Source organism: Oncorhynchus kisutch, unplaced genomic scaffold, assembly GCF_002021735.2.
Source record: "Oncorhynchus kisutch isolate 150728-3 unplaced genomic scaffold, Okis_V2 Okis05a-Okis16b_hom, whole genome shotgun sequence".
In the NCBI taxonomy this organism is placed as follows: Eukaryota; Metazoa; Chordata; class Actinopteri; order Salmoniformes; family Salmonidae; genus Oncorhynchus; species Oncorhynchus kisutch.
Genome location: NW_022261982.1, coordinates 770,454 through 914,632, shown reverse-complemented (window position 1 = coordinate 914,632; position 144,179 = coordinate 770,454). Strand labels below are relative to the sequence as shown.

Sequence of the window (144,179 nt, the reverse complement as noted above, 5' to 3'; positions counted from 1 at the left end):
CAAGGTACAAATCTGTCATTCTGCCCCTGAACAAGCAGTTAACCCACTGTTCCTAGGCCGTCATTGAAAATAAGAATTTGTTCTTAACTGACTTGCCTAGTAAAATAAATTTAAAATGTTTTAATGTAGTTGGACTGGCCATATTCTACACCACCTGAGTGGTGTTAATGATAGTCAAATGAAAGTCCAGACAGTCTCAAATACCAGTTAGATTATATAGACTATCTGAAAAATAGCTGGGGATAGACTGGTTCAGCCAATCAGTCTGAACCAGTCTCTTGTAAAAGCCAAAGAAAGTTCCTTGTGGCAAGTGTTAGGAGGTGTCATCTCAAATGTTGAAGAGGTATCGGTTTGAGTTTCCTCAGTGTGTTAGGAGGCGTCATCTCAGACGTTGAAGAGGTGTCGGATTGAGTTTCCTCAGTGTGTTAGGAGGTGTCATCTCAGACGTTGAAGAGATGTCAGGTTGAGTTTCCTCAGTGTGCTAGTGCTGGTTCACATTAGTGGTTTGGTCAGGCCACCGCCACTACAGGCGTTAGATATTGTTCTTTCTAATCAGCACCCCTATCGGGTTTCTCTGTGGTGAAGCAAGGCGCCACAACCACGTACACACACACACACACACACACACTTCATCCATCTCCTTCTCCAACGACCGCCGACTGGCTGGCTGTGTGTGGGTGTGTGTGATGATGAATGAGAATGTGCACGGCCCGAGGTCCTTTTCTCCATTCCTTTCTCCTCCAACAGGGTTTCTTGTAGGTGTCCTATTGAGCCGTGGTTTGAGGGTGGCTGGGTGGTTGAGTCTGGAGACAGTGATGGATGGGACCATGCGAGGCCCTGTTAGTGTACTGTTATTAATTACAGGCTAAGAGAACAGATGAGTGGGAGAAAGACCACCGAGCCAGGGAGAGACAAGTAGAGTTAATGATGACGGCCTCCCTTGACCACGCTGAGATGGGCCACTTCATTCTCTGACTGGTGGCTGGATTTAATGGATTTAATGTTGAGGTTTACAGTTTGGGGGTAAATGTTGCTCCTAGAGAGGAATCTGGTAAATGGAAAATGTGATGCTTTGTGCTGCTGAGGCGTTTTGATGGATTTCAAATATGTATAATTATGAACGGGTCTTCTCCATAGACTGTCCCCAACCAGGAAGACATAAGGGTACAGAATCCTGAGACAAATGAAACAGCAAAGGGCTAATAACTTCCACGTGCGCTTTCCACCCGAGGTCTGTCATACGGCTTGAGAAATAAAACTTGGGATCAACTAATCCTAACCTAACCGTAGCCTCAATCCTAACCCTAACCCGAGCTTCATATCCATATCCTGGTTCAACCCTAACCTTAGCCTCAACCCTAACCCTAACCCGAGCTTCATATCCATATCCTGGTTCAACCCTAACCTTAGCCTCAAGCATAACCCTAACCCGAGCTTCATATCCATATCCTGGTTCAACCCTAACCTTAGCCTCAATCCTAACCCTAACCCGAGCTTCATATCCATATCCTGGTTCAACCCTAACCTTAGCCTCAACCCTAATCCTAACCTTACCTTCATATCCATATCCTGGTTCATCCCTAACCTTAGCCTCAACCCTAATCCTAACCTTACCTTCATATCCATATCCTGGTTCATCCCTAACCTTAGCCTCAACCCTAACCCTAACCCTAGCTTCATATCCATATCCTGGTTCAACCCTAACCTTAGCCTCAACCCTAATCCTAACCTTACCTTCATATCCATATCCTGGTTCATCCCTAACCTTAGCCTCAACCCTAACCCTAACCCTAGCTTCATATCCATATCCTGGTTCAACCCTAACCCTAGCTCTAACTGGTAATTTTATTAATTGTGATAAACAACATTTATATTCCTGTGCTTAATTGCTTCTGGCTTTCTTTGCACATAACTGAAAGTTGAGCTCCTCTTAGCGATATGAATTGAATCTAGCCCTTACTGTAGGTCGTGTCTGTGATGAGATGGTTGAATGAATAGTACGTCACCAGACAATGACCTAAAATAGCTCACCAGTCTTTTTGTTACCGCGATCTTTCAGTGAACCTAAACTATCACCACAAGGGAACAAATACAAGGACTGAGAAAAAGATCATCGAAAATCACCTTAGGTTGCCATGGTTATACTGTACTTTTTTAAATGGTGGATTAACTACCCCAGAGAATACACTCCGTATTACCACTCCCATATATCAAAATAATTTGTCTGAATCCACCCATTAAGACATGTGGTTGAGTGGATACCATATACAGTGTCTTGCGAAAGTATTCGGCCCCCTTGAACTTTGCGACCTTTTGCCACATTTCAGGCTTCAAACATAAAGATATAAAACTGTATTTTTTTGTGAAGAATCAACAACAAGTGGGACACAATCATGAAGTGGAACGACGTTTATTGGATATTTCAAACGTTTTTAACAAATCAAAAACGGAAAAATTGGGCGTGCTAAATTATTCAGCCCCCTTAAGTTAATACTTTGTAGCGTCACCTTTTGCTGCGATTACAGCTGTAAGTCGCTTGAGGTATGTCTCTATCAGTTTTGCACATCGAGAGACTGAAATTGTTTCCCATTCCTCCTTGCAAAACAGCTCGAGCTCAGTGAGGTTGGATGGAGGGCATTTGTGAACAGCAGTTTTCAGTTCTTTCCTCAGATTCTCGATTGGATTCAGGTCTGCACTTTGACTTGGCCATTCTAACACCTGGATATGTTTATTTTTTAACCATTCCATTGTAGATTTTGCTTTATGTTTTGGATCATTGTCTTGTTGGAAGACAAATCTCCGTCCCAGTCTCAGGTCTTTTGCAGACTCCATCAGGTTTTCTTCCAGAATGGTCCTGTATTTGGCTCCATCCATCTTCCCATCAATTTTAACCATCTTCCCTGTCCCTGCTGAAGAAAAGCAGGCCCAAACCATGATGCTGCCACCACCATGTTTGACAGTGGGGATGGTGTGTTCAGGGTGATGGGCTGTGTTGCGTTTATGCCAAACATAACGTTTTGCATTGTTGCCAAAACGTTCAATTTTGGTTTCATCTGACCAGAGCACCTTCTTCCACATGTTTGGTGTGTCTCCCAGGTGGCTTGTGGCAAACTTTAAACGACACTTTTTATGGATATCTTTAAGAAATGGCTTTCTACTTGCCACTCTTCCATAAAGGCCAGATTTGTGCAATATACGACTGATTGTTGTCCTATGGACAGAGTCTCCCACCTCAGCTGTAGATCTCTGCAGTTCATCCAGAGTGATCATGGGCCTCTTGGCTGCATCTCTGATCAGTCTTCTCCTTGTATGAGCTGAATGTTTAGAGGGACAGCCAGTTCTTGGTAGATTTGCAGTGGTCTGATACTCCTTCCATTTCAATATTATCGCTTGCACAGTGCTCCTTGGGATGTTTAAAGCTTGGGAAATCTTTTTGTATCCAAATCCGGCTTTAAACTTCTTCACAACAGTATCTCGGACCTGCCTGGTGTGTTCCTTGTTCTTCATGATGCTCTCTGCGCTTTTAACGGACCTCTGAGACTGTCACAGTGCAGGTGCATTTATATGGAGACTTGATTACACACAGGTGGATTGTATTTATCATCATTAGTCATTTAGGTCAACATTGGATCATTCAGAGATCCTCACTGAACTTCTGGAGAGAGTTTGCTGCACTGAAAGTAAAGGGGCTGAATAATTTTGCACACCCAATTTTTCAGTTTTTGAAATGTTAAAAAAGTTTGAAATATCCAATAAATGTCGTTCCACTTCATGATTGTGTCCCACTTGTTGTTGATTCTTCACAAAAAAATACAGTTTTATATCTTTATGTTTGAAGCCTGAAATGTGGCAAAAGGTCGCAAAGTTCAAGGGGGCCGAATACTTTCGCAAGGCACTGTATATTTCAGTGTTGGGGTAATGATAATGATGGTGTTATTAATGTAAGGTATGCAATTGAATAGAAAATACCTGCATGCATACAAGCACAATGGGAAAGGAAATTATGCAAAATGCCAACAAAACAAGTATCCAATTCCACAGTATAATCAGATAAATAGTTTAGATTCTGTTTAATTCACCTCCTACATTTTGTTTTGCTAAGTATACTGTTTGGCAACAGAATATCGTACCCAGAGAAGCATCAGAATTAAAGCAACATATTTTGTCAGAATCATAGACTGTTTCAGGATCAGTCTGTGGAGTGTTTGCACCACTGTCTGCTGTCTGTTGTTTCCACTATTCCAGCTTGTCCAGTGTAATATAAGACTTTGGTCCCTCAACACCATGGTAGCCTATAGTTTTCATGTCATGGGTTCAGGAAGAGTTTTACAGTGTTTAGTCAAATAAAATAAAATGTTATTTGTCACATGCGCCGAATACAACAGGTGTAGACCTAACAGTGAAATGCTTACTTACAAGCCCTTAACCAACAATGCAGTTTTAAGAAAATAGAGTTAAGAAAAGATTTACTAAGTAAACTAAAGTAAAAAATACAAAAATACAAAAAGTAGCACAATAAAATAACAATAATGAGGCTATAGACAGGGGGTACAGGTACTGAGTCAATGTGCAGGGGTCCAGGTTAGTTAAGGTCATTTGTAGGTAGGGGTAAAATGACTATGCATAGATAATAAACAGTGTCGTGTCTTTGGCTATGCCGGATTAAGTGATATGACATGCTATTCTATAAAATAATTTCTCCCTAATTAATATTACCTGATTGAGCTAATCATGTAAATGTATTTAACTAGAGAGTCGGGGCACCACAAAATAATATTTATAGAGCTGTTATCTTCCGAATAAACTCTTAAAGACCTAGTAATATTTTACATCAATAGCAGTCAATGTCAATCGTCATCTTAATTCAGTCTCATCTGAAAGTTGTAAATTCTTGATTATCTGCACGAACCCTGGCTAACAATTTGAATCAGCTATAAAGAACAAAATTGGGTTTAATTATTTATTTACTAAATACCTAACTAATCACACAGAATTACACATACACATAATTAAATCATAACTTGATTACAAATTACATCATAAAGGAAAACGTCCCTAGCAGGCGGAACAGATATGACAGCTTGTTACACAAAAGGGCTGGGTTTGAGTGAAAGAGTGGGAAGACTGAGGAACAAAGGGAAGAAGCTGTGCTATCGTAAATACAGTATCATATGCATTCTAAATTACAGGCCATTTGGAAAAGGAAAATGCAATAAATAATTACTCTGAGCTGCGCTTCGGTAGGTTGGTGGTAGATGGAAGGCCGTGTTGCCCAACCGAGTCCTTTAAAGAATGTCTCTGGTTGTCAATTGGATACGTTGTAGTAACGTCGTTGGGTGATAGACGGGATACTGTTCTTTCCTTATCCTCGTTTGCATCTGCTGTTGCTAACTCAGCGGCTAGGAGGTATCACTTCTGTTGTGAATAAGAGTTCAAAGTTCATACCATTCGCAACCAAAGCTCATGCTGATGTTGGCTTCGTTTTGTAGTTATTATCTGAACCATTCTGACATATGACCGTCGTCCTCACGTCCTCGGAACAGGAGGTTACATTGTCGTCAAGGGCTTATATAGGAAGGGAGAGGAGGACGTGTTTGAAAAGTTTTATAGCCCATGTCCCTTCACAGGGGCGGGCAACTGATTGGGTAGAGGCCAATCTTATGAAAACCCAAATATCACATTTTAGAAGCTAAAATCACATTTCATCCCATCACGAATAATTTCATATTCAAACATTTAAATTGAACAACAATTCCATGTGAATCCGATAACTCTGATGTGTAGACTTTCCACTGTAGAGTTTATATAATCTTATCATTGATGAGAATGTCTCAGATGACAACCGAACTGACATCATATTCATTAAGTACCGCCGCATAAACTCAATTGATCGGATTACCAGAATATAGTTCATTTCCTCCCACCTTCTGATGTTCCCAGAATCTCTATGTTAACCAAGGGTTCTGCAAATGTATCCTCAGTAGGGTAGAGAGAGGAAAAAGGGGGGAAGAGGTATTTATGACTGTCATAAACCTACCCCCCAGGCGAACGTCATGACAACAGCGAGTAGCATCAGTGTGAAAACAAAGGTGGGGGGGGGGGGGTCAATGCAAATAGTCTGGGTGGCCATTTGCTTAATTGTTCAGCAATCTTATGGCTTGGGGGTAGAAGATGTTAAGGAGCCTTTTGGACCTAGAGTTGGCACTCCGCTACCATTTCTCTTGCGGTAGTCTGGGCGGCCAGGTCACAGTTGTAAATGAGACCTTGTTCTCAACTGGCCTACCTGGTTAAATAAAGGTGAAAAATAAAAAATAAAAGTACAGTCTCTGACTTGGGTGATTGGAGTCTTTGACAATTTGTTGGGCCTTCCTCTGACACCGCCCAGTATATAGGTCCTGGATGTCAGGAAGCTTGGCCCCAGTAATGTATTGGGCCATACGCACACCCTCTGTAGCGCCTTACGGTTGGCTGCTGAGCAGTTGCCATACCAGGCAATGATGCTCTCGATGGTGCAGCTATAGAACGTTTTGAGGATCTGGGAATCCATGACAAATCTTTTCAGTCTCCTGAGGGGGAAAAGGCGTTGTCGTGCCCTCTTCCCAACTTTCTTGGTGTGTTTGGACCATGATAGTTTGTTGGTGATGTGCACACCAAGGAACTTTAAACACTCGACCCACTCCACTACAGCCCCATCGATGTGAATGGGGGCATGTTTGGCCCCCCTTTTCCTGTAGTACACAATCATCTCCTTTGTCTTGCTCACGTAGAGGGAGAGGTTGTTGTCCTGGCAGCACACTGCCAAGTCTCAAAACTCCTCCCTATAGGCTGCCTCATCGTTGTCAGTGACCAGGCCTACTACCATTGTGTCGTAAGCAAACTTAATGATGGTGTTTGGAGTGGTGCTTGGCCACACAGTCGTGGGTGAACAGGGAGTACAGGACGGGACTAAGCATGCACCCCTGAGGGGCCCAGTGTTGAGGATCAGCGTGGCAGATGTGTTGTTACCTTAGTCTTATTCCTGTATTGACGCTTTGCCTGTTTGATGGTTTGTCTGAGGGCATAGTGGGATTACTTATAAGTGTCCGGATTCGTGTCCTGCTCCTTGAAAGTGGCAGCTCTAGCCTTTAGCTCAGTGTGGATGTTGCCTGTAATCCATGGCTTCTGGTTGGGATATGTACGCACAGTCACTGTTGGGAAGACATCGTCAATGCACTTACTGTGACTGAGGTGGTATACTCCTCAATGCCATTGGATGAATCCCAGAGCATATTCCAGTCTGTGCTAGCGAAACAGCATAGCATCTGTCCTGTAGCGTAGCATCTGCACCATCTGACCACTTCCGTATTGAGTAAGGCACTGGTACTTCCTGCTTTAGTTTTTGCTTGTAAACAGGAATCAGGAGGATATAACTATGGTCAGATTTGCCAAATGGAGGGTGAGGGAGAGCTTTGTGCATGCATCTGTGTGTGGAGTTAAGGTGTAGTGTTTTTTTTCTCTGGTTGCACATGTGACATGCTGGTCGAAATTAGGTAAAACTGATTTAAGTTTGCCTGCATTAAAGTCCCTGGCCACTAGGAGCGTCACTTCTAGATGAGCATTTTCTTGTTTGCTTACGGCCTTGTACAGCTCGTTGAGTGCAGTCTTAGCGCCAGCGTTGGTTTGTGGTGGTAAATAGACGGCCACGGAAAATATAGATGCAAACTCTCTTGGTAATAGTGTGATCTACAGCTTATCATGAGGTACTCTATCTCAGGCGAGAAATACCTCGAGACCTTAATATTAGACATCGCGCACCAGCTGTTATTGACAAATAGACACACACCCCCACCCCTCGTCTTACCGGACGTAGCTGTTCTGTCCTGCCAATGCACGGAAAACCCAGCCAACTGTATATTATCCATGTTGTAGTTCAGCCACAACTCGGGGAAACATAAAATATTACAGTTTTTAATGTCCCGTTGGTAGGATATTGTCGAACGGAGCTCATCCAGTTTATTCTCCAGTGATTGCACGTTGGCCAATAGAACGGATGGTAGAGGCGGGTTACCCACTCACAGACGAATTCTCACAAGGCACCCTGATCTGCGCCCCCTGTATCTCCTTCTTTTCTTCATGGGGATTTGGGCCTTGTCCGGGAGCAGCATTATATCCTTCGTGTCAGACTCACTAAAGAACAAATATTTGTCCAGTTCGAGGTGAGTAATCGCTGTTCTGATATCCAGAAGCTCTTTTCAGCCATAAGAGACGGTAGCATCAACATTATGGGCAAAATAAGTTACAAACAACGTGAAAAAACACACAAAATAGCACAGTTGGGTAGTTCCCAGTCATATCTCACTAGATACCAAAGCAAGGACACGCATTCAGACACATACCAGTATTCAGGAAAATAATTTAAGGCCAGTTATCTGATCAACCTTACCCCACAGTCAACTGAAAAATGCCTGTGATGAGAAGAGAATGAATAGGAACGATGCCCATCCATGTTTTAGCACCAGGATGCTGTTTGCTTTGGCAGTCTGACAGACCGACTGTGGAATGCAGAATGCTGTGTTTCCTCTGGGCCATTTCCATCATATAAAGAAAGACTACAAGATACAGCCCATCTCCAGGGTGTAGTGTCATGACAACGCTGCCTCGGAGCATTCAGTAAATAGAGGTGTCATTTGTCAATCTGAGTTACACCATCACAAAACAGATATCATGTTTGAGATATCATTTGTCTCTATGTGACAGGAAGCCACAATGGAAGTCGGACCCCAGTTCAATTCCACATCATAATGTCGCTTTCCCCGGGTCTATGAGTGACCCTGGTGAGTGACAGGGTTCAGGACCCCCAAACAAACACGCACAAACACACACACACACTGCCGTCAGCTGGCCTTGTGTGCTCAACAGCCCCTCGCTCTAAATAAATGAGACACTGAGTTCATCACACTACAGAGGCGCTCAGACAGGATGAGGAAGCTTAGACCATTTGATGCATTTGCCTATAATATCTCATGATTCACTGCAGCTGTCTCCTCCCTTGTAGATCTTTAATTCCTCTTTTTGTCCATTTAATAAGGGATACACTCATTCACACATCTTCAGTAGTAAGACTCGTGCAGGTGTGCTGGAGACATTCCCAAAAACAGATTGCTAGCCTAAGTTGAACCTTTTTATTGAAAATGAAGTCACTGTTTCGGTCTAATCAGCATGAAAGGCTTTAACAGAGGTTGGTGGACCAAAACATAACTCAAATGATTTTATACACGTACATTAGCAAATGCTTTCCAGCAGATGTTCAATAGGGCCTGTTTAGATGTTCTTTGTGTTATGGTTATCGTACTTTCCCAGCGGTGAGGTTTCTCTATCTTATACATGTCATACGATAGATGGGAGTCCTAAGGTAATTACTACTAACCATTCATAAAAACAAAAACAAAAGAGAGCAGCGAGGCAGAACTAAGACAAACCGCTGGCCAGCCAAGGTTTCGTGAACATGGCATGTTACTTAACGATGGTGTGCTTCGTTTGCCAACACTGACATGCCCACATTTCACAGGCTCATCCATCAAACTAAACTCTACCCTTTAAAGTGAACAAGTGAAGGGAGAAATATTAAGTGCATCTCTCCCTTCTTCTTCACAGAGGGCACGCCAAAACATACAATAACTGTTTACGATTTACAAGAATAGGAGCATGATTATTTTGAGGGAGCTGAAGTAGTAGGCCTACTGGAACAACCAGTAAAAGGCATCTGGCCTCAGCCAATGAGAGCTCTTAAACACTGTCGTCCTGGAGACGTTTAGTCTAGGGCTCCATGCTGGAAGGGGAGGTCAGTGAAGCATGTCGTGAGGTTTGACCCCAATGGCATTTCCTATTGGCCCAGGTCAGGATTCTGGAATGTGTGGAGCCGGTGCCCTCTTTGTTTCACACCTGCTCTCGGTTAACATGACCTCTGTGGATCTAAAGGTTAACTGCACGCCCCTTTCTTAAATAGTTATGTGGTTTTTAGAGCAAGTGGCTTGTTTTGGGTGTGTGGGTGTGTACATTGTAAGATGCATTCTGGGTAAGAGCGCATACTATGACTAAAATGTAAATGTAAGATCGCCTTAATTCAGTTTCTACAACAGTGTTATATTTCCTTGTTATGCATTACGAATGTACATTTAGGGATTCATGCCTAAATAAAGGCTGATATAAGGAGCTGTTATGAATGCTTATAACAGGTCTTAGAATACATTATGATCTGATGGAAGGCTATGTAATGGTTTATTGGGGGATCATTGGAATGATGTGATTGGTTCAGATCCAGCTCATACACCCTTGACGTATGTTTCTGGAACTAGTTGAAAGAACCCCGTGACAGTCAATCATGCCTGATGATTTTCAGTCCTAGTTGAAAGAACCCCGTGACAGTCAATCATGCCTGATGATTTTCAGTCCTAGTTGAAAGAACCCCGTGACAGCCAATCATGCCTGATGATTTTCAGTCCTAGTTGAAAGAACCCCGTGACAGCCAATCATGCCTGATGATTTTCAGTCCTAGTTGAAAGAACCCCGTGACAGCCAATCATGCCTGATGATTTTCAGTCCTAGTTGAAAGAACCCCGTGACAGCCAATCATGCCTGATGATTTTCAGTCCTAGTTGAAAGAACCCCGTGACAGCCAATCATGCCTGATGATTTTCAGTCCTAGTTGAAAGAACCCCGTGACAGCCAATCATGCCTGATGATTTTCAGTCCTAGTTGAAAGAACCCCGTGACAGCCAATCATGCCTGATGATTTTCAGTCCTAGTTGAAAGAACCCGTGACAGCCAATCATGCCTGATGATTTTCAGTCCTAGTTGAAAGAACCCCGTGACAGCCAATCATGCCTGATGATTTTCAGTCCTAGTTGAAAGAACCCCGTGACAGCCAATCATGCCTGATGATTTTCAGTCCTAGTTGAAAGAACCCCGTGACAGCCAATCATGCCTGATGATTTTCAGTCCTAGTTGAAAGAACCCCGTGACAGCCAATCATGCCTGATGATTTTCAGTCCTAGTTGAAAGAACCCCGTGACAGCCAATCATGCCTGATGATTTTCAGTCCTAGTTGAAAGAACCCCGTGACAGCCAATCATGCCTGATGATTTTCAGTCCTAGTTGAAAGAACCCCGTGACAGCCAATCATGCCTGATGATTTTCAGTCCTAGTTGAAAGAACCCCGTGACAGCCAATCATGCCTGATGATTTTCAGTCCTAGTTGAAAGAACCCCGTGACAGCCAATCATGCCTGATGATTTTCAGTCCTAGTTGAAAGAACCCCGTGACAGCCAATCATGCCTGATGATTTTCAGTCCTAGTTGAAAGAACCCCGTGACAGCCAATCATGCCTGATGATTTTCAGTCCTAGTTGAAAGAACCCCGTGACAGCCAATCATGCCTGATGATTTTCAGTCCTAGTTGAAAGAACCCCGTGACAGCCAATCATGCCTGATGATTTTCAGTCCTAGTTGAAAGAACCCCGTGACAGCCAATCATGCCTGATGATTTTCAGTCCTAGTTGAAAGAACCCCGTGACAGCCAATCATGCCTGATGATTTTCAGTCCTAGTTGAAAGAACCCCGTGACAGCCAATCATGCCTGATGATTTTCAGTCCTAGTTGAAAGAACCCCGTGACAGCCAATCATGCCTGATGATTTTCAGTCCTAGTTGAAAGAACCCCGTGACAGCCAATCATGCCTGATGATTTTCAGTCCTAGTTGAAAGGGTTACAGTGCTGATAAAACTCAAACACAGATTGAATAAGGAATGTCTGTCATATAAAACAGGGTTTGTTTATTTCTATTGAGGCTTTTTCTTGGCAGTCGTTTCCCAGTCTGCATCAGAAGGAACTTACCAGGGAAGGATTGTTTCAATTAAATTGAAATTTAACTTAAGTAAATATCATCACAGCGATTTAATCTTGGAACACTGACGTACCCTTTATTTACTGAGTAATGGTACATATTATCGGAACTCTGGGACATGGTTCTATTTTGATATGTCACGTCTCACTCTCACAGCATATTTAGCTCTTTCACCAATATACATTTAGGTTTCCGCTCTCAGAGAGAAGACTGTAAATGTGAACTCCTTTTCTGGCCAAAGCTGTGTGAGCGATCTTAGTCGGACTATCAAATTCACCTTGTACATAACACAAACTGCTCACGCTAAAAGCAACAATGAAAATGGAGACCTAACTCATCAACATGCCAATACTGCATACTTTTGAGGTCAGGGGTCAAGGGATGTTCACTTCTGTGAGTATAGATTACTTGTCGTCATGGTGACAGATTATGGCATTCCTGCACGCCATAGCTCGGGGTGATTGGAAATGCAAGGAGGTATGAAGAGGTCCATTTCTCAGTCTCAGATGGGTAGTCTTTGTCCCAAGTCCATTCTCTTCTTTTGATTCCATTCAGACTTCGACATGTTTTGGAAACTCTATCCAGCATTGGATGACACGGGATGACAAGGGATGACAAGGGGTGACAAGGGATGACACGGGATGACAAGGGATGACAAGGGGTGACAAGGGGTGACAAGGGATGACACGGGATGACAAGGGATGACAAGGGATGACAAGGAATGACAAGGGATGACAAGGGATGACAAGGCAATATAAAAGATATCCAGCTTTCATGTCAAAAGAGATATATTTTATTAACTTCCATTTTCCATTTCCCACAATAATGACTCAATGTTGTTAGTTATGTAGGCTATATCCAGTTAGATATGTGGCTACATCCAGTTAGTTATGTAGGCTATATCCAGTTAGATATGTAGGCTATATTCAGTTAGTTATGTAGGCTATATCCAGTTAGTTATGTAGGCTATATTCAGTTAGTTATGTAGGCTATATCCAGTTAGATATGTGGCTATATTCAGTTAGTTATGTGGCTATATCCAGTTAGTTATGTAGGCTATATTCAGTTAGTTATGTAGGCTATATCCAGTTAGTTATGTAGGCTATATTCAGTTAGTTATGTAGGCTATATTCAGTTAGTTATGTAGGCTATATTCAGTTAGTTATGTGGCTATATCCAGTTAGTTATGTGGCTATATCCAGTTAGTTATGTAGGCTATATTCAGTTAGTTATGTAGGCTATATCCAGTTAGTTATGTAGGCTATATTCAGTTAGTTATGTAGGCTATATCCAGTTAGTTATGTAGGCTATATCCAGTTAGTTATGTGGCTATATTCAGTTAGTTATGTAGGCTATATTCAGTTAGTTATGTAGGCTATATTCAGTTAGTTATGTAGGCTATATTCAGTTAGTTATGTAGGCTATATCCAGTTAGATATGTGGCTACATCCAGTTAGATATGTGGCTACATCCAGTTAGTTATGTAGGCTATATTCAGTTAGTTATGTGGCTATATCCAGTTAGTTATGTGGCTATATTCAGTTCGTTATGTAGGCTATATCCAGTTAGTTATGTAGGCTATATCCAGTTAGTTATGTAGGCTATATTCAGTTAGTTATGTAGGCTATATTCAGTTAGTTATGTAGGCTATATTCAGTTAGTTATGTAGGCTATATCCAGTTAGTTATGTAGGCTATATCCAGTTAGTTATGTAGGCTATATTCAGTTAGTTATGTAGGCTATATCCAGTTAGTTATGTGGCTACATCCAGTTAGTTATGTAGGCTATATTCAGTTAGTTATGTGACTATATCCAGTTAGTTATGTAGGCTATATTCAGTTCGTTATGTAGGCTATATCCAGTTAGTTATGTAGGCTATATTCAGTTAGTTATGTAGGCTATATCCAGTTAGTTATGTAGGCTATATCCAGTTAGTTATGTAGGCTATATCCAGTTAGTTATGTGGCTATATCCAGTTAGTTATGTAGGCTATATTCAGTTAGTTATGTAGGCTATATTCAGTTAGTTATGTAGGCTATATTCAGTTAGTTATGTAGGCTATATTCAGTTAGTTATGTAGGCTATATTCAGTTAGTTATGTAGGCTATATCCAGTTAGTTATGTGGCTATATTCAGTTAGTTATGTAGGCTATATTCAGTTAGTTATGTGGCTATATTCAGTTAGTTATGTAGGCTATATTCAGTTAGTTATGTGGCTATATTCAGTTAGTTATGTAGGCTATATCCAGTTAGTTATGTAGGCTATATTCAGTTAGTTATGTAGGCTATATCCAGTTAGTTATGTAGGCTATATTCAGTTAGTTATGTAGGCTATATTCAGTTAGTTCTGTAGGCTATATTCAGTTAGTTATGTAGGCTATATTCAGTTAGTTATGTAGGCTATATTCAGTTCGTTATGTAGGCTATATCCAGTTAGTTATGTAGGCTATATCCAGTTAGTTATGTGGCTATATTCAGTTAGTTATGTAGGCTATATTCAGTTAGTTATGTGGCTATATTCAGTTAGTTATGTAGGCTATATTCAGTTAGTTATGTAGGCTATATTCAGTTAGTTATGTGGCTATATTCAGTTAGTTATGTAGGCTATATTCAGTTAGTTATGTAGGCTATATTCAGTTAGTTATGTGGCTATATTCAGTTAGTTATGTAGGCTATATTCAGTTAGTTATGTGGCTATATTCAGTTAGTTATGTAGGCTATATTCAGTTAGTTATGTAGGCTATATTCAGTTAGTTATGTAGGCTATATTCAGTTAGTTATGTAGGCTATATTCAGTGAGTTATGTAGGCTATATTCAGTTAGTTATGTAGGCTATATCCAGTTAGTTATGTAGGCTATATCCAGTTAGTTATGTAGGCTATATCCAGTTAGTTATGTAGGCTATATCCAGTTAGTTATGTGGCTATATTCAGTTAGTTATGTAGGCTATATTCAGTTAGTTATGTAGGCTATATTCAGTGAGTTATGTAGGCTATATCCAGTTAGTTATGTAGGCTATATCCAGTTAGTTATGTAGGCTATATCCAGTTAGTTATGTGGCTATATTCAGTTAGTTATGTAGGCTATATTCAGTTAGTTATGTAGGCTATATCCAGTTAGTTATGTAGGCTATATTCAGTTAGTTATGTGGCTATATTCAGTGAGTTATGTAGGCTATATCCAGTTAGTTATGTGGCTATATTCAGTGAGTTATGTAGGCTATATTCAGTTAGTTATGTAGGCTATATTCAGTGAGTTATGTAGGCTATATTCAGTGAGTTATGTAGGCTATATTCAGTTAGTTATGTAGGCTATATCCAGTTAGTTATGTGGCTATATTCAGTTAGTTATGTGGCTATATTCAGTTAGTTATGTGGCTATATTCAGTTAGTTATGTAGGCTATATTCAGTTAGTTATGTAGGCTTTATTCAGTTAGTTATGTGGCTATATTCAGTTAGTTATGTAGGCTATATTCAGTTAGTTATGTAGGCTATATTCAGTTAGTTATGTAGGCTATATTCAGTGAGTTATGTAGGCTATATCCAGTTAGTTATGTGGCTATATTCAGTTAGTTATGTGGCTATATTCAGTTAGTTATGTGGCTATATTCAGTTAGTTATGTAGGCTATATTCAGTTAGTTATGTAGGCTATATTCAGTTAGTTATGTGGCTATATTCAGTGAGTTATGTAGGCTATATTCAGTTAGTTATGTGGCTATATTCAGTTAGTTATGTAGGCTATATTCAGTTAGTTATGTAGGCTATATTCAGTTAGTTATGTAGGCTTTATTCAGTTAGTTATGTGGCTATATTCAGTTAGTTATGTAGGCTATATTCAGTTAGTTATGTAGGCTATATTCAGTTAGTTATGTAGGCTATATCCAGTTAGTTATGTAGGCTATATCCAGTTAGTTATGTGGCTATATTCAGTTAGTTATGTAGGCTATATTCAGTTAGTTATGTAGGCTATATTCAGTTAGTTATGTAGGCTATATTCAGTTAGTTATGTAGGCTATATTCAGTTAGTTATGTAGGCTATATTCAGTGAGTTATGTAGGCTATATTCAGTTAGTTATGTGGCTATATTCAGTTAGTTATGTAGGCTATATTCAGTTAGTTATGTAGGCTATATTCAGTTAGTTATGTAGGCTTTATTCAGTTAGTTATGTGGCTATATTCAGTTAGTTATGTAGGCTATATTCAGTTAGTTATGTAGGCTATATTCAGTTAGTTATGTGGCTATATTCAGTGAGTTATGTAGGCTATATTCAGTTAGTTATGTGGCTATATTCAGTTAGTTATGTAGGCTATATTCAGTTAGTTATGTAGGCTATATTCAGTTAGTTATGTAGGCTATATTCAGTTAGTTATGTAGGCTTTATTCAGTTAGTTATGTGGCTATATTCAGTTAGTTATGTAGGCTATATTCAGTTAGTTATGTAGGCTATATTCAGTTAGTTATGTAGGCTATATCCAGTTAGTTATGTAGGCTATATCCAGTTAGTTATGTGGCTATATTCAGTTAGTTATGTAGGCTATATTCAGTTAGTTATGTAGGCTATATTCAGTTAGTTATGTAGGCTATATTCAGTTAGTTATGTAGGCTATATTCAGTTAGTTATGTAGGCTATATTCAGTGAGTTATGTAGGCTATATTCAGTTAGTTATGTGGCTATATTCAGTTAGTTATGTAGGCTATATTCAGTTAGTTATGTAGGCTATATTCAGTTAGTTATGTAGGCTTTATTCAGTTAGTTATGTGGCTATATTCAGTTAGTTATGTAGGCTATATTCAGTTAGTTATGTAGGCTATATTCAGTTAGTTATGTGGCTATATTCAGTGAGTTATGTAGGCTATATTCAGTTAGTTATGTGGCTATATTCAGTTAGTTATGTAGGCTATATTCAGTTAGTTATGTAGGCTATATTCAGTTAGTTATGTAGGCTTTATTCAGTTAGTTATGTGGCTATATTCAGTTAGTTATGTAGGCTATATTCAGTTAGTTATGTAGGCTATATTCAGTTAGTTATGTAGGCTATATCCAGTTAGTTATGTAGGCTATATCCAGTTAGTTATGTGGCTATATTCAGTTAGTTATGTAGGCTATATTCAGTTAGTTATGTAGGCTATATTCAGTTAGTTATGTAGGCTATATTCAGTTAGTTATGTAGGCTATATTCAGTTAGTTATGTAGGCTATATTCAGTTAGTTATTTAAAACGTGGCTTTTATTTTCACGACTTCCGCCGAATATGGTCCCTCTTCTTATTCGGACGGTGTTCGACGGTCGCTGATCCACTTTTCATTTTCCATTGGTTTTGTCTTGTCCTCCATCACACGTGGTTCCAATTCCATCAATTCCATGTTGTGTATTTAACCCTCTGTTTCCCCTCATGTCCTTGTCGGTAGTTGTTTTCTTGTTGTGCTTTTGCACGGTATGCTGGTATTTACTGGGTTTTGTTTGACCCATTTATTGTATTGTTCTGTTGATGGTGGTTTATGGATATTAAACGACACCGTTGTAAATCAGTTTTTGCTCTCCTGCGCCTGTCTTCTCCGCCAGTACGCACCTCACTACATTTATACTTTTCTTACTTTCTTTTGCAAGGCTAGTGCTAGATCAGTGTGTGATTCCTACACCAGATCTCCAGGTTGTCTCCTCATTTCTCCTCTTCTGAAAGGAAAGTGTGCTGGTCTGGAGGAGGTATGGCTTCCCTTGAAACAACATGCCAAGGACAGAAGCATAGCCTGTGTGGGCTCCAGTCCATTATCCCAACAGCACCGTCAGTGTGAATGCAGACGCCTGCGGTGGGACTGTGCTAAGTAAAATATGATTTTCATGTTTCACCATGGTAGAGAGAGAGAGTCCACCTTTCCTTGAACCCAGAAGGGGCCCTACTCCTGACAAGAACTGCAATGGGAATAATTTTGGTGCTTCTTTTGGGGTTTTGGAGGGACAGATTCGGATAGGTTTTACAGTGTTTGCAGATTGCTGACACACTGAAAGTGAATGCTGAGACTAAAGCGTCAAACCCTTAACTTTTGGAACCATGCCTTTAAACAGAGGCACCAATTGTACAAATACATTTTCTGCTTTGTTTGCAATTGTGCAACACACTGTTTCTGACATTAGACACTTTGTTCAAGAATGACATTTCTTGCAATCATTGGGAAAACACTTCTATTCAAAATGCAAAACATACCTGAAATTTGCAACACACACACACACACACACACACACACACACACACACACACACACACACACACACACACACACACACACACACACACACACACACACACACACACACACACACACACACATGAAAACACCTACAGTAGTTGAACACCAATTAGTCTGAGCCTCAGCACTACAAATAGACCTCCGGTAAGCTCACCTCTTTTGTGAGAACTTTGCAAACATAGAGGCAGCGATAGTGAGAGGAAGAGGACGAGGACAAATAAGGGGACCAGGCAATAGACAGAGGCATGTTTCCAACAACATTAGGGCCACTTTAGTGGACCATGTCATAAATCAAGGCCTGACGATGAGGGAGGCTGGGCAGAGAGTCCATGGTAGCATCCATAATACGGACATTTAGACTGGAGAACAGGTATGTCTACACTAGGCTGTTCCTATGCAATTGTTGTACATCATTCTGCATCACAGTACAATGCAATGTAGTCCTACAATATTAGGTCTATGCTCCTCAGAGAACAAAAACAATAGGTACAGTATAGTGCTGTGAAGTACATGTAATACAGTTTTGATGTTACTGTGTACAGTATGACAGTACAGTATGTATGTTGTCTGTGGGGGAACCTGCCTTGCCTGTAGCTTGTAGTTTTGACTGAATGTGTATGTCCCAACCCACCCTTCACCCCCACCCTCATCCTTGTGTGAAAATGTAGACATTGTAGTCCTGTGTTTTGAGTTACGCCATATTCACGGTACAGTGTATGCATTTTCTGTTACAGAGAGTCCTGGACTTTGATGCAGCTGCACAGCCTCATGAGTTCTTTTTCATTGATGAAGCTGGATTCAATCTAAAACCAGGAGTCAGGGCCGACATGTTATAGGACAAAGAGCCGTTGTGAATGTCCCTGGGCAGCACAGGGAAATATCACCTTGTGTGCCGTCATTAGTCTGCAAGGAGTTCTCCATCACCATGCCACCCTCGGTCCCTACAACACTACACACATAATCATATTTCTGGATGCATCACCATGCCACCCTCGGTCCCTACAATACTGCAACACATAATCATGTTTCTGGATGTATCACCATACCACCCTCGGTCCCTACAACACTGCAACACATAATCATATTTCTGGATGCATCACCATGCCACCCTCGGTCCCTACAATACTGCAACACATAATCATGTTTCTGGATGCATCACCATGCCACCCTCGGTCCCTACAACACTACAACACATAATCATGTTTCTGGATGCATCACCATGCCACCCTCGGTCCCTACAACACTACAACAAATAATCATGTTTCTGGATGCACTACATAATGCAGTTGTACAGGACGGACCAGAGCAGCCCAGGTTTGTTGTCATCTGGGATAATGTTAGTTTCCATCGGGCTGCTCTGGTCAGGGATTGGTTCACCAACCACAATAACTTCACAGTTGTACAGGACGGACCAGAGCAGCCCAGGTCTGTTGTCATCTGGGATAATGTTAGTTTCCACCGGGCTGCTCTGGTCAGGGACTGGTTCACCAACCACAATAACTTCACAGTTGTATACTTGCCCCCTTTACTCCCCATTTCTCAGTCCGATTGAGGAATTATTTAGTTGGAAAGTGTATGACCGCCAACCACATGCCTGCCTGCCTCTTCTGCAAGCAATGGAAGAGGCATACGGAGTTATTGAGGTGGGGTCAGTCCAAGGCGAGGTGGGGTCAGTCCAAGGCAATATTTTCCCCGTTGCCTAACCAGGGATGACATTGCTTGTGATGAAGTGATGTGGCCAGACCCTAACAGAAGGCGGGATCCATAAACCATCCACTCCATCCCTTACAATCCTTTACAATACTCGTTTTTGTTTACCATTGCACTGTAATTTTACTGTAATTATTTTTGAGTTTACAGTAACATATTGTATTGATTATTGTACTGTAATTCTACTTTTCTTTGTGTGTTTTTGTTGTTGTAAAAACCTGCAATGGCAAAAACAAACTGTATATATTTGTTTCTGGAGCCTTTCTATTTCTGTGTTCATTGAAATGTGAGTAGATGTACTGTGGGTAGATGTACTGTGGGTAGATGTACTGTGGGTAGATGTACTGTGGGTAGATGTAATGTGACTAGATATACTGTGGGTAGATGTACTGTGGGTAGATGTACTGTGGGTAGATGTACTGTGGGTAGATGTACTGTACCGGAAACAATCTTTCACAGAAGCCTGTATGAGAAATGAAAAAGGTATACAAAGTACTAAAACTATAAATAATTACGGACAGCAATTTGGCCGAGTCTGCTGGCTCAGTCAATTTCAATGGGACTATTTATCTCTAAACATAAACCAATACCTTGGAGATTGTTTCAAATTGTAACCTTAGAAAAATCTAAATGCTGAGCCATCTTTTATTTTCCTCATAAACTACTGTCCACACACACCCGAACTTGTAACAGAAGTTTAAATTGCCTTTCCAAAAGCATTCAGGAGTTTGATTTAACCACTGGGGAAATGGTTTAACTGCTACTGCATTAATATGTCAGATTTAGATGGTTTAAGGAATTTATCCCTACTAGGATACCGCAGCTGCATACAATATCCAATATACCAGGGGTTGTGAAGAGGCATGGGTTTTATCCACTCTTCCCTCACCCTTATCTGACAGTCCCTTGCTGTGCTGGAGTGTCGGTGGAGTATTACTGATGCATCGTTCCCTAATGACACTGAATACAATCCTCAGTAGATAACCCAGGCCTAGCCAGGGACAATGGGCCTGACAATGGGCTGCTGCGCTGTAAATGCCACTGTTTGGCCAGGACAGATAAGCCTTACTGAGTCCCTGCTAGATTCAACAGATGAGAAGAGACATGAATCCTCAATACAAACGGACCAGAGGAGGAACCCCTATCAGAAAGGGTGTGTTAGTGTGTGTGTGTGTGTGTGTGTGTGTGTGTGTGTGTGTGTGTGTGTGTGTGTGTGTGTGTGTGTGTGTGTGTGTGTGTGTGTGTGTGTGTGTGTGTGTGTGTGTGTGTGTGTGTGTGTGTGTGTGTGTGTGTGTGTGTGTGTGTGTGTGTGTGTGTGTGTCTAGCTCATGGCAATGAATTGGTCAATGCACTGGAACATTCTTTTGGTCACGTTTTCTTTGGAGCTGAAAGCTATGGATTGTGTGTCTATGAAAGATGTGTGTCTTTGAGTTAGAATGCAGATTTACTGTGCCATTGTGATTGCATTATTAGATCATTTGAATATGAATGAAAGAAACCTGGATCTCCACCATGAAGATAATCCCCTTTGGGGTTCTCACACACATATGTCAATCTCACAGAAGTAGCCCTGGCCATAGAGGCCTCTCCCCCTCTCCTTTTCCTCCCTCTCTCCCTCTCCTCCTGCCTGTACAGCGGTTGTAAGGTGATGTAGGCTTCTTTGAAACCTCTCTTTCTTTTCAACAAAAGACTTGGCCCTGCCCTTACACACTCAGACTACTCCTCCCATGCCTCTGAAGGGCAGAAGAGAGAGATCCCTACTCAGACTACTCCTCTCATGCCTCTGAAGGGCAGAAGAGAGAGATCCCTACTCACACTACTCCTCCCATGTCTCTGAAGGACAGAAGAGAGAGATCCCTACTCACACTACTCCTCCCATGCCTCTGAAGGGCAGAAGAGAGAGATCCCTACTCACACTACTCCTCCCATGCCTCTGAAGGGCAGAAGAGAGAGATCCCTACTCACACACCCCTCCCATGCATCTCAAAGGGCAGAAGAGAGAGATCCCTACTCACACTACTCCTCCCATGCCTCTGAAGGGCAGAAGAGAGAGATCCCTACTCACACACTCCTCCCATGCCTCTGAAGGGCAGAAGAGAGAGGTCCCTACTCACACACTCCTCCCATGCCTCTGAAGGGCAGAAGAGAGAGATCCCTACTCACACACCCCTCCCATGCCTCTGAAGGGCAGAAGAGAGAGATCCCTACTCACACTACTCCCCCCATGCCTCTGAAGGGCAGAAGAGAGAGATCCCTACTCACACACTCCTCCAATGCCTCTGAAGGGCAGAAGAGAGAGATCCCTACTCACACACTCCTCCCATGCCTCTGAAGGGCAGAAGAGAGAGATCCCTACTCACACACCCCTCCCATGCCTCTGAAGGGCAGAAGAGAGAGATCCCTACTCACACACTCCTCCCATGCCTCTGAAGGGCAGAAGAGAGAGATCCCTACTCACACTACTCCTCCCATGCCTCTGAAGGGCAGAAGAGAGAGATCCCTACTCACACTACTCCTCCCATGCCTCTGAAGGGCAGAAGAGAGAGATTCCTACTCACACTAGTCCTCCCATGCCTCTGAAGGGCAGAAGAGAGAGGTCCCTACACACACACTCCTCCCATGCCTCTGAAGGGCAGAAGAGAGAGGTCCCTACTCACACTACTCCTCCCATGCCTCTGAAGGGCAGAAGAGAGAGATCCCTACTCACACTACTCCTCCCATGCCTCTGAAGGGCAGAAGAGAGAGATCCCTACTCACACTACTCCTCCCATGCCTCTGAAGGACAGAAGAGAGAGATCCCTACTCACACTACTCCTCCCATGCCTCTGAAGGGCAGAAGAGAGAGATCCCTACTCACACTACTCCTCCCATGCCTCTGAAGGGCAGAAGAGAGAGATCCCTACTCAGACTACTCCTCTCATGCCTCTGAAGGGCAGAAGAGAGAGATCCCTACTCACACTACTCCTCCCATGCCTCTGAAGGGCAGAAGAGAGAGATCCCTACTCACACTACTCCTCCCATGCCTCTGAAGGGCAGAAGAGAGAGATCCCTACTCACACTACTCCTCCCATGCCTCTGAAAGGCAGAAGAGAGAGATCCCTACTCACACTACTTCTCCCATGCCTCTGAAGGGCAGAAGAGAGAGATCCCTACTCACACTACTCCTCCCATGCCTCTGAAGGGCAGAAGAGAGAGATCCCTACTCACACTACTCCTCCCATGCTTCTGAAGTGCAGAAGAGAGAGATTCCTACTCACACACTCCTCCCATGCCTCTGAAGGACAGAAGAGAGAGATTCCTACTCACACTAGTCCTCCCATGCCTCTGAAGGGCAGAAGAGAGAGATCCCTACTCACACTACTCCTCCCATGCCTCTGAAGGGCAGAAGAGAGAGATTCCTACTCACACTAGTCCTCCCATGCCTCTGAAGGGCAGAAGAGAGAGATTCCTACTCACACTACTCCTCCCATGCCTCTGAAGGACAGAAGAGAGAGATTCCTACTCACACTAGTCCTCCCATGCCTCTGAAGGGCAGAAGAGAGAGGTCCCTACTCACACACTCCTCCCATGCATCTGAAGGGCAGAAGAGAGAGATCCCTACTCACACACTCCTCCCATGCATCTGAAGGACAGAAGAGAGAGGTCTCTACTCACACACTCCTCCCATGCATCTGAAGGGCAGAAGAGAGAGGTCCCTACTCACACACTCCTCCCATGCCTCTGAAGGGCAGAAGAGAGAGATCCCTACTCACACTACTCCTCCCATGCCTCTGAAGGGCAGAAGAGAGAGGTCCCTACTCACACTACTCCTCCCATGCTTCTGAAGGGCAGAAGAGAGAGATTCCTACTCACACACTCCTCCCATGCCTCTGAAGGACAGAAGAGAGAGATTCCTACTCACACTAGTCCTCCCATGCCTCTGAAGGACAGAAGAGAGAGATCCCTACTCACACTACTCCTCCCATGCCTCTGAAGGACAGAAGAGAGATATTCCTACTCACACTAGTCCTCCCATGCCTCTGAAGGGCAGAAGAGAGAGATCCCTACTCAGACTACTCCTCCCATGCCTCTGAAGGGCAGAAGAGAGAGATCCCTACTCACACTACTCCTCCCATGCATCTGAAGGGCAGAAGAGAGAGGTCCCTACTCACACACCCCTCCCATGCATCTGAAGGGCAGAAGAGAGAGATCCCTACTCACACTACTCCTCCCATGCCTCTGAAGGACAGAAGAGAGATATTCCTACTCACACTAGTCCTCCCATGCCTCTGAAGGGCAGAAGAGAGAGATCCCTACTCAGACTACTCCTCCCATGCCTCTGAAGGGCAGAAGAGAGAGATCCCTACTCACACTACTCCTCCCATGCATCTGAAGGGCAGAAGAGAGAGGTCCCTACTCACACACTCCTCCCATGCCTCTGAAGGGCAGAAGAGAGAGGTCCCTACTCACACACTCCTCCCATGCATCTGAAGGGCAGAAGAGAGAGATCCCTACTCACACTAGTCCTCCCATGCCTCTGAAGGGCAGAAGAGAGAGGTCCCTACTCACACTACTCCTCCCATGCCTCTGAAGGGCAGAAGAGAGAGATCCCTACTCACACTACTCCTCCCATGCCTCTGAAGGGCAGAAGAGAGAGGTCCCTACTCACACTACTCCTCCCATGCTTCTGAAGGGCATAAGAGAGAGATCCCTACTCAGACTACTCCTCCCATGCCTCTGAAGGGCAGAAGAGAGAGATCCCTACTCACACTACTCCTCCCATGCATCTGAAGGGCAGAAGAGAGAGGTCCCTACTCACACACTCCTCCCATGCCTCTGAAGGGCAGAAGAGAGAGGTCCCTACTCACACACTCCTCCCATGCATCTGAAGGGCAGAAGAGAGAGATCCCTACTCACACTAGTCCTCCCATGCCTCTGAAGGGCAGAAGAGAGAGGTCCCCACTCACACTACTCCTCCCATGCATCTGAAGGGCAGAAGAGAGAGATCCCCACTCACACTACTCCTCCCATGCCTCTGAAGGACAGAAGAGAGAGATCCCTACTCACACTAGTCCTCCCATGCCTCTGAAGGGCAGAAGAGAGAGATCCCTACTCACACTAGTCCTCCCATGCATCTGAAGGGCAGAAGAGAGAGAGAATTCGAAAACAACCCCAATTTTGATAAACTCCCATATCTACTGGGTGAACTACCTCAGTGTGCCATCACAGCAGCAAGATTTGTGACCTGTCCCCACAACAAAAGGGCAACCAGTGAAGAACAAACACCATTGTAAATACAACCCATATTTATGTTTATTTATTTTCCCTTGTGTACTTGAACCATTTGTACATCGTTACAACTGTGTATATATATATAATATGACATTTGTAATGTCTTTATTCTTTTGGAACTTCTGTGAGTGTAATGTTTACTGTTCATTTTATTGTTTATTTCACTTTTGTATATTTATCTACTTCACTTGCTTTGGCAATGTTAACATATGTTTCCCATGCCAATAAAGCCACTTGAATTGAACTGGCCTAACTGACTAACTAAGGAACTTCTGCCTCCGTAACTGGCCAGGCCTGGGCCCCAATGTACTGACACACAGAAAGAAGGACATTTAATGGAATGCTGCATCTCAAATACAGTGTAGTGTAATGCTGTGTGTCTAACTAATAATTTAGTGTAATGCTGTGTGTCTAACTAATAATGATGTTGACTTAACCACATATCAATATAGGTAAAGAGCTTTGAGTTTGAGGAGTAGACGTTCTGTCTATGCAAATCATCAATATTACTTTCTGACAATAACACCAGATCTCCATGGCTACAGACTAGTTGCTATGGAGAGAGGTTAGATCTATGAAAATAACCTCTCAAGTTGTCTAGGCTACTGAGCCTTGACCCACAATGCTGAGCGCTAGCTGCAGACTACCACCTTGTCGAGGGGATGTCGGCTTGTTTTCATCTCAGCAGGACAAATATGAATTATGGATTTCACTGTTTGAAAGGGGAAAACCATGCCAAGGCTTTCCAATTAGTGAATCTAGCTGAATACCAAGTGCAGTTTGTTGCCCTAGTATCTTGTTCCAATGGGAGCCTTTTATATATAACCCCACTGATCTAAAAAATAACATTGTAATTATTAGATTTTTCTAATAATGCACCCAAATCTCTGTTTAAATGGCTGCAAGCATTCCTTTTGTAGTCCAGACATCAATCAGATTAACAGTTGGTTATTATTGAATCAAAGGTTCAATTCTACGGAGGGAAAGTATGAAAATCATTTATTTTTCCTTTCTTTCTTTTCAGTAACATTGTCCTGTCTGTCTGTCTGTCCTCACACAGGAGGGCAGGGAAGGACAGGCTCTGTCTGTCTGTCCTCACACAGGAGGGCAGGGAAGGACAGGCTCTGTCTGTCTGTCTGTCTGTCTGTCTGTCTGTCTGTCTGTCTGTCTGTCTGTCTGTCTGTCCTCACACAGGAGGGCAGGGAAGGACAGGCTCTGTCTGTCTGTCTGTCTGTCTGTCTGTCTGTCTGTCTGTCTGTCTGTCTGTCTGTCTGTCTGTCTGTCTGTCTGTCTGTCTGTCCTCACACAGGAGGGCAGGGAAGGACAGGCTCTGTCTGTCTGTCTGTCTGTCCTCACACAGGAGGGCAGGGAAGGACAGGCTCTGTCTGTCTGTCTGTCTGTCTGTCTGTCTGTCTGTCTGTCTGTCTGTCTGTCTGTCTGTCTGTCTGTCTGTCTGTCTGTCTGTCTGTCTGTCCTCACACAGGAGGGCAGGGAAGGACAGGCTCTGTCTGTCTGTCTGTCTGTCTGTCCTCACACAGGAGGGCAGGGAAGGACAGGCTCTGTCTGTCTGTCCTCACACAGGAGGGCAGGGAAGGACAGGCTCTGTCTGTCTGTCTGTCTGTCCTCACACAGGAGGGCAGGGAAGGACAGGCTCTGTCTGTCTGTCCTCACACAGGAGGGCAGGGAAGGACAGGCTCTGTCTGTCTGTCTGTCTGTCTGTCCTCACACAGGAGGGCAGGGAAGGACAGGCTCTGTCTGTCTGTCCTCACACAGGAGGGCAGGGAAGGACAGGCTCTGTCTGTCTGTCCTCACACAGGAGGGCAGGGAAGGACAGGCTCTGTCTGTCTGTCCTCACACAGGAGGGCAGGGAAGGACAGGTTCTGTCTGTCTGTCCTCACACAGGAGGGCAGGGAAGGACAGGCTCTGTCTGTCTGTCCTCACACAGGAGGGCAGGGAAGGACAGGCTCTGTCTGTCTGTCTGTCTGTCCTCACACAGGAGGGCAGGGAAGGACAGGCTCTGTCTGTCTGTCTGTCCTCACACAGGAGGGCAGGGAAGGACAGGCTCTGTCTGTCTGTCTGTCTGTCCTCACACAGGAGGGCAGGGAAGGACAGGCTCTGTCTGTCTGTCCTCACACAGGAGGGCAGGGAAGGACAGGCTCTGTCTGTCTGTCCTCACACAGGAGGGCAGGGAAGGACAGGCTCTGTCTGTCTGTCCTCACACAGGAGGGCAGGGAAGGACAGGCTCTGTCTGTCTGTCCTCACACAGGAGGGCAGGGAAGGACAGGCTCTGTCTGTCTGTCCTCACACAGGAGGGCAGGGAAGGACAGGCTCTGTCTGTCTGTCCTCACACAGGAGGGCAGGGAAGGACAGGCTCTGTCTGTCTGTCTGTCTGTCTGTCCTCACACAGGAGGGCAGGGAAGGACAGGCTCTGTCTGTCTGTCTGTCTGTCTGTCCTCACACAGGAGGGCAGGAAAGGACAGGCTCTGTCTGTCTGTCTGTCTGTCCTCACACAGGAGGGCAGGGAAGGACAGGCTCTGTCTGTCCTCACACAGGAGGGCAGGGAAGGACAGGCTCTGTCTGTCTGTCCTCACACAGGAGGGCAGGGAAGGACAGGCTCTGTCTGTCTGTCCTCACACAGGAGGGCAGGGAAGGACAGGCTCTGTCTGTCTGTCTGTCCTCACACAGGAGGGCAGGGAAGGACAGGCTCTGTCTGTCTGTCTGTCTGTCCTCACACAGGAGGGCAGGGAAGGACAGGCTCTGTCTGTCTGTCCTCACACAGGAGGGCAGGGAAGGACAGGCTCTGTCTGTCTGTCTGTCTGTCTGTCTGTCTGTCTGTCTGTCTGTCTGTCTGTCTGTCTGTCTGTCTGTCTGTCTGTCTGTCTGGCTGTCTGTCTGTCTGTCTGTCTGTCCTCACACAGGAGGGCAGGGAAGGACAGGCTCTGTCTGTCTGTCTGTCTGTCTGTCTGTCTGTCTGTCTGTCTGTCTGTCTGTCTGTCTGTCTGTCTGTCTGTCCTCACACAGGAGGGCAGGGAAGGACAGGCTCTGTCTGTCTGTCTGTCCTCACACAGGAGGGCAGGGAAGGACAGGCTCTGTCTGTCTGTCTGTCTGTCTGTCTGTCTGTCTGTCTGTCTGTCTGTCTGTCTGTCTGTCTGTCTGTCTGTCCTCACACAGGAGGGCAGGGAAGGACAGGCTCTGTCTGTCTGTCTGTCTGTCTGTCTGTCTGTCTGTCTGTCTGTCTGTCTGTCTGTCTGTCTGTCTGTCTGTCTGTCTGTCTGTCTGTCCTCACACAGGAGGGCAGGGAAGGACAGGCTCTGTCTGTCTGTCTGTCCTCACACAGGAGGGCAGGGAAGGACAGGCTCTGTCTGTCTGTCTGTCCTCACACAGGAGGGCAGGGAAGGACAGGCTCTGTCTGTCTGTCTGTCTGTCTGTCTGTCTGTCTGTCTGTCTGTCTGTCTGTCTGTCTGTCTGTCTGTCTGTCTGTCTGTCTGTCTGTCTGTCTGTCCTCACACAGGAGGGCAGGGAAGGACAGGCTCTGTCTGTCTTCCCCTCGCTGAGTGTCTGTCTGTCTGTCTGTCTGTCCCTCCCTCTCCAAGACACATTCTGCTCCGGATAACTATTCTATAAACATTACTGTTGATACTTTCACAATTTACAGAACATAGAATAGAGGCAAAACCACCTCCCTGTAAAAATTATCACAATCATCTCTTCCCATCATTACCTGCCTGTTTCCCAACATGGTGTCACATGACAGGAACAAAATAGGGTTTTCTTCCATTTCGGACCGGCCCAGGAAGACCCCATTTGAAGAAATAATCATGTCGTCTCTGTACCCAGATGACCCAATAGAACGAAAGTTGTTCATTCCTCAATGCTCCATCTCCACTGATCCTTGACCCAGTTAGCTTCACCTTTCTATGGGTTAGGAATGTCCTCCCCACACTGGATAAAGACTGACCAATAAGCTAACCTATAACCAGTCCAGAGACCCCCCATGAGAGAACCACTATGTCTATTTGCACTTTACAAGCTAATTACCAAACAACGGAGCAGGGTTAAAGTTAGTTTAAACTAGCAGCTCAGACCGCGTATACACAGGCAGCTGTTGATTGGTCCATTAGCGCTATGCTAACAGCTAACATCAGAAGTAGAGGCCCCACAGGGTGAAGCCAAGTGAAACATGCAAATCCACTGACCTCCGCCCTTTCCCACATGACCTATGCAGGCGTTCACTGATTGGCCTTGAATGCTCTGTTCCAATGTTCATAGCGTACCAATTAGAAGCAATGTGTTGGACATGCATTCTAAATGTTATTCTGTTACACATGTTGGAACATAGACTTTTGTCTTGTGAATGCACTGACTACTCCTCATGAGTCTTATCTACCCACTATTGTTCCAGCTCTGACTATCCTGATGATACCAATGAAGAGTCTTATCTACCCACTAATGTTTCAGCTCTGACTATCCTCATGATACCAATGAAGAGTCTGAACTACCCACTATTGTTTCAGCTCTGACTATCCTCATGATACCAATGAAGAGTCTGAACTACCCACTATTGTTTCAGCTCTGACCTGTCTGGTTTTTATGCTGGACAGGTTTCCTTCTACAAGGGAAATGCCCTCACATACATTATGTTATGATAATGACCCTCAGACTTCCACATTTGGTACAGTGCAGTTGATATCCATTTCAGTGCCATGGTTTGGAAAGTGAATCAGATTATATACAGAGCTTGTTCCCCCGTTGCCCCAACGGAGGGGTCAATTGCCTAGATGCAGCATAGATGCAATCTATGTTTATTAGTCTGTTCGTTCATGTGTATAAATCTGTTTCATGGAATCCATTGACAATCTGACACTAGCAAGAGCAGGTTCCTCCAGTCTACACTGATATGGCAGCTCTCGCCAACAGTGAGTTCAACTCCAGTGTCTCTCCAGAAAGACTTTTAATTGGTGGGAATTAAGATTCAGCACAAGACGGTCTGACGATTCTACTCATGTTTGTCATGACCAGATCAGTCCGTCAGGCGTCAGCCCTGCTTCCCGCTCCCACCTTCTAACAGAACAGCGGATGAGGGATGGATGGGAGGATGAGGGAGGATGGGAGGATGTGGGAGGATGTGGGAGGATAAGGGAGGATGGGAGATTGAGGGAGGATGGGAGGATGAGGGAGGATAGGAGGATGAGGGAGGATGGGAGGATGTGGGAGGATGGGAGGATGGGAGGATGAGGGAGGATGGGAGGATGAGGGAGGGGGTGATGAGGGGTGGAGGAGTGGGGTTGGATAATGAGCCCATACCTCCTGGGAGACTGATCTGACAGTGGATCAGATCGCTGTTTCACTGCCACATTCATGGCCGTGAGAACGAGGAATCCACACACACACACAACCACTCATACACACACACCGCCGGCTTTTCTGTGTCCCAGGAGGAATGAGGATACAGTGAAAGGCTGTTTGTTCTGCTACATGGCTGTGCCGCCGCGGAGGCCTTTGGCATTCAGACGCACACTGCTCCCACGATCAGTCCATTCAGGAGGCCCTCACACAGGAGAGGGTGCGATGCTCTAAGACCTCTCTGGCGTTGTTCTGGAAGTCCCCATTGATGTTTGGACGGGAGAGTGAAACAGTGAAATAGCACAGGGGTTCGTCTTAGCTGTTGTCTCACTGTCTTAATGTCCTGACTGTCATGCCTCTTTCTGTATGTTCTCCTATAGAATCTTATAAATAGTGGAAAGTGCTTGATTGGGACAGGCTGGGTAGATGCCAAACTAGTTAACCCTGAAAACCAGTTGGAAACCAGATACTCATGTCTTTGAGTTTCATTGACTGGACTACCCAGATATCCCTAAACCAACTTCTGAGTCAACTCTCATAACAATCCGTGTAACAGCTAACTTGTAAGCTTTCAAACATCATTATGTCTCCTGCCAGAACGCGGCCTCTCTGCCTACCTGCTACTCCACGTAACAAGCCTAGCCTGAGGCCTCTGGGGTGGGGGACAAGTTTAGACAGGGCTGGAGGAATCCTCCAGGAGCCAATCAGGAGCCACTGTCAGTCAGTCTGTCTGTTGCCCTCATCACACTCCACTGGGCTAATGTGGATGCGACTGCCCCTGACACAGGGGACAACCCTACTGGAAGAGCATAGTTCCCACCAGGGAGGTGGTTTGTTTGTGTGTTTATTAAATATCTTGTCTTGGTTGTTGTTATTGGAGAAACATGAATAATTGTGATTTCAATATTTCTCCTTTCATGTCCTGAATCTGCAGCAGCTAAACATATAAACTACCCCATATATACAGAGTTCTTTGGGATAAACACGGTTTTAACAAGATGTTGTATGTTGTGGAAAAGAAGAGATGTGTTCAATAACTTCCATGTTGTGATATGTGTTTTTCTTTATTTTCTTCCCATCAGCTGGTTAAACAGGGTTCTACCAGGACAGTGTCATTTACACACAGTTGGTGCAGCTTCAGCCCCCGGTGGGTAGAAAGGTCTGTCATTGACACGGTTAACTGACTTGGTGAACACCTGGGGTTTCTCTTCATCCAGACACAAACTACAGGGAATAACTGGGGTGGAGCACAGTTGGTGCTGATTAGGTTCTGACACTCACACACAGACACATGTTGTTCTGGAAGAAAACACAACCCATACATTCTAGAACACACACAGACACATGTTGTTCTGGAAGAGAACACAACTCATACATTCTAGAACACACACAGACACATGTTGTTCTGGAAGAAAACACAACCCATACATTCTAGAACACACACAGACACATGTTGTTCTGGAAGAGAACACAACTCATACATTCTAGAACACACACAGACACATGTTGTTCTGGAAGAAAACACAACCCATACATTCTAGAACACACACAGACACATGTTGTTCTGGAAGAGAACACAACTCATACATTCTAGAACACACACAGACACATGTTGTTCTAGAAGAGAACACAACTCATACATTCTAGAACACACACAGACACATATTGTTCTAGGCAATAATAAACCGTTTTGTGCATTTATTTGTTATTTTACACAAGAGCGTAAAAACATCCACTGACTGGCAAGAAACTGCGTTTGCAAATTCAAAAAGAGTTGCAGGTTGTGACTGAAATGTACACACATTGGCTGTTTTTCTTTTGTGTTGTGAAATAAATGCAAACGAGTTGAACAAAAAGAACAACTGAAATATAACTAATAGTATATTATTTTAAACAGTAGCAGAACTGCCATTTTTAAACATTACACAGAAAGCACCTTCATTGATTCCGTTTCACAAAACTTCACAAAATCACTGCGCCTACAGATCAACAAATATATAAATATGATATTTACAGAATAAACTATGGATTTGAAAGTGTACTCCTTCATTCTACATACTAAGCACCAATACTTTCTAAATGCGTCATCTAGAGGAGTGTTTGGGACTGGATGGATTCTCCTGGCTTTATATTGACACCTCACTAACCATCATACACACATCAACATACATACATCTACTTCTCACATTGACACCTCACTAACCATCATACACACATCAACATACATACATCTACTTCTCACATTCTACCGATTGGCTTTCGTGTTTGTAATGTCTTTTTTATGGCCCCAGTGAAGACCAGAAGTTGCTTAAGAGTCAGCTGATGGGGATCAGAATAAAGAATACAAAATCAAATATAGCTTTAGAGTTTTGACTCTGGTCTCGGCTGTCAGTCCGTTTGACATTCCTGATTTCCATGTAAACACAGTGGCTTGATTCAGTGGCAGGTCCTTCAGGGTAATGGAGTCTGGTTGACTGACTGCCTGCTCACATAAACACTGGCAGGGAGAGCACCTCGTCGCCCTCCGCTGTGGCTCTGACCAGGGCAGGGGGAAGGGTGTGTGTGTGTGTGTGTGTGTGTGTGTGTGTGTGTGTGTGTGTGTGTGTGTGTGTGTGTGTGTGTGTGTGTGTGTGTGTGTGTGTGTGTGTGTGTGTGTGTGTGTGTGTGTGTGTGTGTTTACGGTGTCGTTGAACCATCTGTTTGGGTGACACCAAGTCTCCAGTTCAGAAGAAGTGCTTTCTCAAGAAGACCTCCCCACCCCTGTTACTAGGCAAGGGGGAAGTTAACCAAACTCACTCAGAAAGGGGGAAGTTAACCAAACTCACTCAGAAAGGGGGAAGTTAACCAAACTCACTCAGAAAGGGGGAAGTTAACCAAACTCACTCAGAAAGGGGGAAGTTAACCAAACTCACTCAGAAAGGGGGAAGTTAACCAAACTCACTCAGAAAGGGGGAAGTTAACCAAACTCACTCAGAAAGGGGGAAGTTAACCAAACTCACTCAGAAAGGGGAAGTTAACCAAACTCACTCAGAAAGGGGAAGTTAACCAAACTCACTCAGAAAGGGGGAAGTTAACCAAACTCACTCAGAAAGGGGAAGTTAACCAAACTCACTCAGAAAGGGGGAAGTTAACCAAACTCACTCAGAAAGGGGAAGTTAACCAAACTCACTCAGAAAGGTGGAAGTTAACCAAACTCACTCAGAAAGGGGAAGTTAACCAAACTCACTCAGAAAGGGGGAAGTTAACCAAACTCACTCAGAAAGGGGGAAGTTAACCAAACTCACTCAGAAAGGGGGAAGTTACAACAAAACGGGAGTTACACTGAAACAGAGCATATTTTGTCTTGGTCTTTTACAGTGCGTCTAATGTGCTTGAGATGTCCTTCCCAGGGACTGCATTCAGTCAGTTAACTGTTCAGCCCATTCAGCAGGCCTTAAATAGAGTCCGTTTGGTAGAGAGTCAGTTCTCTGTGAGTTGTGTGACATCACCTCTGTGTGTCCAAGACAATTTTCCCCTCAGGGACAATTTTCCTCTCCCAGCGGGCCAATCACACGTTATTCTCCACAGCCGCCACGGCCAAGTACTCTGTCTCGGACACATGTGATGCGTCAATGAGCTTGGCCAGGCCCGTCTTGGTGGAATACTTGAAGATGAAGGCCTTCATGAGGTCGTAACGGTAGTTTCTGTTGATGAAGTTATAAATGACGGGGTTGATGCAGCAGTGGATGAGGCTGAAGCACTGGGTCAGGTGGAGGGACACATACAGGAAGTTCTCCAGCCTGCAGCTGAAGGGCAGGACGTTGAGGAGAGATAAAGTGTCGACCAATAGGACTCCGTGGTAGGGCAGCCAGCAGACCAGGAACACCACAATGTAGGTCAGGATGATCTTCCGGCTAAAAATAATCATTGATTAATCATTGATCATTGATTGGATTTATAAAGCGTATTTGCGTGTGTGTGTGTGTCTGTGCGTGTGTGTGCATTTGTGCATGCGTGTGCGTGTTTGTGTGTGTGTGTGTGCGTGTTTGTGTGTGCGTTTGTGTGTGCATGTGTGCGTGCGTGCGTGTGTGTGTGTGTGTGTGTGTAAGGGGGACACTCACCTGATGCGGCGCTCCTGGTTTGAGTTGGCACTGGAGCCGGGCGGGTTGGCGTTGCCAATGGAGCTTGCTAATAACAGGTAGAAGACAGCGATGACTGGGAACGGGATGGCGAAGCCCAGGACGATGAAGCTAAGCTGGATGCCCACCATCCACTCTCGGGGGTTGTCAGTGGGGTAGACGGGCCGGCACAGGGTGGCGTCAGAGTGTGTGGACTTGACCGCCTGCAGAAAGTAAGTGTCTGGGACGGAGGCGGCCAGTGCCAGCAGCCAAACCAGGATACAGATCACCCTCCGCACCACCTTCTTCCTGCGGCTGTTCCCTCCGTCGCCGAATAGCGCCACGGACAGGTAGCGGTCCACGCTCATACAGGTGAGGAAGAAGATACTCCCGAAGAGGTTGACGCTGAACACCAGGTGGGTGATCTTACAGACGGCCTCGCCGAAGGGCCAGTGGCCGCGCTGTAGCAGCGAGCTGACCCAGACTGGGAGAGTAGCCACCACACAGAGGTCAGCCACAGCCAGGTTGAGGATGTACAGGTGGGTTTCAAAGCGGTTCCTCTCTGAGCGGAGGTTGACCCACACCACCAGGGTGTTGGCGGCCAGGCCCACCAGGAAGATGAAGATGTAGAGGACAGAGAGGGTGTAGAGCACCGCCGCGTGGCTGAACCCAGCCGGGCACAGCAAAGCCTCTACGTGGTGGGATGACATGTTGTCCCCTGTGAAGTTAAGCTCCGCCCACATCTCCATCAGCTCCGTCAGCTCGTTCACACTCAGACTCATGGTGGCGTTCACCGCAGTAGGGGGAAGGTCGTGTTGTGAAAAAGCCAGAATCCACAATCTGTAAAGCAAGAAGTTAGTTGGTTAGAGTTTGCGCAAAACAAATGGATCAACTGAGGGGCTGTATGAGGGGAAATATGGCCATTTGCAAAACAAGACATTTGCTGGGTGACCACACAAACATATGGACCAAATATGTCAAACAATAATTTGTTTAGAGGGACAACAGGCGTTATCTAAAACATCTCAAGAGGCCAGGGGCGTCAATGACCCCCGAAATCTGAGGGTACAAAGTATGTGAGGATGTCTGGGGGGGGGGGGGGGGGGGGGTTGGGGCTAGGTGGTCCTGAAGTTGGAGAATCTTCAATTTTTCAATCTCCTGAAACAGCATTTTCCATGCTTAATTCTACGTAAAAATATATATTTATTTATTTTTCTGCATATCTAAGCATACCTCTTGAGCTGTCTGTATCCTCCTGAACGGTGGCTATTATTTTAAATAAACTAAATATGCTCTCTGCATCTCTGCTAAAATCTGGGTAAAAGATTGAAAGGTATGTGACTTATTCAGTACATGTACTTATTGGTTGCTTTTCTAAAGTCTTCTAACCTTGCCAGCAGGCATTCCAGCTCAGATCGTTTTAGACAAGCTAGCTACTCCAACTAGGGTAGCTAGTTATTGGGTTGGGGGATTGGGAACATATCTGGAATAGCTAAAGCCAACTTCATACAATCGCAAGGTGGCTAGTAGTGTTAAAGAGACGCTTTAGTATTTTTTATTACAGGATAAATCTGAGGGTCATGTCCCCTGTGCTCCCCATGGGCATGGCGCCTCTATCCGAGGCGGCATGGTGGGATGTCAGGGGGTTCGACCGATCGCATGCTGTGTCCAGGAATGTTCTCAATGTTTTCCCTCTAGTTCATTAGACAGAGACATTCCTCAGGACTCCCGAGTTCCTCTTAGTCCATCAATTACAAGCAGAGTTCCTCCTACCTAGTCCATCAATTACAATCAAAGTTCCTCCTATCTAGTCCATCAATTACCAGCAGAGTTCCTCCAAGTACATCAATAACAAGCCGAGTACCTCCAAGTACATAAATAACAGGCAGGATTGGGGCCATCGCTGCCAAAGGAGGAGTTATCATGGTCTAAAACAGACAGATTCTCACATCTGAGACCAATCTGACTACTGCAAACTGGGAGCTGAGGGACTATTTCAACTATGCCTGTATTACCACTGAATTATGAACTGTAGTAAGCCAGTAAATGATTTATTACTAAATGAAAATAAAGTGCTTTTCAGAATAACCATTTTCAAATGTAACTGTGTCATGGTCCAATTTTAAGCTAAATCAAATAAATATCCCTAAATACTGTAGGTACATGTGGAGCATGGACATTTATGATTCCATTGTATTTGTGTACATCCATTTTTATGACTGTGAAATAGGGACCTCCCAACCTCACAAGGACCTCTCAACGACACTCACTTAGCCTTGAGCACAAAGAGAGTGAAGAGAGTACTGACGCTTTCAGTGCGACCCAGGAATACCTCAAGGTGAGAACTTCACGGACACGGAAACGTAGCCTGCGATTGAGATATGGACAGGATGGAGTGTGTGTGTGTGTGTGCATGTCTGTCTATGGAAGGTGAACGGTCCCTTTCTTCACTAGAAACAGTGAACCGGCATCATGTCATGACCCTTTCCTTTGAACCGACAGTTCGAGGGTGAGGGGTCAGAGGGCCGTGTTGTTGAGAGAGAGATGTGAAGCGAGCCAGAGAGCTTCACATCAGATGGAACCATAGAACACAGGATGCAACTGGTGCTGCTGGGTAGCCCTTCACACACTGATAAAACCTCTCACTACTTGGCTTTTACTGCCTGTCTTCATGGAATACAGCACTTCATAAGACATGTTCAGAGTTTATACTTCATAAGACATGTTCAGACTGTTCAGAGTTTATACTTCATAAGACATGTTCAGACTGTTCAGAGTTTATACTTCATAAGACATGTTCAGACTGTTCAGAGTTTATACTTCATAAGACACGTTCAGAATGTTCAGAGTTTATACCTTATAAGACATGTTCAGACTGTTCAGAGTTTATACTTTATAAGACATGTTCAGAGTTTATACTTTATAAGACACGTTCAGACTGTTCAGAGTTTATACCTTATAAGACATGTTCAGACTGTTCAGAGTTTATACTTTATAAGACATGTTCAGAGTTTATACCTTATAAGACATGTTCAGAGTTTATACCTTATAAGACATGTTCAGACTGTTCAGAGTTTATACCTTATAAGACATGTTCAGAGTTTATACCTTATAAGACATGTTCAGAGTTTATACCTTATAAGACATGTTCAGAGTTTATACCTTATAAGACATGTTCAGAGTTTATACCTCATAAGACATGTTCAGAGTTTATACCTTATAAGACATGTTCAGACTGTTCAGAGTTTATACCTTATAAGACATGTTCAGAGTTTATACTTTATAAGACATGTTCAGAGTTTATACTTTATAAGACATGTTCAGACATGTTCAGAGTTTATACCTTATAAGACATGTTCAGAGTTTATACCTTATAAGACATGTTCAGAGTTTATACCTTATAAGACATGTTCAGAGTTTATACCTTATAAGACATGTTCAGAGTTTATACCTTATAAGACATGTTCAGAGTTTATACCTTATAAGACATGTTCAGAGTTTATACCTTATAAGACATGTTCAGAGTTTATACCTTATAAGACATGTTCAGACTGTTCAGAGTTTATACCTTATAAGACATGTTCAGACTGTTCAGAGTTTATACCCTATAAGGCATGTTCAGACTGTTCAGAGTTTATACCTTATAAGACATGTTCAGACTGTTCAGAGTTTATACCTCATGTCTGTAAAACAAATAGAACTTATATAAATGCAATTGAAACGGATGAACTGGATTTAACCATCAAACAACTTAATCGTTTCTTTATTTGCTTATAACATTAGCCAGATGTTTGTTCATCTAACAGAATTACCATATAGCCTTAAAAGCATTGTGGGTAACATGAGTAGATAGACAGCTGTCTTTAAGATGACCTTAAATCCCTGACAGATGAAAACTAAAAGCCTGACCCATTTGGGAGAGGTGGGTCACATAATAACAAAAGCTGCAGAAAGCTTGGTGTTGTTACTGCCGTCAATCCCACCACCATCCATTTGGGAATGGATAACATTAAATGCTGCATCTCCACGTGCCATAAAACGCAGCGGCCCTTTTGAGGACCCCAGTCCTTGTAAATGTGTTGTGTTTTCACTGGTCAAACAGAGTGGCTCTTCACCTGGTTCCCTTGTCCTCCCTCTAGCCCCCAATGGCCCCAGGGCAGCTAGCAACGTCTGGGGCACAAAGAGCTGCCCGTGTGGACACAGCGTCTCTCACCACCACACCCCAATATTACATCCAACCACAGACACACACAAACGCACTCACATACACTCACGTACTCACACACACACAAACAAACATACAGTATACACATATTATACACAACTCCACTCTCTTTCTCGCTCCCAGTCTCTCAGTCTCCCAGTCTCCCAGTCTCTCAGTCTCCCAGTCTCCCAGTCTCCCAGTCTCTCAGTCTCTCAGTCTCCCAGTCTCCCAGTCTCTCAGTCTCCCAGTCTCTCAGTCTCCCAGTCTCCCAGTCTCCCAGTCTCCCAGTCTCTCAGTCTCTCAGTCTCCCAGTCTCTCAGTCTCTCAGTCTCCCAGTCTCCCAGTCTCCCAGTCTCCCAGTCTCTCAGTCTCTCAGTCCCTCAGTCTCTCAGTCTCCCAGTCTCCCAGTCTTTCTCACTGTTTTTCTGTCTTTCTCCATCTCTGTATTTTCTGCTTTTTCCTCTCTGCATAATACACTCCCTCTCCCTGTCCATCTCCCTGTCCATCTCCCTCCCCCTCTCCCTCTCCCTGTCCATCTCCCTGTCCATCTCCCTCCCCCTCTCCCTGTCCCTGTCCATCTCCCTCCCCCTCTCCCTGTCCGTCTCCCAGTCTCCCAGTCTCTCAGTCTCCCAGTCTCCCAGTCTCTCAGTCTCTCAGTCTCTCAGTCTTCCAGTCTCCCAGTCTCCCAGTCTTCCAGTCTCTCAGTCTCCCAGTCTCTCAGTCTCCCAGTCTCTCAGTCTCCCAGTCTCTCAGTCTCCCAGTCTCCCAGTCTCCCAGTCTCCCAGTCTCCCAGTCCTCCAGTCTCCCAGTCTCTCAGTCTCCCAGTCTCCCAGTCTCCCAGTCTCTCAGTCTCCCAGTCTCCCAGTCTCTCAGTCTTTCTCACTGTTTTTCTGTCTTTCTCCATCTCTGTATTTTCTGCTTTTTCCTCTCTGCATAATACACTCCCTCTCCCTGTCCATCTCCCTGTCCATCTCCCTCCCCCTCTCCCTCTCCCTGTCCATCTCCCTGTCCATCTCCCTCCCCCTCTCCCTGTCCCTCTCCCTGTCCATCTCCCTCCCCCTCTCCCTCCCCCTCTCCCTGTCCATCTCCCTGTCCATCTCCCTGTCCATCTCCCCCCCCTCTCCCTGTCCATCTCCCTGTCCCTCTCCCTGTCCCTCTCCCTGTCCCTCCCCCGCTCCCTGTCCATCTCCCTGTCCTTCTCCCTCCCCTCCCCTCCCCATCTCCCTGTCCATCTCCCTTCCCCTCTCCATCTCCCTTCCCCTCTCCATCTCCCTTCCCCCTCTCCTCTCCCACCCCTCTCCTCTCCCACCCCTCTCCCTTCCCCTTTCCATCTTCCCTACCCCTCTCCATCCTCCCTCTCCCTCTCAATCCCCCTTCTAGTTCTTGTCTCAGAAGAAACACTGCAACTTTAAACTGTTTCCCTCCTCCTCCAAGGACCCCCCCCCCCCCCCCCACACACACACACACACACACATTTCTCTATCCCCACTCTTTTTCACAGTGAAAATTCTGAAACGATCTGTACTAAATTAATGCATTGAAAGGTAGGCTATTAACGGTGTCCATCCAGCATATAGCCTGCTGAATATGTGAATGACCAAAATGGGTCAGTCTTAAATGGGATTTTAGTGATTGTGCATAAGTCTTCTGAAGATACAGTAGATGAATGTTGTCCTACTATAAACGACTTTTGTTAACCGAAATACACACTATAAACTACAGAACTTGTCCATGAATTATTTGATGCGTGATTTATTCACATAAACAGACCCACAGTTCCTGAACACGCTATACCTCTCTACCTGTCAGCTATATTGTGCACAATTTAGGTGCGTCTATCCATTGCCGTATCATTTGCTTACATACAGGGCAATCTAGATCTGATTGAATGTAGACCAGTCTGCGGGGATATAACCCACTGTTAATCCGACAGAACCCACTGTTAATCGACACCCCCAACTGTGAGACCCGGGGCGCTTTTACAAATGTATGACAACTTCAGAGCACAACAAATCTCAGCGCCATGGAATGGTTGGGTAATGTCGAAGCATTCGTTTTCTAAACTCAAGAAAAACTAACAAATAACAAACATATAACATGCCAGTTATAAAAAGTATAATAGCCTATGAAAACGAAATGTATTTTATTTCCTGTCAGTGAAAAAGTAGGATAGAATGCACTATGGGTAGTGTTATTTAAAGGTTACTTACAAAAGGCCTTTCGGTGTCCTTTGTAACTCCGTCAACACAGAAATTGCACAGAAAGTCCCCGTGAATGCTTTGAGAGTCCCTAGACTGGTGTCAATATTGAGGTTATAGTAGGCCCATTGAAGTCTGTAGGTTATACGCAAATTGACTGAAGAGCTCTCGGGTTCCTGCTCTGTCGAGAGACTACCTCGCTTTGTCCCGGTGCACTTGTTAAATACTGCAGAGAGCAACGCCTACTAGGGCAACTAGGCAGCTTGGTAAAACTGATTCATTGACGTTTCAGCAAAAGAAAACAATGGAATCGACGGACTTGCGAAATATCGGATTTCCACTCCCACCAACATAATAGAGATATAAATAGTAGTTAGTTATTTGTGTCCGAGTACTGAAAAGTCTGACGTCCAATTTGAAAGTCAGTGGACTACGGAGTGCGTATGCTGCTTTGCATTCCATCACCTTCCGATACTGGTGGTGCGTTGGTGCTGAATTCTTTAGGGGACATTTCTTATAATAGATTTACGAGCTTTTCTGTAGGGCCATATATTATCATGATTGTATTATAATTTAGTAGCCTATGCTAAATTCATTAGAATATTGGTAGATAATTGACTAAAATTTATGTAAAATAATTACAAGAAACTGTTAGCCAGTGGGCTATGTTTTACACTGAATTATTGTCTATGCCTACTTTTAAACATAATTTGAATGCATTAATAGGCCTATATAATGATGTGCAGGCGGCAGGGTGGTTAGTGGTTAGAGCGTTGGACTAGTAACCGAAAGGTTGCTGACAAGGTACACATCTGTCGTTCTGCCCCTGAACAGGCAGTTATCCCACTGTTCCTAGGCCGTCAGTGAAAATAAGAATTTGTTCTTAACAGACTTGCCTAGTTAAATAAAGGAATTCTTGTATTCACATCTTTAAAGGGATACTTCTGGAATGTGGCAATGAAGCCCTTTATCTACTTCACCAGAGTCAGATGAACTTGTGCATACCATTTTTATATCTGCCTGCAGTTTGAAGGAAGTTACTAACTAGCGTTAGCACGGTTGCGGCCAACCATCCAGTCACATGCTAGTAGTCATTGAGTTTGAGTTTATTTTTATTTTTACAGGGACAGTGCACATTAATCAACATTTCAGTAAAAGTGCCGGTTTTTGCCAGCCGGCTAATTTTCAACCGCAGTCCCTGGGCAGGTTATTAAAAACAATTACAATATAGACAATAGCAACATAGAACAAGCAAGACATAGCAACATAGGACAAGCAAGACATAGCATACAGACAGAGCAACATAGGACACGCAAGACGTAGCATACAGACAGAGCAGCATAAAACAAAAAGCAGCAAGCCAAAATTCATAAAAGCAACAAAGTGTTTCCACACCTCACAAGCTACAGACAACAGACAACATGGAGACATTGCGCTAGCGCTAGTTAGCATTGGCTCACTAAACTACCTCTATCATTCTGGATGCAGAGACATACAACTTGTATCCACGGCGGCAGGTAGCCTAGCGGTTAAGAGCCCTGGAGCACTAACTGAAAGGGTGCTGGTTCGAATTCCTGAGCTGACTAGGTGAAAAATCTGTAGATGTACCCCTGAGCAAGGCACTTCGCCCTAATTGTTCCTTTGAAATGATGACTAAAATGTAGAAAGTAAATACAAGCCACAAGTTCACCTGATGTAGATTAAAAAAAATAAAAGGCTTCATTACTAAATTCCCTAATAAGGCTCTCTACTAACCAAATTCCGTTTGGAGTGACCTGAGTGCGCGCATAAAAGATTGGTGTGAAAAAAATCGATTATTTTGGCTTCTAGGCAAAGTGCGGATGAAGGAATTCATGCAAACAGATTATCTAGAAAGAAGAGACACTCTCCTTTATTTGACCTGCACGTGGTTAAAGTTGGAACACTTAGTAGGTGAATGTTTTTGGTGTTTAACTATATTTTTTAACCTTTCTTGGAACAAACTCAAAGGCTTGGCGTTCTTTAGGAGCTCACCTGTTCACCTGCCTTACTGGGATGAGTTGAAACACATAGGCCCTATGCCAGCTTGGCTCTTGTTATCTTGATTTTGGCAAGACATCTTACCATATGCCATATAAAAAAGCACAATGTGAAATTTCATTCATTGAAATATTTGCCAATGTATTGTCTAATTTTAGAAAGGAAGGATGGATGTTTGTTTGCCAGGGAATTTGATACAGTAGATTGTGTCTGACTGACAAAGCCAGGGTGCTGCACCTGGTTGAACAATGCATGTCCATCCTCACTGCATCTGACAGAACCACCAGGGCCAGTCTCTGATGTCCTGCAAGCCAACGCCAGATTCGGGTACTTTCTGAGGTTGTTCCCACCTGGCTTGGGCCCTTCAGAGGGGAATCCAGTGAGATTCGGTAAAAAGCACTCCTCTCCCCTCCACCTTATGAGTTTACAATTGGCTACATAACTGCCCATGTTGTGTCCTTAAACCTCTATTTTAATGATATAAAACATGTCAGTGGAAAATGAAATTTAACTGTGGATCATTGATAAGATGAGTTTATATATAAGTTATCTGAAAGACCGTTCCACTTCAAACATTAGCCTATCTGCTACTTTTGATGTAGCCATTAGTAAACGTGTGGAAAGTGCATTTCAACAGGCTGTAGCACCTGTATGTTACTGTCTATCTCACCATTCAGTTATTCAATATACCATCGCAGGCACGCATGACGGATCATATAGCACTCATAACCAGCCTTTGATTTGGGGGACCACCGGGATAAAGGATGTCCTTAGGATCTATTGATGCGTTCACTGCAAATGGAATTTTACAGTATGCTGATATTGCACATTAGAAAGCCATACATCTCTATTCAGCCAGCCCATTTGCCTAAGCGTGCATATAGTGACGTGTGTCTGTCTTTACATGTGCTGGTAATGGTGACTAAATATTGTCAACAACTTTAGAAAAACAACTTGGGAAAATGTGGGTCTGAAAAAAGAGAAAGGAATGCTCTGTATAAATTAATTTGCTGCGGGTAAAGTGAGAGCAACATCTCTTCTGCTACAGTTCTAAACGACACGAGTGGTCGTTTGGTCAAACCTCATTGCGCAGGCGTGGCGTTTCGTTGCTAGACGCTCTGACGCACACACAGCAAGAAAGCAAACACGCTTCAGTCGATGGGAAGCGCAGAACTTTTTTGGGCGAAGTCTTTAAATTGAAAAATAGGTATAGTATGGCATCTTCAGTGTGATTTTATTGATAAAAAAATCTAAAATGATTCGTGTTTAAAATTATAATCTTATTCTGTGTTATTTGAGAGTATGACGATATTTTCCCACATCAAATGCGATGTTATTGGCTCCTGTTTTGTGTGATAGAGATTTTAACCTGGTCTCCAAAGCACCTGTCTGACCCATGTTTTGACTGCCGAACGGTTTCTGAGTCTGAACATCCCAAGGATGGAACCGATCTAGAACAGTGGTGTTTCCCCTAGAATAACGTAAATATAGCTATTATCATTAAATACTACATTTTTTAATTAAAGTGAGATGTTTTCAATTTCATCAGATGCGCATTTTTTTATTAGGCAAGTCAGTTAAAGAACAAATTAATATTTTCAATAACGGTCTAGAAACAGTGGGTTTAACAGCCTTGTTCAGGGGAAGAACGACAGATTTGTCAACTCGGGGATTCGATCTTACAACCTTTCTGGTTTCTAGTACAACGTCCTAACCACTAAGCTACCTGCCGCCCAATGCAATGCTTGTGCATTAATAGCCTTATAGTGCATCGAGAAAAACGGAACTCACAATTCTATTGGAAACACAGCTCGTGGAATTACACTCAAGAATGTCACACAGGTATTCTATTTTGTTTTATCTACATGATGTATCTCATATTGTGCAAATGCTGTAACCAATGTTGTGGCTAGACTATATAGGCCTATAGGACACTTGGAAAGATCGAAATGACATCCACAGACATATCCAGGAGAGGCACTGCACAACTCTAAACAGAGTCAACCACTTATTCAGTTGTGGTCATACTTCCTTTATGATTTCCTGACTATTAAAAGGGCTATGGGAGAGCAGCAGTTTGCGAAAGAGAGAGGAAGTCTACATTGTGTTTTGCTGTTCCCATAACAACAGACAGTCATGTTTGTATCAACCTGGCTAAGCATTTCAAAAGCAGTTAGTCTGAGCTATATTTCCCATCCCTAGATGTTGTTACTGAAATGTTACCAGACAGCTTTATTCACAGAAATATGTCTACTCACTGAGGACATGTGAAACAAAATAAAGCCTAATCCTTTATTTCCTGGTCACCTGACCGGTATAAGCCTTTGTGATTTGTTGACCTTGTAGTTTTTGGGGTTTCATTGGGGGTCCTTTGAATTATTTTGACTTCACAGCATTGTTGCCTGGGCACTAGTTGGGTATCTGGTTGAATTCCCCAACACCCTCTCATTTTTATTGTAACGTCCCCCTCAGAAATGTCCTTTCAGCCTAGTCCTCACTACACCTCCCCCATTCCCACCCACTGACCCCTGGCAGCTTTGATTCAACCAGTCCCTTAATTAACAAGAGTGGGCCATGGAAATGCTGCCTTTAGGGTAATGACATAGGCCTCATAGGAATATGAAAGGAGCGTGGTTTCACCATTGTAAGGCTCAGCTCTTTTAGATATACAGAGGCAGCAACTATGATAAAAGTTCAAAGAAAATCATTCCATGTATACAGATGTAGGAGCATCATTTTATCACTCTTTGTTTTGTTGCTGAGAATTTTCCAGCACCGCAGGAAATGCAGAAGAGCTTTGTGATTCACATAAATGAACTGAAAACCCACATTAACACACGGTTATATTAACAGTATTGCACTTTTCATGTAGCCTACTTCTGGCCAGATTATGGACTAAATGTTAAAATCTGTTAAAATCCTGTTGCTACAGGATTATTTTGCTGTGACAATATAGGTCAAATTAAGATCCTACATCTGTAGGCCTATAATGGTTATTTGTTGATGGCTGTTAGGGAGTGACATTAGGGATATCTAGCGGCCATTTTTGTTTTCTTCTATGGCATTGATAGTTCTATGTGTCAACAAACTCTAATTTTTACAACAGCTAGGCTGAGGTAGGAAGGTATTTTTATACCTACAGTAAATATCAACTATGACCAAGAAGACAAGTGCACCCCTCTCATTCCCAGGTGTTTTAGCCAGGTGGTGTTAGGCTTGTTTGAAGGTTTTTGACAATCTAGTGCAAAGTGAAATAAATAGGTGTTAGAATCCTTCAATCCTTTTAATGGTACTTATCAGACATTACCTGGAGAGACAGCTCTGCCAAGGGCAGCTATCCTGAAGCAGGTGACAGTTCTACCTTGGCCTTTGTCCGTCCAGAAAAGTAAGAGAGAAAAGTGATAGAGAAAGAGCCAGACATAGTAAGAAAGAGAACTCTCCCCTCGAAATATGTCCAATATGTCCATCCACATACAATATGCCCTTCCCCTTCGCTCTCCCTTCTCTTCCTCCTTCACTTCCCCTTCTCCTCCTTCCTCTCCTCCTTCTCCTTCCCCTCCTCCTTCTGTTTCCCCTTCACCTTCTCTCTCCTCCTGTTCTTTCTCCTTCCCCTCCCCCTCATCCTCTTTCCCCTTTGCTCTCCCTTCTACTCCTCCTTCACTTCCCCTTCTCCTCCTTCCTCACCTCCTTCCCCTCCTCCTTCTATTTCCCCTTCACCTTCTCTCTCCTCCTGTTCTTTCTCCTTCCCCTCCCCCTCATCCTCTTTCCCCTTTGCTCTCCCTTCTACTCCTCCTTCACTTCCCCTTCTCCTCCTTCCTCACCTCCTTCCCCTCCTCCTTCTATTTCCCCTTCACCTTCTCTCTCCTCCTGTTCTTTCTCCTTCCCCTCCCCCTCATCCTCTTTCCCCTTTGCTCTCCCTTCTCCTCCTCCTTCACTCTCCCTTCTGCTTCTCTTTCCCCTCCTTCTCCTTGTCCTTCTTCTCAGCTCCTACACCAGGATGTGGGTCCAGGCCCATGGAGCCTTGGAGGACCTCCTGGTGGATGAGCACCCTCCCACTGCCCCTCGGCCGCTGAAGGACCGGCTGCAAGTCTTCCAGGGCCTGGCCACCTTCTACCTGAAGTACCTGCAGATCTTCCGCAGCCTGGAGGCTGTCTATGACCAGATAGTTCACCCCCAGAAGAGACGCATGGTCAGGCACGTGTTGGACGGCGTGATGGGTAGAATCCTGGAGCTCAAGAATGAGATGGTGGAGCTGGAGTTCTCAGAGTTCCACTACTTTGATGATGTGCTGCAGGACCTCAAGCTGACACCTGTGAGTCAGTGGTACTGTACCGGGGACTGAGTGATAGGACGTGAAGGGGGAATGAGGAAAAGGACTTTCTGTATCCTGACAGTCATTTTCAAAGTATTTGGAACTCACCCCTTTAACTCAGAGATTCTACCTTTTGAATCACACACAACGACAGAGAAATATTTATGCAATATTATATTTTGCAGGAGGACCTGGAGGTGCCCATCCCTCAGTATTTTGTGAGAGAGAAGATGCGTGTGCTGCGGGACAGAGAGAAGATGCTGGCTCATGTCATGGCTAAAGGGGGACACATTGAACAGGTTGAGCAGGTAAGAGAAACACACTATCAGACTCCCTTATGTAAGGAATTATTACAATTGTTACCATGAAATTCATTAAAAGAAATACGGTTACCTCAGCCTAGATATATAGTGTGGATGTAGAATCAAATATTAACATTACTCTAGTCTCACACAGCAGATGCTTCTTCCCCAAGTTGTATGCCTGGGGAGGAGGTTAACATTACTCTAGTCTCACACAGCAGATGCTTCTTCCCCAAGTTGTATTCCTGGGGAGGAGGTTAACATTACTCTCATAGTTTTGAGGTCCTGTCCCTCTTATGTCTATACTGCTGTCTGTGTCAGGAGGTGTCGGTTCAGACCATGTGTCTGGAGGAAGCTGTTCGGGTCCTTCAGGTTTGTGAGCGGGCACGGCAGGGTCGGCTCAGGCATCGCTTCATGAAGGAGATACGGCAGGCTGAGGAAGAAGGGAGCCAGGCCAAGAGCCAAACACCCATCAGCACCCTGGACCCCGACCAGGCTGCCACATGCATTCAGAAGGTAAGGAGTGTAGTATACTTATTGTTTCGTTTCTCATATATTGTCCGCAAACTTTACTTTCAATACCAGGCCTACATCTCCAATTGCTGTTGAACAGTACTGACTGATGTTTTAATACGAGTGAACCACTAAAGACACAGCCAACAGTCAGGGAAGCTGATTAACTGGGTTAAAGTAACTGTCCAGTGTTTCCAGATTTTTATGAAATATTACTTATAGTTAATTACAACATGAGTGAAATAGTTTTCCTTTTTCATTTATTAAGTATGTTAAAACGCAGCTTTTCTGTGTTGGAATGGTGTGGGCGTTAAAAATATTCATGTAAGTAGACCACTGATTGGCCAGCTCATCCTCAGGATGATGACGTCATCCTCTAGAAGGAAATAATAAGCATTTTTGAAATGGTCTGTTTGAGATACAAGTTTGAGTTGTTTTGAAAAAAAAGTGTTTTTTTCCCCAATTTATACTTTGTCCACAAATACAAGTATTGGATGAGTTAACAACATTATTTGAGTATGAGTTAACTTTTAAAAGTGAGATTTTCACTGGAAATTTACTTTAATATGGTCACAAAGGCTTGTAGTTCATCCCACTCTCTCTAGTCAGAGGGTTGTAGTTCATCCCACTCTCTCTAGTCAGAGGGTTGTAGTTCATCCCACTCTCTCTAGTCAGAGGGTTGTAGTTCATCCCACTCTCTCTAGTCAAAGGGTTGTAGTTCATCCCACTCTCTCTAGTCAGAGGGTTGTAGTTCATCCCACTCTCTCTAGTCAGAGGGTTGTAGTTCATCCCACTCTCTCTAGTCAGAGGGTTGTAGTTCATCCCACTCTCTCTAGTCAGAGGGTTGTAGTTCATCCCACTCTCTCTAGTCAAAGGGTTGTAGTTCATCCCACTCTCTCTAGTCAGAGGGTTGTAGTTCATCCCACTCTCTCTAGTCAGAGGGTTGTAGTTCATCCCACTCTCTGTAGTCAGAGGGTTGTAGTTCATCCCACTCTCTCTAGTCAGAGGGTTGTAGTTCATCCCACTCTCTCTAGTCAGAGGGTTGTAGTTCATCCCACTCTCTCTAGTCAGAGGGTTGTAGTTCATCCCACTCTCTCTAGTCAAAGGGTTGTAGTTCATCCCACTCTCTCTAGTCAGAGGGTTGTAGTTCATCCCACTCTCTCTAGTCAGAGGGTTGTAGTTCATCCCACTCTCTCTAGTCAGAGGGTTGTAGTTCATCCCACTCTCTCTAGTCAGAGGGTTGTAGTTCATCCCACTCTCTCTAGTCAGAGGGTTGTAGTTCATCCCACTCTCTCTAGTCAGAGGGTTGTAGTTCATCCCACTCTCTCTAGTCAGAGGGTTGTAGTTCATCCCACTCTCTCTGTAGTCAGAGGGTTGTAGTTCATCCCACTCTCTGTAGTCAGAGGGTTGTAGTTCATCCCACTCTCTCTAGTCAGAGGGTTGTAGTTCATCCCACTCTCTCTAGTCAGAGGGTTGTAGTTCATCCCACTCTCTCTAGTCAGAGGGTTGTAGTTCATCCCACTCTCTCTAGTCAAAGGGTTGTAGTTCATCCCACTCTCTCTAGTCAGAGGGTTGTAGTTCATCCCACTCTCTCTAGTCAAATGGTTGTAGTTCATCCCACTCTCTCTAGTCAGAGGGTTGTAGTTCATCCCACTCTCTCTAGTCAGAGGTTTGTAGTTCATCCCACTCTCTCTAGTCAGAGGGTTGTAGTTCATCCCACTCTCTCTAGTCAGAGGGTTGTAGTTCATCCCACTCTCTCTAGTCAGAGGGTTGTAGTTCATCCCACTCTCTCTAGTCAAATGGTTGTAGTTCATCCCACTCTCTCTAGTCAGAGGGTTGTAGTTCATCCCACTCTCTCCAGTCAGAGGGTTGTAGTTCATCCCACTTTCTCTAGTCAGAGGGTTGTAGTTCATCCCACTTTCTCTAGTCAAATGGTTGTAGTTCATCCCACTCTCTCTAGTCAAATGGTTGTAGTTCATCCCACTTTCTCTAGTCAGAGGGTTGTAGTTCATCCCACTTTCTCTAGTCAGAGGGTTGTAGTTCATCCCACTTTCTCTAGTCAAAGCCAAACCACCTCTTGATGAATTGCTCAAAGATGGGTAACAGAATACCATCTGTATAAAACTCTGCTAGACACTTGGACTGAGTCCAAGTCCAAATCGATGGCTGCTTTTACTTTGTATGGAGAAATGGGTCCAAGTGATATAGTTTTCTGCCTGCTTTGCAAAAAGGCACAAGAACTCCATCTCAACAATGTTATCTCAATGTCACCTCTCTGTTGTTGGTTGGTTCAGAACCAGAGTACCACCTAGATGTTCTCGTACAGACACCCAGATGTCAAAACGCGGGGTCATCACATTACATGATCAGCAAGGTCATGGAAACAAACACCTAAAATTCAGACTCCCTTTCAGTTCCCCCCACCATTCTCTCTCATCGGCCCAAGTGTAAACCATCTCTGGCCTAACAAAGCCACTGGGCACATTGCTTTCACAGAGGAATCAGGTGTGTAGATATTTTATGGAGAGGTTGGATCATGTATCGTTATAATAATGTGTCATGGCTGAGGTAGTGACAAGTGGTTCTGTTGACCTGACCTGTTAGGGTTCATGTTCAGGTCAGAGCGCTGGGTCAATGTTAATCCCTGTCTTGCACAAAGGACGGTATCGATCAAACACTGTTAGACAAACCTGACTTTGTAAGCAGCACCTTGGTAGAACAGGACACTACTTTTATATCAGATGACACCACCACTGTGACTGATACATAGAGGCTCATTCCTCCCTGCAGTAGTGTTGCATTCCTCGTCTATGTGGGGGGAGATATCATTGTAGCAGACCAGACAAAGAGAGGGGTCTCTTCTACGGGGGGGGGGGGGGGGCAGGTGTTATCATGAGTAGCGTCGGTCTCCTGGATGTTAGCTGCCTGCCAGCCTCCGGGTCCTGAGTGTTTGGCATTTGTCGGGCTCTGCTCAGCTCTCAGCTGTTCATGCAATGCAGTATGGGCATGCTGGTTATACAATCCCCTTTTGTCTGTCCCCTTGTGTTGTGTTCTACTTGTCTCGTTTTATGTTCTATGTGTGTCTTGTTTTGGGTTCTAGGTATGTATTTTTGTGTTCTAGGTGTCCTGTTTGTCTGGTGTGTTCTAGGTGTCCTGTGTTGTGTCCTAGCTGTCCTGTTTTTCTGGTGTGTTCTAGGTGTCCTGTGTTGTGTCCTAGCTGTCCTGTTGTTCTGGTGTGTTCTAGGTGTCCTGTGTTGTGTCCTAGCTGTCCTGTTGTTCTGGTGTGTTCTAGGTGTCCTGTGTTGTGTCCTAGCTGTCCTGTTGTTCTGGTGTGTTCTAGGTGTCCTGTGTTGTGTCCTAGCTGTCCTGTTGTTCTGGTGTGTTCTAGGTGTCCTGTGTTGTGTCCTAGCTGTTCTGGTATGTTCCAGGTGTCCTGTGTTGTGTCCTAGCTGTCCTGTTGTTCTGGTATGTTCCAGGTTTGGCGGGGCTACAGTCAGAGGAAGAGGACCAGGAGAGAACGGCTGGAGGAGATGATATTTCTGGGAATGGTGGGTGTACTTGTTCACTGTTCCCTCTACCAGGACTGTGTTGGGTAACAAAGGGGCAGGGTTATTCTGAGTCAATAAACACAGACATGTCTGTATTGGGAAGGTCAGCCAATCAGTACCAGTGGTGATATGCCTTGGTGCCATGGTAACTATGTTTATCTTCCCTTTGTGCTAAATCTCTCTCTCTCTCTCTCTCTCTCATTAAATGTAAGGGGCTTTATTGGCATGGGAAACATTGCCTAAGCAAGTGAAATAAACATTAAAACAGTAAACATTACATTCACAAAAGAATAAAGACATTTCAAATGTGATATTATGTCTATATACATTGTTGTAACAATGTGCAAATAGTTAAATTACAAAAGGCAAATAAAAGGTGTTTGTTCTTCACTGGTTGCCCTTTTCTTGTGGCAACAGGTCACAAATCTTGCTGCTTTGTGGATCTGTGTAATCTGAGGGAAATATGTGTCTCTAATATGGTCATACATTTGGCAGGAGGTTAGGAAGTGCTGCTCAGTTTCCACCTCATTTTGTGGGCAGTGTGCACATAGCCTGTCTTCTCTTGTTAGCCAGGTCTGCCTATGACGACCTTTCTCAATAGCAAGGCTATGCTCACTGAGTCTGTAAGTCAAAGCTTTCCTTAAGTTTGGGTCAGTCACAGTGGTCAGGTATTCTGCCACTGTGTACTCTCTGTTTAGGGCCAAATAGCATTCTAGTTTGCTCTGTTTTTTTGTTAATTCTTTCCCAATGTGTCAAGTAATTATCTTTTTGTTTTCTCATGATATGGTTGGGTCTAATTGTGTTGCTGTCCTGAGGCTCTGTGGGGTCTGTTTGTGTTTGTGAACAGAGCCCCAGGACCAGCTTGCTTAGGGGACTCTTCTCCAGGTTCATCTCTCTGTAGGTGATGGCTTTGTTATGGGAGGTTTGGGAATTGCTTCCTTTTAGGTGGTTGTAGAAAATCTTTCTGGATTTTGATAATTAGTGGGTATCGGCCTAATTCTGCTCTGCATGCATTATTTGGTGTACTACGTTGTACACTGAGGATATTTTTGCAGAATTCTGCATGCAGAGTCTCAATTTGGTGTTTGTCCCATTTTGTGAATTCTTGGTTGGTGAGCGGACCCCAGACTTCACAACCATAAAGGGCAATGGGTTCTTTTACTGATTCAAGTATTTTTAGCCAGATCCTAATTGGTATGTCGAATTTTATGCTCCTTTTGATGGTCCTCGTCTCTCAGATCGTTCACAGCTTTGTGGAAGTTACCTGTGGTGCTGATGTTTAGGCAGAGGTATGTATCGTTTTTTGTGTGCTCCATGGCAAAGGTGTCTAAATGGAATTTGTATTTGTGGTCCTGGCGACTGGACCTTTTTTTGAACAGCATTATTTTGGTCTTACTGAGATTTACTGTCAGGGCCTAGGTCTGGCAGAATATGTGCAGAAGATCTAGGAGCTGCTGTAGGCCCTCCTTGGTCAGAGACAGAAACACCAGATCATCAGCAAACAGTAGACATTTGACTTCAGATTGTAGTAGGGTGAGGCCGGGTGCTGCAGACTGTTCTAGTGCCCTCGCCAATTCGTTGATAGATATGTTGAAGAGGGTGGGGCTTAAGCTGCCTCCCTGCCTCACCCCACTAATCTCTATAGCTGTGTCTGGTCCTCCCTGGTCCTCAGGTCCCTCCAGAGCAGCAGCAGCAGAGGCCCAGCGTGGCCCAGCTGAAGGCCCAGCAGGTGGAGACGACTCGCAGGCTGGTCCAGGAGGAGAATGAGGCTGAGTACCAGAGGGCCCTGGTCAGCATCAAGGAGTCTGTGCGTGCCGTGGACGGCCCTGATCTACGGGAAACCCTGCAGGAGCAGATCAGACAGTGGTTTATCGAGTGCCGGTGAGACAGGCAGGCAACGGGGAAGTCTGTCTTCTTTCACAGTAGCTGTTTCTTTTCTGTGTTATCTTCTCTCTCTGCTCAAACTAACTCCTGCCTCTTTCACTGCCATGTCTCTGAGGTTATCACACCCATAGACTCTTCCTGGCTCCTGCCAAACCCTTCACCACCAGTATGTATCTATCCCTGTTCGTGTCATGAAGAGGAGGTTGGAATGGAAAAGGGGAGAGGGAGGACAAGAGCAAAAACAGAGTGTTATTGTGAGGCCTAATGGCTGTTAGGTGCAGGATATGTCTTCCCCTCTATGTGTGTGTGTCAGGATATGGCCGGAGGAATGGAGTCACAGTCAGTGGCTATGTGTGTCTTCCCTCTGTGTGTGTCTTCCCTCTATGTGTGTCTTCCCTCTGTGTGTGTCTTCCCTCTATGTGTGTCTTCCCTCTAGGTGTGTCTTCCCTCTATGTGTGTGTGTCTTCCCTCTGTGTGTGTCTTCCCTCTATCTGTGTCTTCTCCTCTATGTGTGTCTTCCCTCTATGTGTGTCTTCCCTCTATGTGTGTGTGTCTTCCCTCTGTGTGTGTCTTCCCTCTATCTGTGTCTTCTCCTCTATGTGTGTCTTCCCTCCATGTGTGTCTTCCCTCTATCTGTGTCTTCTCCTCTATGTGTGTCTTCCCTCTATGTGTGTCTTCCCTCCATGTGTGTCTTCTCTCTGTGTGTGTCTTCCCTCTATGTGTGTCTTCTCCTCTATGTGTGTCTTCCCTCTATGTGTGTCTTCCCTCCATGTGTGTCTTCTCTCTGTGTGTGTCTTCCCTCTATCTGTGTCTTCTCCTCTATGTGTGTCTTCCCTCTGTGTGTCTTCCCTCTGTGTGTCTTCCCTCCATGTGTGTCTTCTCTCTGTGTGTGTCTTCCCTCTATGTCTGTCTTCCCTCTGTGTGTGTCTTCTCCTCTATGTGTGTCTTCCCTCCATGTGTGTCTTCCCTCTATCTGTGTCTTCTCCTCTATGTGTGTCTTCCCTCTATGTGTGTCTTCCCTCCATGTGTGTCTTCTCTCTGTGTGTGTCTTCCCTCTATGTGTGTCTTCTCCTCTATGTGTGTCTTCCCTCTATGTGTGTCTTCCCTCCATGTGTGTCTTCTCTCTGTGTGTGTCTTCCCTCTATCTGTGTCTTCTCCTCTATGTGTGTCTTCCCTCTATGTGTGTCTTCCCTCCATGTGTGTCTTCTCTCTGTGTGTGTCTTCCCTCTATGTCTGTCTTCCCTCTGTGTGTGTCTTCCCTCCATGTGTGTCTTCCCTCTAGGTGTGTCTTCTCCTCTATGTGTGTCTTCCCTCTATGTGTGTCTTCCCTCTATGTGTGTCTTCTCCTCTATGTGTGTCTTCCCTCTATGTGTGTCTTCCCTCTGTGTGTGTCTTCCCTCCATGTGTGTGCGTCTTCCCTCTATGTGTGTCTTCCCTCTATGTGTGTCTTCCCTCTATGTGTGTCTTCCCTCTATGTGTGTCTTCCCTCTGTGTGTGTCTTCCCTCCATGTGTGTGCGTCTTCCCTCCATGTGTGTCTTCCCTCCATGTGTGTCTTCCCTCTGTGTGTGTCTTCCCTCTGTGTGTGTCTTCCCTCTATGTGTGTCTTCCCTCTATGTGTGTCTTCCCTCTGTGTGTGTCTTCCCTCTAGGTGTGTCTCCCCTCTATGTGTGTGTGTCTTCTCCTCTGTGTGTCTTCCCTCCATGTGTGTCTTCCCTCTGTGTGTCTTCCCTCTGTGTGTCTTCCCTCTATGTGTGTCTTCCCTCTGTGTGTGTCTTCCCTCTATGTGTGTCTTCCCTCTGTGTGTGTCTTCCCTCTAGGTGTGTCTCCCCTCTATGTGTGTGTGTGTGTCTTCTCCTCTGTGTGTCTTCCCTCCATATGTGTCTTCCCTCTATGTGTGTCTTCTCTCTATGTGTGTATTCTCTCTATGTGTGTATTCTCTCTATGTGTGTCTTCCCTCCATGTGTGTCTGTCCCTCCTACGTCTGTCTTCCCTCCATGTGTGTCTTCCCTCCATGTGTGTCTGTCCCTCCTATGTCTGTCTTCCCTCCTATGTCTGTCTTCCCTCCTATGTCTGTCTTCCCTCCTATGTCTGTCTTCCCTCCTATGTGTGTGTCTTCCCTCCATGTGTGTCTTCCCTCCATGTGTGTCTTCCCTCCATGTGTGTCTTCCCTCTATGTGTGTCTTCCCTCTATGTGTGTCTTCCCTCTATGTGTGTCCCTCCTCTGTGTGTCTTCCCTCTGTGTGTCTTCCCTCCTATGTGTGTCTTCCCTCTGTGTGTCTTCCCTCTATGTCTGTCTTCCCTCTATGTGTGTCTTCCCTCTATGTGTGTCTGTCCCTCCTATGTGTGTCTTCCCTCTATGTGTGTCTGTCCCTCCTATGTGTGTCTTCCCTCTATGTGTGTCTTCCCTCCATGTGTGTCTGTCCCTCCTATGTGTGTCTGTCCCTCCTATGTGTGTCTTCCCTCTATGTGTGTCTTCCCTCTATGTCTGTCCCTCCTCTGTGTGTCTTCCCTCTGTGTGTCTTCCCTCCTATGTGTGTCTTCCCTCTGTGTGTCTTCCCTCTATGTGTGTCTTCCCTCTATGTGTGTCTGTCCCTCCTATGTGTGTCTTCCCTCTATGTGTGTCTTCTCTCTATGTGTGTCTGTCCCTCCTATGTGTGTCTTCCCTCTATGTGTGTCTTCCCTCCATGTGTGTCTTCCCTCCATGTGTGTCTGTCCCTCCTATGTGTGTCTTCCCTCTATGTGTGTCCCTCCTCTGTGTGTCTTCCCTCTGTGTGTCTTCCCTCTGTGTGTCTTCCCTCCTATGTGTGTCTTCCCTCTGTGTGTCTTCCCTCTATGTGTGTCTTCCCTCTATGTGTGTCTTCCCTCTATGTGTGTCTGTCCCTCCTATGTGTGTCTGTCCCTCCTATGTGTGTCTTCCCTCTATGTGTGTCTGTCCCTCCTATGTGTGTCTTCCCTCTATGTGTGTCTTCCCTCCATGTGTGTCTTCCCTCTATGTGTGTCTTCCCTCTGTGTGTCTTCCCTCTGTGTGTCTTCCCTCTATGTGTGTCTTCCCTCTATGTGTGTCTTCCCTCTATGTGTGTTTGTCCCTCCTATGTGTGTCTTCCCTCTATGTGTGTCTGTCCCTCCTATGTGTGTCTTCCCTCTATGTGTGTCTTCCCTCCATGTGTGTCTTCCCTCTATGTGTGTCTTCCCTCTATGTGTGTCTTCCCTCTATGTGTGTCTTCCCTCTATGTGTGTCTTCCCTCTATGTGTGTCTGTCCCTCCTATGTGTGTCTTCCCTCTATGTGTGTCTGTCCCTCCTATGTGTGTCTTCCCTCTATGTGTGTCTTCCCTCCATGTGTGTCTGTCCCTCCTATGTGTGTCTTCCCTCTATGTGTGTCTTCCCTCCATGTGTGTCTTCCCTCTATGTGTGTCTTCCCTCTGTGTGTCTTCCCTCTATGTGTGTCTTCCCTCTATGTGTGTCTTCCCTCTATGTGTGTTTGTCCCTCCTATGTGTGTCTTCCCTCTATGTGTGTCTGTCCCTCCTATGTGTGTCTTCCCTCCATGTGTGTCTTCCCTCTATGTGTGTCTTCCCTCTATGTGTGTCTTCCCTCTATGTGTGTCTTCCCTCTATGTGTGTCTGTCCCTCCTATGTGTGTCTTCCCTCTATGTGTGTCTGTCCCTCCTATGTGTGTCTTCCCTCTATGTGTGTCTTCCCTCTATGTGTGTCTTCCCTCTATGTGTGTCTTCCCTCTATGTGTGTCTTCCCTCTATGTGTGTCTTCCCTCTATGTGTGTTTGTCCCTCCTATGTGTGTCTTCCCTCTATGTGTGTCTGTCCCTCCTATGTGTGTCTTCCCTCCATGTGTGTCTTCCCTCTATGTGTGTCTTCCCTCTATGTGTGTCTTCCCTCTATGTGTGTCTTCCCTCTATGTGTGTCTTCCCTCTATGTGTGTCTTCCCTCTATGTGTGTCTTCCCTCTATGTGTGTCTTCTCTCTATGTGTGTCTTCCCTCTATGTGTGTCTTCCCTCTATGTGTGTCTTCCCTCTATGTGTGTCTTCCCTCCATGTGTGTGTCTTCCCCTCCATGCTAGCTGCCTATTAGTGAATTCCAGGGTGATTTATGGTTGGCCAGCGGTGGGTGCTGCCTGCCTACCCAGTAGAGCAGGAACAATGGACATAAGTCATCCAGGCTGGAGAGCCCTGGGGAGTGAACAGAGAGAGAACAGCTCCCATGGGGACGAAGCAATGACCCACAATGGCCCTGGCCTCCACATTCAGCCCCAGTCTGCATCCCAAAAGGCACCCTATTCCCTAAATAGTGTACTACTTTTGACCAGAGCCCTATGGGCCCATTTGGGACGCATCCCCAGTGTCTCAGGCTCCAGCCTGGCCTCCACGGCCCTGCCCTCTGCTGTGACCTCGGCTGAGCTGCTGACAACATTATACGCACCGTGACGGATGGATGAGGTGGTCACACCCTCCAGGGTAGTCTAAACTCTAAACCCTGTCGGTACAGCTTCCTCAACCTGTCTGATGTGAATCTAAACCCTGTTGGTACAGCTACCTCAACCTGTCTGATGAGAATCTAAACCCTGTCGGTACAGCTTCCTCAACCTGTCTGATGAGAATCTAAACCCTGTCGGTACAGCTTCCTCAACCTGTCTGATGAGAATCTAAACTCTGTTGGTACAGCTTCCTCAACCTGTCTGATGAGAATCTAAACCCTGTCGGTACAGCTTCCTCAACCTGTCTGATGAGAATCTAAACCCTGTCGGTACAGCTTCCTCAACCTGTCTGATGAGAATCTAAACCCTGTCGGTACAGCTTCCTCAACCTGTCTGATGAGAATCTAAACCCCGTTGGTACAGCTTCCTCAACCTGTCTGATGAGAATCTAAACCCTGCCGGTACAGCTTCCTCAACCTGTCTGATGAGAATCTAAACCCTGTCGGTACAGTACAGCTTCCTCAACCTGTCTGATGAGAATCTAAACCCTGCCGGTACAGCTTCCTCAACCTGCCTGATGAGAATCTAAACCCTGTCGGTACAGTACAGCTTCCTCAACCTGTCTGATGAGAATCTAAACCCTGTCGGTACAGCTTCCTCAACCTGTCTGATGGGAATCTAAACCCTGTCGGTACAGCTTCCTCAACCTGTCTGATGAGAATCTAAACCCTGTCGGTACAGCTTCCTCAACCTGTCTGATGAGAATCTAAACCCTGTTGGTAAAGCTTCCTCAACCTGTCTGATGAGAATCTAAACCCCGTTGGTACAGCTTCCTCAACCTGTCTGATGAGAATCTAAACCCTGTCGGTACAGTACAGCTTCCTCAACCTGTCTGATGAGAATCTAAACCCTGTCGGTACAGCTTCCTCAACCTGTCTGATGAGAATCTAAACCCTGTCGGTACAGCTTCCTCAACCTGTCTGATGAGAATCTAAACCCTGTTGGTAAAGCTTCCTCAACCTGTCTGATGAGAATCTAAACCCCGTTGGTACAGCTTCCTCAACCTGTCTGATGAGAATCTAAACCCTGTCGGTACAGTACAGCTTCCTCAACCTGTCTGATGAGAATCTAAACCCTGCCGGTACAGCTTCCTCAACCTGCCTGATGAGAATCTAAACCCTGTCGGTACAGTACAGCTTCCTCAACCTGTCTGATGAGAATCTAAACCCTGTCGGTACAGCTTCCTCAACCTGTCTGATGTGAATCTAAACCCTGTTGGTACAGCTTCCTCAACCTGTCTGATGAGAATCTAAACCCTGTCGGTACAGCTTCCTCAACCTGTCTGATGAGAATCTAAACCCTGTTGGTAAAGCTTCCTCAACCTGTCTGATGAGAATCTAAACCCCGTTGGTACAGCTTCCTCAACCTGTCTGATGATAATCTAAACCCTGTCGGTACAGTACAGCTTCCTCAACCTGTCTGATGAGAATCTAAACCCTGTCGGTACAGCTTCCTCAACCTGTCTGATGAGAATCTAAACCCTGTCGGTACAGCTTCCTCAACCTGTCTGATGAGAATCTAAACCCTGTCGGTATAGCTTCCTCAACCTGTCTGATGAGAATCTAAACCCCGTTGGTACAGCTTCCTCAACCTGTCTGATGAGAACACAAACATTTTGAGGCCAAGAGGAGAGGACCAGATTTGTAGGAAGTTGGAAGCTAAACGTTGGTTCACAGGGTTGCTCTAAGGTTTAGGATAATGAGAGCTGGAAGGGAAGTGAGGGATACATAGTTTGGCGTTCCAAAGAGCAATTCCTGGTCGGGTGATTATTTTCTCTCCACATTGAGATAACTGCTCCATGACATGAACCACCCCTAATTAGTGGAAGTATCTGAGGCATTTAGTAAACCATTAGGAGGGTCTGCCCTCTGGTGACCTTGTTGGAGGTCTGCCATCTAACTCTCAGTGTGACATAGTACAATTCATCAAGAATGATACATCTGTAATGATCATTTAAGAACAGGAAATATCTCAGATTGCGCCTTTAAAACATGCTATTTATTGTAGAGATGCCACTGGAAAGTTTCCTGACTTCCCCAATGCTGAGGATGGGGGATCAACAGCCATATTTGCACAGAAGACACCTGACCAGGTAGACTAATGACCCATGGTCCTCATCTAATGTACAGACAGTTAACAAAAACTCTGTTTCCTTTTCTATGCTCATCTCATGTCTGTTCCTGATAGGTCGCTGCAGAATTAGCAGCGAAAGAGGAAGAGAAGGAGAAGAAGAGGAAAGACAACATAAATAAAGATAAGAAGGGTGGGAAGGACCGCAAGGATCAGAAGAAAGACAAGAAGCGGAGAAGCAAACAGAAGAAAGGAGGAAAAGAAGAAGGAGAGGTGGGCTCAGACAAGGCTTGGCCAATAGTGGCTCATGTTATTAAACAGACAAGGCTTGGCCAATAGTGGCTCATGTTATTAAACAGACAAGGCTTGGCCAATAGTGGCTCATGTTATTAAACAGACAAGGCTTGGCCAATAGTGGCTCATGTTATTAAACAGACAAGGCTTGGCCAATAGTGGCTCATGTTATTAAACAGACAAGGCTTGGCCAATAGTGGCTCATGTTATTTTTTATTTTTATTTTTTTTATTTCACCTTTATTTAACCAGGTAGGCTAGTTGAGAACAAGTTCTCATTTGCAACTGCGACCTGGCCAAGATAAAGCATAGCAGTGTGAGCATACAACAAAGAGTTACACATGGAGTAAACAATTAGCAAGTCAATAACACAGTAGAAAACGAAGGGGGGGTCTATATACAATGTGTGCAAAAGGCATGAGGAGGTAGGCAAATAATTACAATTTTGCAGATTAACACTGGAGTGATAAAAGATCAGATGGTCATGTACAGGTAGAGATATTGGTGTGCAGAAGAGCAGAAAAGTAAATAAATAGAAACAGTACGGGGATGAGGTAGGTGAAAAGGGTGGGCTATTTACCAATAGACTATGTACAGCTGCAGCGATCGGTTAGCTGCTCAGATAGCTGATGTTTGAAGTTGGTGAGGGAGATAAAAGTCTCCAACTTCAGCGATTTTTGCAATTCGTTCCAGTCACAGGCAGCAGAGTACTGGAACGAAAGGCGGCCAAATGAGGTGTTGGCTTTAGGGATGATCAGTGAGATACACCTGCTGGAGCGCGTGCTACGGATGGGTGTTGCCATCGTGACCAGTGAGCTGAGATAAGGCGGAGCTTTACCTAGCATAGACTTGTAGATGACCTGGAGCCAGTGGGTCTGGCGACGAATATGTAGCGAGGGCCAGCCGACTAGAGCATACAAGTCGCAGTGGTGGGTAGTATAAGGTGCTTTAGTGACAAAACGGATGGCACTGTGATAGACTGCATCCAGTTTGCTGAGTAGAGTGTTGGAAGCCATTTTGTAGATGACATCGCCGAAGTCGAGGATCGGTAGGATAGTCAGTTTTACTAGGGTAAGCTTGGCGGCTTGAGTGAAGGAGGCTTTGTTGCGGAATAGAAAGCCGACTCTTGATTTGATTTTCGATTGGAGATGTTTGATATGAGTCTGGAAGGAGAGTTTGCAGTCTAGCCAGACACCTAGGTACTTATAGACGTCCACATATTCTAGGTCGGAACCATCCAGGGTAGTGATGCTAGTCGGGCATGCAGGTGCAGGCAGCGACCGGTTGAAAAGCATGCATTTGGTTTTACTAGCGTTTAAGAGCAGTTGGAGGCCACGGAAGGAGTGTTGTATGGCATTGAAGCTTGTTTGGAGGTTAGATAGCACAGTGTCCAAAGACGGGCCGAAAGTATATAGAATGGTGTCGTCTGCGTAGAGGTGGATCAGGGAATCGCCCGCAGCAAGAGCAACATCATTGATATACACAGAGAAAAGAGTCGGCCCGAGAATTGAACCCTGTGGCACCCCCATAGAGACTGCCAGAGGACCGGACAGCATGCCCTCCGATTTGACACACTGAACTCTGTCTGCAAAGTAATTGGTGAACCAGGCAAGGCAGTCATCCGAAAAACCGAGGCTACTGAGTCTGCCGATAAGAATATGGTGATTGACAGAGTCGAAAGCCTTGGCGAGGTCGATGAAGACGGCTGCACAGTACTGTCTTTTATCGATGGCGGTTATGATGTCGTTTAGTACCTTGAGTGTGGCTGAGGTGCACCCATGACCAGCTCGGAAACCAGATTGCACAGCGGAGAAGGTACGGTGGGATTCGAGATGGTCAGTGACCTGTTTGTTGACTTGGCTTTCGAAGACCTTAGATAGGCAGGGCAGGATGGATATAGGTCTGTAACAGTTTGGGTCCAGGGTGTCTCCCCCTTTGAAGAGGGGGATGACTGCGGCAGCTTTCCAATCCTTGGGGATCTCAGACGAGATGAAAGAGAGGTTGAACAGGCTGGTAATAGGGGTTGCGACAATGGTGGCAGATAGTTTCAGAAATAGAGGGTCCAGATTGTCAAGCCCAGCTGATTTGTACGGGTCCAGGTTTTGCAGCTCTTTCAGAACATCTGCTATCTGGATTTGGGTAAAGGAGAACCTGGAGAGGCTTGGGCGGGGAGCTGCGGGGGGGGCGGAGCTGTTGGCCGAGGTTGAAGTAGCCAGGCGGAAGGCATGGCCAGCCGTTGAGAAATGCTTATTGAAGTTTTCGATAATCATGGATTTATCAGTGGTGACCGTGTTACCTAGCCTCAGTGCAGTGGGCAGCTGGGAGGAGGTGCTCTTGTTCTCCATGGACTTCACAGTGTCCCAGAACTTTTTGGAGTTGGAGCTACAGGATGCAAACTTCTGCCTGAAGAAGCTGGCCTTAGCTTTCCTGACTGACTGCGTGTATTGGTTCCGGACTTCCCTGAACAGTTGCATATCACGGGGACTATTCGATGCTATTGCAGTCCGCCACAGGATGTTTTTGTGCTGGTCGAGGGCAGTCAGGTCTGGGGTGAACCAAGGGCTGTATCTGTTCTTAGTTCTGCATTTTTTGAACGGAGCATGCTTATCTAAAATGGTGAGGAAGTTACTTTTAAAGAATGACCAGGCATCCTCAACTGACGGGATGAGGTCAATGTCCTTCCAGGATACCCGGGCCAGGTCGATTAGAAAGGCCTGCTCACAGAAGTGTTTTAGGGAGCGTTTGACAGTGATGAGGGGTGGTCGTTTGACTGCGGCTCCGTAGCGGATACAGGCAATGAGGCAGTGATCGCTGAGATCCTGGTTGAAGACAGCGGAGGTGTATTTGGAGGGCCAGTTGGTCAGGATGACGTCTATGAGGGTGCCCTTGTTTACAGAGTTAGGGTTGTACCTGGTGGGTTCCTTGATGATTTGTGTGAGATTGAGGGCATCTAGCTTAGATTGTAGGACTGGCGGGGTGTTAAGCATATCCCAGTTTAGGTCACCTAACAGAACAAACTCTGAAGCTAGATGGGGGGCGATCAATTCACAAATGGTGTCCAGGGCACAGCTGGGAGCTGAGGGGGGTCGGTAGCAGGCGGCAACCGTGAGAGACTTATTTCTGGAGAGAGTAATTTTCAAAATTAGTAGTTCGAACTGTTTGGGTATGGACCTGGAAAGTATGACATTACTTTGCAGGCCATCTCTGCAGTAAACTGCAACTCCTCCCCCTTTGGCAGTTCTATCTTGACGGAAGATGTTATAGTTGGGTATGGAAATCTCTGAATTTTTGGTGGCCTTCCTGAGCCATGATTCAGACACAGCAAGGACATCAGGGTTAGCAGAGTGTGCTAAAGCAGTGAGTAAGACAAACTTAGGGAGGAGGCTTCTGATGTTGACATGCATGAAACCAAGGCTTTTTCGAACACAGAAGTCAACAAATGAGGGTGCCTGGGGACATGCAGGGCCTGGGTTTACCTCCACATCACCCGCGGAACAGAGAAGGAGTAGTATGAGGGTGCGGCTAAAGGCTATCAAAACTGGTCGCCTAGAGCGTTGGGGACAGAGAATAAGAGGAGCAGGTTTCTGGGCATGGTAGAATATATTCAGGGCATAATGCGCAGACAGGGGTATGGTGGGGTGCGGGTACAGCGGAGGTAAGCCCAGGCACTGGGTGATGATGAGAGAGGTTGTATCTCTGGACATGCTGGTAGTAATGGGTGAGGTCACCGCATGTGTGGGAGGTGGGACAAAGGAGTTATCAGGGGTATGAAGAGTGGAACTAGGGGCTCCATTGTGAACTAAAACAATGATAACTAACCTGAACAACAGTATACAAGGCATATTGACATTTGAGAGAGACATACAGCGAGGCATACAGTAATCACAGGTGTTGAATTGGGAAAGCTAGCTAAAACAGTAGGTGAGACAACAGCTAATCAGCTAGCACAACAACAGCAGGTAAAATGGCGTAGACTAGGCAACGGGGCCAACAGATAAAACAAACAAGCAGAATGGAGTACCGTGATTTATGGACAGTCCAGCGTGCATCAGCTATGTAGCCAAGAGATCAGTGTCCAGGGGGCAGCGGTGGATGGGGAAGGGAAGCTGGACTGGCGAGTGTTATCCAGGTTGAAAAAACGAACAATGACTAAATAGCTTGTAGCTAGTTAGCTGGTTAGCTTCTGGAGGTTCTTGAGTGTGTTCTAAAAATAAATAAAAAATAATAGCGATTCCGTATCACATTGGGTGAGGCAGGTTTCCGGAAGGTATAAACAAATTAAAAGTCAAAAGAGATAGAAAGTAAATATGGGTCCGGTGGGCGTTTGGGACGCGGCGATTCAGGCGGTTAGCAGGCCTGTGCTAACAAGCTAACAGTTTGTAGGCCCGGGCTAGACAAGGTAGCAGTTAGCGGACCGGAGCTGGACAAGCTAGCAGTTAGCAGGCCGAATTAGCAAGCAGGGAGATAGCGAGGGCTAGAGAGTTAGCCTTTGGGGGACGTCGCGATGGGGTGAGTCTGTTTATTCCTCTTCATGCGGTGACATCGATAGACCGGTCGTGGGCCCGGGTATTGTAGCTCAGGAGTATGCTACGGTGGTAGCGCAGGCCGGGCTAGCTTCAAGCTAAGTGGGTGGAAACGCTAGCCAGGGGTAGTCGTCCAGGGTTGCGGTTTAGCTAGATAGCTAGTTGTGAAGATCCAGCGTATTTGGAAGCTTAGGTTTAGCAAAATGTTTTTAAAAAGGGATAGCTATGTAAAAGACGAAAAATATGTAAAAAACGAAAAATAAACAAAATATAAACAAAATATACAGGGACACGACACGACAGGACGACTTACTGCTACGCCATCTTGGATGCTTTACAACCTGTGTTTTCCTGCGATTGTTATTAAACAGACAAGGCTTGGCCAATAGTGGCTCATGTTATTAAACAGACAAGGCTTGGCCAATAGTGGCTCATGTTATTAAACAGACAAGGCTTGGCCAATAGTGGCTCATGTTATTAAACAGACAAGGCTTGGCCAATAGTGGCTCATGTTATTAAACAGACAAGGCTTGGCCAATAGTGGCTCATGTTATTAAACAGACAAGGCTTGGCCAATAGTGGCTCATGTTATTAAACAGACAAGGCTTGGCCAATAGTGGCTCATGTTATTAAACAGACAAGGCTTGGCCAATAGTGGCTCATGTTATTAAACAGACAAGGCTTGGCCAATAGTGGCTCATGTTATTAAACAGACAAGGCTTGGCCAATAGTGGCTCATGTTATTAAACAGACAAGGCTTGGCCAATAGTGGCTCATGTTATTAAACAGACAAGGCTTGGCCAATAGTGGCTCATGTTATTAAACAGACAAGGCTTGGCCAATAGTGGCTCATGTTATTAAACAGACAAGGCTTGGCCAATAGTGGCTCATGTTATTAAACAGACAAGGCTTGGCCAATAGTGGCTCATGTTATTAAACAGACAAGGCTTGGCCAATAGTGGCTCATGTTATTAAACAGACAAGGCTTGGCCAATAGTGGCTCATGTTATTAAACAGACAAGGCTTGGCCAATAGTTGCTCATGTTATTAAACAGACAAGGCTTGGCCAATAGTGGCTCATGTTATTAAACAGACAAGGCTTGGCCAATAGTGGCTCATGTTATTAAACAGACAAGGCTTGGCCAATAGTGGCTCATGCTATTAAACAGACAAGGCTTGATGGCCAATGGTAGCTTCAGAATTGCTTTATCCAGGCTTTTGATAAGAAGAGCTCAGTTTATTCTCTTCCCCTGAAACATAACTGATCTGAGTCTGGTCTTAATGCCATTCTTAAAACAAAGTGAAACATAACTGATCTGAGTCTGGTCTTAATGCCATTCTTAAAACAAAGTGAAAAACAACTGATCTGAGTCTGGTCTTAATGCCATTCTTAAAACAAAGTGAAACACCCAAAACCTTCAGAAGACCACAGAGTCTCCAAGTCAAACCAGTAGACAGAAAGTGTCGGGCAATCGTCGTGTGCTTTTCCTCTTAAACGAATGGAAGTATGTGCTGTGTTGCAGCCTCTCTCCACCTGTTTTCCTCATGAAGGCCCAATCCCACTGGACGTGCACAATTAAGACCATAAAATACACCTCCGCTACTAAATCAGAAGCTAGGCGGTAGAGCTTTGTCTTCTCAGATGATTGAGGGTGTGGTGGAACGAAAAAGATGTTTACTGCTGAAGACTGAAGACTCTGTGAGGAAATGTTTCTGATTTCAGTCAAGTGTTCCTCAAAATGGTTTGTTCAAGCCAAGGATTTAGTCCCAGTCCACATCCCCATTGCATGAACATACCCTGTGGAACAACAATATGTCTCTCGTTGTCCTAGATCAAGCCAATCAAACTAAGGGCTATATTCATTCTGTAGTGCTGAAGCGTTACAGATTACGTAATATAAATGTAGAGGGAAATTCCGATTGAGCTGACATGTGCAGCATTTAATGCAGGCTCTGCTAATGCTGGAACATTGCCTTTCGATTTAAATCTCTCTGTAACACTGTGTTTCCTGGATACGGATTGAATAGAGCATTAAGATTATTCATGACTGTTTTGTTGAATGACTTCTCTATGACTTTAATCTCTTATTGAAGTAGCTCATATGTGTTCCTGAACAGAATTTTTTATTTATTTATTTATTTTACCTTTATTTAACCAGGTAGGCAAGTTGAGAACAAGTTCTCATTTACAATTGCGACCTGGACAAGATAAAGCAAAGCAGTTCGACAGATAAAACGACACAGAGTTACACATGGAGTAAAAACAAACATACAGTCAATAATGCAGTATAAACAAGTCTATATACAATGTGAGCAAATGAGGTGAGAAGGGAGGTAAGGGCAAAAAAGGCCATGATGGCAAAGTAAATACAATATAGCAAGTAAAATACTGGAATGGTAGTTTTGCAATGGAAGAATGTGCAAAGTAGAAATAAAAAATAATGGGGTGCAAAGGAGCAAAATAAATAAATAAATTAAAATTAAATACAGTTGGGAAAGAGGTAGTTGTTTGGGCTAAATTATAGGTGGGCTATGTACAGGTGCAGTAATCTGTGAGCTGCTCTGACAGTTGGTGCTTAAAGCTAGTGAGGGAGATAAGTGTTTCCAGTTTCAGAGATTTTTGTAGTTCGTTCCAGTCATTGGCAGCAGAGAACTGGAAGGAGAGGCGGCCAAAGAAAGAATTGGTTTTGGGGGTGACTAGAATAGCAACAGCTATTGGACACGGAGGTCACTTGTTTTCAATCAGTCTATTTAACTGGGTTTACCGTACAGTCCTGGACATCCGGTTACAGAGTTTGCTTGAATAGGGCTCTTAGAATAGCTGTGATAATGGTTGAGGGTGATAATGTAGGGTTAAAGCCAAAAGAACTGATAAGAGATGTTCAGGAGAACAGAGCTGAGCCTTGGCAGGGCTTCTCTCCTTTGTAGTTGGGAGTCACTTTAGCCTCTCAGACAGAATGGCACAGCGTGCTTCTGAGTGAGGTGTGTGATTAAACTAGCACTCTGCAGTCTGTCAGACTCTAAAACCAGACTGACCGTCTCAGAGATAAAACCAATGTGTCTTAGTCTGTCACTCAGGCCTTTACCGGAGACGGATAGAGTTGAAAAGGGCATGAGACTTCTCGTTTTACAGTAAGGCTAATCCTGTACACTGGGGACCTTACAATGTTCTAGAATCAGGATGATGTCATGACTAGTGGTTACCGTGCAACAGAAAGAGGATTTACAGGTCCTCACTCACATTGTCTGGCTCTGATCCCACAGACTAGAATGGAAGCATTGTTCACGTAAAAACCAAGAAATGTCCCTTTAATTTGCTGTGGAGGAACATGTCACATCCAACTGACTACGTTGGAGACAGCTCATGAACCAGAGAAATAGCAAGGCTAGAAGGGGACATCACTTTAGAGGTTCCTAGAAGATTATTCCAGATGGTTGAACTCATCAAATAGACACTCCATCTCTATACTGCTTTCTATGACCGATACATCTGTAACGGAGGTTAAGTTACACATTGACCCATGGTGGTGTGAACGGTTATATTTTAAACCCTATGGTTGTGCCCTGATTTGTTATTAGACTTCTATGGGACTTCCTTAATCTTGTCCTGAACAATCCTGAACAGTCCTACAAAGAGAAACAATGAAGTGTTGTCTATAGATTAACACTGGTTTACCAGGTCACTAAAACCCCCCAGTCTAAAGCACAATGATCGACATCAGTTCCTCACTACCTGATCCGTCTCTATTAAAACCCTGGTTCTCACAGCCCTGAAACGCAACATCTGACATTCGGATCATTCCTGTCCTGGTGCTGGTTCTGGTTCTGGTTGATCCATAAAGACGCTTCCTGCCTCGCACCATGAGTGTCGTCATCCAACGTTGAAGCGTATTATGAGGCACTTAAGATTCCTACAATATTTTCCAATGGATTTCTCCTCTTTTGTGAGCCATTAAATGCTACTGGAGGAATGTATTAAAGAATGAGAGGGAACATAAAACATGCCATGTCTGAATAACTGATAGACGACCCCCCCCCCCCCACCACACCCCAGTCCACTCCCTACCTGTCTACAACTCTCCTCATTGAATGGAAGAGAAACTGTGCGTGTGCGTGCATGAGCGCGTGTGTTTTCATATGCGTGCATGTATAAAGGGACTGGATGTTGATGTTGTACCCCTGACTATGCATTAAGACAACATCTAGTTCTAGAAGTCATCCACCCAGCATCTCTCTGTCTGCTACTGTTTATCCACATCATCAAAGTTAGTTCTGGATCTGACCTGGTGTCACAGCACAGTTAGTTCTGGATCTGACCTGGTTTCACAGCATGGATAGTTCTGGATCTGACCTGGTGTCACAGCATGGATATTTCTGGATCTGACCTGGTGTCACAGCATAGTTAGTACTGGATCTGACCTGGTGTCACAGCATAGTTAGTTCTGGATCTGACCTGGTGTCCCAGCATGGATAGTTCTGGATCTGATCTGGTGTCACAGCATAGTTAGTTCTGGATCTGACCTGGTGTCCCAGCATGGATAGTTCTGGATCTGATCTGGTGTCACAGCATAGTTAGTTCTGGATCTGATCTGGTGTCACAGTATAGATAGTTCTGGATCTGATCTGGTGTCCCAGCATAGATAGTTCTGGATCTGATCTGGTGTCACAGCATAGATAGTTCTGGATCTGATCTGGTGTCACAACATAGTTAGTTCTGGATCTGACCTGGTGTCACAGCACAGTTAGTTCTGGATCTGACCTGGTGTCACAGCATGGATAGTTCTGGATCTGACCTGGTGTCACAGCATGGATATTTCTGGATCTGACCTGGTGTCACAGCATAGTTAGTACTGGATCTGACCTGGTGTCACAGCATAGTTAGTTCTGGATCTGACCTGGTGTCACAGCATAGTTAGTTCTGGATCTGACCTGGTGTCCCAGCATGGATAGTTCTGGATCTGATCTGGTGTCACAGCATAGTTAGTTCTGGATCTGATCTGGTGTCACAGTATAGATAGTTCTGGATCTGATCTGGTGTCCCAGCATAGATAGTTCTGGATCTGATCTGGTGTCACAGCATAGATAGTTCTGGATCTGATCTGGTGTCACAACATAGTTAGTTCTGGATCTGACCTGGTGTCACAGCATAGTTAGTTCTGGATCTGGTGTCACAGCATGGATAGTTCTGGATCTGACCTGGTATCACAGCATGGATAGTTCTGGATCTGATCTGGTGTCACAGCACAGAGGAGGGCAGGTCATCTGTAGAGCAGCTTTGAACTCTATCCAAGTCATGTGGAGTCTCTGAAAACCTCAACTCTCTCCACTAAATTAGCCATAAGACCTAAGACCACTGTAATTATCTTAAACTGGGGTGACAGGGTAGCCTAGTGGTTAGCGTGTTAGACTAGTAATCGAAAGGTTGCAAGTTCAAATCCCTGAGCTGACAAGGTGCATGTGTTCCTAGGCTGTCATTGAAAACAAGAATTTGTTCTTAACTGACGTGCCTAGTTAAATAAAGGTTAAAAAAAACTACAAGGTCCTATTTCCTTTCTACCGTTCATCTATCCTAAAATACATAGGACTTTGAGAAAATAATATGGAATGAACCTACTTATAAAGCTTTAAAACTGTGTCCAGCTGTAATACATGTAATGTAATGTAATGTAATGTAATGTAATGTAATGTAATGTAATGTAATTGATTGATTAATTTCTTGTCTCTTGAAGGAGGAGGAGAAGGGCTGGAAAATGCCCCCGAGCAACTTCCTCCCTACTGTTGTGGAGGGAAACAAAATGTACAAAGGTGAGTTAGAGAGTAGGTATGAGGACCATAGTAATGTATAAAGGTGAGTTAGAGAGTAGGTATGAGGACCATAGTAATGTATAAAGGTGAGTTAGAGAGTAGGTATGAGGACCATAGTAATGTATACAGGTGAGTTAGAGAGTAGGTATGAGGACCATAGTAATGTATAAAGGTGAGTTAGAGAGTAGGTATGAGGACCATAGTAATGTATAAAGGTGAGTTAGAGAGTAGGTATGAGGACCATAGTAATGTATACAGGTGAGTTAGAGAGTAGGTATGAGGACCATAGTAATGTATAAAGGTGAGTTAGAGAGTAGGTATGAGGACCATAGTAATGTATAAAGGTGAGTTAGAGAGTAGGTATGAGGACCATAGTAATGTATAAAGGTGAGTTAGAGAGTAGGTATGAGGACCATAGTAATGTGTAAAGGTGAGTTAGAGAGTAGGTATGAGGACCATAGTAATGTATAAAGGTGAATTAGAGAGTAGGTATGAGGACCATAGTAATGTATAAAGGTGAGTTAGAGAGTAGGTATGAGGACCATAGTAATGTATAAAGGTGAATTAGAGAGTAGGTATGAGGACCATAGTAATGTATAAAGGTGAGTTAGAGAGTAGGTATGAGGACCATAGTAATGTATAAAGGTGAATTAGAGAGTAGGTATGAGGACCATAGTAATGTATAAAGGTGAATTAGAGAGTAGGTATGAGGACCATAGTAATGTACAAAGGTGAGTTAGAGAGTAGGTATGAGGACCATAGTAATGTATAAAGGTGAATTAGAGAGTAGGTATGAGGACCATAGTAATGTATAAAGGTGAGTTAGAGAGTAGGTATGAGGACCATAGTAATGTATAAAGGTGAGTTAGAGAGTAGGTATGAGGACCATAGTAATGTATAAAGGTGAGTTAGAGAGTAGGTATGAGGACCATAGTAATGTATAAATGTGAGTTAGAGAGTAGGTATGAGGACCATAGTAATGTGTAAAGGTGAGTTAGATAGTAGGTATGAGGACCATAGTAATGTATAAAGGTGAATTAGAGAGTAGGTATGAGAACCATAGTAATGTATAAAGGTGAGAGAGAGTAGGTATGAGGACCATAGTAATGTATAAATGTGAGTTAGAGAGTAGGTATGAGGACCATAGTAATGTGTAAAGGTGAGTTAGATAGTAGGTATGAGGACCATAGTAATGTATAAAGGTGAGTTAGAGAGTAGGTATGAGGACCATAGTAATGTATAAAGGTGAGTTAGAGAGTAGGTATGAGGACCATAGTAATGTATAAAGGTGAGTTGGAGAGTAGGTATGAGGACAATAGTAATGTATAAAGGTGAGTTAGAGAGTAGGTATGAGGACCATAGTAATGTATAAAGGTGAGTTAGAGAGTAGGTATGAGGACCATAGTAATGTATAAAGGTGAGTTAGAGAGTAGGTATGAGGACCATAGTAATGTATAAAGGTGAGTTAGAGAGTAGGTATGAGGACAATAGTAATGTATAAAGGTGAGTTAGAGAGTAGGTATGAGGACCATAGTAATGTATAAAGGTGAGTTAGAGAGTAGGTATGAGGACCATAGTAATGTATAAAGGTGAGTTAGAGAGTAGGTATGAGGACCATAGTAATGTATAAAGGTGAGTTAGAGAGTAGGTATGAGGACCATAGTAATGTGTAAAGGTGAGTTAGAGAGTAGGTATGAGGACCATAGTAATGTATAAAGGTGAATTAGAGAGTAGGTATGAGGACCATAGTAATGTATAAAGGTGAGTTAGAGAGTAGGTATGATGACCATAGTAATGTGGTGATAAGAGGCACAGCATTGCTAAAGGGTCGAGCTGATAGGCCCAGATCTGAAGTCTACCTTCCACAGTGTTTCTCTCTGTGATGGTTCATGATGTCTCACTGAAGACAGTGGTGTATAGTGACAGGAGTCACAGCTTGAGAGGCTAGTGGTTTCTGAATCTTTACCATGGGCCTGTTGTTGGTGTTTTTTTTAATAAGTGTGGGACCACAAATCAATCTGATCACCTGACAGACTTCCTGTCTCCCATGGTACCCTGGGCCCTTAACAAGGAAGTGATGCGTGCCGCCCAGGCTCCTGTCTCTCAGTGACCCGTGGAGGGGCGTGTGTCCAACCCCCATATCTGTCTATACATAATGACTCAGTGAGGAGCAGTTGGACCTGGAGCCTCCAGATTGTTGTTTCAAGTCAACCACCCTGCTTCCTCCAAACCCAATGGAGATGGATGACTGACTTTCTTTTGGTGTTTTAGCTTTTCGCAGGTTTAGTCATTAGCCCTTTGACAGCTATCCCCTCTTCTGGTTAAGTCAGTTTGACTCTTTCCACATTTTGGCGACCAAGGGAGATATCAACAGAATGTTGAGTACTGAAGTAATGGAGAAACAATGAAGAGAAATGCCAGAAGCTGCTGCTTCCCTCCTGTTGCTGCCAGATACAGGTCAAACATCCAGGAGTAACTCTCCATTTGAGCTCATCTGGCTTCAATATTTTACTCCTTAAAGACTCAAACCCTTTCAACAATGTTTCAGCAACCAGATGAAGCTTCTCGGTCCCGAGTAGGGAGGGATCTCTCTCTCTCTCTGGAGGAGTCTGCATCCTCCGACCACATACATCCTGGGTCTCATCACTCCTTTCTCTCCCCTCTCCCTCCCTTCATTTAACTTATCTGACCCAGTCACCTGAGGTGGAAGGGTTCTAGGTGGAATGGTGGAATGCTTCTCTGGGGGCAGCATGTGTTATTTGGCTTCTCGCAGGCGGTTCCACTGCTGCACAAACACCCACAAGTCACTGAGGGAAATATGCGGGATCAGTCATCACTGCTCTCCAGGCGTGGCTCAAAGGTCTACAAGGTTGGTGCCAAAACAACAAACATTATTCAGAGGAGAAATGGCCTGATTATTATATTACACAGGCTTATTGCCCAAAGCTGTGGGGAGTATTATGGATAGCACAGTAGTTTCATTTAAACGTCTAGGAACTCAATAGTTCCATTCTGAATTCCAGGCAGTTTAGTAGTTGAAATGGAATTGACTCCCTCTCTGATACAAAGTGACCAGTCAATATCTCGGCTCATTGAACGTTCATGGGCCTGTGATATCCTTGGATGAAAGGTAGGTGAATGAGGCTGAAGGGAAGTGAGTGAATAGTCGCTGTGTGTATATCTGTGCCACAGTGTCAAATTCAGCCCTTTCAAGCTGCTGCGCTACTTCCTAATCTACACAATGAGAGCATTAGAGTCAAATCACTGGGATATCCTGTTGACATCCCTATGGAGGACAAAGATACAGCCTTCTCAGTGTTCCCAGCTTAATGAGATGTGTCATAACAACACAACAACACCTTTATTCAAAGATACCTAAAGTCCAATATTAAACACACATATTCAGAGCAGGTGACCCATGTGGGAATTCAATTGAAGCCACAACGTTGGTCTTGCCAGCACTGGTTTTACAAACTCCACTTTTTTTGGGACAGCTCAATGGTCTTTTGATCAGAATCATGCTCCAACCAACAGAACCAGGTGGAGAAATTAACATCTTACTTGTGTCCAACCCTAGTCTGTCAGTGACCGTACAAGGTCTCTGCTCCACCTCTGCTCTGCGTCACCTTTAGTTCAGCATTGAGAGGGTGAAGGAGAGGGTAACAGAACCTACAACCAATAGTCAGTCAGCAGCTGTAGAGTTAGCAGGACGTAATTATATTCCCAGTCAAAAGTGTTCAATTCTCTCCTCGTTATGATTCACCTCAGAATGTCAACTGGTACAACACAGGGCTTTAGGTTACATTCCTGTTAGAAGCAACACACACACACAGACCTTTGAGATGTAATGAAGACCAGATGCTGGCCCAGCGCTTTACACCTCACCACCTGACCTCCACAACGTTTATAACGTTATGTGTGTGTGTATATGTATGTGTAGTGTGTGTGTGTGTGTGTGTGTGTGTGTGTGCACTGTGTAGTGAGGTCAGCGGTTTCTACAAGGCCATAGAGCGGCGTTGCCTATATCAGGGGCCAGTCTCTCTTATTAGCCCAAACTCGCCCCGGTCTAAGGTAGCTGTAGGTTGAAGGAGTCTAGACTCCAACATGAGAGGGGAGTGATTGATTTTGAGGTTTTTATTAGGAGTGACCTCTCCTCTTAGTGCAGTAATGGGGAAGGACAGGAACTAAAACACTGCAGCTGGTCCTCCTCCCTCTTCTCCCACTCTCTCTCCTCCCTGCCTTCCTCCTCCCTCTCCTCCCTCTCCCTCTCCTCCCACTCTCTCTCCTCCCTGTCTTCCCTCTCCCTCTCCTCCCTCTCCCTCTCATCCCACTCTCTCTTCTCGCTCTCCTCCCTCTCCCTCTCCTCCCTCTCCTACCTCTCCTACCTCTCCTCCCACTCCCTCTCCTCCCTCTCCTACCTCTCCCTCTCCTCCCTCTCCTACCTCTCCTCCCACTCCCTCTCCTCCCTGTCCTCCCTGTCCTCCCTCTCCTCCCTCCTACCTCTCCTCCCTCTCCTCCCCTCCCTCTCCTCCCACTCCCTCTCCTCCCTCTCCTCCCACTCCCTCTCCTCCCTGTCCTCCCTCTCCCTCTCCTACCTCTCCTCCCACTCCCTCTCCCTTTCTTATTCTCCTGTCTCTCGTCTCCTCCTCCCTCCCTCTCTTCTTCTCCCTCTCCCTCTCCTCCCTCTCCTCCCTCTCCTCCCACTCCCTCTCCTCCCTCTCCTACCTCTCCTCCCACTCCCTCTCCTCCCTCTCCCTTTCTTATTCTCCTGTCTCTCGTCTCCTCCTCCCTCCCTCTCTTCTAATCCTTCTCCCTCCTCACTCCTCCTCCTTCTCCCTCTCTTCATCTCCCTTAAACCTCAGCATTAAAGATCCTTAAACACAGTTTGTCATTAACATTAATAAAGAGCAGAATATAGCTCTTAAACCCATGTAAAACATCCAGCCTGTCAAAGGCCTGATTAAAAATAATAATAATAAACGTCAGGGCGCTTTGTAAACGGTGGTCCTGTCACATCAGCTCTGTTTTATCAGGTGTGTGTAATTGGAAAATGGTTTAATGACTGGCTCGTTAGGTTGATTTAGATGTAATGAAGCGGAAAAGGTGAAGCAAATATTTACCCAGAATTCAATGAGGGTTCAGGTCTATAGGTCCGTTCCTCTGAGAGTTTGTGTTTGTTGGGAAAACAAAAGACGCTTGACTTTCTCGGTAGTGTGAGACTTTTACTTTGGCATCTTGTCCATACACTAGTCACGGATAAGTGTTTCATTGAGGTGATCGTTCATTGTGTGCTACTTTATCCTGTTATTTTGTTTTGTTTTGTTTCCGTCTCTCTCGTTGGGTACTTTTTGTTTTGTTTATATCACTTTTTTCCCACTACCTCCTCTACTTCCCCCCATACATCCCAGCTGGGCTGGGGGCTGGAAGGGAACCATGGACGGACAAACCCTGGGAGTGTGACTGGAACTGGCCCTCTCTTCCTGTGTGCCCAGACAAGCCAGGCCCAGCGTCACGGAGCAGCGGTTAGATATGAACCATGGATATCATTTCAATTTCCTGTCCAGAGGACCGTGCAGTAGGAAGCATTCTTTACTTAGCAGACTCACTCTTCCTGTTTGCAGCTCAGCTCCAAACACCCTGTTTTTCCCAGAGTGAACAAGCAGAAAAGGGGGCTCTGTGGTAGAAAGGTGGGCAGCAGCATACTAATGGCTAGATATATATTGGAAGCCGAAGCACATACTGTGGGTGTAGCAGACTGTGGCCTTGGCAAAGAAAACGCTGTTGATCACAATTCAGTTCTAATGTGTCTTTCACCAGCCAGGTGGTATATATATATATGATATATATATATGGCCAACACAGTGTATCCAATGACAGAGCAGCCTGTTCTTACAGGTAGGTGTGTGTGTGTGTGTGTGTGTGTGTGTGTGTGTGTGTGTGTGTGTGTGTGTGTGTGTGTGTGTGTGTGTGTGTGTGTGTGTGTGTGTGTGTGTGTGTGTGTGTGTGTGTGTGTGTGTGTGTGTCGTGAGCTTGTCCAATAGTCAGCTTGGTCAAGTGAACTGATTAAATTGCCGTTGGCTTATCCTCAGACCTAGTGAGACTTTTTCTCTACCCAGCCTAAGTCTCTTAAATTCTCCTAATGGCAATATAGTGGACTTGAAATGCTGACCTTTCTACCACTTGCACCACTGCTTTCTCGTCACACCCTTCTACATTCAGAGGCATAGAAAGGATGCCCTCTTTAAACAAACAGACAGATTGATTTTTGGGAACACACACACACGAGACAAGAGAAAAGGTAATTACATGTATCAGATTGCCTGGGGGATGTTTTGAAACGGGGGACTTTAAAAAGGGGGCCTTGTGGAGGAGGAGAGGAAAGGTTGATCTCTGACCTTCTGAGCAGATCTCATTTCAAAGAGACGGCGTATATAGAGGTGCCACCGACGCAAGCTGTTAAACCAATGGCCTTTGACTCCTGCCTGAACTTGACAGGTCTGCATTCGAAGGGGGGGGGGATTTATCTGTCAAATGTGAAAACAAGTCGGATGTTGGTAATTATCTTGTGAAACCATGTTAACAAAAAGGTCTCACAAAATGGCACATTTTGACCACAACCATTACCATGCCAATGCAGAGGCCGAAGGAGGATTTTAGAAGAGAGAAGACAGAGCAGCTGTGGTCTTCTGTCTGTAATGGCCTTTGGCTGTACCAGTGTTTAGTCGTGTCCGGTATTTTGAATGGTTGTTTTGAAGGCTCAGATCCCATTCCCCCACCTGTCTGGCTTGATGTGGAAATCTTTGCTTGGCGTTGTGACAGGCCGGTAGCAGGAACAGGAAGTTATTTTCCTGACCAGGAAGTGGTGCCTGAGAGCGGACAGAGCAACTTGGAAAGGACAATATGCATTGCCTTAGTCCCCCACAAAAACACATACACTCCTCCACCTGCCTCTCTCTCTGGTCCTGTCTGCTTTCCCTGCTGACCACTCCAGCATGCTTCCTCATGCTCTACTGTCAGTGATGGTGTGTGTGTGTGTGTGTGTGTGTGTGTGTGTGTGTGTGTGTGTGTGTGTGTGTGTGTGTGTGTGTGTGTGTGTGTGTGCGTGCGTGCGTGCGTGCGTGCGTGCGTGCGTGTAGACGTGTGGCAGGGTCGTGATGAAACACAGAACTTCCTGCAGCGGTTTGATGCCCAGCTGGTGCGTGAGGAGAAGAGGTTGGAGGTGGAGGAGGAGGTCAGAGTTCAGGTGAGAGACTAGGCCATTGGTCTCAACACACACTCACACACAAACATTCACACACACACACACACACTTACACACAAACACACTTCAATCGTATGTGACCGCCTCGATTCGGTCTTATGTTGCAAAATGATAAACTGTGTTTTTTACATTGGATAAAAGTAGAGACTCGGAACTAGAAAATAGTAGATCAGACACTGCAGTTGTGGAACAATGGGAAAGAAATTCTGCTTTGAAAGTTGATAAACTTATAACCCACCTTTTGAGAAAATGGTCCTTGAATGTTTTGGTACCTACTGGAGAGGTCTTCATTAAGGATTCACTTGAGACCATTTGCTAAACAGAGTGCGTAGTTTAGTAAACAACCAAAAATGTGAAGACTAAAAGTGGTAAAAGTAGTAGCCTACAATAAGGAAATACACTTGATCTCATCCCTGGCCTGTATCCTAGTCTAACTTTGGTGCAGGTCATATTGTTCTTCACATTACTGTCTCTGGTAAACACACACTATATCAACTAGAATCAATGTTTATTTGTCACACAGGATACAGAAGGTGTAAACATACACTATATCAACTAGAATCAATGCTTATTTGTCACACAGGATACAGAAGGTGTAAACGGTACAGTGAAATGGTTATGTGCATATTTGTAGAAAAAAAAAGAAAAAAAAAGTTCCACAAAAAATATTGTATAAATATTTAACATTTAGTAGATGATGCTTAGTGCTTACCCAGACACACTGACCAACCCCCAGACACACTGACCAACCCCAAGACACTCCAACCAACCCCCAGACACTCCAACCAACCCCCAGACACACTGACCAACCCCAAGACACTCCAACCAACCCCCAGACACTCCAACCAACCCCCAGACACACTAACCAACCCCCAGACACACTAACCAACACCCAGACACACTGACCAACCCAAAGACACACCAACCAACCCCCAGACACTCCAACCAACACCCAGACACACTGACCAACCCCAAGACACTCCAACCAACCCCCAGACACTCCAACCAACCCCCAGACACTCCAACCAACCCCCGGACACACTGACCAACCCCAAGACACTCCAACCAACCCCCAGACACTCCAACCAACCCCCAGACACTCCAACCAACCCCCGGACACTCCAACCAGCCCCCAGACACTCCAACCAACCCCCAGACACTCCAACCAACCCCCAGACACACTGACCAACCCCAAGACACTCCAACCAACCCCCAGACACACTGACCAACCCCAAGACACTCCAACCAACCCCCAGACACTCCAACCAACACCCAGACACTCCAACCAACCCCCAGACACTCCAACCAACCCCCAGACACACTAACCAACCCCCAGACACACTAACCAACCCCCAGACACACTGACCAACCCCCAGACACTCCAACCAACACCCAGACACTCCAACCAACACCCAGACACTCCAACCAACACCCAGACACTCCAACCAACACCCAGACACTCCAACCAACCCCCAGACACTCCAACCAACCCCCAGACACACTGACCAACCCCAAGACACTCCAACCAACCCCCAGACACACTGACCAACCCCCAGACACTCCAACCAACCCCCAGACACACTGACCAACCCCCAGACACACTGACCAACCCCAAGACACTCCAACCAACCCCCAGACACTCCAACCAACCCCCAGACACTCCAACCAACCCCCAGACACTCCAACCAACCCCCAGACACACTGACCAACCCCAAGACACTCCAACCAACCCCCAGACACTCCAACCAACCCCCAGACACTCCAACCAACCCCCAGACACTCCAACCAACCCCCAGACACACTGACCAACCCCAAGACACTCCAACCAACCCCCAGACACACTGACCAACCCCAAGACACTCCAACCAACCCCCAGACACTCCAACCAACCCCCAGACACTCCAACCAACCCCCAGACACTCCAACCAACCCCCAGACACACTGACCAACCCCAAGACACTCCAACCAACCCCCAGACACTCCAACCAACCCCCAGACACTCCAACCAACCCCCAGACACACTGACCAACCCCAAGACACTCCAACCAACCCCCAGACACTCCAACCAACCCCCAGACACTCCAACCAACCCCCAGACACACTGACCAACCTCCAGACACACTAACCAACCCCCAGACACACTGACCAACCCCAAGACACTCCAACCAACCCCCAGACACTCCAACCAACCCCCAGAAACACTGACCAACCCCCAGACACTCCAACCAACCCCCAGACACACTAACCAACCCCCAGACACACTAACCAACACCCAGACACACTGACCAACCCAAAGACACTCCAACCAACCCCCAGACACTCCAACCAACACCCAGACACACTGACCAACCCCAAGACACTCCAACCAACCCCCAGACACTCCAACCAACCCCCAGACACTCCAACCAACCCCCAGACACTCCAACCAACCCCCAGACACTCCAACCAACCCCCAGACACACTGACCAACCCCCAGACACACTGACCAACCCCAAGACACTCCAACCAACCCCCAGACACACTGACCAATCCCAAGACACTCCAACCAACCCCCAGACACACTGACCAACCCCAAGACACTCCAACCAACCCCCAGACACACTGACCAACCCCAAGACACTCCAACCAACCCCCAGACACTCCAACCAACCCCCAGACACTCCAACCAACCCCCAGACACTCCAACCAACCCCCAGACACTCCAACCAACCCCCAGACACACTAACCAACCCCCAGACACACCGACCAACCCCCAGACACTCCAACCAACACCCAGACACTCCAACCAACACCCAGACACTCCAACCAACCCCCAGACACTCCAACCAACCCCCAGACACTCCAACCAACCCCCAGACACACTGACCAACCCCAAGACACTCCAACCAACCCCCAGACACACTGACCAACCCCCAGACACTCCAACCAACCCCCAGACACACTGACCAACCCCCAGACACACTGACCAACCCCAAGACACTCCAACCAACCCCCAGACACTCCAACCAACCCCCAGACACTCCAACCAACCCCCAGACACACTGACCAACCCCAAGACACTCCAACCAACCCCCAGACACTCCAACCAACCCCCAGACACTCCAACCAACCCCCAGACACACTGACCAACCCCAAGACACTCCAACCAACCCCCAGACACACTGACCAACCCCAAGACACTCCAACCAACCCCCAGACACTCCAACCAACCCCCAGACACTCCAACCAACCCCCAGACACTCCAACCAACCCCCAGACACTCCAACCAACCCCCAGACACTCCGACCAACCCCCAGACACTCTGACCAACCCCAAGACACTCCAACCAACCCCCAGACACACTGACCAACCCCAAGACACTCCAACCAACCCCCAGACACTCCAACCAACACCCAGACACTCCAACCAACCCCCAGACACTCCAACCAACCCCCAGACACACTAACCAACCCCCAGACACACTAACCAACCCCCAGACACACCGACCAACCCCCAGACACTCCAACCAACACCCAGACACTCCAACCAACACCCAGACACTCCAACCAACCCCCAGACACTCCAACCAACCCCCAGACACTCCAACCAACCCCCAGACACACTGACCAACCCCAAGACACTCCAACCAACCCCCAGACACACTGACCAACCCCCAGACACTCCAACCAACCCCCAGACACACTGACCAACCCCCAGACACACTGACCAACCCCAAGACACTCCAACCAACCCCCAGACACTCCAACCAACCCCCAGACACTCCAACCAACCCCCAGACACTCCAACCAACCCCCAGACACACTGACCAACCCCAAGACACTCCAACCAACCCCCAGACACTCCAACCAACCCCCAGACACTCCAACCAACCCCCAGACACACTGACCAACCCCAAGACACTCCAACCAACCCCCAGACACACTGACCAACCCCAAGACACTCCAACCAACCCCCAGACACTCCAACCAACCCCCAGACACTCCAACCAACCCCCAGACACTCCAACCAACCCCCAGACACTCCAACCAACCCCCAGACACACTGACCAACCCCAAGACACTCCAACCAACCCCCAGACACTCCAACCAACCCCCAGACACACTGACCAACCCCAAGACACTCCAACCAACCCCCAGACACTCCAACCAACCCCCAGACACTCCAACCAACCCCCAGACACACTGACCAACCCCCAGACACACTAACCAACCCCCAGACACACTGACCAACCCCAAGACACTCCAACCAACCCCCAGACACTCCAACCAACCCCCAGACACTCCAACCAACCCCCAGACACACTAACCAACCCCCAGACACACTGACCAACCCCAAGACACTCCAACCAACCCCCAGACACTCCAACCAACCCCCAGACACTCCAACCAACCCCCAGACACACTGACCAACCCCAAGACACTCCAACCAACCCCCAGACACTCCAACCAACCCCCAGACACTCCAACCAACCCCCAGACACACTGACCAACCCCCAGACACACTAACCAACCCCCAGACACACTGACCAACCCCAAGACACTCCAACCAACCCCCAGACACTCCAACCAACCCCCAGACACTCCAACCAACCCCCAGACACTCCAACCAACCCCCAGACACACTAACCAACCCCCAGACACACTGACCAACCCCAAGACACTCCAACCAACCCCCAGACACTCCAACCAACCCCCAGACACACTAACCAACCCCCAGACACACTGACCAACCCCAAGACACTCCAACCAACCCCAAGACACTCCAACCAACCCCCAGACACTCCAACCAACCCCCAGACACACTAACCAACCCCCAGACACACTAACCAACCCCCAGACACACTAACCAACCCCCACAATCCAACCAACCCCCAGACACTCCAACCAACCCCCAGACACTCCAACCAACCCCCAGACACACCGACCAACCCCCAGACACACCGACCAACCCCCAGACACACCGACCAACCCCCAGACACACCGACCAACCCCCCGACACACCGACCAACCCCCAGACAAACTTACCAACCTCCAGAAACACTGACCAACCCCCAGTCACACTAACCAACCCCCAGTCACATTAGCCAACCCCCAGTCCACATTAGCCAACCCCCAGACACACTAACCAACCCCCAGACATGTTAACCAACCCCCAGACACGTTAACCAACCCCCAGACACGTTAACCAACCCCCAGACACATTAACCAACCCCCAGACACGTTAACCAACCTCCAGACACATTAGCCAACCCCCAGACACACTATCCAACCCCCAGACACACTAACCAACCCCCAGACACACTAACCAACCCCCAGACACACTAACCAACCCCCAGACACATTAGCCAACCCCCAGACACACTATCCAACCCCTAGACACGTTAACCAACCTCCAGACACACTTGTCTAAATTGATGGGTCATGTGAAATAAATGCTAAAACAAACCCCCAGACCCCTTAACCAACCCCCAGACACACTAACCAACACCAAGACACACTAACCAACCCCCAGAACCACACTGACCAACCCCAAGACACACTAGCCAACCCCCAGACACACTAGCCAACCCCCAGACACACTGACCAACCCCCAGACACACTGACCAACCCCCAGACACACTGACCAACCCCCAGACACACTGACCAACCCCCAGACACACTGACCAACCCCCAGACACACTGACCAACCCCCAGACACACCGACCAACGCCCAGACACACCGACCAACGCCCAGACACACCGACCAACTCCCAGACACACCGACCAACTCCCAGACACACCAACCAACCCCCAGACACACCGACCAACCCCCCGACACACCGACCAACCCCCAGACAAACTTACCAACCTCCAGAAACACTGACCAACCCCCAGTCACGCTAACCAACCCCCAGTCACATTAGCCAACCCCCAGACACATTAGCCAACCCCCAGACACACTAACCAACCCCCAGACATGTTAACCAACCCCCAGACATGTTAACCAACCCCCAGACACGTTAACCAACCCCCAGACACGTTAACCAACCCCCAGACACATTAGCCAACCCCCAGACACACTATCCAACCCCCAGACACACTAACCAACCCCCAGACACACTAACCAACCCCCAGACACATTAGCCAACCCCCAGACACACTATCCAACCCCCAGACACACTAACCAACCCCCAGACACGTTAACCAACCTCCAGACACACTTGTCTAAATTGATGGGTCATGTGAACTAAATGCTAAAACAAACCCCCAGACCCCCTAACCAACCCCCAGACACACTAACCAACACTAAGACACACTAACCAACCCCCAGAACCACACTGACCAACCCCAAGACACACTAGCCAACCCCCAGACACACTAGCCAACCCCCAGACACACTAGCCAACCCCCAGACACACTGACCAACCCCCAGACACACTGACCAACCCCCAGACACACTGACCATCCCCCACAATCCAACCAACCCCCAGACACTCCGACCAACCCCCAGACACACCGACCAACGCCCAGACACACCGACCAACGCCCAGACACACCGACCAACTCCCAGACACACCGACCAACTCCCAGACACACCGACCAACCCCCAGACACACCGACCAACCCCCAGTCACATTAGCCAACCCCCAGACACATTAGCCAACCCCCAGACGCACTAACCAACCCCCAGACATGTTAACCAACCCCCAGACACGTTAACCAACCCCCAGACACGTTAACCAACCCCCAGACACATTAGGCAATCCCCAGACACACTATCCAACCCCCAGACACACTAACCAACCCCCAGTCACACTGACCAACCCCCAGACACATTAGCCAACCCCCAGACACACTATCCAACCCCCAGACACATTAGCCAACCCCCAGACACACTAACCAACCCCCAGACATGTTAACCAACCCCCAGACACGTTAACCAACCCCCAGACACGTTAACCAACCCCCAGACACATTAGGCAACCCCCAGACACACTATCCAACCCCCAGACACACTAACCAACCCCCAGTCACACTGACCAACCCCCAGACACATTAGCCAACCCCCAGACACATTAGCCAACCCCCAGACACACTATCCAACCCCCAGACACACTATCCAACCCCCAGACACACTATCCAACCCCCAGACACACTAACCAACCCCCAGACACGTTAACCAACCTCCAGACACACTTATCTAAATTGATGGGTCATGTGAACTAAATGCTAAAACAAACCCCCAGACCCCCTAACCAACCCCCAGACACACTAACCAACACCAAGACACACTAACCAACCCCCAGAACCACACTGACCAACCCCAAGACACACTAGCCAACCCCCAGACACACTAGCCAACCTCCAGACATATCGACCAACCCCCAGACACACTAACCAACACCCAGACACACTAGCCAACCCCCAGGCACACTAACCAACCAACCCCCAGGCACACTAACCAACCCCCAAACACACTAGCCAACCCCCAGACACACCAACCAACCCCCAGACACACCAACCAACCCCCAGACACACCAACCAACCCCCATACACAATTTTCTGAATTGATGGGTCATGTGAAAGAAATGCTAAAACCAACCCCCAGCCACATCTAGCTAAGTGAATGGGGCCCTATTGTCTAGACATGTACACGTGTTCATGAAATCCAATAGGTGGGTGTAATCACCCTCAGACACAGCTGGCTAACTTGATGGGTCATGTAATCATCTGGCGAAGTGGAGTCTTTTGTTTAGACATGTAGCGAGCTAGCTAGCTAAACATTTAACCATAATCCCAACCCATACTACTGGCAATACAAACGGTTTGTCATAGCTAGCCACCATGCATGAAATGCTGTAGTATGAATCTGAATATAGCTAAAGCTAACCAATTAGGCTCAATGTTAGCTAGCTAGCTAACATTAGGCTATAACTAGCAATGCAAATGGATTCTGAGATACAAATAATATTACTACACAGATCATACACGTAACGTTAGCTAGCGAGCCAGCAAGGTAATGTTTGTTAGATAGTGAACAGTACGCTTTAAATTGCAATGAAAACGCAGTTTAGCCCATGCATTCATGTCAGTCCATCCCTATTAAAAAATGAAAATGCATTATTAACCTTTAAAAAAAATCTGTTCATCACCTGAAGATAATATTACCTCAAATGAAACAGAATTCACCTTTACCCTGTTGCAATACATCAGAAGCGGACTTGAAATGCTGCACATCTGTGAACGATTTCCAACTATGAGACAAGCTGAGTGGTTATGGTGACTGGTGAGCGTGCATGTTAAAAAATCTCTCAATCTCTCCACAGGTCGATGAGCTGATGAGACAGGAAGTGAAGAATCTCAAGCTGGCTGTGGACCGAGAGAAAGGGAAGAAGAAGAAGAAGGGAAAGAAAGGTGGCAAGAAGGTAAAGAGTCGCTCTGCTCTGAACTCGTGTGGATGTGGGGTCTGGATAGTTTGGATGGTGATGGTGAGATATGGGGTTAATCCAAGTCATATGATCAGACGTATGTATGGTTGGGATGAAGGATTACACATTTCGTAGGTAAGCAATAATAGCTGGCATTTCTACCATTGCTTAATGTAGGAATAATATAAAATGGACATCCATAATCTCAAAATAAAATGAGCGTTATGAATTAATGTAATGAAATTAAAGTAATCAGCTATTGGCTTCGTTGTCTGTTGGTGTAAATGTCATTTTAATGTACTTCACAGTTGTCTTCTCTGGGTTCTGTTTGTCCTTTTCCAAACAAACTAAGTAGATATGAGAACAGTCATTACATTTCTACACCAGTGTCAGTTCATCCCCACAGTTTGTATATGCCCTGCACATTCCCCTCCCCCATATCTCAGTTTGCATATGCCCTGCACATTCCCCTCCCCCATATCTCAGTTTGCATATGCCCTGCACATTCCCCTCCCCCATATCTCAGTTTGCATATGCCCTGCACATTCCCCTCCCCCATATCTCAGTTTGCATATGCCCTGCACATTCCCCTCCCCCATATCAGTTTGTATATGCCCTGCACATTCCCCTCCCCCATATCTCAGTTTGCATATGCCCTGCACATTCCCCTCCCCCATATCTCAGTTTGCATATGCCCTGCACATTCCCCTCCCCCATATCTCAGTTTGTATATGCCCTGCACATTCCCCTCCCCCATATCTCAGTTTGCATATGCCCTGCACATTCCCCTCCCCCATATCTCAGTTTGCATATGCCCTGCACATTCCCCTCCCCCATATCTCAGTTTGCATATGCCCTGCACATTCCCCTCCCCCATATCTCAATTTGCATATGCCCTGCACATTCCCCTCCCCCATATCTCAATTTGCATATGCCCTGCACATTCCCCTCCCCCATGGTATATTGGCCATATACCACAAACCATGAGGTGCCTTATTGCTATTATAAACTGGCTAACAACGTAATTAGAGCAGTAAAAATACATGTTTTGTCATCCACCTGGTATACGGTCTGATATAACACGGCTGTCGGCCAATCAGCAATCAGGGCTCAAACCACTCAGTTTATACTATAGTATTTTTTCATATGGATCTCCAAAGTCATATTTGGCAGAATATTTTGGGATTTACCTCAGCCAGAGTAGCTGAGCGTGTTGATTATTGAATCAGTAGGCCTGTTTATCTCTTGTTTGTGTCCATACTGTAATGAAAGTAATGTCGTAAACAAAGAATGTCAAATCCTAAACCACCCAACATAACCATCTACACTTCTTTGAGAGGTGTTAATTTATGGTTTGCTGCCAGCACTGTAGGCTACGATTAAACATAGTTTCACAGTGGTCCAAAATCCCTGAAGAAAGAGAGGGGAATTCTTAAATATTTCTGAGAGAGGAACACCCTCTCATAGCAACAGGGAGGTGGTGTATTTACTAAATGAAAGAACACATGTATTTTAGTTCATATGTTGTGTAAGATCATCTCTCTGTTATTATAGACCAGGAACATGTTGTTATCCCCAAAGACTGTGACTCAGTTTTTCCTTTCTGAACTCAACATCTTCCATGTTGTTAACTTTAGGTTCCCTCTGGATGCCGTTTTAGTGGAGCTATGAGCTACATTCATCTCAATGTTTTCAGCTGTCTTATGTGCATATCTGACTATCTTGTAGGACATTCCTTGGCTGCTCTGCCAACTTGGTTGTGGTTTTGGAAGAACCCTCAGTTCCAGAGGAGGCTGGTGTGAGGAGCTATAGGAGCACGGGCTCATTGTAATGGCTGGAATGGATTAAATGGAACCGTGTCAAATATATGGAAACCACATGTTTGACTCTGGTACATTGATTCCATCCCAGCCACTACACTGAGCCTGTCTTCCTATAGCTCCTACTACCAGCCTACACTGAGCCTGTCTTCCTATAGCTCCTACTACCAGCCTACACTGAGCCTGTCTTCCTATAGCTCCTACTACCAGCCTCCACTGAGCCTGTCTTCCTATAGCTCCTACTACCAGCCTCCACTGAGCCTGTCTTCCTATAGCTCCTACTACCAGCCTCCTCTGCTTAGTTACATGTCTCCATTGTAGAAAAAGAAGAAAGGAAAGAAGGGCAGTAAGAAGAAGAAGAAGAAGAAAGAGAAGGATCTGACTGCCGACAGGTCAGTGTCTGATAATATCAGTCTGACATATGGAGCAGATGATTGGTTGGCAGAGGGCAGGAGTATGATGTCATGGAGTGACCACCACTCCAATAGGCCTGGTTAATGATTAGTGTGTTTGTGACCTGCTCCCCCGCCCTCAGTTTAACACCATCTTTCTCTCTCCCTCCCTCTCACCCGTCTTACCATTCTCTCTCTCCCTCCCTCCTCTCTCTGTAACTCTCTGTGTCTCGTAACTCTCTCTGTGTCTCTCTGTAACTCTCTCTCTGTAACTCTCTCTCTCTCTGTAACTCTCTCTCTCTCTCTCTCTCTCTCTCTCTCTCTCTCTCTCTGTGTGTCTTACTCTCTCCGTCTCTCTCTCTCTCTGTGTGTCTTACTCTCTCTCCCTCCTTCTCTCTCCCTCCTCTCTCTCCCTCCTCTCTCTCTCTGTCTCTCTCTCCAGAACCCTTGAGTCTCTGTATGAAGAGCTGGTGCTGGAAGGCTTCTTGATTAGACCCTTGAACATCAAGCTCTCTGAGTACATTGGTACGGTACTGACATCTCACACACACACAGCGCGGAAACTATTCAGACCCATTTTTTTACATTTTGTTACCTTTTTTCCCCTCATCAATCTACATACAATAGCCCATAATGACAAAGCAAAAACGGGTTTTTAGAAATGATTGCAGATGTATTAAAAAAATGAATAAAACTGAAATATCACATTTACATAACTATTCAGACCCTTTACTCAGTACTTTGTTGAAGCACCGTAGCACTGTCAGTGATTACAGTCTCAAGTCTTCTCGGCACACCTGTATTTGGACAGTTTCTCCCATTCTTCTCTGCAAATACTCTCAAGCTCTGTCAGGTTGGATGGGGAGCGTCGCTGCACAGCTATTTTCAGGTCTCTCCAGAGATGTTCGATTGGGTTCAAGACCGGGCTCTGGCTGGGCCACTCAAGAACATTCAGAGACTTGTCCCGAAGCCATTCCTGTGTTGTCTTTGCTGTTTTCTTAGGGTCGTTGTCCTGTTGGAAGGTAAACCTTTGCCCCAGTCTGAGGTCCTGAGCGCTCTGGAGCAGGTTTTCATCAAGGATCTCTCTGATCTCTATCTCATCAAGGATCGCTCCGTTCTTCTTTCCCTCGATCCTGACTAGTCTCCCAGTCCCTGCCGCTGAAAAACATCCCCACAGCATGATGCTGCCACCAGCATGCTTCACCGTAAGGATGGTATCAGGTTTCCTCCAGACGTGATGTTTGGCATTCAGGTTTCATCAGACCAGAGAATCTTGTTTCTCATGGTCTGAGAGTCATTAGGTGCCTTTTGGAAAACTCCAAGCAGGCTGTCATGTGCCTTTTACTGAGGAGTGGCTTCCGTCTGGCCACTCTACCATAAAGGCATGATTGGTGGAGTGCTGCAGAGATGGGAGAACCTTCCAGAAATACAACCATCTCCAAAGAGGAACTCTGGCCCTTCTCCCCCGATTGCTGAGTTTGGCCGGACGGCCAGCTCCAGGAATAGTCTTGGTGATTCCATTTTTTTCCCATTTAAGATTGATGGAGGCCACTGTGTTCTTGAGGATCTTCAATGATACAGAAATGTTTTGGTACCCTTCCCCAGATCTGTGCCTCGACACAATCCTTTCTCGGAGCTCTGCAGACAATACCTTCAACCTCATGACTTGGTGTTTCCTCTGACATGCACTGTCAACTGTGGAACCTTATATAGACAGGTGTGTGCCTTTCCAAAACATGTCCAATCAATTGAATTTACCACAGGTGGACTCCAATCAAGTTGAAGGAGGATCAATGGAAACAGGATGCACCTGAGCTCAATGTTGAGTCTCCTAGTAAAGTGTTCGAATACTTATGTAAATAAGGTATTTCTGTTGTGTATTTTATGTACATTTTCCAAAAATGTCTAAAAACCAGTTTTTGCTTTGTATTTATGGGGTATTGTGTGTATATATACATTTTAGAATAAGGCTGTAACGTAACAAAATGTGGAAGAAGTCAAGGGGTCTGAATACTTTCCCAATGCGCTGTACATATAAAATGTTGGTGACTTAGGTCTGGCTTCAGTCAATTGGATAATCCTTAGTCACAGCTATACGAATGTTCATGCATACGTGTGTGTCTGCGTGCTTTGGTGTGTGTGTCTGCATGCTTTGGTGTGTGTGTCTGCATGCTTTGGTGTGTGTGTCTACTTGCTTTGGTGTGTGTGTCTGTGTACTTTGGTGTGTGTGTCTGAAGCTTTGGTGTGTGTGTCTGCATGCTTTGGTGTGTGTGTCTACATGCTTTGGTGTGTGTGTGTCTGCATGCTTTGGTGTGTGTGTCTGCATGCTTTGGTGTGTGTGTCTGCATGCTTTGGTGTGTGTCTGCATGCTTTGGTGTGTGTATGAAAAGGTGTGTTTCCCCTCGAGTGTCTAGTAGAGCCAGCTGGATATCAGACAGGGAGCCTGCCTCATCTCCACAGGGATTTATGACTCAATATCCCACTCTGTGCCTCATTCCCTCCCTGCCTCCCGCCCTAGATTTTTTTTTTTTTAAATGCCTTCCTAACCATCTTAAATAAACATGCCCCATTCAAGAAATTTAGAACCAGGAACAGATATAGCCCTTGGTTCTCCCCAGACCTGACTGCCCTTAACCAACACAAAAACATCCTATGGCGTTCTGCATTAGCATCGAACAGCCCCCGTGATATGCAGCTGTTCAGGGAAGCTAGAAATCATTATACACAGGCAGTTAGAAAAGCCAAGGCTAGCTTTTTCAAGCAGAAATTTGCTTCCTGCAACACTAACTCAAAAAAGTTCTGGGACACTGTAAAGTCCATGGAGAATAAGAACACCTCCTCCCAGCTGCCCACTGCACTGAAGATAGGAAACACTGTCACCACTGATAAATCCACCATAATTGAGAATTTCAATAAGCATTTTTCTACGGCTGGCCATGCTTTCCACCTGGCTACTCCTACCCCGGACAACAGCACTGCACCCCCAACAGCAACTCGCCCAAGCCTTCCCCATTTCTCCTTCTCCCAAATCCATTCAGCTGATGTTCTGAAAGAGCTGCAAAATCTGGACCCCTACAAATCAGCCGGGCTAGACAATCTGGACCCTTTCTTTCTAAAATTATCTGCCGAAATTGTTGCCACCCCTATTACTAGCCTGTTCAACCTCTCTTTCGTGTCGTCTGAGATTCCCAAAGATTGGAAAGCAGCTGCGGTCATCCCCCTCTTCAAAGGGGGGGACACTCTTGACCCAAACTGCTACAGACCTATATCTATCCTACCGTGCCTTTCTAAGGTCTTCGAAAGCCAAGTCAACAAACAGATTACCGACCATTTCGAATCTCACCATACCTTCTCTGCTATGCAATCTGGTTTCAGAGCTGGTCATGGGTGCACCTCAGCCACGCTCAAGGTCCTAAACGATATCTTAACCGCCATCGATAAGAAACATTACTGTGCAGCCGTATTCATTGATCTGGCCAAGGCTTTCGACTCTGTCAATCACCATATCCTCATCGGCAGACTCGACAGCCTTGGTTTCTCAAATGATTGCCTCGCCTGGTTCACCAACTACTTCTCTGATAGAGTTCAGTGTGTCAAGTCGGAGGGTCTGCTGTCCGGACCTCTGGCAGTCTCTATGGGGGTGCCACAGGGTTCAATTCTTGGACCGACTCTCTTCTCTGTATACATCAATGAGGTCGCTCTTGCTGCTGGTGAGTCCCTGATCCACCTCTACGCAGACGACACCATTCTGTATACTTCCGGCCCTTCTTTGGACACTGTGTTAACAACCCTCCAGGCAAGCTTCAATGCCATACAACTCTCCTTCCGTGGCCTCCAATTGCTCTTAAATACAAGTAAAACTAAATGCATGCTCTTCAACCGATCGCTACCTGCACCTACCCGCCTGTCCAACATCACTACTCTGGACGGCTCTGACTTAGAATACGTGGACAACTACAAATACTTAGGTGTCTGGTTAGACTGTAAACTCTCCTTCCAGACCCATATCAAACATCTCCAATCCAAAGTTAAATCTAGAATTGGCTTCCTATTTCGCAACAAAGCATCCTTCACTCATGCTGCCAAACATACCCTTGTAAAACTGACCATCCTACCAATCCTCGACTTTGGCGATGTCATTTACAAAATAGCCTCCAATACCCTACTCAACAAATTGGATGCAGTCTATCACAGTGCAATCCGTTTTATCACCAAAGCCCCATATACTACCCACCATTGCTACCTGTACGCTCTCGTTGGCTGGCCCTCGCTTCATACTCGTCGCCAAACCCACTGGCTCCATGTCATCTACAAGACCCTGCTAGGTAAAGTCCCCCCTTATCTCAGCTCGCTGGTCACCATAGCATCTCCCACCTGTAGCACACGCTCCAGCAGGTATATCTCTCTAGTCACCCCCAAGACCAATTCTTTCTTTGGCCGCCTCTCCTTCCAGTTCTCTGCTGCCAATGACTGGAACGAACTACAAAAATCTCTGAAACTGGAAACACTTATCTCCCTCACTAGCTTTAAGCACCAACTGTCAGAGCAGCTCACAGATTACTGCACCTGTACATAGCCCACCTAAAATTTAGCCCAAACAACTACCTCTTTCCCAACTGTATTTAATTTTTATTTATTTATTTATTTTGCTCCTTTGCACCCCATTATTTTTTTTATTTCTACTTTGCACATTCTTCCATTGCAAAACTACCATTCCAGTATTTTACTTGCTATATTGTATTTACTTTGCCATCATGGCCTTTTTTTGCCTTTACCTCCCTTCTCACCTCATTTGCTCACATTGTATATAGACTTGTTTATACTGCATTATTGACTGTATGTTTGTTTTTACTCCATGTGTAACTCTGTGTCGTTTTATCTGTCGAACTGCTTTGCTTTATCTTGGCCAGGTCGCAATTGTAAATGAGAACTTGTTCTCAACTTGCCTACCTGGTTAAATAAAGGTAAAATAAAAAAATAAATAAAAATGTCTCGCTGCGGCCATGTTGCAATAAGGGTCAGGATGACACCACACTCTATCATGTTGAACAGACAGACACACACGCCTGGCTCCCCAAAACCAGTTACTGTTGGTTTCAATTATATCCACATACAGTGCCTTTGATGTTGGGAGGGAGTTTGGAATGGTTGAGGAGGAGAGTCCGGCAAGAGGGACAGAGAAATAGATGTTGATGTCTTGTCTATGATAGTGGCCTAAATACCTTCCCTTATTTCAGTTCTAGCCACAGTATAGCTACATGCCTTGATGCCTAGAGGCTCCTGAATTACAGCAAATTAATGTCTAAGTTGCATTAGTACAGGTTTCTGCTGAGTTGATTTATGTCTGAAGATATGCATCAGCCAATGTACAAAGAGCAAATTCCATACCTCAAAGAACAAGACTATTGTCTGATGGATGTCTGACTTCTCTCCCTCCCCCTTCCCCCTTCTTTCTCTCCCTCCCCCTCCCTCCCTCCAGGTGAGTTCAGCTACCTGGGTACGACCCTGCGCCAGGCAGACATTGAGCCCATGCCCTCTCTGTCAGACAGCTCATTGCCCTTTATGGGATCCTGCCTCTGGGTGAGTGAGAGAGAGCCCATCCCATCCACTCATCATTGTGACTGTGATCACATCACCCCACAACCTGGCTAGTCTGATTCATACTTATTGTACTTGCAACACACACACACACACACACACACACACACACACACACACACACACACACACACACACACACACACACACACACACACACACACACACACACACACACACACACTACATACTATACAGTATAACATTACTCAGTAATATCTGGATGTGTGAGCTGGATCAGTTCTCTTTTAAAGCCACCTTCCTTTGATGCCATGTGGCCCATGATAACAGTTCAGGTTCATTTGTGATGTCTGTATGAAAGTCAGTTCAGGACTGCTTCCCTATGAAGCAATTTGACTGCGAGGATAGGTACAAGAAATTGACCATGACCACCTCATTATCCACCTCACTCCCTGCCCATGTCTCCCTGCTTTAGCAGGATCAAGAGTGGGCACAACAGCTCCCAGAGTGTGTGTGTGGGGGGGGGCTTTGATCCTTCAGCCACTCTCTCCTGGCTGAGCTTTTCTGTCACTGTCTCTGCCACCACTATGCTACAGCTGCAGAACACAGGGGAGTCGGGTAACAGTGGTCCAGAACACAGGGGAGTCGGGTAACAGTGGTCCAGAACACAGGGGAGTCGGGTAACAGTGGTCCAGAACACAGGGGAGTCGGGTAACAGTGGTCCAGAACACAGGGGAGTCGGGTAACAGTGGTCCAGAACACAGGGGAGTCGGGTAACAGTGGTCCAGAACACAGGGGAGTCGGGTAACAGTGGTCCAGAACACAGGGGAGTCGGGTAACAGTGGTCCAGAACACAGGGGAGTCGGGTAACAGTGGTCCAGAACACAGGGGAGTCGGGTAACAGTGGTCCAGAACACAGGGGAGTCGGGTAACAGTGGTCCAGAACACAGGGGAGTCGGGTAACAGTGGTCCAGAACACAGAGGAGTCGGGTAACAGTGGTCCAGAACACAGGGGAGTCGGGTAACAGTGGTCCAGAACACAGGGGAGTCGGGTAACAGTGGTCCAGAACACAGGGGAGTCGGGTAACAGTGGTCCAGAACACAGGGGAGTCGGGTAACAGTGGTCCAGAACACAGGGGAGTCGGGTAACAGTGGTCCAGAACCCAGAATAGAATAGAACAGCACAGGGAAGAACATAGAATACTAGAGGAAAGTAGAACAGAATAGAATAGAACAGAAATACAGAACACAGAACAGAAATACAGAACAGAATAGAATATTCCACACCACTAGATCATCTAGAAGCAGCTAGTGGGCTGATGCTAAACCAGGGATCCTAATGGTAATAGAATATTCCACACCACTAGATCATCTAGAAGCAGCTAGTGGGCTGATGCTAAACCAGGGATCCTAATGGTAATAGAATATTCCACACCACTAGATCATCTAGAAGCAGCTAGTGGGCTGATGCTACACCAGGGATCCTAATGGTAATAGAATATTCCCCACCACTAGATCATCTAGAAGCAGCTAGTGGGCTGATGCTAAACCAGGGATCCTAATGGTAATAGAATATTCCACACCACTAGATCATCTAGAAGCAGCTAGTGGGCTGATGCTAAACCAGGGATCCTAATGGTAATAGAATACAGCTCACTGAAGTTCACCCTGAAGGGACGTGATCTTTCACCCCAACCCTGAAGGGACGTGATCTTTCACCCCAACCCTGAAGGGACGTGATCTTTCTCCCCAACACGTCTCATGTCACCTGGCGTTAAGACCCATTTCCATCCCCCTACGCCAGCGTTGTGGACCCCCAGACGTAGCTCCCGAAGAGGGGAGGGTTACTGAACAAACAGGCCACCCACCCTGGAGAAGAAGATGATGTCTTTCAGCACCTCAGACCTAATCAAAGGCAATATGACTACCAGAGGCCTGGATGGGCTGGTGTGGATGTCCATCACCACCATCATCACTACCACCACCACCTTCGTCACCTGCAACACCACCATCACTATTATCATCACCACCACTACCGCCACTAGCACCCCTACCATCACCACCACCACTAAAACCACTACCATCACCACCACCACTACCATCACTAACACCACCATCACAACCATCACCAACACCACCGTCACTAACACTACCAACACCACCATCACCACCACTACCATCACCACCACTACCATCACCACCACTACCATCACCACCGCCACCATCATCACCACTACCACCAACACCATCATCACCACTACCATCACCTCCAGCATCACCACCACCACCACCATCATCACTATCACCACCACCACCACTACTACCACCACCATTACCATCACTACCACCTCTACCATCACTACTACCACCACCACCACCACCACCACCACTGCCATCACCACCACCACTACCATCACTACCACCACTACCATCATCACCACCCCTGCCACCTCTACCACCACTACCACTACCATCATCACTACTACCACCACCATCACCACTACTACCACTACCACCACTACTACAACCACCACCACTACTACCACCATCACCTCCACCATCACCACCACTCCCACCACCAATTACACCACCACCACCACCACCACTACCACCACTACCACCATCACCTCCACCACCACCACTACCACCTCTACCACAACTACCATCACCACCACTACCACCACCTCTACCATCATCACTACCACCACCACCATCCCTCACTACCACCACCACCACTACCATCACCACCTCTACCACCACCACCACCTCTACCACCACCTCCACCACCATCACCACCACCATCATCACCCCCACCACCACCACTACCACCACCTCTACTATCATCACTACTACCACCACCACCATCATCCCTCACTACCACCACCACTAGCACCACCACCACTACCACTACCATCACCACCTCCACCACCATCACCACCACTACCACCACCACCATTACCATCACCATCACTACCACCACTACCATCACCACCACCACCACCACCATTACCATCACCTCCATCGTCACATACTACAGTTTATTTATACATGCACTGTGAACACACAACACTGCCTAAGCTTCCACTTCTTTTTATGAAATGAATCACAACAGGACATTGTTTTGTTTTGTTGTTCCCGGAACTTTATTGTCATTCTCACCAAGAGTTGGCTCAGTTTCAGTTACTCTGTGATGATTCAGAGATTCCTTAGAGACTGGTTTGGTTTTCTGAAGTATAAGCATTGTATATTGGAGGGAGGCTGGCTAGATCGTGTCCTTGGTAGAGAGATATCTCTGTGTACTCCCTTTGTTAGCGAATCACAGCCAATTATCCAGACTGGCTGCTATCTCATTCTCAGTGGTGTCTGTTATTTTCACAAGAAAGTGACAACATTTGAACATGATAGTGTTCCTTCTTTTAACCTGTGTTTGACCTTATTGTTCAAGCTTCTACATTTCCTTTCCTATGGAAAAGGACAAGTGCACGTTGCACTAGTCAATTGATCGGCTAATCTGTCCCAGATGGGTTAGAGGCAGGAAGGAGATCATCATTAGACCTTAATGGGAGGAGTAGTCTTCTAATCAGTGCTCATAGTGTACCTAATGAACTAACACTGTGACCTGATCTAACAGAGAGTGAACTGACCCTATAAACAGCCTGCAGCATAGAGAGAGAGAGAACAGAGGCCAGAGCCTGTTGCCAGCTATTGTAGTTTTAATGAGTTCCGGTCAGAGCAGCAGGAGCGGGACTTCTTGGCTGGACCTACCCCAGGGACAGGAGGGGATTCCTGGGGATAAGGGTTACACGGCTGCACCTGCTCTGGGTCTCTGGGTCTAGAGGTTAATGGAGGGGTGTTGTGATTGGATGTGTTTACTCTCACGTTCTGTGTCCTGGCCTCTGTCCAGCCTGGACTTTTAATCACGGTTAGTATCAGAGAGCACACAATGCTGCACCCTCAGCCCAGCCTCACTGCAACCTCAGCCCAGCTTGACTGCACCCTCACTGTAGCCTCAGCGCACCCTCAATTGCAGCCTCAGCCCAGCTTCACTTCACCCTCACTGTAGCCTCAGCGCACCCTCACTGCAGCCTCAGCACACCCTGACCCCAGCCTCAGCCCACCCTCAGTCCAGCCTCACCCAGGCTCAGTCCAGGCTCAGTCCAGCCTAACCCCAGCCTCAGCCCAGCCTAACCCCAGTATCATCCAGCTGGGTAATTCAACTATTGTTCCCTGTGGTAGGAGGTTAACCTGGCTGAATCAGTTAATACCAGTTAAGCAGCACTGCTGCTGCTGAGGCCCTCAGAGACCTCACAGAGGCTACAAACACCTATAGTGACCTTACGGCTCTGTTCAATCTGCATGGCAGAAGATCAGCTTTAACAGTTTAGCATTATGTTGTGATTGAAATTTACTACCACCTAACCATCACCATCTACATGTTATTATCCTGTTATTATCCTCTCTCTCTCGCTCTCTCTTTCTCTCACTCTCTTTCTCTCTCCCTCCCAGGGTCCCAGTCCGTCCATCAGAATGCTCCCCTGATGAAGACTCTGCTGCTGGCTGGTCCTGGAGGCGTAGGGAAGAGGATGCTGGTCCATGCTCTGTGCACTGAGACCGGGGCCAACCTCTTCAACCTGTCCCCCAGAAACCTGGCTGGGAAGTACCCCGGCAGGAGCTGCCTCCAGTACCTACTGCACATGGTCTTCAAGGTTTTTGTCAATCTGCTACTGTACATAGTGAGGAAGGCAGCAAAATGGTGCCATGTACGAGGGTAGAGGTCATTGTCTGGTTTGATTCAGATAGTATATGCACACATACTGTATGCCCCACAAAAACACTTTGGCAGTGTACATGATTAGGTATCAGTGTTGTGAATGAAATGCCTGCTGGTGAAGTCAGGAATAAGCTGCACTATGAGCTGCTCCATGTGTTGCTCTGTCAGCTTGATGTTGCTATGTGTTGCTCTGTCAGCTTGATGTTTCTATGTGTTGCTCTGTCAGCTTGATGTTGCTATGTGTTGCTCTGTCAGCTTGATGTTGCTATGTGTTGCTCTGTCAGCTTGATGTTGCTATGTGTTGCTCTGTCAGCTTGATGTTGCTATGTGTTTCTCTGTCAGCTTGATGTTGCTATGTGTTGCTCTGTCAGCTTGATGTTTCTATGTGTTGCTCTGTCAGCTTGATGTTTCAATGTGTTGCTCTGTCAGCTTGATGTTGCTATGTGTTGCTCTGTCAGCTTGATGTTGCTATGTGTTGCTCTGTCAGCTTGATGTTTCTATGTGTTGCTCTGTCAGCTTGATGTTGCTATGTGTTGCTCTGTCAGCTTGATGTTGCTATGTGTTGCTCTGTCAGCTTGATGTTGCTATGTGTTGCTCTGTCAGCTCGATGTTTATCAGATCAACATAGTTGTCTATCGGTTAACACAGTTACTGTTCACGGTTCCCCTGTGACATTCTGCACCACTGACTCATCTGAGACATGGAGGGGGGACGAGGGACATGAGAGAAGAGAGAGACATGGAGGGAGAGAGAGAGGGGGTGGGGGGAGAGAGAGAGGGGGCGGAGGGAGAGAGAGAGGGGGCGGGGGGGAGAGAGAGAGAGGGGGCGGGGGGAGAGAGAGAGAGGGGGCGGGGGGAGAGAGAGAGAGGGGCGGGGGAGAGAGGGGAGAGAGAGAGGGGGCGGGGGGAGAGAGAGAGAGGGGGGGGCGGGGGAGAGGAGAGGGGGAGAGAGAGAGTTGGGCGGGGGGAAGAGAGAGAGATGGGGTCGGGGAGAGAGAGAGAGGGGCGAGGGACATGAGAGAAGAGAGAGACATGGAGGGAGAGAGAGAGGGGGCGCGGGATGAGAGAGGAGGGGCGGGGGGGAGAGGAGAGAGAGGGGCTGGGGGGAGAGAGAGAGGGGGCGGGGGGAGAGAGAGATGGGGGCGGAGGGAGAGAGAGGGGCGGGAGGGAGAGAGAGAAGGGGCGGGGGAGAGAGAGAGGGGCGGGGGGAGAGAGAGAGGGGGCGGAGGGAGAGAGGGGGCGGGGGGAGAGAGATGAGGGGCGGTAGGGAGAGAGAGAAGGGGCGGAGGGGATGGAGAGAGAGGGGGGCGGGAGAGAGAGAGGGGGAGAGAAGAGGGAGCGGGGGGGAGAGAGAGAGGGGGCCGGGGGAGAGAGAGAGGGGGGCGGGGAGAGAGAGAGAGGGGGCGGAGGGAGAGAGAGAGGGGGTGGGGGGAGAGAGAGAGGGGGCGGGGGGAGGAGAGAGAGAGGGGGCGGGAGAGAGAGAGAGGGAGCGGGGGGAGAGAGAGAGGGGGGCGGGGGGAGAGAGAGAGAGGGGGCGGGGAGAGAGAGAGAGGGAGCGGGGGGAGAGAGAGAGGGGGCGGGGGGAGAGAGAGAGGGGGCGGGGAGAGGAGAGAGAGAGAGGGAGCGGGGGGAGAGAGAGAGGGGGCGGGGGGAGAGAGAGAGGGGGCGGGGGAGGAGAGAGAGAGGGGGCCGGGGGAGAGAGAGAGGGGGCGGGGGGAGAGAGATATTTGTCTCGCTTGGACACCTCTCTATGCAGCTGTCTTGAGAGGCAAACAAGTCAGGAGCCCATAGCCACTAGTGACATCGCCTGTCAGCACCTCATTGGTCGGCACCCTCTCTAAGTGCATTCTGGGATCAGGAGCGTGTCCTGACAGCACTTCCTGCTTGCTAAGACAGTGTTGGTTTCTAAAAGGCTTGTAACATTTGGGTGTGGCTGCCTCCCTCACCCCAAGTTGTTTTTGTCAATGCCAGCCATGGAAACACTGCAAGTCCACAATACTGTTTCTCCATAAGCCTGTGGTGTCATTAACTAAAGACTTACTAGCTCTCCTCCCCTATGGGACATAAGGCAACAATGAGCTCCTTCCAACACTCTTGGTCCTTGGCCACGTGTTGTGCCTCGTGATACGAGATGTTCATCTTGGCCAGCTCCTCTGTCACAGTTCTGCACCAGGAATTATTCTTCTCCCTGGTAGAGTCCACCTTTTTGGGATAAGGGTTATGGTTAGGGTTAGGGTTAGGGTTAGGATTATGGTTTGTGCTAGGGTTAGGTTTAGGGTTATGGTTAGGGTTAGGTTTAGAGTTAGGGTTAGGGTTATGGTTTGGGCTAGGGTTAGGTTTAGGGTTATGGTTATGGTTAGGGTTAGGGTTATGGTTTGGGCTAAGGTTAGGTTTAGGGTTATGGTTATGGTTAGGGTTAGGGTTATGGTTTGGGCTTAAGGTTAGGTTTAGGGTTATGGTTATGGTTAGGGTTAGGGTTATGGTTAGGGTTAGGGTTATGGTTTGGGTTAAGGTTAGGTTTAGGGTTATGGTTATGGTTAGGGTTAGGGTTATGGTTAGGGTTAGGGTTATGGTTATGGTTAGGGTTAGGGTTATGGTTAGGGTTAGGGTTATGGTTATGGTTATGGTTAGGTTTAGGGTTATGGTTATGGTTAGGGTTAGGGTTATGGTTTGGGCTAAGGTTAGGTTTAGGGTTATGGTTATGGTTAGGGTTATGGTTTGGGCTAGGGGTTAGGTTTATGGTTATGGTTAGGGTTAGGGTTATGGTTTGGGCTAGGGGTTAGGTTTAGGGTTATGGTTATGGTTAGGGTTATGGTTATGGTTAGGGTTAGGGTTTGGGCTAAGGTTAGGTTTAGGGTTATGGTTATGGTTAGGGTTAGGGTTATGGTTTGGGCTAGGGGTTAGGTTTAGGGTTATGGTTATGGTTAGGGTTATGGTTTGGGCTAGGGGTTAGGTTTAGGGTTATGGTTATGAGATACACTGTAGTTTAAATGTTACTGATAGTCCAGTTAATGTGTGACTTGTGCGTGTGGGTGTTATTTTGTTTGTGTGTTTGTGTGAGACTGATGTTTCTGCTGGTTAGACTGTTTGTTTTGTTGAGGTTACTAATCTTCCCATATGGGAGACAGTTGTTTGAACATTGGCCTTGATGTGTGAAATAAAGAGGTGTGTTTCTTTGTGTTGTTCTGCTGTGGCAGGTGGCTCGCCAGCTGCAGCCCTCTGTAATATGGATCGGAGATGCAGAGAAAACCTTTTATAAGAAAGTCCCGAAGCTGGAGAAAGAGGTATGTTCTCTACACAACGGCAGCATATCTCAATACCACTGTTCATCTCGTCAACAGAAATAGTGAATAAAATATTCGGCAAACATGTATTTTTCAGTGGCAATTAACGAGACTATAACTGACTAAATAGACCCAGAAAAAACTGTAACTAAACAAAAAAGAAGACACTAAATTATCTCTGTGACTAAAATCTGTTGAACTGAACAAGAGTTTTTAGACAGATTGATCGCTATTCAGTGATACGTACTGTTAATATTAGCAGAACAGATGCCCAGTCCAGTTCTGTTCAAGAGTCTGGGCAGACAGGCTCCACTCCGGCTCCGCCTCCGATCAAACACATTACGCAGGCGACTCTGTTGCTTCCTCGTAGCTAACCAGTCACCACCAGCCTTCTAGTTAGATACCACCTTTTGCCTGGTTAACAAACACAAGGTGCTTTACAAAATAAAAACAAAGCAACATTAAGTTTAATAGTAAAACAACAGTCTAGCTATGTTTTTCTCTCTCTTGAGTATAGAAACGCTTTTGAATTTGTAGTCTCGCTCAACACTCACACTTTCCCCACTGCATTTCATAGCCAGGTTCTGTCTCCGACTTCTAGCCAAGTCTCCCTCTTCTCCTCAGAGAAAATGGCTCTATTGTAGCCATTACCTTTCAAAAGATATGACTCATAAAACCAGCACTACATTTGTTTTCTTTCTGTCGTGGCGGGCCGTTCCACAACTAGGCTACTTGCGGACTCGAAGTTAAGTGGATCGGCTACATCACTGGGTGAAACAGTCATTAGCTCCCATTCAGAGTCATTATCCCTCGTACTGTACTACTTCTGGACCTGAGTGTGTCTGTGGAACGATGATAACGATGACACCTCAGAGTGACGGAGGTGCAACACTACTTTACATCACTCTCTCTCTGTCTCTCTCTCTCTCTCTCTGTCTCTCTCTCTGTCTCTCTCTCTCTCTGTCTCTGTGTCTCTCTCTGTCTCTCTCTCTCTGTCTCTCTCTCTCTCTGTGTCTCTCTCTCTCTGTGTCTCTCTCTCTGTGTCTCTCTCTCTCTCTCTCTCTCTGTCTCTCTCTCTCTCTGTCTCTCTCTGTCTCTCTCTCTCTCTGTCTCTCTCTCTCTCTCGTCTCTCTCTCTCTCTCGGTCTCTCTCTCTCTCTGTCTCTGTGTCTCTCTCTGTCTCTGTGTCTCTCTCTGTCTCTCTCTCTCTCTGTCTCTCTCTCTCTCTCTCTGTGTGTCTCTCTCTCTCTGTCTCTCTCTCTCTCTGTCTCTCTCTCTCTGTCTCTCTCTCTCTCTCCTTGTCTCTCGTGCGCTCGCTCTCTCTATCTATCTATCTGTCTTTCTGTCTCTCTCTCTGACTCTCTTTGTCTCTGACTCTCTCTGTCTATGTCTCTTTGTCTCTCTCTCTCTTTCTCTCTCTCTCTGCGCTTGTGTGTGCCTGTTTGATGTGTACAGTGCATTCAGAAAGTATTGAGACCCCGAGACTTTTCCCACATTTTGTTACGTTACAGCCTTATTCTAAAATATATGTTTTTCCTCATCAATCTACACACAATACCCCATAATGACAAAGCAAAAACTGTTTAGACATTTTGCTAATTTATTAAAGATAAAACACTGAAATATGACATTTACATAACTATTCAGACCCTTTACTCAGTACTTTGTTGAAGCACCTTTGGCAGTGATTACAGCCTTGAGTCTTTTTGGGTATGACGCTACAAGCTTGGCATACCTGTATTTGGGGAGTTTCTCCCATTCTTCTCTGCTGATCCTCTCAAGCTCTGTCAGGTTGGATGGGGAGTGTCACTGTACAGCTATCTTCTGGTCCCTTCAGAGATGTTAGATCGGGCTCAAATCCTGGCTCTGGCTGGGCCACTCAAGGACATTCATAGACTTGTCCCAAAGCCACTCCTGCGTTATCTTGGCTGTGTGCTTAGGGTTGTTGTCTTGTTGGAAGATTAACCTTCACCCCAGTCTGAGGTCCTGAGTGTTCTGGAGCAGGTGTCATCAAGGATCTCTCTGTACTTTGCTCCGTTGATCTTTCCCTCGATCCTCACTAGTCTCCCAATCGCTGCCACTGAAAAACATCCCCACAGCATGATGCTGTCACCACTATGCTTCACTGTAGGGATGGTGCCTGGTTTCCTCCAGACGTGATGCTTGGCATTCAGGCCAAAGAGTTCAATATTGGTTTCATCAGACCTGAGAATGTTGTTTCTCATGGTCTGAGAGTCATTTAGGTGCCTTTTGACAAACTCCAAGCAGGCTGTCATGTGTCTTTTACTGAGGAGTGGCTTCTGTCTGGCCACTCTACCATAAAGGCCTGATTGGTGGAGTGCTGCAGAGATGGTTGTCCTTCTGGAAGGTTCTCCCATCACCATAGAGGAACTCTGGAGCTCTGTCAGAGTGACAATCGGGTTCTTGGTCACCTCCCTGAACAAGGCCCTTCTCCCTCGATTGCTCAGTTGGGGATGAGTCTAGGAAGAGTCTTGGTGGTTCCAAACTTCTTCCATTTAAGAATGATGTTCTTGGGGACCTTCAATGCTGCAGACATTTTTTGGTACCCTTCCCCAGATCTGTGCCTTGACACAATCCTGTATCGTAGCTCTACGGACAATTCCTTCAACCTCATGGCTTGGTTTTTGCTCTGACATATACTGTCAACTGTGGGACCTTTATATAGACAGGTGTGAACCTTTCCAAAACGTGTCCAATCAATTTAATTTATCACCGTTGGACTCCAATCAAGTTGTAGAAACATCTGAAGGATGATCAATGGAAACAGGATGCACCTGAGCTCAATGTTGAGTCTCATAGGGTCTGAATACTGATAAATATAAGGCATTTCTGTTTTATGTTCACTTTGTCGTTATGGGTATTGTGTGTAGATTGGTGAGGAAAAACATTTATTTAATCCATTTAGAATAAGGCTGTAAGGTAACAAAATGTGGAAAAGGGGAAGGGGTCTGAATGCTCTGTATGTAATATCTATGTAGTCTGAACTAAGAATTCATACGGCCAGATAATTGTTATATATTCTTATATATATGTGTTGGTAGGATAAGGCTGTTTGGTCACATAGAAGTCAGTGATGTATGTTTACTATAGGTTAATGAGGCAATGCAAATGTGATGTGACTAAAATGTGACTAAAATTAAAGGGCATTTAGTTGACTAAAATGGCTCACTGTTTTTGTCATTTTGACAATAACTAGACTAAATCATTATTCAATCGACAAAAACTTGACTAAAACGTAATGATATTTTAGTCAAAATGACGAAGACTAGACTGAATGTAAAAAAAGAGTCCAGTTATTAGCACTGTTCAATACCAGCCCTCGACACTCGACTCAACAAACTGGATGCAGTCTATCACAGTGCCATCCTTTTTGTCACCAAAGCCCCATATACTACCCACTATTGCGACCTGTACGCTCTCGTTGGTTGGCCCTCGCTTCATACTCGTCGCCAAACCCACTGGCTACAGGTTATCTACAAGTCTCTGCTAGGTAAAGCCCCGCCTTATCTCAGCTCACTGGTCACCATAGCAGCACACACTCGTAGCACGCGCTCCAGCAGGTATATCTCACTGGTCACCATAGCAGCACCCACTCGTAGCACGCGCTCCAGCAGTTATATCTCACTGGTCACCATAGCAGCACCCACTCGTAGCACGCGCTCCAGCAGTTATATCTCACTGGTCACCATAGCAGCACCCACTCGTAGCACGCGCTCCAGCAGTTATATCTCACTGGTCACCATAGCAGCACCCACTCGTAGCACGCGCTCCAGCAGTTATATCTCACTGGTCACCATAGCAGCACCCACTCGTAGCACGCGCTCCAGCAGTTATATCTCACTGGTCACCATAGCAGCACCCACTCGTAGCACGCGCTCCAGCAGTTATATCTCACTAGTCACCCCCAAAGCCAATTCCTCCTTTGGTCGTCTTTCCTTCCAGTTTTCTGCTGCCAATGACTGGAACGAACTGCAAAAATCTCTGAAGCTGGAGACTCACATCTCCTTCACTAACTTTAAGCACCAGCTGTCAGAACAGTTTACAGATCCCTGCACCTGTACTTAGCCCATCTGTAAACAGCCCATCTATTTACCTCATCTCTACTTGCACATTCATCTTCTGCACATCTACCATTCCAGTGTTTTAATTGCTATATTGTAATTATTTCGCCACCATGGCCTATTTATTGCCTTAACTCTCTCATCTTACCTCATTTGCACTCACTGTATATAGACTTTTTGTTTTCTTTTGTTCTACTGTATTATTGACTGTGTGTTTTGTTTATTCCATGTGTAACTCTGTGTTGTCTGTTCACACTGCTATGCTTTATCTTGGCCAGGTCGCAGTTGTAAATGAGAACTTGTTCTCAACTAGCCTACCTGGTTAAATAAAGGTGTTCTCAACTAGCCTACCTGGTTAAATAAAGGTGTTCTCAACTAGCCTACCTGGTTAAATAAAGGTGAAATAAATAAAGACACTACAGTGCACATTGACAAACAGTGTAATCAAGGGACTTGTTTTGACAAGAATGTTTACATAGCAGATTGTCAAGTAACCTTCTCCATTATTGTATTGTTTGTGAATGAACTAAAGTGGGACTCACATCCATTGTTGGGTAACATGGGTTATATGAGATGACAGCTGTGAGCAGTTGAAAATGGGGACATCTTGAATTTACAAATAAGTTTATGCTGCCCTCATGTGGCCGGTCATAACTCTACCCCCTCTTCCTTGTTCTCCCTCTCCTCCCGCTCTCTCTCTATCTCCATACCCTCTCCTTCCTCTCTCAATTCAATTCAATTCAATTCAATGGCTTTATTGGCATGGGAAACATGTGTTAACATTGCCAAAGCAAGTGAGGTAGATAATATATAAAGTGAATATATAAAGTGAAATAAACAATAAAAATTAACAGTAAACATTACACATACAGAAGTTTCAAAACAATAAAGACATTACAAATGTCATATTATATATATACTATACATATATATAGTGGTCTATATTGGTCTATATTGGTTTATAGTAGTCTACAGTGGTCTATATTGGTTAATATTGGTTTATAGTGGTTTATAGTGGTCTCTCTCTATCTCCATACCCCTCTCCATCTCCCTCTATCTCCATACCCCTCCATCTCTCTCTCCTCACTTACTCTTCCTCTCCTCCCTCTCTCTCTCTCTCCTCACTTCCTCTCCATCTCCCTCTCTCTCTATCTCCATACCCCTCTCCATCTCCCTCTATCTCCATCTCTCTCTCCTCACTTACTCTTCCTCTCCTCCCTCTCTCTCTCCTCACTTCCTCTCCATCTCCCTCTCCTCTCTCTCTCCTCCCTCTCTCCCTCTCTAGATGGAGCCTAAGCGTCTGAAGAAGGACCTAGTAAAGGTGCTGAAGTCTGTGAAGCCTGAGGATCGTGTTCTGGTCGTAGGGACGTCCCGGAGGCCCTTTGACGCAGACCTCAAGCCCTTCTGTAAAGTCTATAGGAAGATCATCCTCATCCCCAGACCTGACTATGCCTCCAGACTGGGTGGGTTATCTATAGTAGTCTATATCGGTTTATATTGGTTTATAGTGTTCTATAGTGGTCTGCATTGGTCTATATTGGTTTATATTGGTTTATAGTGGTCTATAGTGGTCTATAGTGGTCTATATTGGTTTATAGTGCTATAAATTGATTTATAGTGGTCTATATCGGTTTATATTAGTTTATAGTGGTTTATAGTGGTCTATATTGGTCTATATTGGTTTATAGTTGTCTATAGTGGTCTATAGTGGTCTATATTTGTCTATATTGGTTTATGGTGGTCTATATTGGTCTATATTGGTTTATAGGAGTCTATGGTGGTCTATATTGGTTTATAGGAGTCTATAGTGGTCTATATTGGTTTATAGTGGTTTATAGTGTCTATAGTGTTCTATATTGGTTTATAGTGATCTATAGTGGTTTATGTTGGTTTATAGTGGTCTATATTGGTTTATAGTGGTCTATATTGGTTTATAAATGTCCATAGTGGTTTATAGTGGTCTATATTGGTTTATAGTAGTCTACAGTGGTCTATATTGGTTAATATTGGTTTATAGTGGTCTATATTGGTTTATAGTAGTTTATAGTAGTCTATAGTGGTCTATAGTGGTCTATATTTGTCTATATTGGTTTATAGTGGTCTATATTTGTCTATATTGGTTTATAGTGGTTTATAGAGGTCTATAGTGGTCTATAGTGGTTTATATTGGTTTATAGTGGTATATACTGGTCTATATTGGTTTATAGTGGTTTATATTGGTTTACAGTGGTTGATATTGGTTTCTAGTGGTCCATAGTGGTTTCTAGTGGTTTCTAGTGATGTATAGTGGTCTATATTGCTTTATAGTGGTCTATATCTAGGCCAACCTGTTGGCTATGGACAGACAGAATCTGTGGAGGTTTTATTCCCTAAAGCCACCAGAAATGAGTTGACATGAAAAATACTGGTGGAATGAATTCATATGATAGGCCCACCAGTAAACACACATCTTTTAAAAAAATGTTGTATTCATTGCCCGCTTCTGGTTTGAACTCTAACCTTTCTATCCCTGTCTGTGATGTGTTCTCCAGTGCTGTGGAGGGAGCTGCTGTGTGGCGGCGGTGCTCGCCTCACCCCCAGCCTGGACCTGAGCTCCCTGGCCAAGGTGACAGATGGCTACACCCAGGGCCACATCCTGCAGGCTGTGAGGCAGGTGCTGACCCCTCGCAGGCTGGCCCAGCAGACTACCAGACCACTGACCGCTGAAGAGTTCATCCCTCCACTGGCCAGACAGGACCCCGTCTACAAAGAGGAGGAGGAGGCCTTTAAGGTTCAGTAGCATCAATCAATTAATCACCTTTGATTTGCATAAATATTTTTTTACATATGTTTATCACCAAAGTGCTCAGGATAGCCTTACTCCCACAGAAATCAGAGGCGACAATTGGAAAGCTCCTATGTAGGAGGAAGGAAGGGGTTATTTTGCCATTATAACAGTTAAAATGGTCCTCTGTATCTCAGTAGGTGGTACAGTAGGTGATGCTTGCATCTTAGGATAGTGGGTTTGATTCCCGGGACCACACACATGTAAAACAATAATATGTAAGTGGCTATGGTTGAAAGCATCTGCTAAATGGTATATTATTATATTAAAACATGTTTTTGCCTTTGTTGTGCTGATTGGTCTACATCTATTATCATAATCAGATATGAATTCAGTATTATTACTATTATCATTATTGTATTATGAATTCAGTATTATAATCCGATATCAATTCAGTATTACAATCAGATATCAATTCAGTATTATAATCAGATATCAATTCAGTATTATAATCAGATATCAATTCAGTATTACAATCAGATATCAATTCAGTATTATAATCCGATATCAATTCAGTATTATAATCAGATATCAATTCAGTATTACAATCAGATATCAATTCAGTATTATAATCCGATATGAATTCAGTATTATAATCAGATATCAATTCAGTATTATAATCAGATATCAATTCAGTATTATAATCAGATATCAATTCAGTATTATAATCAGATATCAATTCAGTATTATCCGATGAGCTCCATATATACATTTGAGAGTCGTGCTCCAACAATCACCACATGAGGGTGCTGCGTTCCTACAGTTGGGAAGGAAATGCCACTGTATAACAGGTTTTATTTCCTCCGACCGTGGATTGATGGCTGTGAATGTGTTTCAGATGTGGTACGGCAGGACACCTTTGGGTAAGAAGAGGGCACGGGCGGCCAAGGCCATCGAGGAGGAGGGAGAGTCTGGCAAGGACAAAGACAAGCGGGGCACTGGGAAGAAGACAGGGAAAGAAGAGAAAAGCAAGAAGAAAAATAAGTAAATGTCAAATACAAGAGATAGACGTCGGCAACATTTGGGGAGGTCTACAGATAGGGACTTTCAGGGGATGTGATTTACATTCCTACTTCTTAGATATGATGGACGATACATTTACTACCAGTCTATGACTGTAAATATCATGACAACAGTATAACGGTAACAGTCGATCATGTTATGATCATAATGACAAAAGTAGCTGTTTATCTTGTATGAGACCAGATATAAAGTATGTAGAATAAATCATTGTTGTCGCAGTGTAAACATTTAAGATGGAAATAAGTGTTTTGATTTGAGTCCAAATGGATCCCAGCAGTATAATTTCATGAGATTCTATTTTGCCCATTAGAAGCTAATTAGCCTTGTTGATGAGCGCTGAGTTGTTTAAACTGGGGGCTCTGAGCTGCAGTGGGAGGGGGGGCGTACTGAGACTCACAACCCCCCCAAAATACACCCAGTCGCATCCGAGCCCCGGGCTCCCCTCTCTCCCCTGTCCTGAGACAAATCATCATTAACCATCCCCAGAACCACGAGACCGTGCAACGATGGAGTGATTCCTCTCAAATGTTAGCTGCTAACCGTAATGATGAAAAAGCACAGCAACGGTGCCTTGTATTTCCTGTCAGTCTTCCTTTCTCTCTCTTCTTCTCTCTCTGTCTCTCACTCTCTCTCTCTCTCTCTCTCACTCTCTCCCTTTCCTCAGCCATCGTTGGGTTTGCGTGGCTTCTGTGCCATAAGAGTCTGTTAATTAGCCTGTGTAATTGTCATTGTTGCCAGTTACAGCCAGGGGGCTTCAGGCAGAGAGACACTGTGCAATGTAGCAGCACCTTGTCCCAGGTCGCCCTGTGTTACTGTTTACACCCAGTTAGCGCTAACAAGCCAGCCTGCCCTGCCAAGCGGCTGACCCACTTCCCAGCTCCAGCAAGCCTCTACTAGCTCCCCAAGGACCAACTACCCCCGTTCACTGGCCATCTTTAATCAAGTATTAGTCAATGGGAAACCAGATCCCCATTGTCCACCACAGCATAACCCTAACCATGCATCTGTACCCCTCTTGTCTTTTGGGTGTCTGGGTCTACACACTCCACACTCTCTCTTGTCCCGGTCTTTATTGTCATCCTCTACCTTCCCTTTCTGTCTGTCTTTCTCTCACTGTCCCATCCCATCGCTCTCTCATTTTCTCTCTTTATCTCTCTCTTCTTCTTCTCCGTCCCATCTGTCCTCCTGCCAGGTGTGTTTACAGAGCGTGACAAACACTGTCACCTTTCCTGCTCCTTGTAGCTTAAACCAACATCTAATTGAATGATTCATGTGTGTGGACCACCGCCTTCTCACCCAACAACAGGCCCTTAAGCAGTCTTTTATGTGACGACCAAGCTGTTTTTTACTCCAGTGGTGTTCCCTTTGGGATCTATTTACTGTAGTATGACTGAGGTGAACCACAACGTGCATTTATCCAGAATAACACATTCACAATGTCTTAATGCACAGATAATTAGCAAATGCGGAAAGACAGCATTGTATTTGGTTAATTGCTCACAGTGTGATGGTTACTAGTGTTGTTATCAGCTGATCTGTATCTCAGACAGACTTATTTTTTTGATTTTGCCCATCTTCTCCTCCTTCATGCTTCATTTCCATAACACTGGATTTCTCTCCGCAATTTTGTGGCGATGATAATGAAGCATTATTTGATTAGATTAATCATTCTTTAATTTCTGTGTTTTGTGATGACAGAGTCAAGGGTGATTCAACCCTGTGGTCATGGCAGTAATAAAATCAAGACCACTGTCGACTCTTGGAGACTTTTAACCATTATTTTGCAATTCCTATTTATGTCCCTGTCTCTTGGCTTGAGGGCCCAGTTCTCCATACACCCATACTTTCTCTCTCAACCCCTGACCCAGTGTTCCTTTTTATGGTGATGTATCCAGTCTTTCCACCCAGTCCTCAGCCAGAGGTGGGAAGAAATGCTGATATGACCTAGAAAATGTTCAGCTCAGGTCCCAGCCCCATTCCCAGCTCCATTCCTATTCCCAACCCCAGCACCAGCCTTCCTCTGTAGCCCAGGGGGAGTGATGCTCTGACAGGCTCATTTGCTTTGCGATCCCCTGGTCTACTGGGGCCCTGTACTGGGACAGAGTGACAGCTAGGAGCTCTGGAGGGGGACACAGGCTCAGGGGGGTCCCCCCTCCACCTCACTGCCTGTCACATACTATCACAAACTATCACAAAGTTCCAATACTCTTTTTCAAGGCAGCATCCACTTTATAACCATGAAACCTTCAAATAATGTTTGAGATCTTTCCTGTATTCCACTGTTCTATTGTAATAAAATAGATGTATACCATATACATAGATTTATAGTTGAAACGTTATGCTGATGACATTTGAGACAAACTCAGGAAGCTAGGCCAATTTGAGCTGGTTGGTTAGTATTATCTAGTTGGTTAGTATTATCTGGTTGGTTAGTATTATCTGGTTGGTTAGTACTATCTGGTTGGTTAGTATTATGTGGTTGGTTAGTATTATGTGGTTGGTTAGTATTATCTGGTTGGTTAGTACTATCTGGTTGGTTAGTATTATCTAGTTGGTTAGTACTATCTGGTTGGTTAGTACTATGTGGCATGTTAGTATTATCTAGTTGGTTAGTATTATGTGGTTGGTTAGTACTATCTGGTTGGTTAGTATTATGTGGCATGTTAGTATTATCTAGTTGGTTAGTATTATCTGGTTGGTTAGTACTATCTGGTTGGTTAGTATTATGTGGTTGGTTAGTATTATGTGGTTGGTTAGTATTATCTGGTTGGTTAGTACTATCTGGTTGGTTAGTATTATCTAGTTGGTTAGTACTATCTGGTTGGTTAGTACTATGTGGCATGTTAGTATTATCTAGTTGGTTAGTATTATGTGGTTGGTTAGTATTATGTGGTTGGTTAGTATTCTCTAGGTGGTTAGTATTATGTGGTTGGTTAGTATTATGTGGTTGGTTAGTATTATCTGTTGGTTAGTATTATGTGGTTGGTTAGTATTATGTGGTTGGTTAGTATTATGTGGTTGACTAGTATTATCTAGTTGGTTAGTATTATGTGGTTGGTTAGTATTATGTGGTTGGTTAGTATTATCTGTTGGTTAGTATTATCTGGTTGGTTAGTATTATGTGGTTGGTTAGTATTATGTGGTTGGTTAGTATTATCTAGTTGGTTAGTATTATCTAGTTGGTTAGTATTATGTGGTTGGTTAGTATTATGTGGTTGGTTAGTATTATCTAGTTGGTTAGTATTATCTAGTTGGTTAGTATTATCTAGTTGGTTAGTATTATGTGGTTGGTTAGTATTCTCTAGGTGGTTAGTATTATCTGGTTGGTTAGTATTATCTGGTTGGTTAGTATTATCTGGTTGGTTAGTATTCTCTAGGTGGTTAGTATTATCTGGTTGGTTAGTATTATCTGGTTGGTTAGTATTATCTGGTTGGTTAGTATTATCTGGTTGGTTAGTATTCTCTAGGTGGTTAGTATTATCTGGTTGGTTAGTATTATCTAGTTGGTTAGTATTATCTAGTTGGTTAGTATTATCTAGTTGGTTAGTATTATCTGGTTGGGTTAGTATTATCTAGTTGGTTAGTATTATCTGGTTGGTTAGTATTATCTGGTTGGTTAGTATATTATCTAGTTGGTTAGTATTATCTAGTTGGTTAGTATTATCTAGTTGGTTAGTATTATCTAGTTGGTTAGTATTATCTAGTTGGTTAGTATTATCTAGTTGGTTAGTATTATCTAGGTTGGTTAGTATTATCTGGTTGGTTAGTATTATCTGGTTGGTTAGTATTATCTGGTTGGTTAGTATTATCTGGTTGGTTAGTATTATCTGGTTGGTTAGTATTATCTAGTTGGTTAGTATTATCTAGTTGGTTAGTATTATCTAGTTGGTTAGTATTATCTAGTTGGTTAGTATTATCTAGTTGGTTAGTATTATGTGGTTGGTTAGTATTATGTGGTTGGTTAGTATTATGTGGTTGGTTAGTATTATCTGGTTGGTTAGTACTATCTGGTTGGTTAGTATTATCTGGTTGGTTAGTATTATGTGGTTGGTTAGTATTATGTGGTTGGTTAGTATTATGTGGTTGGTTAGTATTATGTGGTTGGTTAGTATTATGTGGTTGGTTAGTATTATGTGGTTGGTTAGTATTATGTGGTTGGTTAGTATTATGTGGTTGGTTAGTATTATGTGGTTGGTTAGTATTATGTGGTTGGTTAGTATTATGTGGTTGGTTAGTATTATCTGGTTGGTTAGTATTATCTGGTTGGTTAGTATTATGTGGTTGGTTAGTATTATCTAGTTGGTTAGTACTATCTGGTTGGTTAGTATTATCTGGTTGGTTAGTATTATCTGGTTGGTTAGTATTATGTGGTTGATTAGTATTATCTAGTTGGTTAGTATTATCTAGTTGGTTAGTATTATCTAGTTGGTTAGTATTATCTAGTTGGTTAGTATTATCTAGTTGGTTAGTATTATCTGGTTGGTTAGTATTATGTGGTTGGTTAGTATTATCTGGTTGGTTAGTATTATGTGGTTGGTTAGTATTATCTAGTTGGTTAGTATTATCTGGTTGGTTAGTATTATGTGGTTGGTTAGTATTATCTAGTTGGTTAGTATTATCTGGTTGGTTAGTATTATCTGGTTGGTTAGTATTATCTGGCTGGTTAGTATTATCTGGTTGGTTAGTATTATGTGGATTGTTAGTATTATCTGGTTGGTTAGTATTATGTGGTTGGTTAGTATTATCTGGTTGGTTAGTATTATCTAGTTGGTTAGTATTATCTGGTTGGTTAGTATTATCTAGTTGGTTAGTATTATCTGGTTGGTTAGTATTATCTGGTTGGTTAGTATTATGTGGATTGTTAGTATTATTTGGTTGGGGACAGTATTGTTACTGCTGGTTTGATGACAGATCAGAGGTCTGGGGACAGTATTGTTACTGCTGGTTTGATGACAGATCAGAGGTCTGGGGACAGTATTGTTACTGCTGGTTTGATGACAGATCAGAGGTCTGGGGACAGAAATTGATTGGTTGTAACACTCACCTGTTGTTGTTATGGCCTCCAGTCCAAGGACATTAGCCCTCCCTCTACAGGTCCACAACCTCCCTGTGTGTCTCTCTCTGTTTATCACTCTCTCTTTATCTCTTTGTGTGTGTGTGTGTGTGTGTGTGTGTGTGTGTGTGTGGTGTGTGTGTGTGTGTGTGTGTGTGTGTGTGTGTGTGTGTGTGTGTGTGTGTGTGTGTGTGTGTGTGTGTGTGTGTGTGTCACAGCAAGTGTAGTCACACACTCCATCGTGTTGGCGGGGAGGAGAGAACTGCTTACCTCAATTCCAGAATAATTATGGAGTGGAAAAAAGAACAATTAGCCAGCTGGGTATTATAAAACAAGCAATTCATGGTATGCTAATAAGGCGAATTTCCAGCAATTGTCGATCATTTGCTAATTATTTGTTAATTAGTCTGACTTTTTAGTGCATCAATTTATGAGAGATTAATGAACAGACAGATTCTGGTATTTAACAAACTCTCTCGGCAGCAGTTGAGAGTTCTGTTCCTTCCTGCTGTGATCGTAATTGCTGTTATGAAAAGTCAAACTCCATTGAGACACTTTTACAACCATGTCCTCTAGTGTATCATATTCCTGGGACAACACACGAAGTCTCTGGGACCAACACACGAGGTCTCTGGGACAACACACGAGGTCTCTGGGACAACACACGAGGTCTCTGGGACAACACACGAAGTCTCTGGGACAACACACGAAGTCTCTGGGACAACACACGAGGTCTCTGGGACAACACACGAGGTCTCTGGGACAACACACGAGGTCTCTGGGACAACACACGAAGTCTCTGGGACAACACACGAAGTCTCTGGGACAACACACGAGGTCTCTGGGACAACACACGAGGTCTCTGGGACAACACACGAGGTCTCTGGGACAACACACGAGGTCTCTGGGACAACACACGAGGTCTCTGGGACAACACACGAGGTCTCTGGGACAACACACGAGGTCTGTGGGACAACACACGAAGTCACTAGGACAACACACGAAGTCTCTGGGACAACACACGAGGTCTCTGGGACAACACACGAGGTCTCTGGGACAACACACGAAGTCTCTGGGACAACACACGAGGTCTCTGGGACAACACACGAGGTCTGTGGGACAACACACGAAGTCTGTGGGACAACACACGAGGTCTGTGGGACAACACACGAGGTCTGTGGGACAACACACGAGGTCTGTGGGACAACACACGAGGTCTCTGGGACAACACACGAGGTCTGTGGGACAACACACGAAGTCTCTAGGACAACACACGAAGTCTCTGGGACAACACACGAGGTCTCTGGGACAACACACGAGGTCTCTGGGACAACACACGAAGTCTCTGGGACAACACACGAGGTCTCTGGGACAACACACGAGGTCTCTGGGACAACACACGAAGTCTCTGGGACAACACACGAGGTCTCTGGGACAACACACGAGGTCTCTGGGACAACACACGAAGTCTCTGGGACAACACACGAGGTCTCTGGGACAACACACGAGGTCTCTGGGACAACACACGAAGTCTCTGGGACAACACACGAGGTCTCTGGGACAACACACGAAGTCTCTGGGACAACACACGAGGTCTCTGGGACAACACACGAGGTCTCTGGGACAACACACGAGGTCTCTGGGACAACACACGAGGTCTCTGGGACAACACACGAGGTCTCTGGGACAACACATGAGGTCTCTGGGACAACATGAGGTCTCTGGGACAACACACGAGGTCTCTGGGACAACACACGAGGTCTCTGGGACAACATGAGGTCTCTGGGACAACATGAGGTCTCTGGGACAACACACGAGGTCTCTGGGACAACACACGAGGTCTCTGGGACAACACACGAGGTCTCTGGGACAACACACGAGGTCTCTGGGACAACACACGAGGTCTCTGGGACAACACACGAGGTCTCTGGGACAACACACAAGGTCTCTGGGACAACACACGAGGTCTCTGGGACAACACATGAGGTCTCTGGGACAACATGAGGTCTGTGGGACAACACACGAGGTCTCTGGGACAACACATGAGGTCTCTGGGACAATGTAAACCTTCAGCGACAGCAGCGTAATACTCACTATCTAGCCTACGTTTCATTACTATGGGATCCTCTAACTCTAAGATACTGTATGTCCTTTTTTCCTTGATTCAACTAGGTTGTTTGTCACATTAAATGTGTTAATGAGGATGATTGCTTGCTTGCTTTCTCTCCTTGGGGACAGCCATGCAGGTCTGGGATGGAATTGAATTTCAGATGTTGAGTGGGATGAAGGTCCCCTACTCCCCTTTCCCCTCAGTGATAGTCCTATTACCATCCTCTGCTCTCTCCTATGACATATCATTACCATAGTCCTGGGGTGCCTGGTCTCATCCACTGGGATCATTTACCTTGCCCTGGGTCATACACACTGAAAAGAAGACTCTATAACAAAATCATGTTTACGGTAGGAAATTAAAAGAAACTCAACTGCATATAAAAATATACATTCATTGCTGCAAGGGACACTTTTTGACGTATCCCAGAAATCTGCCTAAAGGGCCTTTAGCGTGTTGAGTAGACAGGCATTCATCACAGTGGTTTAGTTGGACAAGTAGGGACAAGTAGGGCTAGGATGGACACCAGAATATAGAGACCACAGACCCTGCACACAGAGAGCGAGAGAGAGAGAGATGTGACATAATTAAATCAATGTATACTGGCAATACGCATTAAAAGTGGTGAGAAAATAACAGAATTCTTTAAACAGGGGCGGGGCCTTCATCAGGGTTGTAATCTGAGCCCTGCACTCTTCAATATTTACATTAACGAATTGGCTACTATTCTAGAAAAATCCTCAGTCCCTGGTGTTAGTCTCCACAATTCAGAAGTTAAATGCCTACTCTTCGCAGATGACCTAGGCCTGCTGTCACCCACAGCACATGGCCTACAGCAGAGCCTGGACCTGCTAGAGCAGTACTGCCAGACCTGGGCCCTGGCAGTAAAACCCCAAAAAGATTAAAATAATGATTTTCCAGAGAAGATCTCAGGGAATTAGACCAACGTTCTCAAAATACAATTACTACAATTACTTAGGTTTAAAAAATAAGCTCAACTGGACACCTTAATGAGGCAGTGAATGAACTGAGAGAGAAAGCACGCAGGGCATTCTACGCCATTAAAAAGCTCATTCAAATTGAAATACCTATTAAAATTTGGCTAAAACTAATTGAATATGTCATTGAACCAATTGTCCTCTATGGCAGCGAGGTGTGGGGTCCACTTGCAAAACAAGATTTCATTAAATGGGACAATTGAAACCATTGAAACCCTGCATGCAGAGTTCTGTAAGAATCTCCTACATGTCCAGAGGAAAACTACAAACAATGCAGGGCAGAATTAGACCAATATCCACTAATAATAAAAACTCAAAAAAGAGCAATTAAGTTTTGGAAACATCTAAAATACAGTGACCCCCTCTCATATCATTACCAAGCCCTGCAATGCCAAGAGCTGAGCAAAGAAAAGAGTCCCCTCATCCAGCTGGTCCTGAGTTCACAAACCTGTTCTACTAACACACTGAAGCCTCAGTCCCCTCATCCAGCTGGTCCTGAGTTCACAAACCTGTTCTACTAACATACTGAAGCCTCAGGACCAGAACATCCAACCAATCAGGATAAACCAACTTACAACACAGTCAAAACAAAACGATATTGCTTATTGGGAAACACAAACACAAGCACAAAGCTAAATGCAGTGCTATCTGGCCCTAAATAGACAGTACACCGTGGCTAAATATTTGACCATGGTTACTGATCAAAACCTTAGAAAAACCTTGACAGGCTCAGTGAGCACAGCCTTGCCATTGAGAAGGGTAGACACAGGAAAACCTGGCTTCCTGTAGAGGAAAGGTTGTGCAACCACTGCACCACAGGAAAACCTGGCTCCCTGTAGAGGAAAGGCTGTGCAACCACTGCACAACAGCAGAACCTGAGACGGAGCTGTATTTCCTGACAAAATGTCAAAAATATAAAACAATTAGAGAGTGTCATTTTCTCACATTTGAAACCCTTATTAAAGGTTTGAAAGACCTCTCTGATGAGAATAGTCTACCCGTCCTGTTGAAGGAGGAAGCAGAGAGCTGTAGGTTGGCAGCGCACTACATTGCTACCTGCCATAAGTTGAGGGACAGTGTCTGACAGACCAATCAACCTGCACATGTCCTCTACTGTATGCTTATTGTTATTGTTGAATGTCTGGTTATTTTGACCCTTGGTTATTGTTGTTACTGTTGTCCCGTTGACAATTTTGATTCTCTCATTTTTATTTATTTTTATTTTGTAAATATCCAAAATAAGCTTTGGCAATATGTATATTGTTACGTCATGCCAATAAAGCGAATTGAATTGAATTGAATTGAATTGAATTGAATTGACAGACAGAGACAGAGAGAGAGAGAGAGAGAGAGAGAGAGAGAGAGAGAGAGAGAGAGAGAGAGAGTGACAGAGAGAGAGAGATAGAGAGAGAGAGAGAGAGAGAGACAGAGAGAGAGTGACAGAGAGAGAGAGATAGAGAGAGAGAGAGACAGAGAGAGAGAGACAGAGTGACAGAGAGAGAGACAGAGAGAGAGAGAGACAGAGAGAGAGAGACGGAGAGAGAGAGACGGAGAGAGACAGACAGAGAGTGACAGAGAGTGACAGAGAGAGTGACAGAGAGTGACAGAGAGAGACACACACAGAGAGACAGAGAGAGAGAGAGACACACACACACAGAGAGACAGAGAGAGAGAGTCCAGCTCTTTTAAATACCTGTAAAAGGCTATCAGTGAGGGTTAGTAGGCTTGACTGGGTCCTGGGTCATACACAGGGCAACCAGACCTTTTGTTGTGAGACGGTTTGTATTTCTGAACCAGATGAAGACGCCGTTAAACCCCAGATGTTCCACTCCTCAATTACACTGCGTCAGGCCACACTAATTGGCGTCCGTCCAGCGAAGGTCACAGCTCCAGCAGGGCACTTTGGGAAATCACAGGGCCGCGGCGGCCTTCATGGGCAGGGGTGGGACGGCTGGGACGGAGTTCATTTGAATGTATATTTTTATGGCTGTCCAAAACAGAAGCTCGTGGTAATTATCTACATAGCTTCCTCCTCCCCTCCCTCTGAGGCAGAGTGTCTTTTCTTCCCCAGCCCAAGGTAGCAGTATACTCCAGGAAAATAGACAACTCATGCTAATTGCCCAGGACACCACAACCCACCATTTGACTGCTGGGAGACAGACAACCCATGCTGTTAGCCCAGGACACCACAACCCACCATTTGACTCCTGGGAGACAGACAACCCATGCGGTTAGCCCAGGACACCACAACCCACCATTTGACTCCTGGGAGACAGACAACCCATGCTGGTAGCCCAGGACACGACAACCCACCATTTGACTCCTGGGAGACAGACAACCCATGCCGTTAGCCCAGGACACCACAACCCACCATTTGACTCCTGGGAGACAGACAACCCATGCCGTTAACCCAGGACACCACAACCCACCATTTGACTCCTGGGAGACAGACAACCCATGCCGTTAGCCCAGGACACCACAACCCACCATTTGACTCCTGGGAGACAGACAACCCATGCTGTTAGCCCAGGACACCACAACCCACCATTTGACTCCTGGGAGACAGACAACCCATGCTGTTAGCCCAGGACACCACAACCCACCATTTGACTCCTGGGAGACAGACAACCCATGCTGTTAGCCCAGGACACCACAACCCACCATTTGACTCCTGGGAGACAGACAACCCATGCTGGTAGCCCAGGACACGACAACCCACCATTTGACTCCTGGGAGACAGACAACCCATGCCGTTAACCCAGGACACGACAACCCACCATTTGACTCCTGGGAGACAGACAACCCATGCCGTTAACCCAGGACACCACAACCCATCATTTGACTCCTGGGAGACAGACAACCCATGCCGTTAACCCAGGACACCACAACCCACAATTTGACTCCTGGGAGACAGACAACCCATGCCGTTAACCTAGGACACCACAACCCACCATTTGACAACCCACCATTTTCACTTTGACACTGTAATACAAAGTGTCGTCTGTCTTTAATAATTGTAAAATAGTTTGTCTTCTCTCCTCATGACATCACAGGTCATGTGTTACCTGTGTGACATCACATGGAGCTACTGTATAGTGACATCGTTACATCATGTTCAGACGGCCCATATTGGTCCCTACTGGGGCAGTGTGAGAGAAATACTACTGTATAGTGACATCGTTACATCATGTTCAGATGGTCCATATTGGTCCCTACTGGGGCAGTGTGAGAGAAATACTACTGTATAGTGACATCGTTACATCATGTTCAGATGGTCCATATTCGTCCCTACTGGGGCAGTGTGAGAGAAATACTACTGTATGTTTTTGAACGAGACAGGGAACACTGAATCGTGTTTAAATTCATCCCAGATATGACACAGAAACAGTCTCTTTAAATGGTTCCTTAGCCTGCACTGTGTTTAACAAGGTTACTATAGCAGCCTATATAGGATACAGCTTCATATTATCCTCACCTCAATCCCCTATATGTCCTCCCACCCGTCTCTGCATCACACACACATCTCTGCATCATCAGAACCCTCATCCACCGTAACCTTGACACCCTGATGTGATGTCATCATGGAGGGATCATGGACCCAATCACCTTGGTGACCTTGACCAGTCATGTCATTACATCTCCACGCCCTCTGTCACGTATCACGTAGAGGAGACATCTTCAATCCTCCCACACATACAAGCACACGCTCACACAGACAGTTGCTCATACATGCACACGCTCACACAGACACACAGACTCACAGACACACGCTCACACAGACAGATGCTCACACAGACACACGCTCACACAGACACACAGACACACGCTCATACAGACACACGCTCACACAGACACACGCTCACACAGACACACGCTCACACAGACACACGCTCACACAGACACATGCTCACACAGACACACGTTCATACAGACACACGCTCACACAGACACACGCTCACACAGACACACGATCACACAGACACACAGACACATGCTCACACAGACACACGCTCACACAGACACACACTCATACAGACACACAGACACACACTCACACATACACGCTCATACAGACACACAGACACATGCTCACACAGACACGCTCACATAGACACACAGACTCACAGACACACGCTCACACAGACAGATGCTCACACAGACACACGCTCACACAGACACACAGACACACGCTCATACAGACACACGCTCACACAGACACACGCTCACACAGACACACGCTCACACAGACACACGCTCACACAGACACACGCTCACACAGACACACGCTCACACAGACACACGTTCATACAGACACACGCTCACACAGACACACGCTCACACAGACACACGATCACACAGACACACAGACACATGCTCACACAGACACACGCTCACACAGACACACACTCATACAGACACACAGACACACACTCACACATACACGCTCATACAGACACACAGACACATGCTCACACAGACACGCTCACATAGACACACGCTCACAGAGACACATGCTCACACAGACACATGCTCAAACAGACACACGCTCACACAGACACACGCTCATACAGACACACAGACACACACTCACACAGACATGCTCATACAAACAGACACACGCTCACACAGACACACGCTCACAATCATAAATTAAAATAAACAGTGTCTTAAGTATGAAGGTATTAACATGGATTGTTATAACATTTGAAATTCACACAATAGAATGTTGTAAAGGTCCACTTGAAAACGCACCATTAAACCATCTCATTGGGAATGTTCTAGTGCACAGACAGACAGACCAGCCTCGCTAGCTCTTTTTGAAGCCTCTCTCTTGAAGCTGAAGAGACAAGATATCTTGCTGGGAATCATCCGGTTTGTGCAGCTTTGATCGGAATTCTAAGACAATACACTGGTCCTACAAAATACAGACAGACAGGGAGGCGGGGAGACAGACAGGGAGGAGGGGAGACAGACAGGGAAGCGGGGAGACAGACAGGGAAGCGGGGAGACAGACAGGGAGGCGGGGAGACAGACAGGGAGGAGGAGAGACAGACAGGGAGGCGGGGAGGTGGGGAGACAGACAGGGAGGTGGGGAGGCGGGGATACAGACAGGGAGGCGGGGAGACAGACAGGGAGGTGGGGAGACAGACAGGGAGGAGGGGAGACAGACAGGGAGGAGGGGAGACAGACAGGGAAGCGGGGAGACAGACAGGGAAGCGGGGAGACAGACAGGGAGGCGGGGAGACAGACAGGGAGGAGGAGAGACAGACAGGGAGGCGGGGAGGTGGGGAGACAGACAGGGAGGTGGGGAGGCGGGGATACAGACAGGGAGGCGGGGAGACAGACAGGGAGGTGGGGAGACAGACAGGGAGGCGGGGAGACAGACAGGGAGGCGGGGAGACAGACAGGGAGGCGGGGGGACAGACAGGGAGGCGGGGAGACAGACAGGGAGGTGGGGAGACAGACAGGGAGGCGGGAGACAGACAGGGAGGCGGGAGACAGACAGGGAGGCGGGGAGACAGACAGAGAGGCGGGGAGACAGACAGGGAGGCGGGGAGACAGACAGGGAGGCGGGGAGACAGACAGGGAGGCGGGGAGACAGACAGGGAGGCGGGGAGACAGACAGGGAGGCGGGGAGACAGACAGGGAGGCGGGGAGACAGACAGGGAGGCGGGGAGACAGACAGGGAGGCGGGGAGACAGACAGGGAGGTGGGGAGACAGACAGGGAGGCGGGAGACAGACAGGGAGGCGGGGAGACAGACAGGGAGGCGGGGAGACAGACAGAGAGGCGGGGAGACAGACAGGGAGGCGGGGAGACAGACAGGGAGGCGGGGAGACAGACAGGGAGGCGGGGAGACAGACAGGGAGGCGGGGAGACAGACAGGGAGGCGGGAGACAGACAGGGAGGCGGGGAGACAGACAGGGAGGCGGGGAGACAGACAGGGAGGTGGGGAGACAGAAGTAGAGCTAAATGATGAAGAAAGGAGGTTTTAGGTTAGGACATTCACTGTGATATGGTGGCTACATGGCCCAACATAATAGTGCTCTTTTTCTGCCTGGCTCACTCCATTAGCGTTGAGTGGGTTTGCCATTTGGGACGCGCACTGGGTCTCAGTCTGGGCACTAATTACTGTGAAGGATGAGGAGAGAGGGCTCATTACCAGGAGAACAGGCCGAAACATACTGTCTCCCTCGCTGCTAATGATGTTGGATCCACTGTGCAGCGAGAGCGGGGAGAGAGTCGTAAGAGACACCGCTTCATCAGACGTCTGACTCTGTCCGCCTGAACAGGGTTAATGCTGCTGTTGACTTCTCCATCTCTCTCTATCTAAATTATCATTCAAATTCAAGCTGCTTAATTGGCATGAAAAACATTGCGTCAATATTGCCAAAGCAACAATGTAAACAATATACATTGTAATAATACAATAATAATAATATATCTCTCTTTTCTCCACTCTCTCACTCCCGCTCTCTCTCATTCTCTCTCTCTCCCGCTGTCTCATTCTCTCTCTCTCATTCTCTCAATCTCTCTCTCACTCTCTCTCTCATTCTCTCTCTCTCTCGTGCTCTCCGTCTACCCCTCTCTTCTTCCCTCCCCCCCACCCTCTCCCTCCCTGTCTGCTGTAACTCAGCCACAGTTGTTCAGTCTTCATTAGAAGCTGTTACCTGACACAATGAAGCAGAACTAAATGGTGCTGTGCGCTCCGGCCAGATATCTGTCACAGCTCTTTCTACCTTACAGTGTACTACAGACACTGAACACTGACTGAGGCAAGCCATTCAGCCCTACAGACACTGAACACTGACTGAGGCAAGCCATTCAGCCCTACAGACACTGAACATTGACTGAGGCAAGCCATTCAGCCCTACAGACACTGAACACTGACTGAGGCAAGCCATTCAGCCCTACAGACACTGAACACTGACTGAGGCAAGCCATTCAGCCCTACAGACACTGAACACTGACTGAGGCAAGCCATTCAGCCCTACAGACACTGAACACTGACTGAGGCAAGCCATTCAGCCCTGCAGACACTGAACACTGACTGAGGCAAGCCATTCAGCCCTGCAGACACTGAACACTGACTGAGGCAAGCCATTCAGCCCTGCAGACACTGAACACTGACTGAGGCAAGCCATTCAGCCCTGCAGACACTGAACACTGACTGAGGCAAGCCATTCAGCCCTACAGACACTGAACACTGACTGAGGCAAGCCATTCAGCCCTACAGACACTGAACACTGACTGAGGCAAGCCATTCAGCCCTACAGACACTGAACACTGACTGAGGCAAGCCATTCAGCCCTACAGACACTGAACACTGACTGAGGCAAGCCATTCAGCCCTGCAGACACTGAACACTGACTGAGGCAAGCCATTCAGCCCTGCAGACACTGAACACTGACTGAGGCAAGCCATTCAGCCCTACAGACACTGAACACTGACTGAGGCAAGCCATTCAGCCCTACAGACACTGAACACTGACTGAGGCAAGCCATTCAGCCCTACAGACACTGAACACTGACTGAGGCAAGCCATTCAGCCCTACAGACACTGAACACTGACTGAGGCAAGCCATTCAGCCCTACAGACACTGAACACTGACTGAGGCAAGCCATTCAGCCCTACAGACACTGAACACTGACTGAGGCAAGCCATTCAGCCCTACAGACACTGAACACTGACTGAGGCAAGCCATTCAGCCCTACAGACACTGAACACTGACTGAGGCAAGCCATTCAGCCCTGCAGACACTGAACACTGACTGAGGCAAGCCATTCAGCCCTACAGACACTGAACACTGACTGAGGCAAGCCATTCAGCCCTACAGACACTGAACACTGACTGAGGCAAGCCATTCAGCCCTACAGACACTGAACACTGACTGAGGCAAGCCATTCAGCCCTACAGACACTGAACACTGACTGAGGCAAGCCATTCAGCCCTGCAGACACTGAACACTGACTGAGGCAAGCCATTCAGCCCTGCAGACACTGAACACTGACTGAGGCAAGCCATTCAGCCCTACAGACACTGAACACTGACTGAGGCAAGCCATTCAGCCCTACAGACACTGAACACTGACTGAGGCAAGCCATTCAGCCCTACAGACACTGAACACTGACTGAGGCAAGCCATTCAGCCCTACAGACACTGAACACTGACTGAGGCAAGCCATTCAGCCCTACAGACACTGAACACTGACTGAGGCAAGCCATTCAGCCCTACAGACACTGAACACTGACTGAGGCAAGCCATTCAGCCCTACAGACACTGAACACTGACTGAGGCAAGCCATTCAGCCCTACAGACACTGAACACTGACTGAGGCAAGCCATTCAGCCCTACAGACACTGAACACTGACTGAGACAAGCCATTCAGCCCTACAGACACTGAACACTGACTGAGGCAAGCCATTCAGCCCTACAGACACTGAACACTGACTGAGGCAAGCCATTCAGCCCTACAGACACTGAACACTGACTGAGGCAAGCCATTCAGCCCTACAGACACTGAACACTGACTGAGGCAAGCCATTCAGCCCTACAGACACTGAACACTGACTGAGGCAAGCCATTCAGCCCTACAGACACTGAACACTGACTGAGGCAAGCCATTCAGCCCTACAGACACTGAACACTGACTGAGGCAAGCCATTCAGCCCTACAGACACTGAACACTGACTGAGGCAAGCCATTCAGCCCTACAGACACTGAACACTGACTGAGGCAAGCCATTCAGCCCTACAGACACTGAACACTGACTGAGGCAAGCCATTCAGCCCTACAGACACTGAACACTGACTGAGGCAAGCCATTCAGCCCTACAATTCATTCAAAAAGGGCCTTATTTGAGATGTTAAGATGACATGTAACGATACTTGTAATCTGAATATAATGAAGGAAAAAATGTGAGTTAAAAAGATGCGAGGCTAGTCAACAGAGACGCAGGAGAATCACATCCCTAAGAGAACGCAGTGAACTCTTCACCTCATGAGAAAAAAGACATCAATTGTTCAACCTTATAGACACTTGTTGGGGATGAAAGAACCCTCTGCTCCTCTTTCCCAGACAAGGAGACAAGTAGATTTTAGCGTCCCTTCAAGACCCTAATCCGAGCAGACACAGTTAACACCATCTAGGTCTAGAGGGAGAGCAGGGAAATGAAGACCAGGCTCTTCTAACTAACCCAGTTTAGCCTCAGAGCCGCAGTCAGACGACACTACTCTTGTTCTGTTTCTGTCCCGTTGATTGGAACGGTAATTAAGGCTGTAGTTATTAAATAACTGTCTTTTTGGTGGGAGAGTGAGGCTGGAGGTGAACATTCACTAGATGATGTAATTAGCTGTTCGTCTGAAGCACTCGTCTCGTGGTGAATGTAAGGACATGGGAGGTGGGGGTTGGGGGTTCTAACATGACACCAAAGTGACCGTCTGGACAGAGGAACCCGTGTCTGTCTCTGTCTGTTCTTCATATGTTTTTCTGAGAAATGGGGTGGTCATGTCAATGCCTGTTCCCTTTAATGTATAGTGCACTACTTTTGACCAGGGCCCATAGTAGTGCACTATATAGGGAATAGGGTGCCATTTGGGACACACAGAGTGTACATGTTGGCTATGTGTTCTGTTGTGTGTGATTTTAACCATCTGACTCCATGGTCACAGAGAGGGGAGGCTGGCTGTGTGTCTGATGACTATCATTAGCTAGCCCTGAACATCTGGGGCTCTGTCTTCAGGGGCATAATGAAAGTTGATGCTGCTATGATTCATGTGTTGGAGTGTCATAGGTCTGGTCCAGTCGGGAACTACCCCTGGCCTCCCCCAAGATAGACAAATCACGTAGCCTAGAGGTGAAAGAACTGGACAGGTATAAACAATATGGTTGTAGCTATGCTTTCCCCTCCGACAAGCCCCGTTTTGGACCACATACACTGGTGCAATCCTGTCAGACCTGCATAAGTACCTATGGGACAGGGATACACGTTATCCCGTGTTTACCTGTGGATTTGTCTGTGTGTTTTTTCTCACAGTGACACTTCCAGACCTGTATTTAACCTGCTCACCCCGTCGCTCTCACTCTCTCCCAGCGCTCCTCACCTCTCGCAGACGCCTCAGGGTGCCATCTATTCAAGCTGTCTGGAGAAAACACGGCTTCAATCACATCACATCAGTGGTTGGCACACACACTGATCCCCCTCCTAGGGCTCTGTAAAACTGTCAGACACCCCCCACAGACCAGGGACTCTTCCAAAGTCCCTCAGCAATTACAGGCCCTGTCCTGAGACTGAGATGGCGTTAGTTATTCTGATGTCAGTGTAGTTTAACATATTGTATTCATATTGAAGTGAGTAGTGTGGCTAGAATAAGGATTTTCTGATTGCTGTTTCATTGTTCTCTGTGTGCAGTTCCGTCTCTGAACTGCAGAGGGCGCTGTGGGTTAATTCGATTACAATGGGCCAGGGAGCCGTTGCACTTGGATCCTCATTTTGTCTGGAGCAAATGGTTAGGCTTGTATTGTTTCATCTTGCTCATGGTAAATACTGAATGTTTTCAGTAGAAGTTAAACATTTTTTTCTTTCATTAATTCTGTTTTACATACTTAAATGAATAAGTCAGTATAATTGTGTCTAAGTAAGATAAAACATTCATTCATATCTTGTGGTACAGACAGTATAGTAGGTCTTGACTGAAATAACTGTCACCTTTGTTGTTCTACTGTGCTGAGATATGTACATAATGTCTGTGTGTTGTTGTTCTACTGTGCTGAGATATGTACATAGTGTCTGTGTGTTGTTGTTCTACTGTGCTGAGATATGTACATAGTGTCTGTGTGTTGTTCTACTGTCCTGAGATATGTACATAGTGTCTGTGTGTTGTTGTTCTACTGTGCTGAGATATGTACATAATGTCTGTGTGTTGTTCTACTGTCCTGAGATATGTACATAGTGTCTGTGTGTTGTTGTGATTCTGTCCTGAGATATGTACATAGTGTCTGTGTGTTGTTGTGATTCTGTCCTGAGATATGTACATAGTGTCTGTGTGTTGTTGTTCTACTGTTCTGAGATATGGACATAGTGTCTGTGTGTTGTTGTGATTCTGAGTCTGGAGGTCATCCTGGAGGACCATCTCCTGTGGTTCATTTGACCAGAACAAGTATTCCCAAACTGGGGTACGCGCAATGCCGTACCCCAGAATGCATTTTTTTTTAAATGAAATCTTCACATTTTCAAACAGTCCATTTATATTTTCCAACGGGGCTATACATTTGGGTGAGGTTTTTTTCTCGTCTGAGTAGCCTCGTTTAACTTCCAACAATAAAATGAAACCATCTGGTGTCCAGCGAAATAACACAATAATGTCAAATACAGGTAACCTAGTCAAATAATGAACATCCAATCACATCAACCGTTACTCTCTCTTGGGAATTCCACTAACGGTCCGTATGCAGCTGAACGTAGCTGCTGCTCATTCCATTTGCTCAAAAATAGATAAATGGTTTAAAAAAGTAAGGCCCGCGTCCATAGAGACACATAGCAGCTCTACTGGTAGTATTGTAGAGTACTTCACTCTTGCGCAGACATTTAGAAACAAAACATGCCAATTTAAAAAATAAGCCACAGGAGTTTTTTGAGCGAGAATTAAGTTGACTTTCGAGTAGTAAGACATGTATAAAATCAACCGATACCATGAATAAGAAGGGGCTAGAAGCGTCTTATATGGTGAGCTACTGAGTGGCTAGGACAGGCAAGCCCCATACTATTGTGGAGGACTTAATTCTTCCTGCTGACACAGATACAGCTGGAACAATACTGGGGGAAAAGGCCCAAAAACTATACAGACAATCCTTTCATCAAACAACACTGTTTCATGACACATCAGTGACATGGCAGAAGATGTTTGGAAACAATTACTGCTTCACATACAAGCCAGTGAATTCTATGCTTTATAGCTGGATGAGTCAACAGGCCTGGCACAGCTCCTGGTATATGTCTGTTACAGCTGGATGAGTCAACAGGCCTGGCACAGCTCCTGGTATATGTCTGTTACAGCTGGATGAGTCAACAGGCCTGGCACAGCTCCTGGTATATGTCTGTTACAGCTGGATGAGTCAACAGACGTGGTGGGCCTGGTACAGCTCCTGGTATATGTCTGTTACAGCTGGATGAGTCAACAGACGTGGCGGGCCTGGTACAGCTCCTGGTATATGTCTGTTACAGCTGGATGAGTCAACAGACGTGGTGGGCCTGGCACAGCTCCTGGTATATGTCTGTTACAGCTGGATGAGTCAACAGGCCTGGCACAGCTCCTGGTATATGTCTGTTACAGCTGGATGAGTCAACAGGCCTGGCACAGCTCCTGGTATATGTCTGTTACAGCTGGATGAGTCAACAGGCCTGGCACAGCTCCTGGTATATGTCTGTTACAGCTGGATGAGTCAACAGGCCTGGCACAGCTCCTGGTATATGTCTGTTACAGCTGGATGAGTCAACAGGCCTGGCACAGCTCCTGGTATATGTCTGTTACAGCTGGATGAGTCAACAGGCCTGGCACAGCTCCTGGTATATGTCTGTTACAGCTGGATGAGTCAACAGGACTGGCACAGCTCCTGGTATATGTCTGTTACAGCTGGATGAGTCAACAGGCCTGGCACAGCTCCTGGTCTATGTCTGTTACAGCTGGATGAGTCAACAGATGTGGCGGGCCTGGCACAGCTCCTGGTATATGTCTGTTACAGCTGGATGAGTCAACAGACGTGGCGGGCCTGGTACAGCTCCTGGTATATGTCTGTTACAGCTGGATGAGTCAACAGACGTGGCGGGCCTGGCACAGCTCCTGGTATATGTCTGTTACAGCTGGATGAGTCAACAGGCCTGGCACAGCTCCTGGTATATGTCTGTTACAGCTGGATGAGTCAACAGACGTGGCGGGCCTGGCACAGCTCCTGGTATATGTCTGTTACAGCTGGATGAGTCAACAGACGTGGCGGGCCTGGCACAGCTCCTGGTATATGTCTGTTACAGCTGGATGAGTCAACAGACGTGGCGGGCCTGGTACAGCTCCTGGTATATGTCTGTTACAGCTGGATGAGTCAACAGACGTGGCGGGCCTGGTACAGCTCCTGGTATATGTCTGTTACAGCTGGATGAGTCAACAGGCCTGGCACAGCTCCTGGTATATGTCTGTTACAGCTGGATGAGTCAACAGACGTGGAGGGCCTGGCACAGCTCCTGGTATATGTCTGTTACAGCTGGATGAGTCAACAGACGTGGAGGGCCTGGCACAGCTCCTGGTATATGTCTGTTACAGCTGGATGAGTCAACAGACGTGGAGGGCCTGGCACAGGTCCTGGTATATGTCCGTTACGTTTATGGGGGGTCAATTAAGGAAAACATCCTCTTCTGCAAACCACTGGTAACCAGGACAACAGGAGAGGATATTTTTAAAGTACTGGACAGCTTTGTGACATCACATGGAATTTGGTGGTCAAGATGTGTATCTGTACTGATGGTGCAAAAGCCATGACAGGGAGACATAGTGGAGTGGTAACGCGTGTACAAGCAGTTGCTCCCGATGCCACTTGGGTACACTGCAGCATCCACCAAGAGGCTCTTGCTGCCAAGGGAATGCCTGACAGCTTGAAAGACGTTTTTGACACTACAGTAAAAATGGTTAACTTTGTTAAAGCAAGGCCTCTGAACTCTCGTGTATTTTCTGCATTATGCAATGATATGGGCAGCGACCATGTAATGTTTTTACAACATACAGAAGTGCACTGGTTTTCAAGGGGCAAAGTATTGACATGTTTTTTTAAATTGAGAGACGAGCTTAAAGTTCTTTACTGACCATCATTTCCACTTGTCCGGCCGCTTGCATGATGCGTTTCTCACACAACTGGCCTGTCTGGGTGATGTTTTTTCTCACCTGAATGATCTGAATCTAGGATTACAGGGACTCTCCGCAACTATAACTAATGTGCGGGACAAAATTGAGGCTATGATTAAGAAGTTGGAGCTCTTCTCTGTCTGCATTAACAAGGACAACACACAGGTCTTTCCATCATTGTATGATTTATTGTGTGCAAATGAACTCAAGCTTACAGACAATGTCAAATGTGATATAGTGAATCACCTGAGTGAGTTGGGTGCGCAATTACGCAGGTACTTTCCCCGAAACGGATGATACAAACAACTGTATTCGTTATCCCTTTCATGCCCTGCCTCCAGTCCACTTACTGATATCTGAACAAGACAGCCTCATTGAAATTGCAACCAGCGGTTCTGTGAAATTTGAATTTAATCAGAATCCACTGTCAGCGCTCAGAGTATCCTGCCCTGGCAAATCACGCTGTTAAGACACTGATGCCCTTTGCAACCACGTACCTATGTGAGAGTGGATTCTCGGCCCTCACTAGCATGAAAACTAAATACAGGCACAGACACTGTGTGGAAAATGATTTAAGTCTGAGTCTCTCTCCAATACAACCCAACATTGCAAAGTTATGTGCATCCTTTCAAGCACACCCTTCTCATTAACCTGTAGTGAGTTATTCACAATTTTCGATGAACAAATAAGGTTTTATGTGTAAGATGGTTAAATATGATTATTTGTGCCCTGGTCCTATAAGAGCTCTTTGTCACTTCCCATGATCCGAGTTGTGACAAAAACTCACACTCATTCTTATGTTTACTAAATGTATCGTGTGTATGGCAGGCTTACAATGATGGCAAAAAACAACATTTGAGAGCACGCTGACCCTGGTGCTAGAGGGGGTGCGCAGCTGGAGGTTGAATGTTTGAAGGGGTACGGGACTATTAAACGTTTGGGAACCATTGGGCTAGAAGATCAAGCTGCCCCTAAAGGTGCTGATCACTGATGCTTCAGCCAATCTCCCCAAGAGGAATTGAACCGTGTCAGTCTCACTGCCCTGTCAGTCTCACTGCCAACTCTGTCAGTTGTTTCATTTTACCACACCAGACCAGAAATCCTATGGCAACTCCACACCATGCCAAGAGCTGTCATCAAGGCAACAAAGGGTGGCAACTTTGAATCATCTCAAATATAAAATATATTTTGATTTGTTTAACACTTTTTTGGTTACTACATGATTCCATGTGTGTTATTTCATAGTTTTGATGTCTGCACTGTTATTCTACAAGGTCAGAAAATAGTTTTTTTTTAAATAAAGACAAACCCTGGAATGAGTAGGTGTGTCCAAACTTTTGCCTGGTACTGTATGTCTACTGTTGTACGTATCATTGGTAGTTGATTGTGTCTAAATTGTCCCCGTGTAGATAGGGCCTACAGTACTATTGCATCTGATTACTGCTACAGGGCTAGTTGGGCTGTTAAGCAGATTTGTTCCGTTCCAGATTTCTTGATTTGACTTTTTTTTCTTCCATTCCGACTGGGAACACACTGGTTGAATCAATGTTGCTTCCATGTCATTTTAATGAAATCATGTTGAACCAACGTGGAATAGACATTGAATTGACGTCTGTGCACAGTGGGTTGTTAGGAGTTAGTAACATAAGCATGTCACTGCATCTGCTATAACACCTGCTAAACTGTGTACACGACCAATAAACTTTGATTTGAAGTAATTGAATAGCGGTGGGGTAAAAGATTATGCACAAAGGCCACAAGAGAATGTCAGAATAGTTTAAATCTCTCCTCTCTGGGGGCATTGATCGCTACCAGAATGGATGATGTGATGAGCCTAAAGAGAAAGAAGAGGAATGGCTACAGGATCAATAGCTAAGCTGTTGTGTTTCTGGAGATTTGGCTGAAGACAGGCTCCTTCCTGTGTACATCCCAAATAGCACCCTTTTATACTGCACTACTGTTGTCCAGAGCGCTATGAGCCCTAAATAGGGAAAGGGGTGCGATTAGGAACAGATGCCAGGTTCTGCTCTAGTCAAAGTCGCCATTGTGGACCAGGCTTCCTTCTGTTTGATTGGTCATCATCGGGGACAGACTTATTAAAGGTAAATCAATTGGATTCGTTTAAGTTTTAATAATCAAAAATCCTATGGCAACTCTGAGTGTTCATAGATTTTGGATTGGGGGGGGGACGTGAATGGAAAATCCTATGGCAACTCTGAGTGTTCATAGATTTTGGATTGGGGGGGGGGGACGTGAATGGAAACTCCTATGGCAACTCTGAGTGTTCATAGATTTTGGATTGGGGGGGGGGACGTGAATGGAAACTCCTATGGCAACTCTAAGTGTTCATAGATTTTGGATTGGGGGGGGGGACGTGAATCAAAAATCCTATGGCAACTCTGAGTGTTCATAGATTTTGGATTGGGGGGGGGGACGTGAATCAAAAATCCTATGGCAACTCTAAGTGTTCATAGATTTTGGATTGGGGGGGGGACGTGAATGGAAAATCCTATGGCAACTCTAAGTGTTCATAGATTTTGGATTGGGGGGGGGGGACGTGAATCAAAAATCCTATGGCAACTCTGAGTGTTCATAGATTTTGGATTGGGGGGGGGGGACGTGAATCAAAAATCCTATGGCAACTCTGAATGTTCATAGATTTTGGATTGGGGGGGGGGGACGTGAATGGAAAATCCTATGGCAACTCTGAGTGTTCATAGATTTTGGATTGGGGGGGGGGGGACGTGAATGGAAACTCAATCTGAGAGGTGAGTTCGGTGCTTTTCCATACTTTTTTCAGTCCTAGTAATGGAGTCTAATCGAAAAGTAAGGCAAACAACGAGATGTGTGTTTTCACAAAGAAATCTGAACTGAGCAGAATAAATTACAGCTGACATTTAGATCTTTCTGAAAAGGTTGAGCCCGACCGAGACACTCCAACTAAATAATGTTGAATGGTCGAACGCTGGAGGCAACATTTTCAAATCCAATTTTTCTCCTTCTACCTCCCTCCAACTGCAGCCTTCAGTCAAAACATCTTTGTAATTGCTTCACCCACCACACCCCCTCCACTTAAATCCACATATCAGTATAGGCTCACGGCGAATGCTCCGTTTGATAACAGATAAATGCTAGGGTAGGGGCCATTCTTGGCATCGTTGTGATTAATACACTGTTTGATTGTATCCCAGTTCAGTGCAGAAGTATTATTTCGTTCTATTCGTTGTGGAAGTGGTAGTAGTCTGATGTTATTGTTCTAAGTCCTAGCAGTAAGCAGCTCCTTAACACGCCTCAGCTTCATTTAGTCTGCAGTTATACTCCCCTGTCCCCAGTATAATGGATGATGGTGATCACTAGCATGCAGGAAAGGTTTAATTAAATCATATTCCAATCATAATCCATGTTGTTAATTAAACTGGATAATTTATAAGTATAAAAGAGGGATATTTAGTAGCTGTTCTGCAGCGGTGGCACTGCAGTGTATTAGTGAGAGCGCACGCACACACAAACACGGTGTACACACACACGGTCACACACACGGTACACACAAACACACACACAGTGACACACACACTTCTATCTCCCTCTCCTCTCCTTCCCTCCCCCCGTCTCCCCCCTTTACAACCCTTTACTATTGATGTCCCCACATGATTGATAATGAGACAGTGACTGCTGTACTATTGTCTAATGGCTGTGCAATTAAATTCCCTTGTAAATGACCCATGCCTCATTTCATCCTAATCTATGGAATTTTGATTGAATTTGTCAGCCCTAATTGAAAAATACTGCTATTTAATGTCTGCATTGCAGTTGTGGATCAGGCAGCCTTTAATGAGATGGTGTCCTTATGACCCTGGAGGGAGAAAGGGGTGGGAGTAGATGAGAGCTGGGGGTGAGGGGTCGGAGCTGGAGCCGAGGATTGGGGGAATTGGTGTAGTGGGGAGCCTGGGCTGGGGGGTTAGGGCTGGGTGGACCCTGGGCTGGGGGGTTGGTGTAGGGGGAGCCTGGGCTACAGGGTTGGAGTAGGGGGAGCCTGGGCTGGGAGGTTGGGGTAGGGGGAGCCTGGGCTGGGGGGTTGGAGTAGGGGGAGCCTGGGCTGGGGGGTTGGAGTAGGGGGAGCCTGGGCTGGGGGGTTGGGGTAGGGGGGAGCCTGGGCTGGGAGGTTGGGGTAGGGGGAGCCTGGGCTGGGGGGTTGGGGTAGGGGGGAGCCTGGGCTACATGGTTGGAGTGGGGGTAGCCTGGGCTGGGGGGTTGGGGCTGGGGGGACCCTGGGCTGGGGGGTTGGGGCTGAGGGGACCCTGGGCTGTGGGGTTGGGGTAGGGTGGACCCTGGGCTGGGGGGTTGGTGTAGGGGGAGCCTGGGCTACAGGGTTGGAGTAGGGGGAGCCTGGGCTGGGAGGTTGGGGTAGGGGGAAGCCTGGGCTGGGAGGTTGGGGTAGGGGGAGCCTGGGCTGGGGGGCTGGGGTAGGGGGGAGCCTGGGCTGGGAGGTTGGGGTAGGGGGAGCCTGGGCTGGGGTGTTGGGGTAGGGGGAGCCTGGGCTGGGAGGTTGGGGTAGGGGGAGCCTGGGCTGGGGGGTTGGGGTAGGGGGAGCCTGGGCTGGGGGGTTGGGGTAGGGGGAGCCTGGGCTGGGGGGTTGGGGTAGGGTGGAGCCTGGGCTACATGGTTGGAGTGGGGGTAGCCTGGGCTGGGGGGTTGGGGCTGGGGGGACCCTGGGCTGGGGGGTTGGAGCTGGGGGGACCCTGGGCTGGGGGGTTGGGGTAGGGAGGAACCTGGACTGGGGGGGTTGTGGCTGGGGGACCCTGGGCTGGGGGAATGGGGCTTGGGGGAGCCTGGGCTGGGGGATTGGGGCTGGGGGGACCCTGGGCTGGGGCGTTGGGGCTGGGGGGAACCTGAGCTGGGGGGACCCTGGGCTGGGGAGTTAGGGCTGGGGGGAACCTGGGCTGGGGGGTTGGGGCTGGGGCTGGAGGGAGCCTGGGCTCCCACACATTCCCTTGGATTGGCTCAAGGAGTGGATCTGGATTTAGGCGGGTTTAGCGGTTAGGGGGGAGCACCCACCCCCCCAATATTAACTGACAGCTCACCTAATAGTAAAGTATGGTGGCGCTATGAGAGGCTGCCTTTTACACAGCAGTGACTTGAGTTATTCATATGAGGGACATTTATTGGTCATCATGAACATCAATAGGCACTGTGGCTACTGACTCGTATCAAGACTGTTATTCAAATGCACAAACAATATCTGGATAGGAAGCTAGCAGCAGTGAATGAACTATGGCAGCGACAAGAGACGGGACCATACGAAGGTCTCACATCAAGCAGAGGTTTGTCCATGCATGTTATTAACCTGGTACATTATACAGTCACTAAACATCACAAATCACTCACAGTGCTCTCATTCTACTAGATGGATCAAAGCTTACCAAAATGTATATGCACTTACAACTGTAAGTGGCTTTGGATAAAAGCCTCTGCTAAATGGCATATGTATTATTATACATGTATTATAAAGCTTAGCCAGCCGGAGTTGCTGGGGTTTGTTCAGTCAGGGCAATATTAACCAACGTTCCGATAGAAATACATTACTGTAGAGCCGATACAGTATGATTCTCTCTAATGGAGAATAAGGACTCACGGCAGCTCTATACATGACATTTCTATCAGCAACGTCCTTTCAGCCTTCTAAACATATTCTCCTGATGTTGATTCAACTAATTTAATTCCAGCTGTATCAACACACTAGAGGTTGTGAGTACACTCTAAGAAAACAACAAGCGCTATCAATCTAAAAGGGTTCTTCAGCTGTCCCCATAAGATAACCATTTGAAGAACTATTTTTGGTTCCAGGTAGAGACCATTTGGGTTCCATGTAGAACCCTTTCCACAGACGGTTCTACCTGGAACCAAGAAGGGTGTCATGGAAGGCTCTCCATCTAGTCATCTCTCCATTTCCTCTCCATCTACCCTCCATTTCTCAATCTGCCCTCCATCTCTCCATCTCTCCATCTCTTGCATCTCTCCATCTCTTGCATCTCTCCATCTACCCTCCATCTCTCCATCTACATTGCATCTCTCCATATCTTGCATCTCTCCATCTACCCTCCAGCTCTCCAGCTAGTCATCTCTCCATCTACCCTCCATTTCTCCATCTACCCTCCAGCTCTCCATCTAACCCTCCAGCTTTCCATCTAACCTACATCTCTCCATCTACCCATCTATCCTCAGCTCCATCTCTCCATCTACTCTCCATCTACCCTCCAGCTCTCCTAATCCATCTCTCCATCTACCCTCCATCTCCATCTTTCTCTCCATCTACCTTCCATCTAACCATCTCTCCATCTACCCTTATTTTCTTAATCTAGCCTCCATCTAACCATCTCTCCATCAACCCTCCATCTCTCCATCACTCCATCTACCCTCCATCTCTCCTGCATCTAACTTCCATCTACCCTCCATCATTCCATCTACCCTCACCTAACTTCCATCTCCTCATCTACCCTCCATGTCTCCATCTACCCTCCATCTCTCCTCCATCTCTCAAACTACCCTCCATCTAACCTCCATCTCCTCATCATCTCTCCATCTACCCTCAATCTTTCCATCTACCCTCCATCTCTCACCTACCCTCCATTTAACCATCTCTCCATCTACCCTTCATCTCTCCATCAATCCATCTCCCCTCCATCTCATTTCCATCTCCTCTCCATCTTTTCATCCACCCTCCATCTCTCATCTACCCTCCATCTAACTATCTCTCCATCTACCCTCCATCTCTCCATCTAACCATCATCTCTCCATCTACCATCCATGTCTTCATCTACCCTCCAGCTCTCCATCTACCCTCCTTCTCTCCATATACCCTCGATCTCTCCATCTCCCCTCCATCTTTCCATCTTCCTCTCCATCTAGCCATCTACCATCCATCTATCCATTACCCTCCATTTAACCATCTCTCCATCAACCCTCCATCTCCTCTACCCTCCATTTTTCATCTACCCTCCATCTCTCCATCTACCCTCCATCAATCCATCATCTCTCCATCTCTCCATCTACCCTCTGTCTCTCCATCTACTTTCCATCTCTCCATCAATCCTCCCTCTCATCTACCCTCCATCTTTCCATCTACCTTCCATCTCTCCATCAACCCTCCACTTCTCCATCTACCCTCCATCAATCCATCATCTCTCCATCTACCCTCCATCCCTCCATCTAACCTCCATCCACCCTCAATCTCTCCATCTACCCGCCATCTCTCCATCTAACTTCCATCTCCTCATCTCCCCTCCATCTACCCTCAATATTTCCATCTACCCTCCATCGCTCCATCTACCCTCCATCTCTCATCTACCCTCATCTAACTTCCATCTCCTCATCTCCCCTCAATATTTCCATCTACCCTCCATCTCTCCATCTACCCTCCATCTCTCATCTACCCTCCATCTATCTTCCATCTCCTCATCTCCCCTCCATCTCCCCTCAATATTTCTATATACCCTCCATTTCTCCATCTTCCTCTCCATCTCTCCATCTACCCTCCATCTCTCATCTATCCTCCATCTAACCATCAACCCTCCATCTCTCAATCTTCCTCTCCATCTCTCCATCTACCCTCCATCTCTCCATCTACCCTCCATCTCTCCATCTACCCTCCATCTCTCCATCTACCCTCCATCTAACCATCTTTCCATCAACCCTCCATCTAACCATAATTCCATCTACCCTCCATCACTCCATCTCTATATCTAACCTCCATCTCTATATCTACCCTCCATCTCTATATCTAACCTCCATATCTACCCTCCATCTCTATATCTACCCTCCATCTCTATATCTACCCTCCATCTCTATATCTAACCTCCATCTCTATATCTAACCTCCATCTCTATATCTAACCTCCATATCTATATCTACCCTCCATCTCTATATCTAACCTACATCTCTAACCTCCATCTCTATATCTAACCTCCATCTCTATATCTACCCTCCATCTCTATATCTACCCTCCATCTCTATATCTAACCTCCATATCTTCATCTCCCCTCCATCTCTATATCTAACCTCCATATCTACCCTCCATCTCTATATCTACCCTCCATCTCTATATCTACCCTCCATCTCTATATCTACACCTCCATCTCTATATCGACCCTCCATCTCTATATCTACCCTCCATCTCTATATCTACCCTCCATCTCTATATCTACCCTCCATCTCTATATCTAACCTCCATATCTACCCTCCATCTCTATATCTACCCTCCATCTCTATATCTAACCTCCATCTCTATATCTACCCTCCATCTCTATATCTAACCTCCATCTCTATATCTAACCTCCATATCTATATCTAACCTCCATATCTTCATCTCCCCTCCCTCGCTCCATCTCCACACCATCTCTCCATCTAACCTCCATCTCCTCTCCAGCTCTCACTTCATCTGAAGGCCCATTGGTAGCCTGGTCAGTAGTGAATGTGGACCTTCCACTGTTTGATCTAAGCTTCCTTTAGGTACAAGAGGACATAATATCAGAGAACAGTCTTTTCGTCATTCTGAAAAGGTGGAACAGGATTTTTTTAAATCAACACACACAAAGCAATAACACATGCATACACACACACACATTCAGTACTAGGGTTGCAAAATTCCGTTAACTTTCAATAGATTCCCTGGTTTTCCAATAATCCTGGTTGGAAGATTCTGAATTTCCTACTTATTTCCTCCAACCCGGACTTCGGGAAAACCAGGGAATTTATTGACAATTCACATAATTTTGCAACCTTATTCAGTACAAATAGTTATTTTTATGTTTTATACATTTAATGTAAGGAAGACAGTTGTAGTCAATATGTGTGCGTGCATATTACATGTGTAGCCTAGCTAATTCCCATTTGCATTATGGTCCCTTAGGATGTGTATAGCCTACGCTTTACAAATCCACATAATTGGCATTTATTTCCTAGACCCAGACCGAAGCCAGCCCTCACAGGTCTATGTGACGAATGACAGCAAGGCTAGCCCAACAGTTTAACAGCGACCAATGAAATGCGAGAGTGCGATGAGAGGGTGGTCCTTGCGAGTGGAAGAGCCGATCAAACAGAGGGAGCGTAATTTAAACTCCGTGCTTAACATCTGGATGTTGTAGAACGGAGTAGCATCACTCTACTCTCTAGAGTGAGTTAGACAGACGTGCGGAAACCGAGTATCATCAAATATAAGATTGTTGTTGTCAAATGGTCAGAACGTCAGCTACAACTCGAGGATATTGATTGGCACTTGGAATGGGCTTTGGCTCCCGCTATCGGAGCGCAAGGTAAACCAAAAGGGGCCACATGAGTTCTGCTATATTCGGAAACCACCACGGCTCCAAGTTGGCTGCTAATTCTGTTGATCTGGACACATCTCCACTCTCCAGTATCGTGTGTCGACCATCTGCAATGTTGATGGAATGGTTTTATTTAATCGCGAGAAACGAACAAATAATCACTGGATTACCAAAACGTCGACATTTCTAAGGTCGGTTGTCTGTCGAATAACAACGTTGTGAAGTTGGTGACTTCCGAACCCAAGGAAGACTGCAGGTGTCATCGCTCCCTTCCATTTCTCCAGTAACATTTCCTTGATTGACATTCCTTCCATCAGATCATATGAGTGCAGCGTTCAGCCCTTCGTTTATGATGATGCAGCGCCCACTGGGAAGCACCACTGCTTTCAGTATCGACTCTCTGATCGGCGGTCCCCCTCAGCCCAGCCCGGGACACTTCGTCTACACCGGTTACCCCATGTTCATGCCGTACCGGTCAGTGGTGCTCCCACCGCACCCTCCGCCGCCCCCTGCCCTGCCCCAGTCCGCCCTGCAGCAGGGGCTCTCGGCTACCCATCCGCACCACCAGATCCCCAGCCTCCAGAACTCTTTCTGCTCTAGCCTGGCTCAGGGCATGGCGCTCACCTCCACCCTGATGGCCAGCCTGCCTGGAGGGTTCTCGGCTTCACAGCAGCACCAGGAGGCGGCGAGGAAGTTCGGTTCGCAGTCTCTCCACGCCGCCTTCAATAAATCTCAGGACATTCTTTTGGATGGGGATGACGGAAAGACATTTCTAGGAAAGGAGTCCGCGACGCTCCCCTCCTCCTACCACGACTCAGAGCCATTGCAGTCATCCACAGGTACAGTAAACTCTGTTTTGTCTGGACTCTGCTGGACAGGGTGACTATGTTTGGGATGTGTGGCTGTCTTGTGCTTGGACGCACTAACTGTAAGTCACTCTGAACAAGAGCGTCTGCTAAATGACTAAAATGTCACCTAATGTTCTTGGATAAATTAGATATTATTTGTAAGTTGTAAAAGAGAAGTTCAAAGCGAACACTCGTATTTATTAGGCCTATTATAAAAATAAATAAATAAATAAATAATAGTGCACATTTGCGAGGTTCCTTATAAGAAGTAATTCGAACTCTAAACTTTATCTCATTAATTATGCTATTAGGCCTATTAGCTAACGGACCAATATTATCAATAGACCTACGTCATCAATGTACAAAAAAAGGACCCAAGTGCCATTTGAGGATAACGTATAAGTTCTACTCCCTCAGTGTTGGCGTAGGCTATATCCTGTGCATTTCACATCAAATGACAACGATTAAAGTATAGTGATAGAAAGTGGCAGTTGCCCCTGAGTGAAAAATGTCTTCTTTTTTTTTTTAAACAAATTCTTTACATGGACGCTTACATATTTTGTCTTGAGAAGCTTGACGTGATATCCGCATATCAAATACGTTTATTTCAGGCTTTTCAATGAATAGTGCCTGGGGGCAAACTAAATGACTAAATTTGCCTATTTTAATTGAAGGATGGGAAAGCGCCTGCAGTATTTGAATGTCCATAAAACTGTGATCAGAATTCAAAGCCGACCGAGTCATTTATATGAGGGTCTGTATGTATTATGAAAGCCGACCGAGTCATTTATATGAGGGTCTATATGTATTATGACATACATGTAAGAAACACTTTAACTCCGGAAGTGCGTTTAAGATATTGTATAATATAAATCAATAGATTTTGTCTCTAAAATGAATGGAATTATAGTAAGCGCGAGGCCTATTTCATACATGATGTGTCATGATTACAGCCGATAGGCCTAATTCGATAAATATTTACTTAAATATATGTTTACTAAAATAACTTTCACTTCACTTAAATACGTCCAGATACATAATATAATTTGTTCCTAATTTGCTCCATAATATAATAGGCTGTTGTTTTCCTCTAACACAATATGTAAAGTCTACTCGTGGGTTTTTACTCATGGAACGAAATGTTGATACAATACACACAACGTTAGTGATTAATCAAATGTAGAAGAAAAGTTGCTTGTTTTTTTAAAGCAAAATATTTATTTAAAAGTGTAATTGTGGTTATCCATTATATAAACTCATAAACGGTCGCATATCAGTCCATTATAGGTTACACATTGTCATTTACTTTTCTATTTTGAGGTCAATATAACCTAAACTAACCTGTTCTATTTCCTTACCCACACAGCCAGAACCCACGGCAAAGAAGACCCGAAAGAGGACGAATGTAATAGAAGAGATGAGAGCTTCTCAATGGACAGCGATTTAGACTACAGCTCCGACGACAACATGACGGGTAACTCGATGTGTCAGAAAGATGATGGGGAGGGTAACGTGGATGAGGGCGTCCACGGGTCCAACGGCACTGGCAGCACCACGTCTACCGGTAAGAACCGGCGGCGGAGAACGGCGTTCACGAGCGAGCAGCTCTTGGAACTGGAGAAGGAGTTCCATTGTAAGAAGTACCTGTCTTTAACGGAACGCTCTCAGATTGCGCATGCCTTGAAACTCAGCGAAGTTCAAGTCAAGATCTGGTTCCAGAACCGGAGGGCCAAGTGGAAGCGCGTAAAGGCTGGTAACGTCAATTCCAAAACCGGCGAGCCCTCTAGGAACCCTAAAATCGTGGTGCCTATCCCTGTGCACGTCAGCCGGTTTGCA

The 144,179-nt window shown here is 46.0% G+C and overlaps 3 protein-coding genes across 3 annotated transcripts in view; 2 read left to right on the top strand and 1 right to left on the bottom strand.

Moving 5' to 3' along the window:
- Window positions 1-33,108: 33,108 nt before the first annotated feature.
- Window positions 33,109-41,229, bottom strand: LOC116359815 (atypical chemokine receptor 3-like). The gene is made up of 3 exons (XM_031813579.1): window positions 40,963-41,229; window positions 34,552-35,388; window positions 33,109-34,344 (listed from the first exon to the last, which is right to left on the bottom strand). The coding sequence occupies exons 2-3, from the start codon at window positions 35,328-35,330 to the stop codon at window positions 33,999-34,001; spliced, it is 1,125 nt and encodes a 374-aa protein (XP_031669439.1). The 5' UTR covers window positions 35,331-35,388; window positions 40,963-41,229; the 3' UTR covers window positions 33,109-33,998.
- Window positions 41,230-44,185: 2,956 nt separating this feature from the next.
- On the top strand, window positions 44,186-112,748 carry drc11 (dynein regulatory complex subunit 11). The gene is given in 20 exon segments (XM_031813532.1): window positions 44,186-44,811; window positions 46,954-47,281; window positions 47,467-47,589; window positions 47,905-48,099; window positions 51,573-51,644; window positions 53,317-53,525; window positions 60,022-60,106; window positions 60,202-60,357; window positions 70,630-70,705; window positions 77,842-77,948; window positions 86,272-86,370; window positions 88,515-88,585; window positions 89,028-89,110; window positions 94,065-94,121; window positions 94,124-94,165; window positions 98,651-98,850; window positions 102,112-102,198; window positions 107,565-107,742; window positions 108,811-109,049; window positions 109,942-112,748. Coding segments are annotated over 20 exon segments (2,568 nt in total). The 5' UTR covers window positions 44,186-44,800; the 3' UTR covers window positions 110,092-112,748.
- A 28,543-nt stretch (window positions 112,749-141,291) lies between these two features.
- Window positions 141,292-144,179, top strand: part of LOC109885158 (homeobox protein GBX-2) — a 4,083-nt gene continuing 1,195 nt past the window's right edge. Inside the window, exons 1-2 of the mRNA XM_020477015.2 lie at window positions 141,292-142,334; window positions 143,710-144,179. The exon at window positions 143,710-144,179 is cut by the window's right edge and continues 1,195 nt beyond it. Coding sequence (XP_020332604.2) covers window positions 141,818-142,334; window positions 143,710-144,179 — 987 coding nt within the window. The 5' untranslated portion in view covers window positions 141,292-141,817. The remainder of the gene's footprint in view (window positions 142,335-143,709) is intronic.

Coding starts and splice junctions, on each gene's coding strand:
- LOC116359815 (XM_031813579.1), bottom strand. CDS start 35,330: ATGAGTCTGAGTGTGAACGAGCTGACGGAGCTGATGGAGATGTGGGCG. Junction 34,345..34,551: donor AACCAGGAGCGCCGCATCAG/GTGAGTGTCCCC, acceptor GATTATTTTTAG/CCGGAAGATCATCCTGACCT.